The 109,458-nt window shown below is 47.4% G+C and overlaps 5 protein-coding genes across 8 annotated transcripts in view; 2 read left to right on the forward strand and 3 right to left on the reverse strand.

The window, feature by feature from the left end:
- FIBCD1 (fibrinogen C domain containing 1) overlaps nucleotides 1-1,769 on the forward strand; it is a 9,066-nt gene extending 7,297 nt beyond the window's left edge. Inside the window, exons 4-6 of the mRNA XM_029960524.1 lie at nucleotides 398-494; nucleotides 848-1,027; nucleotides 1,293-1,769. Coding sequence (XP_029816384.1) covers nucleotides 398-494; nucleotides 848-1,027; nucleotides 1,293-1,552 — 537 coding nt within the window. The 3' untranslated portion in view covers nucleotides 1,553-1,769. The remainder of the gene's footprint in view (nucleotides 1-397; nucleotides 495-847; nucleotides 1,028-1,292) is intronic.
- Nucleotides 1,770-6,303: 4,534 nt separating this feature from the next.
- On the forward strand, nucleotides 6,304-6,698 carry QRFP (pyroglutamylated RFamide peptide). Its single transcript, XM_029960622.1, is given in 3 exon segments — nucleotides 6,304-6,464; nucleotides 6,466-6,493; nucleotides 6,495-6,698. Coding segments are annotated over 3 exon segments (393 nt in total).
- Nucleotides 6,699-11,530: 4,832 nt separating this feature from the next.
- ABL1 (ABL proto-oncogene 1, non-receptor tyrosine kinase) lies at nucleotides 11,531-89,700 on the reverse strand. 4 transcript variants are annotated; one of them, XM_018074193.3, is made up of 12 exons: nucleotides 89,530-89,700; nucleotides 89,019-89,336; nucleotides 34,570-34,743; nucleotides 33,513-33,808; nucleotides 27,871-28,143; nucleotides 23,973-24,057; nucleotides 23,432-23,609; nucleotides 21,029-21,213; nucleotides 18,780-18,932; nucleotides 18,048-18,137; nucleotides 17,554-17,718; nucleotides 11,531-15,250 (listed from the first exon to the last, which is right to left on the reverse strand). In XM_018074193.3, exons 2-12 carry the CDS (start codon nucleotides 89,152-89,154, stop codon nucleotides 13,554-13,556), a joined length of 3,432 nt encoding a protein of 1,143 aa, XP_017929682.1. In that variant the 5' UTR covers nucleotides 89,155-89,336; nucleotides 89,530-89,700; the 3' UTR covers nucleotides 11,531-13,553. The 4 variants fall into 4 exon arrangements, with proteins under 4 accessions (XP_017929682.1, XP_017929681.1, XP_029816369.1 ...); XM_018074192.3 differs by having other exon boundaries at nucleotides 89,019-89,366; XM_029960509.1 differs by having other exon boundaries at nucleotides 89,019-89,700.
- A 6,086-nt stretch (nucleotides 89,701-95,786) lies between these two features.
- On the reverse strand, nucleotides 95,787-100,019 carry EXOSC2 (exosome component 2). The gene is made up of 8 exons (XM_029960574.1): nucleotides 99,805-100,019; nucleotides 99,674-99,719; nucleotides 99,285-99,374; nucleotides 98,906-98,971; nucleotides 98,690-98,758; nucleotides 97,700-97,876; nucleotides 97,427-97,555; nucleotides 95,787-96,578 (listed from the first exon to the last, which is right to left on the reverse strand). The coding sequence occupies exons 1-8, from the start codon at nucleotides 100,017-100,019 to the stop codon at nucleotides 96,498-96,500; spliced, it is 873 nt and encodes a 290-aa protein (XP_029816434.1). The 3' UTR covers nucleotides 95,787-96,497.
- A 2,291-nt stretch (nucleotides 100,020-102,310) lies between these two features.
- PRDM12 (PR/SET domain 12) lies at nucleotides 102,311-109,070 on the reverse strand. Its single transcript, XM_018074084.2, has 5 exons — nucleotides 109,058-109,070; nucleotides 108,699-108,889; nucleotides 107,603-107,758; nucleotides 103,451-103,562; nucleotides 102,311-102,731 (listed from the first exon to the last, which is right to left on the reverse strand). Exons 1-5 carry the CDS (start codon nucleotides 109,068-109,070, stop codon nucleotides 102,349-102,351), a joined length of 855 nt encoding a protein of 284 aa, XP_017929573.1. The 3' UTR covers nucleotides 102,311-102,348.
- Between the last annotated feature and the right edge of the window lie 388 nt (nucleotides 109,071-109,458).

The following is a 109,458-nucleotide window of genomic DNA, read 5'->3' on the forward strand; positions in this document are numbered from 1 at the left end:
CTGCTCCCATGTGCAACAGCAGACCCAGGCTGGTTGGAGGTGGGTGCAGTGTGCTCACCACTCCCAGGGGCACAGGACACCTTCCCACAGGAGCAGGCCACAGGTTTCTGTGGCATCCAGATGGAGGATCCTGTGAAGGGTTTTATCTGAACTGACTCACCCACCCTGGGATCTGACAGGTGATGATCCAGCATTTCCCTGGGGACCTCTCCCCAGCATCCCTGTATAATGGCTGAGCATCCCTGTGTAATGACTGGACTGATGGGGTTTAATTCGTGCCTGTATGTGATCAGGCAGTGGCAGGGAGTGGTGGGCAGCACGGTGGGGAGCAGGGGGGCTGCCTGGGGTGCACGGGCTTGGAGCAGCCCCACAACTGATGCCCTGTGTGTCTCCCCAGGTGTTCCAGCGGCGGGAAGATGGCTCTGTGAACTTCTTCCGTGGCTGGGAAGCCTACCGGGATGGCTTTGGGAAGCTGACAGGAGAGCACTGGTTAGGTGTGTGGGGCTGGCAGTGCTCACTCCTGGGTGGGCTGGCAAAGCCTGGGATCCCCTGAGGAGGTCCAGGGTTTCCTTTGCAAAGGAGGGCACACCAAGACACCCTCGGCCAGCGCCCATGTCCTGGGAGTGATGGGCTGGGCAGGCAGGGAGGGTGTCAGGGGGCTGCACAGGGCAGGGAGGCAATGGGGCTGTTTGACCCCGAGCTGAGCATGTGCCCTTGGCCATGCAGCCAGAGTGAGGGATGGAGGGTGGGAACCGCTCCCTGTTCCACCCCGGGCCCCCTCCCCAGGGCCCACTGGCCACCCCATCCCCAGCGGGGTCCCTGCACTCACCCCATCCCTCTGCTGCAGGGCTGAAGCGGATCCACATGCTGACGGTCCAGGGCACCTACGAGCTCCGCATCGACCTGGAGGACTTTGACAACGGCACTGCCTTCGCCCACTATGGCAGCTTCGGGGTGGGGCTCTTCTCTGTGGACCCCGAGGAGGACGGGTACCCCATCACCGTCACCGACTACTCGGGGACGGCAGGTGAGGCAGCGGAGTGGGGACACACACATGTGGGGGCAAGGGGACCCCACAGCCACCAAACCCCCTCGCTGGGGTGTTCCAGTCTCCTCTGGCAGTGGCACTGGCTGTATCCCTGCGGCTGCAGGGAGCTGGAGGCAGTTAACGGGCTTTTGCAGGAGGAGACCCGTTGCAGGAATCCCACTGTGATGCCCAGGAGAGTCCCATGGGGCAGGGAGCTGGCCCAAGAGCAGGAAGGGCTCATCACATCTCCTTTTCCCCGGGACAGGTGACTCCCTCCTGAAGCACAATGGGATGAAGTTCACCACCAAGGACCTGGACAACGACCACTCGGAGAACAACTGCGCCGCTTTCTACCACGGTGCCTGGTGGTACCGCAACTGCCACACCTCCAACCTCAACGGGCAGTACCTCAAGGGCCACCACAGCTCCTACGCCGATGGCATCGAGTGGTCCTCCTGGACCGGCTGGCAGTACTCCCTCAAATTCACCGAGATGAAGATCCGGCCCATCCGGGAAGAGAATTAGCTGGATGGCAGGAGCCCCCCACACTGTGCCCAGCCCCCTGCCCTTCCCCACCACCCTGCAGCCCCGTCCCCCCCCAGCTGCCATCCTCCCCATCCTCCCCGAGGGCTGGCCCATCTTTGAGGGGCCTCTGGGGAGCACCTGCCCCCAGTGAGGGTGACTTTATCTCCTGGGCATCCACAGACATTGCTGGACCTTTGCTTCCCACTGCCATGGCTCCGCTGCAGCCAGAATGGCTCTGTCCTGTCCTGTGGCTGGTGCTTATGCCCCAGAGAGGGCAGTGGGATGCAGGGATTTGGGGAGCAGTGCCCAGCAGGGTCCAGCAAGGAAGAGAAGGGGCTGCCTGGAGGTAGGGAGTAGCCCAGGTAGGCTGAGCACCTCTGATCACCTCTGCTCCGGGCACAGACTCCAGGCAGTGGCCTCACCAAGTGACTGGGGGCACTTGCCACAGGGAGCCCCAAGACCCCCAGAATCCCCCAGACTGGGACAAGGCTGCTCCACAGTTCCAGCTCCCCCCATGGTGCTACTAGTGATGGGGAGGGCTCAGCTGGGTCAGCCTGACCGTGCCAGTGATTCTTTCTCTGGACTACAGAACATTCGCCTCTGCCCCTGGAAGAGCAACACAGCTGGGAAGGGACGACTACCAGCTCCTTAGTCCCTGTTGTCCCTGTCCTGCCTCCTGGAGCCTCCCCATGGGTCAGAACACCCCAAAGCAAGCTGATGCAGTGCTGCAAGGACGTCCACCCAGAACTGAGCATGGCATGGAGCTGTTTTGGCAGCACTGGAGAAATGGGAAGTGCGGCAAGGAGGAGGAGGAGGCGAGGAAGGTTCACTTCCCAGCATGGCTCTGCCTGCATTTCACAGCTCCTCCCTCCCAACCAGACTCACTCAGATTCATGTCGGCCATCCAACAGCTGTGACCTTTCCCCAAACCCTTGGCTTTGGGCAGCACAGACACATCCCCCACGTGAGCCCCCTCTGCTCACTGCCGGCCCGGGGACCCGCGTTCACTTTCCCCCCGGCTGAGCCGTGCGCTGGCTCGGCACCTGCAGATATCCAAAGCCTTTCATTTCCTCAAATCCCGTTAAGGTTTTGCAAAAAGAAGCCCCGAGTGGGGCTTAGCATCTGCAGGGCCCTGATAACTGGGCAGCAGCGGTGCCATGCACCAGCAAACCCAAGCAGGAGCTGCTGTGGGGTGCGGGACTGATGTCTCCTGCTGGCTCCCTGGAAGGACTCAAATGGGGGATTTTGTCCAGAAGAAAACTAGAACCAAATGTGAGAAGGCTCTGAAGCAGGAAGGGAAGGAGACAGCAGGAACCCAGTCACCCTGTCCATCATTTTCTACCTGTGCTACAGCAGCGGTGGGGACCAGAGCCCTGGTCCCCCGAGACACTGCCGGACAGACGGATGGACCGAGGAGGGGAGGAAAACTCCCAGTGTCCCCATTTCCAGGGGGGCTTAAGGCATGGGGAGATCAAAGGCTCAGCTTCCCAGCTGTGCCAGGTTTTACTGCCCTCTGTGATTCTTCTTTTTTTAAGCCTTCCCACCTCGGATCCTGTGCTGGACAAGCCCGTTCACCTGCTGGGTGAGTCCCTGTCTGTCTGTTTTGCGAGGAAAACAAGGACAAACAATGTATTGGGATTGCTTTTCCCTGTTCCAGAGACATTCCTCAGAGCCCTCAGGTGAGGGTGAGCTCTGAGTGCAGGCACCAGCTCTACCTACTCCAACCCTGCCCAGAGCAGCTGGTCAGGCTTTCTGGAACGATGGAATTTGGGGAGCTCAGCAGTGGCATTTCCCAGCTCAAGAGCAGGAGCCCTGACAGCTTCCCAGGGGCTTCCTGTGCCCCACTGGACCTCTCCAGAAAGGGTCCCGCCTGCACCCATCTTTACTTCTCGTTCATTTATTTTGTGGAGTAGCTGTAGCTGTGTTTTCTAGCACTTGCCTTTGGGCCAGGAAGGCACATGGGGCCATGTGCCGGGTGGGAAGGCCCTCCCCTCCCCAGACCCCTCCGCTGGTGTTTTGCCACGCCGGGGAGGGGACACTGTACGTCGGTTTGTCGGTAGCACATCCTTGAGTAACTGCCTGTGTCATCCGGGACCCCCCAATGACTTTGTTTTGACTTGCACGAGAGGTATTTAATCCATGCCAAGACGCAGGATTGCCCAGGATTATTCCCAAGAGCGCACACATTGCTCCATGGCCCTGGATTAGGTTAAACCCGTCCGCGGTGACACCTCCCCGGAGAGGGGAGGGCAGGGGCGACTGGGGGTCCGGGATGTGGCCACGTACCTTCCCAGCAAAGCCCTGAGCCAGGTCGTGGTGTGTAGCAGTGCCGTGAAGTCTCTCTAGGTCGTGTGTGAGTGTGTCCAACGCTGTACATGTGGACTTTCTAAACTCCTTAATAAAAGGATCTCATCGTTAGCCAGCGTCCCGGCGGCCGTTGCCCGCGGCGCAGCGCGGGGACGGCGCCGGAGGGACCTGCCGTGGTGATGGCAAAGGGAGTGACGCTGGATCGCTGCAGCCCCTGCTGTGCTGTGGGGACAGCTCCTTCCCTGTGCCGGGCTCGTGGCATGGAATCCCCGGGAACTCGATCACTGAGCCAAAACCACTCTGCAAAACAAGGGCTGGGGAGAACCGGGGGGCAGTGGAGGCTTCCCAGAGCTCCAGCCCAAACTGAGGCACCGTGGGACCTCAGGGTGGCCCTGGGGCTGGGAGGGTGGCAGGTCTCAGAGCCAAGGGAACCCTCTCCCTGCTCTGACAGGCAGAGCACCAAGCGATGCCCTCAGCCCCTTCCCTCTGAGCTGCTCCCCCCACGTCCCATTCTGTCACAGGCCAGGACAGACCCGGAGGGGACAGCAGGGTCTCAGGCACTGGGGACCACGTTTCAGCACTGGTGGCTGCATGCATTGACCAGTGAGGGTGGGAGTACTTGGGCTTATCCATGTGGGGCCAGTCCCTGGGGGAATTTGGGGGTACAGGAGTCTCCCTTGGTGCCTGCGTACCCCCCACACTTACACTTATGTCTGGGACCCCCAAGAGCTGCACACAAAGACACACCAGCCAAAGGGGGGGGACACACTTGTGCCCCCAGACAAGACCCTCCCTCTCAGCAGCATCCCCAGCTGCCAGGGGCTCAAGGCCAGCTCCCAGCCACCGCTCCAAACAAGGCAGCAAATGAAGGCGGCGCGTTAATGAGCGGTGTTGCCGTACTCACATTGTGGCAGCTCCACCAACCCCTGTCCCCCCCATCCCCCTCTCCAGCCCTCTCCCCGAGATTCCCACCCTCTGCTCTCTTTGGCCACACGTTCAAGAGGTGACACAGCAATTAGACCTGGCGGGTATTTAATGGCCCAAGGCGGGCTGGCTGCTCATCTGGGCACAGGGCAGCACGGAGCAGGGCCAGGGCCAGCAGCACTGGGCAGCACCAGGGCAGAGAGGTGAGTGGCTGGTATATGTCTGTCTGACTGTCTGTCTGCCCCCACATACCTGCTTCACACCCGCAGCCAGTGAGGAGGCAAAGGAGCCAGTGGGAGCCAGTGGGAGGCAGGTGGGGACCCACCAGCACCCCCAGACCCTGGGAAGGGACTCAGCACCTCTTCTCCAGCTGCACCCAGTGATTTGGCTCCACGATGGGCAACTGGGTGGAAAAAGAGAGAGAGCAAAATGACAGCAAGGTGTGAAAGAGGCAGGGAGCACCCATAAGTGAAGCCCCTGGGCTGAGGGGTGCTGGGGAGGACATGCAGGGGCTTTGGTGCAGCTGGGTCTGGTGTAGGAGTCAGGAGCACCCACCTGCAGCAGCCTCCACCCTGCAAGCAAGGGGCAGAAACCCTGGCCCCCAGAAGCTGCAGTGACTTTTACGGCAACATCTCCAACGAATAATAAATATAATAATAATTAATAATAATAATACCACCATTTCCCCTTCCTGAGCCTTTGTGGGAGGCACCATTGCACATGACCCAGGACTGCACTCACTCCCACTCTGCTCAGACCTCACTGCCAGGGCACCTTCAACCCCCATAAAGCAGAGGGATGTTGAGCACCTTCCTCTGCACCTGAGTCATCCAGGCACTGCGGGCAGGACTTACTCGTGGGGACAATCAGGGTGATGCATAATAAATATAATAATAATTATTAATAATAATACCACCATTTCCCCTTCCTGAGCCTTTGTGAGAGGCACCACTGCACATGACCCAGGACTGCACTCACCCCCACTCTGCTCAGATCCCACTGCCAGGGCACCTTCAACCCCCATAAAGCAGAGGGATGTCGAGCACCTTCCTCTGCAGCTGTGTCATCCAGGCACTGCGGGCAGGACTTACTCGTGGGGACAATCAGGGTGATGCACAAAGTCCTCCCGAGGTGCCTCCAAGAGGAGCGGGCAGCTCTGGAGCCCCCCGCCCCATCTGAGCCCGGCTGGCTCCCGGCTGCGAACCAGGGGAGTCGCTGCAAGGTTGGGATTTGTCAGCACGGAGCTGCTGCTGCTGGAGGGCAGCGGGTCTGAAGGAAGCGTGGGGAGAGCTCAGACACCCCCAGCACCCGCACTGGGTGCTGGCGTGGAGGCTGCAGAAGGAGCAGTGGGTGCTTAGTGTGGGGTGGAGTTCTAGCAGGGCCAGCAGGGCTGGTTTGGGGGTGCTGCAGCAGGGGTGAGGAACTGAGGGCAGAGGGCATCCCGTGCTGCCGCCTCAGCCGCCGCCCGAGGATGCTCGGCGGTTTACTGACCTGCCTTTCCCTCCCTGTGCTTCCCCCAGATGAGAGCACCCTACTCGCTGTCCTGCCTCTTCCTCCTGAGCCTGGGGACCTGCTTCCCTCCCAGCGAGCGGCGGGAGCCGGGACACCCCGGGGAGGGGACCCTGCTCGGTCCCAGGTGGCAACCCAGCGGCGAGGTGACCGGGCGCCGCTGGAGGGCAGGGCCAGCGGAGGCGAAGCGAGGAGCTGGACGACGCTGCTGGGCATCGCCCGGGAGCTGCGGCTAACGGGCTCGCCCGGGGGCGGGCAGCGGACCGGGCTAAGGCTGGGGGGCTTCCGAGCGTGCTGCCCGCCGCGGTGGGGGAGAAGCGCAGCGGCCACCCTGGGCAACCTGGCCGAGGAGCTCAGCGGCTACAACAGGAGAAAAGGGGGCTTCACCTTCCGCTTCGGGAGATGAGGGCTTGGATTTGATACCCCCCACCCTCCTGCGGGTCACCCCGTCCCGTCCTTCCCTTCCATTTCGCCTGGGTTTGCTCGGACAAAAGGGTAGTGGGGGTTTTTTTGCTACTGGGATTGCCTTGGGGATGGGGGACACCGCGTTTGCTCCGCTCACAGCCCTGCTCTAGGTCTCATGTCCCTGTTCCCAACCAGTGCAACAGAAGAAGAGGAGGGTGCCTTAAAAAGAAGCCCCTACATCCCTTTCCTGATCACAGACAGTTTTGCAGGGGCACAAGGAAAGGGCCGAGCACTGGGTCTCCAGTGCTGCAGTGCTGGCAGAGAGCAGGGGTGGCACATTGGGACAGGTAGAGCAGGGGTGGCACACTGGGGCAGGCAGAGCAAGGGTGGCACACTGGGACAGGCAGTGCCAGTAAGGCCAGGCAGCAAGGCTGGAGGGTTAGAGTGGGATAATCTTGGTGGTGACAGTCCCCAGGGACTGCCTGTAGCTGCCATCCAGGACCGGCTGTTAGGGAGGAGAGGGTCCTTCAGAGCTCTCTGCCGAGTTGCTGCTCTCCTGCCTATTAAGGAAAAGTCCCTCCGGCAGCAAATTCTGCTTAGTGTCAAGCTGCTGCTCACACGAGGCAGCTCCTGCGTGCAAAAACCAGGGCAGAGCAGCGGGGCTTGAGAAAATCTTGTCCTTAGCAATCCCGGGCATGAGCATGGAAACCTGCCCTGGCATCACTAGTCCTGCCACAGCCCCAACACCCCTTTCACTCCCTGGCCCCCAGAGTCAGTCCTCACCAGGGTGAGGTGGTGATGATCGACCTTTTGTATCCTTGTCACACCACCCCAGCACCTGTCTGGAAGCCTGGCCCTTCCCAAATCCTTCCTGGCCTCATCCCCACCTATTCCCAGCTGTAGAATTTGGGTGCAGAAGGGCTGAAACAAGGACTTCTGCACCTACCCAGGGCCACTGAGGACTTCTCAGTGTCTCCCTGCTCTCCAGTCCCCAGTGGTGCAGCTTTGGGAATCACCAGCCCCAAAAGCCAGCACAGCCACAGCGGTGCAAGACAAACCCCACTGCCCAGACACTGCCTTCCCCTCCTCTGGGCAGACTGAGCTCTGCCAACGTCGGCACTTGCTCTGTGCCTGCCAGAGGTACCAGCAATCAGAGCTCTAACTACCTGCTGCAGGCACTAACAGCAACTTACACACTGAGAGACTGCTGATATTTCATTGCAGGCACAAAAATGAGCCGGGAGATGATTTGCAAGCGCTAAATTGCACCCTCAAAAATCAGAGACCGTGGCAGGACTTGGTTGGGGGAGTAAAAAGATTAAAAAAAAACCCTAAATCAGGTTGCAAGAGGTGCATTGTAATATCCATCAAGCAGACAGACCACTTAATGCAGTGCTGCGTGAGTTGCTCTGGCAGCAGGAGCAGTAACTAAAGGCTGGATGGAGGAGCTGGAACCCCTGGGAAAACATCAGCCATGGGGTTCAAGGAGGAGTGATGGAGGCACTGGACCAGGCTCATCTAGGGAGGGTGCAGAACAGGAGAGACTCCGGGTTTGCAGGGGCACAGAGGAGATGGCAGGGTTTGGTCCTCACATGGGGACACCACCAGCTGCGAAGGCGAGGAAGGGCATTTCCCTCCCCTGCATCCCTGCTGCCAGGACCACCTCACACTGCAGGGACCACAGCAGAGACCAACAGCACTCAGGATGGCTGAGCCCACACAGCCCCCCACCCCAGGCACCCCCAAATCCACCTCCATCCCTCTCGATTCCGCCCCACCACAGGCCCTGGTTTGGATGGGGACGCAGGCGCCGCGCTCGCATCCCTCAGTGGAGACGGGAGCTTTATTGATGTTTCTATGGCAACTACTCTTTTTTTTCCCCCCCTTTCTTTTGAGTGTTCAAACCATCAATAAATACGCACTGATCAATTTTACCCTGCACTGGAGTCGGGGGAGGGATGGGGAGGGAGGAAGGGGAAAGAGTTTTGGAGCAACTCTGGGTTAGTGAGGGCTGGTAAATCCCTGGCTTTGCTGTGATGGATCATTGCAGGGAAAAGTGGCATTGGCTGCTGTGGAAAGGGAAAGGAAAACTGCTGGGCAATGCTGTGGCCACAGAGATGCCTGAGCTACTGCTCTCAAGAGCAGGAGAGGAACAGGCTCAGAGCAGCACGATAAAAGCACACGTATAACGAGGCTGATTGATGTCCAATAACCTCTGTAGAACTCACTGAAAAGTGAAGCACTTACCTGGCAGGTGGGACAGAGCTTGGCTCAGCCCCTGCACCCCAGGGCTCCTTGATGGCCAGCTTGGTGCCACAGGGGTGATGCCATGCCCCTCCTCACCCTCTGGCAGAAAAGGGGCTCCCATCAGGCTGAGATATGGGGCAGGTGAGGGGCTGTGGCACCCCTGGAGCTCGCCTTGGCACACACCTTAGGGTGGCTGGTGTGCTTGGGAAGAGGCAGCATTCCAGGCTCTTCATTATTGCTCCTTGGTGATTAACACTGAGGGGAGAGGGGAGGTAAAAGTGAATGGAAAATAACTGCCTGGAGTCTGGGGGTGTGTCTGGGAGGAAGGAGGGGGGAACGTGCAAAGAACGATCCCCAGGAGGCTGGAAAGCCTGTCCCTGCACACTGGATGTGGTGTCTCCCATCCAGCTCTTCCCAAATCCTCCCCTCCCTGGTCCCTTTGTGGAGCAGCTCCTGAGGGGACACCGAGACCCCCAACACCTTTGTGAGCTGGAGTCCTTGGAACCCACCTGCACAACAAACTGTAAGGAGCTGGATCCACTGTGGAACGGCCACACCGGTGGCAGAGAGGAGTGTGGACAAGGCAGGACACTCCTGGAGCTCTGGCACCACTGTCTGCTGTGCCAGCCAACCCACACAGGGATGGCACCAAACTGGCATTGGATTGTTCTACACATGGCCAGTGGGCCCAGGCAGCAAGGGCTGATGCAGACAACTGCTGCCAACATCACCACTGCTGGGACCCCCTATAAAACACCCCCTTATCCTCCCCTGCCCAGGTACAACCCTTGTCCCTGTCCCAGCCCCATCTCTGCCCATCAGCTCCATTCCCACAGGCTGCTCCTCACCTTTCCTCCACCCCGAGCAGCACTACAACACACACAACAGGAACAGCAAATTTCAGAAGCCCAGGGGATCCTCTGCAGAGAAAGAGCCCAATTTAATCACATCCAAGGGACTCATGAAGAGGCTCGTGTACCATAACTGGGTCATGCAGTGCTGCGGCTCCTGAGCACTGGTGGGACCTTTATCAGCAGAATGGATGGCAGGACAAGCACAGAACCCTCAACACGGGGGCAGTTGCTGGGAAAATGTTCAGCATGGACTGGCTTGCAGGTCAACTTTCTGCTGAGCTGGACCTACCGTTCAACACCCACCGGGCAGCACTGCCAGGGAGGACAGCTCTGAGCCCAGCCCCTACATGGGAATGACTCGCAGGGCTGTCCCTCATCCACAGCTTTAGGGGCACCAGCACTGCCCAGGCATCAGGACTGACCATGGATTGATTCAGGAGCATCATTCCCAGCAGCCCAGCCAGGCCAGGGCTCAGCCTTGCACCAGAGTGTGTCCTGCTCTGCTGCCAGCCAGCTCTTAGATGCACAGGTGATGTCAGGATCCCTCTCCTCAGAGGTGACACTGTGTTTAGGTGTGTTTTCCTCTCTTTTCAATTGTGGAAGGATGAATGTCAACCAAGGGAGAGGCTGTGGGTTGTCCCTGACCATCCTGGGGGACAGGCAGCACTCCCCCAACACCTGAAAGCACTGCTGGCCCAGCAGCACCTCCACAAGCCAGGCTGCCACACCAGCCTGTCTGTAATAATGTGGGATTTTTAAGAGAAAAGAGCCTAAAACACTGACCACATTTTATATCTCATGACAAGCAACTTCTCAACAAAAGGCAAGATGACAAGTTTTCCTTTAAAACGTAAAAGAGCGAACATTGTAATTTCAAAGACACGAAAACCAAAACAAAACCACAAACACAGCTATTTTTCCCCCAGAGCACTCTCACTTTCAAGCTCAATAGCCTTGAAAATTGGAGCAATCAAACTGTTAAATGCATCGATCTGTTAAATCAACTCCTACTGTATTCAGCTAAATTTAGCCTTTAATCCCCTCTCTTTCACTCCCAACACCACAGATCCCCGGGCTTTCCCCAGCCAGGTAACCCAGCCTCTGCCTTCCCACGACACCATGGACTGGTCCCTAAGCCAGGGGAGATGAAGATCACCAGGAGTGGTGGTATTTAGGGGCAGGTTAAGGTTCTTCATCTTCCCTCAGCCCACAGCTATTCACCACATGCAAGTCTTTGAAGAGCAGCCTGGACACTGACCTTGCCAGGATCTTGGTCACACTCCCACCTGGAACCCTCCAGATTTGCTGGAAAGGCTGAAGATAAAAATGGGCAACCAAAAATGAAGGAGGGAACCGTATAAGGAGAGAAACTCATGGGTCATTTCATAGCAGAGGAGGAGGGAATCACAAGAGCAGCTGAATTACAGATTACAAACCATTAACAGGAAGAGAAGTCTAGTCAAATCTCTGATTTAAATCTTTGAAGACAACAGTGAAGTCTTTGATTCAAAAGAGGTGATGACACAGTCTTTATTCTGTGCATCTCTTTTCTCTCCTGACTTCCCAGAGCCAGATCAAAAGAACATGGAAAGGGGCTGCTGCCTGGCTCCACAAATCCCTCTGTGCCAAAGGGCCACAGTGAACCCCCCAAACAGGGAACCCCTGTTTTCAGATGCTGAATCTAAGGGGAGGTAACTGGGTTGGAAAAGCTTTGCTAACAGACAAACACAGGTTTTCCTCAACATTGATTTATTTTTAAATACACTACACAAGAGAGACTGGAATAAAAAATAAATCAAAAAAAAAAAAAAAAAAAGAGAAGAAAAGTAGAGAAAGAGAGGAGGAAGAATTGAAAGTCGTGTACAGAAACAATCTGTACTGGACTACATTAAAGGGGAAACGACCCCCTTAAGTATCACAGAGATGAAGGACAGAGCTATTTACACACTGTAAAAAAGACAAGTCTACAAAAGTGTGTAATAACAAGATACAAATGTATAATATAGTGGCACAATATGTTATCAAAGTAAAAACAGTACCTCCAGGAAAGAGACAGTCCAAGGGTTGTTTTTTTTTTTTTCTCTTTTCTTACTTACATTTTTAAAGGCAGCCTGTGGCAGAAGTGTGTATTTTCTTTTGAACATTTGTCACGTGTTAAGTCATGGCTGTTTGTGAGGGCGAGAAGTGGTGTGAACACACACGAGTGAACTACTAGAAATCATATACAAAACAAACAGTTCCCAAGAGAACAGCATAAAATACAATTGAAGGCAATTAGTGTTTAAGATACACAAGAGGGGTCACAAGAGTTACAGAGGAACAGGACATGAAAAATGTGTTTTTCTCATGTTTGGAACTGTTAAGAGGAGTTAAATTGCACTGTTAATAGCCCTAAACCTTGTTCTTTCACTATTGTCACAAGTCACAGTTAGTTCCCAGCTGTGCTGCATTAGTTGGGAAGGTCACAGGACCTTGGAAAGGAAGGCCAGGAGTCCTGCTGGCAGCATTTTGTGGCAGTTTCCTTGGGAGATGCACCCAAGGGAAGTGTCTGCAGTCTTCACAGATCCTTGTTTGATGCTGGATGGAACCACACCACCATGAAGGTACTAATGGTTTTACCCCAGAGTACTGGCACTGGAGCTCTCCCCGGGGAGCTCCACTGGCACGGAAAGGCAGGCACCACAGCCCCTCAAAGCACAGGAGGGCAGAGGCCAGGCCCCATCTCTGCTCACAGAACAAAAAACTGGAAATTCAACTGGAGGCACAGCAGTTCTCACCCACTGCAATGTGCAGGCTCAGCCAAAAGGGCTGCTGGAGGCACAGTGGTGTCTCAGAGCTCATCCCAAGCCATCCCCCCTCACTGCCACCCTCTGGCTTTCAGGGAGCAATGCCTTGCTCAGCATCAGCTCCCTGGGCTCTGCAACCCCTCACCCCAAACACCAGCCCAAATAATGTCAGATATCACGAGACTGTGATAGCACAGCCTCCTCCAGACCTTCCCCACTCCTGTTTTGCTACCGAGGGAGATTCGCAGGTGCTGCCTCCAACATTGGAACCCAACAACTCATTTGAGCTCAACAACACTGAGAATCTACTGAAAACACAGAAACAAAGGGCAGCTGGTGGAATCACAGGAAGAATTTGGGCAATCATCACTTGTAGCATTCTGTCATTCAAAAAAAATTTACACTTATTATTTTTCCCCCTGCCCTCCCAAGCGCCAAATCTGTTGCATTCATGTCAGGTAAATGTCAGGCTCGGGCCAGGGCCACGTGCTGCAGCTCTCCCAAGAAACACAGTGGGTATATTGCTATCCAAACACTCCTCCTTGTGTACAGGGGGGCAGAGAGAGGGGACAAAAATGCAGTACAAAGTCCTCCTGAGGAGGGTGGTATCTCAGTGTCCATCAGCCTGGCTTCAGTCTTAACGGTCTGTCCAGAACAATAAAATATTACTAAAAAGGCATGGCGTGACATCAGCATTTAGACTTGTAGTCCACAAGGCAAGAACTCCACAGATAAGACGATTACGACTATATGAAACACAGGGGATCTGAGTTCAGAGGGTGGAAAGTGCCTCCTGAACACAGCCCTGCCCTTTGGAGCTGGGGCGTCCAGTCACAGTCTGCGTCCTTTGCGCAGCCCCAGCCTGAACGCCCCGGTCCTTTTGTCAGTCCACACGTTACTCTCTCCCCAGTTGGCTTTGGCCCATTGTGTGATTGATTTGACTTGAGTGTTTCTAACCCAGTTTTTCTGCTACCTCTGAACAATGTCGCTGATTTCTTTCACTGAACTGAGAAGTTTGCTAAAGTCCTGGGTGGCCGCGGCACCGCTGCCGGCCGTGGCCGGGCAGATCTGAAGCTCCCGTAGGTTGTTCTCCAGCTTATTGATGGCCTCCCTAAAGGCAAATTTGTTCCTCATCTGCTGAATGGAGTCCACGTAGCTCACGCAGAAGGTGTAGAGGTTCTTGCCAGCCTCCAAGACAGCGCTGTGGCTTGCCATTTGCTCAGAGTTCTTGCTGATGGCGATCCGCAGAGCCTCGGTGCTTTCCAGCACCACCCCCTTGGTGATGGTGCCACTGGCAATCCTCTCCGGGGGCTGCCGGGTCTTCCGCAGCGAGACCCTGGTGGATATGAGAGGGATGAAGGCTGTGGATGACGCCTGGTCCCCGCCTGGGGCAGAGGGTATGGACGAGGAAGAGGCAGCTGGGGTTGCTGTGCTCAGCAGCAGCTTTGTAGAGGACTGTGGCTTTGGTACAGAGGGGATCCCCAGCTTTTTCACACCTTCCCCTGACTGGTTTGGCTTGACAGCATCACTGCCTGCAGCCTCTCCAACCTGAGTCAACTGTTTGGATTTCGGCCCAGACACCACATCTGCTGCTTCATGGCTGGGACTGTGAGAAACCTTCCCAGGCTTGGCGATGGAGGATGACGAGAGAGGGAGTGGAGGGGCCGGTTTCAGCTTTGATAACTTCCCTTTGTCCTTCCCTGCTGACTCCGAGGTCTGCTTGATCCTCCTCAATCGTGGCTCCTCAGAGGAAGCCTTGCTGGCCCCCATGAACCCAGCAGGGTTGGGTTTGGCAGCAGAACCTTGGTCCATGGTCACAGTGGTACCTAAGGCACTGGATTTGACTCCATCGTCCTTGTGGAGCCCGCTGGAGGAAGGAGGGGCAGCAGGTTGCCTACGGCCAAGTTTTGGTGTCAGGGTGGGAGGGCTGGAGCCAGGGCTCGACTCTGCGTCTTTGAACACATCATCAGTGGTCTCTTCATTTTTCTTAAGCAGCCGTGGAGGAGGGGTCACTGTCCCCCTGACAGCAATGTCAGTCTTGGCCTCGTTTGCTCGCTTCCGAGGCAGTGCTGGCTTTTCACTTTTGTGCCCCCCGAAAGTGGAGGAATCAAACTGGCGTCCTGTGGACTGCAAATCCCGAGGCAGAGTCACGGATTTCCACTCCGTGTCCTTCGCTCCATGGGGCACACAGGAGGCTGAGCAGGACCTCAGGAAACGCTTGCTGGAGTTGGAACTGCTCTCCTCCTCCCCAGCCACCCCTCGACTGCTGCTCATCGTGCTGGACTTCTTCCGTAAATGGGGAGACAGGAATCCAGAGTTCCCAGCAACAACCCCGTTGGTGACACCAGCCCCATTGCTTGGGTTCTGAAACTTGGGGGGGTCAGCTGTGTCTGTGGGGGGTGCAATGAAAGCCCCATTGCCAGCATCCCTGCACTCCTCCTCCCCGCCCGCCCGGCGGTCCGAGTGTCCGTCCATCTCTCTGAAGGAACTGCTCCGTTTCGGAGGGGTGGGAGCAGTCTTCTTCTTCTTCTTGATCAGGGCACTGAAGAGGTTGTGCTTTTTGTCCTTTGGAAGCAGCCGCTCATCTTCATTCAAACTGCTCTCCAGGGCCACCCTCTCCTTCCGTGGGAGCAAGGGAGAAATAGCAGGCTCATGGTCCAGAGGGTCTGCAAAGGAAATGAAAAGAGTTTTCTGAGCGTTGCTCCAAGAGCCAGAATAATCTGTTTTCTTACAGGAGCAAACCTGCAGCACCTCCAAAAGGTGGAGGTTCTCTAAAGAGACACAACTTCAGAGCAGAGCTAAAGCAAGTGCAGCCACATTCAAGCCTGGACTGAACGTGGTCCCTGATACTGCATCCATTCATTCCTGAGGTGGCTGCCAAACTGCTTTCCCTGTAGGCTTCCCACTGAAAGAACATCACACAAACATCACATATTCGTGTTCAGATTCCCATCCTCACATCTGGAGACTTGTCTAAACTTCACACTGTGAAGAAGATAAATACAAAGAGGCCTTTGCTTTAGTCCCTGTGCTATTGCTGTCTTTTGAATCGCTGACCCTCTGAATTAATAAGGCACCTCTGTAACCCACCTCCATCCCCAGGCTTCTCCTTCATTTTCCTGATGTCACCCTTTGTGGAGAATGGAAATAACTGTTCCACGAGCAGAAATCAAGACCAAGATACGACACTTCAGGTCGTACCACGGTGAAGATGCTCAGCTTTGTACAGTAACAGAGGAAAGGGGCAGCACCAGCCTCCTTCAGCAGCACCGCTGCGGAGGGAAGTGATGGGGTGACCCTTTCTCCACTTACAAGAGGTATTTAAAAATGAATAATGGTTTATAATAAATTCATACAGAGTCCTGAAGGTCTCTGTGTTTGACTGACAGAGGGGCTCATTTCCAGGCCAGGCACTGTGAAGGCATTCTGATCCAAAGGAGGAATGCCTGCAGGGCAGCAGATACATTTACAGCTTGACTAGGCAGTAAGAGGGGAGGTGAAGCAAAGTCACAGGGGAAGGAAGGATGCTTCTTAGTCACATGTTGGACACCATCATGCTATGGGTAGGATTTTGAGGGGAGAGAATTTGAAATAAAATAGTTGTGGACTTGGAGAAGATAGCACACTTTCACAGGAACACCATTCCCACAGGACTTATGGGGACCTGGGCAGCCAGAGCACAGGTCATGGCCTTTCTGATTATAGACACAGTGGAGTTGCAGGATCCACAGAAAACTAGCAGCTTGCACTGAGGATCAGCTTCCAGCTGCTGGACTTGCTATGGAAACACTGACAATTGGAAGGGAAACTGCAATAAAACTTTAATGTGCAAAATTTTCTTTCACAGTAAAGAGTGAAATGACTCCCAGCATAATGTTAAAATCGTATTATTCCTGCTGCACTTGAATCCCTCAAAACTCTTAAGTATTCAAATGAAATTATTTTACTTCAAAAGCTTGTAATAATAGGCAATTTCATTTCCTATATATGGTAAATAACCTTCATTTCTAAGTCACTTTTGCTTTCTTTTCCCAACATTTTAAATCCCCTCCTTTTTCCCCCCTTCTTTGTCTAGATGTGCATTTGCTACTGAAACATGTACTACTGGATGAATCTGACACTACATAAAAAAGGTCACATGAATGGTCAGAAGAGGCAGCCTCAACAGGAGCTGAAAAAAACCCCCCACTGTATTTCATTTTACCTTTTTATTTTTCAAACGAGGTAGATACAAATCTCCTGTACTCATTCACCCTTTTTTATTTCCTCGGAATGGCAAGTAAACGTTTGAAGAAACTGACTGGAAGTTTAATTTTATGGAAGATTCTGTAAATACCTCTTTGCCCCTCGCTGAAATTATATTTGGTGCCTGCCAAGAGTAATACTCTTCTGTGCTGCAAGCACAAATCTGGTAGGATGGAAAGTGAAGAAACCTCCCTTATGGGGCTTGCAAAACCCGAGCTATCACCCCGCTTTAAATTATGCAGTGTGGTAGTGTAAAGTGGCTTGAACACAGCAGATTACCCCGCACTCAGAGGCAGTGGGAGATCCCACTGATAGCTCCTGCCAGGGAATGGGAAGAGGATATGATCAGAGAGCTCTGTGCTCAGGCTCTGGTCTTTAGGGAGCTCCAGGTAACAGCCATTATAAGTTAAAAGAACTCCGAGGGCTTCTCTAAGCAACGGCAGGGATAGCACCAGTCCCTCAGCCAGTTAAGGATTCACACTCCCAGCTGCTGTGCGTATCTGGTCCCAGAATTAACAACCTACCTTTGCAAAAACTAATAAAAGGAGTTCTGGACCCAGGACAGCAAACTCAGCAGCCTGTCACCCAGAAACACAGCACTGGTACAACAGAGATGGCACCTGTTATTAGGTACAGCTCTGCCTACGTGAAGGCCTGGAGCTAGATGTGCATGTTGTTTTTCCCTGTATTTCCTGAAGGAATAATGACTTTAATTAAAACCTACCACATTCCCCCTGGCCTCGAGCATGTGCAGTCTCCAAGCCCTCGTTGGCATCTTTGCTTTCAGCAGCTCTCCTTGATGTTCGTGTCTTAGTTGGTAACTCTGGGGCTTGGAGGAAATTGCTCACTACACTCCTCATGCCCTTCTTTCCCAATTCCTTCTCCACCTCTGCAACGTACAGAAGAAAAACATTTATTAAAATCAGCAGAAGATAAAAAACCACTGCACTGTTTGGAGTTAATATCACAAAAAGAAAAGTGAGTAATGCAAAGCAGAAGTTCCTTGAGGTTATTCAGCCATTTGGCCCTTCAATATGAGATGTCTGCTCCCAAAAAATCCCACATGCAAATATGTATCTGCTTTCTATGCCATTTACTACCAGGTAGTACAACCTAGGACTGAGTTTCAGTGAAAACAGTCTATGAATAACATGCAGAGTTAAGGATGCAGTCAGCCCTTTCCCCATCTCTGGAATTGCTGGTCCAAGAGGAACTTACCATCTGATATGCTGGATTCCTGAAACATAGTTTCAAAGGCCTGATGGATCTCAGCAAAGGAAGGTCTATCAGAAGGGCTCCACTGCCAGCCTGAAAAAAACACACCACCACTCAAAACTTCCCTCCAGCAGCAGACACTCAGTACTCTGCACCAGGAGCAGCCAGAAATCACACTTCCCTTCTAATACACTGAGTGAGATAAAACACTGACACAGAAATCTGATTTACAGGGTGCTGGGTGTCTGCAACCACTTTGGCTCAGTGACAGCTGCAGACATCCAGCACTCCCTAAATCAGGTTTCCATGTTAGTGTGTGACAGTAGGTGCTGAGCACCACTGGAAAAATGCCTGTGGCACTGAGTCACGTACCAAGAAGCCACAGTGAAGAGGAACAGTCAGTCCTGCAAGAAGCCAAATGAAGCTCCTGCTTCATCCTTGAGCACAAGCTTTTCTTTAAGTTGTCAGGAAAGAGGAGACAAAGAAAGCATTGAGATCCACAACAAATCTCTCCCCGAGGCCTGTGGGCTCCCAGCAGGGATGAACAGCTGGTTTCATGGAGTGTTCATCCTCTGGGGAAAGCAGCTTTAACCAAACACTTCCACACAGCATTGCACCTTCCCTGGGACTGGCAGGGGGTTTCTTGTGCCTTGTTGCACGTGGCCAGATCCCGGCACTTTTGTTGCACCCCTGCAGAGCCAAAAAGCAGCATTTGCAAGGCTGAGGAACACTTACATGCTCTCATGAGCTCATAAACTTTCTCAGGACAGCCTTCAGGGCGCTCCATACGATAGTCTTTCTCCAACAGCTCATAGACTTGAGACAGGTCGATCCCAGGGTAAGGGGACATGCCATAGGTTGCAATTTCCCACAGCAGAACGCCAAAGGCTGCAGCGGAGAAAAAGGGAGGGGGAAAAAAAGAAGAAAAAAAAATCAATAAGCTTTGTTTTCATCTTAAATTTGGGAGGATGTTTGGTGGGACTGGTCACTAAACAGTGCTGCACACTTAGACCAGCTCTGGGTGGCTCAGACCCCATGCTCAGCAGCAGCTTAAATGTTAAAGAAGCGTAACAAGCCTCTCCGTCAGCACAGACAAGTCTCCTGCGATATGACAGGGTAGAATTAGACTAATTTTCAATGTATCAGTTGTCTCAAACCTGAACGCCTTGAGATCCTTCAAGTCCTATTAGAGGCACAATTAAGAGACTTCACAGTGGATTAGCTGAAACCGCTTCACTGCTGCACTGCAGTCGCTCCCTCAGTGTGACAGCTCCTCTCATTTGCAACCTCTCCCTGGAGGACTTGCACATTTTAATAGCTCAGTGTTTTTGGGGTGCCCTTGTTTAGCTGCAGCGTGGTCTTGAAGGGAAATGTGGGAGGCAGCAGTGAGAGGAAAGTTTTAGCAGTTGCTAGCAAGACACGGTGAGGGCGAGATGTTCTGGTCACAGGGAAAAGCTGAACAGGAAAAGGGAGAGCACAAAAAGGGTCTTGGAACAGGCAAGGCATTCAATTCTCGGGAGCTGGTGGGGATGCAGGTCAGCACCAGGGTCAGGCAGCTAAACCCAGGAGTCAGGTACACAGAATAAACCCAACACCAGTTCAACAACCTGCATGTAATTAGTTCAGTCACCCTATTCTGTTCTTAACCTGAAGAGAAAGCGATTACAATTCTGCATAAGTAAGGAAATCACATCACATTACATGGCAAAGCCACCAAGGGCAATTTACATTAGACATTTCTGTGCACAATTTTCTTTGATTGCTGTCTTGAGGCAGTGAGGTGAAAACATCTAAACTCTGGCATTCCCAGCAGCAGCCGTGGCCTCCAGGGACAGCAGGTTTGCTCTGATCACACCCCAAAGTCCACTGCCCCAACTCTGCTTTGCAAGGTTACAACTAACCCTAACTAAAGATACCCAATACTCCTGTGGGATCTTTTCTCCTGGATTAGTCTACTGCTGAAATGCAACAGGGATCCTGCAGCCACCACAGCAGCATCCTGAGGCTGTGGCAGACAGAAACAGCCAACACCACTTGCAAGCCCAAAACAGCAGAAACACCTTGGTCAGCAATCACATATTCTTTGGGAGGTTGTTTTGGGCTTTAGAGAACATTTTGCATCAACCATCTACCTAAAAGTTTCTTCAAAATAAAGCCTTTCTCTGCACAGTTTCCCCCAAACTGCAGAAAACTTCAGCACTGCTTCAGTACTGTCTGTTGGTTTATATATAGAAGATGTTCAGGATATCATTTTCCAAGTGCTTTTGGGACCACGTCCCACAAACTTCTATCTCATGTCACTGGGCACTTCTGAGAATTTGACCAACAGCTATGGCAGAGATATAAAACCCAAAGAAGGGCTGATAAAAGTACAATGAGATTTTCCGTGGTCAGATTTGAAAGAACAGAGCTCCACTTAGCTAAGCCTACTCTTATCACCAGCACTTCAGGGCTCTTCAATAACCATTTGTCATCAAATTTTCCCTCTGCTTCTCCTCATCTCACTCCAAAGATTATTCTTTTAAAATGCAGAAAGATGAACGTGGAGCTATCGCTAGACAGATACAAACATAATTATTTTTTTAACATAAAATGAACCAGATTCTTTCCTCCCTGAAGTAGTTAGAAAGTTTTTTTGCTATATAACAATATATCCCTTCATAGTCCTGTGCCATAACTCCATCAAGGCAGTAGCATTGGTGTCCTCCAGTCCCATTTCATACATTTCTATAAACCCTACAGTATCCTTTATTTTCATATTCGCCAACAACTCAAATATATAAAGTCAGGTCAGCTTCCTCTGTGCTCTGTTCTCAGACTGCCCGAGCAGAGATTAATTCCTGCACTCTGACAAGCTCAAAGAACAATGTGGCTCAAACCAGGGAACGTGTTCCCTCCTTGTGAAATGTTCCACAATGGCCTCATTTCACAGGCCTGGAAAAGAAGACTATAATCTGCATTAATTTGTACATGCAAACTCTTACCCCAGACGTCGGATTTAATGGAGAACTTGTTGTAGGCCAGGCTTTCTGGGGCAGTCCACTTGATGGGGAATTTGGCTCCAGCGTGGGCCGTGTACGTGTCACCCGTCATTAACCTGCTCAGGCCAAAGTCTGCCACCTTCACCAAGTGGTTCTCCCCTACAAGGCAGTTCCTGGCAGCAAGGTCCCTAAAAAAAAAAAAAAAGGACAAAAAATAGGCAATGAGAAGTCTTTGCCATCTCACTTTTAGTGACAGCAAGGAAACCTGCTGTTCCCGAAGAAACCTGGGCCTGTGTGATTATTTTGATCAGAGTATTAAACAGAATTTCTGTAGTTACATGCACACATGTGAGAGGGAAAGTTATTTTCCATCCTGGCTTTGTAAGACTGTCATCCAAATGTTTCTTTTTTTTTTTTTTCCCTAATCTGAAGTGAGAGCTTCAAGAAGCCCCCTCAGTTTCAATAAAAGCTGCCACCCTCAGGATAAAAATAATTTAAAGAAATGTCAGTGCTCAAGTTATCAATAGCTGAGGATGAGCACTGAAGAAACCCAGTCTCAAAGCCTCACTTTTTGCCCACCCCTCTAACGCTTCAGTCACCCCAACTAACACCAGTTATTCTCCAGACTCCTTTTCCAGTCCTTGCTCAAGCACCAGGATTAGCTCCCAGCTCTGCCCTCCCTCCTTCCAAGTGTACCACCTTTTACAACACAACTTGTTCACACCATCTTTTGGCCTTTGAAAACCTGTTGTAGCCTCTGCTGTCAGTATTGACATTTTCAAGGGACTGGGCAATAAGTAAAATTAAGCTTGTCCTCTGCATTTTTTCACCTGGCTCCACCCTGGCAGGTGGGTGATGTGCATATATTGCATTTGCCTCTTCCCTGGCAAGGGAAAACCTGCTTGCAGGAAAACCTGTTTGCACACTCAGAAATGCTTCAGGAGGATAAAAAGGTAAAGCACAGAAGTATATCTTTCCTAATGTTAGGTTTTGTTAGAACACTTTTCCAGATTAGGTCACGTTGAACTAAAAATTGATTCTACCAGGAAGCTCCAGTGAGATCTTTAGATAAGAGGCAGACACTGCCACTGTTTCTTTTGCTTGTTCTGCTCAATCAGAATAAATTAAATATTTAAAAAAAAAGAGAAAAGAAAAAATTACATCTTACTAGATGCCCATTAAATTTTCACAGTGTTTTTGAATATACCTGCTTATCAATGCTGATTACTACAATGTGTATCTAAATAAAAGCTCCTCTTCATAATCAAATTCCTCCTCCCTCCTGATTCATTAAATGAGGTCAGAGCCCAGCATTTGAATCCATGGATGTGAATTGTGACAACACTCTTCAAATAATTGGGTAGGTGGTTATGGGGGTGGCTGATAAGGAAAAATGCTACTATTTATTTTAGATAAATGGATCATCAGAAATAAGAGGAAATGAAGTGAATGGCAGAGCAGACAAACGAGATTCACACAAAGCAGTTTTTAAAGTTTACTTCCTGCAGGTTGACGGGACAAAACACTTTCAACAGAGCAAATCAAAGGCTGGAAATTTTAATTGGCAGCATCACTGTTCAATTTATTGACCGATGGCAGCATTTAAACAGGCCTTTCAGGCAGCAAAGGCAATGCATGACTTGGAGGAGCACCTAGAACTTTACACACGATCTTCATATTTGTCTCTATGAAAAAACACGTGCTAATTCCATATTCCAGTTAATTGGGCAGGAAAGGTCACGCTACAACACCGAGAGCATCTTGTATAAAGCTCAGTGACTCTCCAGCCCTGGCGCAGGATGTGTCATTATATTGCCAGGAGCCCACTTCTGCAGATGAGGAACGTAAAGCTCCAGCCATAATTGCAGCACACTTAAAGGTCAGAGTCTCTGAGACTTTTAAGACTGCAGAGATGCTTATTAAAGTGAATACGCAATCCGGACAATAGCGGGAACAATCCCTACAGAGGATGGGAAACAAGGTGAACCAAATAAGAAAGAACATGGGCTGACGTGGCTCTTAGAGGGTGGCTCTGCTGTGAGCACTTGCTCACATCCAGCAACACCAACTGCAGTTTTAATGGCTGTTACAATCAAGGAAGTAGCTTATCTGGTCCATTAAAAGTCTGTTACTTTGGGAAGCCTTTACAGTTAAGGCCCTCGCCCAAAATATAAAAGAACTGACGTGTCTTTCACCTGCAGCTTCTTCAAAGGTAAGAGAAAAACCCTGAGAGAAAACCCATCCTACAGACAGGTTAACAGACTGTGTCAGAACACAATGCACTAGTGTGTTAAATATAGAACACCAACTGCATCTAAGCCAATGCCGTGACAGCCTGAAAGGCAGGAAAATACATCAAGGGGTGTTCTGTGCTCGAGATTCAGGGGTGCTCATGGTCCTTCCTACCTGTGAATGAAGTTTTTCTTCTCCAGGTACTCCATGGCTGAGGAGATCTGAGTTGCCATGTACAGCAGCACCACAGCATTCACCTCCTGCCTGTTACACTCCCGCAGATAATCCAGCAGGTTCCCATATGTCATGAACTCCGTGATGATGTAGAAAGGAGGTTCCCGCGTGCACACCCCTGGGGACCAACATAAAGGTGCCAATGAGTGTTTGAGAACCTCAGTGAATCTTCAGGTTTTGTCCTCGAGGGCAGTTTGCACCTCTAGAAGGCAGAAATATGGGGCTTATGGAAAGAATGTGTTCTGCTTGGAAGTGGTTAATAGAGGGGTTTAATTTTCTGCTTCAGGCTCTGGCAAATTAAACATTAGGGAGACGAGATCATTAAAAACCATGTATTAGTGGTACAAATTGTGAATTTTGCCAGACAATAAGTGTCTGTATTTAAAGCCTTGGTATGGTAAGCAGCTTATCTGCTCCTTAACATCCATATCACTGCACAAGGGTTTAGTTCAAATCCCTCTGCTTGGTATTTATCACTTACCTAATAATTGCACCAAGTTCGGATGCTTGATCTCCTTCATTACTGCAGCTTCTTTCAAGAACTCTTCCACTTCCATGGTATCCTCCTGCAGAACAATGGCAAAGCTTTGGCAAACAGTGTGCACAAAGGGGGAACAGATTTTTGTATGAGGACACAAAAAGAACTGCAAACTGACAACATAAGCCATAGTTCTTGCAAGGTAATTTTTCCCTGTAGTCACATCACAAAGCCAGGGAGTTAGGAACATTGGTTTTTTTGTATGATTTTAAAAATACATATTTTTGTCATTCTTATTCTAACTGAGCTTTCTGGGGAAAGAAAATCCATATCCTTTTTGTGAGGGGTCTCTCACAGGAACACTCAGGAGCTGAAAAGGAAAAAAAAAACGTGCTTGTTCCTAACAGGAAAAAAAAGATAACATGAAATAAAAAGTACAGCAAAGGAACAAGAATGAACATAAAAGGAAGGACACAACACAATCAAACGCTTGAGAAGCTGCTGAAATTCAGGTCTGCAGATTCAATGGGCAGGAACAAGAACCCCCTCCCCATCCCAGACAGGGAGGCACAACTGATGGCAGCTACTCTGTGATTGAAAGTCCAAGGTTTCACAGATTCATTTCTGGCATTTAGAGCCTGACCCATGACGTAACCACTGTGGGCAGACGTGTCACTACCCATTTGCTGGATGCCATAAAGTTACTTGGCACAGCACAAACCCAAGGAAGAGACAGTCTTGCTCAAAAGACATATTTTTCTGAAGCAAATATGCCCCAAATGGCCGGAAGGTCGTTTCAAAGTGGTGCAAAAAATACAGATCTATTCCTAAAGCAATGTTTCTTTCTATATCCATATTTTTTTTCATTGATGGATTAATGTTGACAGGCTACATGGACAAAGTGTTTTAAGGAAGGATTGGAAAGGATTTACTGCTGCTGGTGAGAATGATAACAGTGGGCTGCCACGGTGAGATCCAGCCAGCTCCCTGCTTTGCAGTTAGCACAGAGAACATTTTTCCAACAGTTTCATTCAATCATTTACTATTCATTGCCAATTAGCTTGATTGGCAGCTGCAATTTTTCTGAACACACTGTCAAAACTAATAGTCCAAAGGTCCTTGTGAGCAGGACCTTAAACTGTTCTCTTTGGCAAAGGAAACTGGGTTAATAATCCAGGTTGCAAAATTACCCTAAATACGCCTTGATCTTATTCATGCTACACAAACCCTGGAAGGTTTCTCCTCTGCATAGTTGCTCCACTGTTTGAAATCTCCTACCTCTGAGTGACCAAATTAATAGGAAGGACACATACAGAGAACCACTGTAACAATGATCTCTCTGAAAACCTGATCTCGTGCAAAGGACCAGCCTTAACCGGCTTCCAGCTCCCACTGGAAGAAATAAAACAGTTCTGGCTGTACAGTATTTTCCTAGCAGAGCACAGGGCCATGCCATGGCATTAAGGGACACTGGGGTTGTGTGTTGTCTAATTTAGAACACAGGTTTCTCTGCTGGGGAAAAAATACAAAAAAAAAAAAGGAGAGACAAAAAAAAAAAAAAAAAGAAAAAGCAGAAGCAGTCCTAGTGGCTGCAGACTCAAGGTGTGCAGTGAGAAATGTGCTGAGCTGACCAGCTCATAGCAGTTCAGCCATTAAATGGCCCTCAGGAGAACACGCTGTGGCCACAGTTACAGCAGGATGAATTTGGTCCAACACTGTGCAGGTCACAGAGCTCTGTGCCCCATTCCTGCAGCCACTGCCTGCCTTGTGTCCTCTTTCCAACACTGGGGGTAAAAACACAAATTCAGAGTGTGTCCTTTATAAATACTGATGTGTCCTGTGCAACTCGTGGAGCTGCCAGTGATGCATTTTAATGGGAAATATCTCAGCACCACAACACTGTCTGAGGAACAGTGTGTGCTGCTTGAATTGCCTCCTTCTAGAGTTCTGTGCCAGCCATGAGCTATGTTTAGACACTTGATAGAAAACTGAACAACAAATGGGTGTTCATAAGCATCATTATTCAAAAAGATGCTGGAAGGACCTTTTCTCCCCCTCTCTCTTTTAGTCTGCCCTCCCCTTTTTCTTACAGAGAGATCTGGAGTAGATGGGGAAGGAAACAAGAAGAGTCATATAAAGTTTTGAAAAATATTCTCTCAGAGGAAAATAAAATGAGTCATCTGAAGGGTTGCACAGAAGCTGCGAAAGGCTTGTTTTCCCCAGTAGAAATGGGATATAAATGTGATTTAAAAATGTTTCCAAAAACTTTGAAGAAAGCTATAATCCCACCTGTCAGGCAGAACACTAATGGATTTTAAAAGGTGGATTATAAATTCGCTTTTAAGGATGGTTTTAGCGTGCATAATTGCAGGTTGGAGTGTTTCTCAACTCTCTCTTCTTGGTTGTTCTTACACTCCCCAGTGGAACATGCTGCTCCATGCTACATTATGAACCACTTTTAGCAGTGTTTCATTAAATATTTATTTGATATATTTGAAACAGCCATGGTCTGTATTAAGGTTTCTCCTCTGCACAAACAGATTTGATGGGATAACATACAATTTGTCTTTGTTGAGGGGTTTTAGAGAGAAGAGAATGAAAGCAGGATGAGAAGTCTGAAGGCGTCGGGAATCCTCACACTGCAGCTCACAGCAGGAAGATGTTACATCAAGCAGTGTTCCAGGAAAGCACTGAGTTCTCCTCAATATAAAAGAGGTGTTTTCTTGAACCTGGTCACATCCCAGCTCACCTGCTCTGCAGCACTCCCGAGTGATCCCGAGCAGGGACAACACTAGATGTCACTCGCTCCCTGTGCAAGCAGCACTTGGACTCCCCCGCTGGGAGCAACAGCAGGAGCCTCCAGAGTACAAAAAAGGCCAAAATGAAAATACTTTCTGCAGCCATAGCAACCCAGAAGTACTAAGGCAGCCACTGCTCAGAGAGTAAGGATGAAATATTTTCCCGAAATCAAGGAAAGGTTCTTCCCCTGGCACTAAAGCTTCTACACAGTTCTCTCCACTTCAAAAATTCCACTGCAAAAAAACCAAAAAGAAACAAACAAAAACCCCTGTTCTGTTTGTTTCTGCAAGACCAAACCACGTCCCCATTCGAGGAGAAAGAACATGGTGTCAAGTTCGCATAAACTCCTATTAAGCAATCAAATGCAATGTGTGCAGATGGTGCCAGAAGATCTCAAGACAGTTTTATAAACATAGATGAATTAAGCAATGACCTTATGAACTCACAGAGCACTATTTGCATTTCAAGAGACAAGGAAACCAAGACACAGAAATCAGGGAGCAGAGCCAGCAGCAGAACTGATTATCCAGTTCTTCATTAAAGCCACTTATGAATTTTAATACATCTTAGCTTGGATACCCTTTTTCCTCCTCTTGTGTGTTTCGATCAGAAGCAGCTGTGAACAATTGCTTAAGACTTCCAGGTACACAGGGAGCTTGTCTTTTGGGAGAGACGCCACATAAGACAGAAAATCAAAACATGTAAAGCCTCCCTGAAGCACAGCCTTTGAATTTTGTGTTGACTGACTCATAATCCACAATTTTCCTTAACACACCAGATTGTGCTGGTGTGTTCATCCGTGAACAGCTCACCTTTACCACACCCTGAATGCGAGACACCACGGCACTATTTACTTTTCTAAGGTTTCATCCATTCTGAAGTAAAAACTGTGCTGTTAACATCCTCCTTTGTTTATATATGAGTGTTTCACGCATCGCATAAAACGTAGTAGGATCAAGCTCTTTCAGAAATTAACTATTCCAAGCCTGCAGCACACAAAGGAAGGCCCAACATCAACCCAAATTTCTAACCAGGGCTAAGGGCAGGGCAGACACCCCGAACTCGCGCTTCCTGCTGGGAACGTTCCGAGATTGAGTCCTACCTTTAGAGTCTTCACAGCCACTGTGAGGTTGTACTTCTTCCAGACTCCTTCATACACCTCTCCATACTGCCCTCCACCCAGCTTGTGCTTCATGGTGATGTCGGTTCTCTCGATCTCCCACTTGTCGTAGTTGGGGGACACGCCGTAGATCGTGGGCTTGTTGCGCTTGGGCGCCGGGTAGTGCAGGGTGGTGATGAGCCCATCTGCCACGGTGGAGTGGTGGTGGACCAACTCTGCCAAGGTGTTGAAGCGGCTCTCTGAAGACACATACAGCTGGGAAGCAAAGAGACACAGAAAACTCGTTCAGGTAACGCACGCTGCGGTAGGAATACGCTCATACGTAGAAACCGCATCGCAAAATTGTGAAAGCGGAGTGTTGCGCTGCTTCTACTCAAGCTGCAAGAACTATGAGCTCCACAAGGTCTTGCAACCAGCTCCAGAGCCCAGAACAGTCACTGCTTACATGGGAAAGGCATCGATTCAGGAGAAAATACATGCACTTCGCCAAAACAAAACAGGAGGAACGACTGCAAATAGCACCAGACTGACATGCTGCTGCTTGAGGTGTCTCTTTTCAAAAGGCTGGTCAGTAAACATTGTGGGACATTTCCTGGAGAGTGGGGGGGGTTGTCAGCCTCAGTGTCTCAATTTCACTATTTCTATTCAGGTTATGACATTTCCTCCTTGAAGTGTCCTTGGCAAAATGGAGGTTTCCCTGCTTTTTCCTAAGCTTCTGCAGAGCATTAGCATGAAATCAGGGAGCTGGTCTGCTCTGTCCTTTTGATGGGCACTGATCGATAGCACAGAAGTAAAATCATTACCACTGAATGAAAACCTGCTGCGAGGCATGATAACCCATATTTGTTACCTTCTTAACATTTATACAGAAGATCCATTTTAAGCCTAAAATCCTAGTAAAGATAACAGACAAGTGACTCCCTCCCACCAGAGGGAAACTATCTCCAATTTTCATCCTCAAGCCCAGCCTTCTGCCAGGCAAGGTGACAAAAGCTAGGGATTCAATTATTTGAAAAGTGATGCTGGTTACACCTGAAGGAGAGGAGAAATCTTTGTATCAGAGTGCACTTTGCCTATGCTGGACACAGAAGATGGAAGAGCTCCATTTCTCACAAAGGACCAAGGTCTGGCAAGGGACAGACTCGCAGGAAGAGCAGCACCATGCTGGCCACCCAAATTTCTGTCCAGTCCACACACTATTCCTACTGCTCATATCACATGCCAATAGCTATGATCAAACTTCTCAAATGCCTCTGAATTGTTGGATATGCACTCAACAGGTTCTGCATGTGCAGTGGCCATCTGTCAGGGATTTCAGGAGGCTGGGAAGTTGACGGAGCTGCCAGGCATCCAAAAATCCCAGGCTTAGGGTCAAATTCTGTCTCTTCCACCTGGACAGAATTGCTGGATGGAAAAAGAAGATGCACCAGTGAACTTTCAGCAATAAGCAAATATGTCTAACAGAAAAGGGAGATGCATTTGCAAGAGGGAGAAAAAAAGGTGTGCAGGGAGGGACAAAATCCCCCTCAAACTCAAATAAAGTCTTTGTACTGGAGACTGGCAATTCCTGTATGGATACACCTCCTTTGCAGGCATCTGTTTACTATACAAACTCATAAGGAGAATGAGAAGAAATATTCTGAAGCATATGGGAGCACAGGCACTACATGCAAGAAAAGGTGAGGGAAAAGAGCAGTTCTATCATCCAAGAAGGAGGAGTGATGGATGAAAGTGCCTCTCCCCCTCAGCATCCTGCTTGCCCACATCCCTACTCAGGTTTATGAGGATGAGCCACAAACTTATGTATGTCCAGTGACTATTATGGTTAGAATTGGCAAAAGCTGATAATCTATGTGTGTCATGGACTTATTTGGAAGAGCTGCAGAAAGGTAAAATGCTCAGCTCAGGCACACTGTAACCGGGAAAGGGGAAAACAAACACAGCAGTGAACGACCTCGCAGATCAGCCACAGTTAGACTGCAAGGTACAGGGAGGCCATTGGCTTTCCAGCTATGGCCTTTGTAACACAACAAGGGCCCCTGTAAGGGTTCTGGGAAGTGAACACTAAATAGCATTTGTCATCCAAAAAAGGCAGCTATGCTGTAGAAACCTACCTCGCCAGTGGTGGGAAATCACAGCCCTTGTTAAAGGTTTTTTGATGTGCAAGGACACTCAGAGTGGAGGGTTTTACACCCTGGTCTGGAGAAATCTACTTTCCCTTCACTCTTGTTTTTCTTTTGCTACAGATGCTGATAAAAAAAAACTCTGGGGGAAATTTTAAATCTAGAAAATAAAGGTATCCTCCTGGGGAGCATGTTCACAACCCTCTACCAAAATGAGTTGGATATTGTTTTGGTAAAGTGACCAAACCTCATTCCAACACCACAGCTAAAAAAAAAAAAAAAAAAGCCCCAAACAAAAAAAAAACCCCTCCAAACCCCCACAACACTTTGCATGGTCAGTGAGGTGAAATCACCTAATAACAGATGTTCTGAAAACAGAAAAATGACAACATAAGAGGCTTTCACAGCTGCTTGGTGCGAGCGACCAAGCATTAGCTGGTACAACCACAATTTAAAACAAGCCATGCCTGTTTGGGAACAACTTGAAGTACTTGCAGTGGTATGAGCAGTTTACATGTTACACCGAGGATTAAAATCTAAAAATATGGATGTAGAGAAAGCTGAACTCCAGGATTACTTGGAAGTATTAGAGAAGCACGGAGAAGGAAGCTGCCCATGGTTTTATGACAGCTTATATCTCATAAGAATTGGAGATATCTGTATTTAGTGTGACAGATTACATGATCTTGTTATAGAAGGAGAAGAGGCTAAATAAATGGCCAAAGGTTTCAGAGAAAACCTGCATCAGGATGGAGGACATCCACACCAAAAAAAATCCATAAAGGTCCCTGATAAAGGAGTGAGTCTGCATCTGAGTTCAGCCATTGGAGGGTCCAAGAGACTCAAGCAGGACACGAATCCTGATTCCTTAAATGCTGAAGACAGCAGGATTTGAAGAACTAGCTGGGCAAGGCTGTTTATTCAGTTGGTTACTCAATAGGAGGCTTTGCCTCAAGTACTATCAAGTCAGGAAAACCAAGTCCTCTGTACCACGGAAGTGGTTTACCAGATGACTGGCTGCACTGTGCCAGCCAAATCAAGCAAGCTCACTTTTAATACCTTCCTTAAAAAAAACCCCAACCAACAAAACAAAACATTAGAAGGTGGTCCGGAAGAATATGACCCATTCAAATGGGAAATAAAGTAAAAAATCCTGGAGAAGTTGTTGAAGCCCAATGCATTCGGTATCACCAGTACTAAAGTTAAGACAAACAAACCTCTGATCTCTTCCTAGTCCCTTCAACTTCCCTCCAGACAAAGCCTGGGTAAGGTTGTGCAATGCAGGACACACATTCCTCTAACACCTCTTTTTCCTAAAGCATGTTCTCTCAGGCAAAGGATATGATCCCACCAAAGCCATTCATCCTTACTGGAGAACTTGCAGACATTAAATTCCCTGGACAGGCTGGCTAATGATACAGCAGGCTGGGGAGGCCCCAGGTGCTCAGGGCAGTGAAGGTAAGAGCTTTCCTTTGGCACAGCCACGCTCTGCTGCAAAGCTGGTAACTGAGTGTGACACGAGCAGCTCAGAGCAGGAACCTGCTCCAGCAGCCTCCATTCCGCAGAGGGACAAACAGGGATATTGGCTGCTTCTCCCCCCAGCTCCTCAGCTTTGACAGCCAGGGACAGTGTGTTGGAAGAGCTCAGTGTCCCCCAGCCCAGCAGTAGAGTGGGCAGCACATCTGGCACTAAGCTGTCACAATTCACTGCCCGGCTCATTAACACAAATTGAAAACGATGGGGTTTAACACGCCAGGCTGCAAACTGCAGCCCATGATGCATGGACATGGCAAACTGCCCCTTCTGCAGGGATGCTGGCACTTGGCACAACACCAGGAGGACTGTGGTACCTCTTCACTTGCCCCTGCATGCAGAGGTGAAGCACAAAAGCCACAGCTCTCTCAGCCACTGCTGCTCAGTTTAGCATTTCCAGCCACCATGAGCTGCAGTGCATTGTTCCGACCTGCACCTTTTCTCAAAAACACCAATTCAAACAACTTAGTGGGAAATGAACAGTTAACCTGGCTAATACAGACCTGAATGGATTATTGTAGCTCTGCAGAACTGTGTTTCTGGGATAAAAACAGCTCTGCTGGGATGAAAGCCCTCACATGCCAAACCCTTTTAACAGCTCAAATGGAGAACATGTGCTCTCTCCTCACGGACACGTGTTTATTTACACCAACCGAAGGAGGATTCGGTTCAAAACATTCACATGTGAACACTGCTCATCTGCCAGCATCTATGGGAATAGAGGGACTATCAGCTACAGAGACAGGAGGAGGAATAATATTATTCCAGATTGCCATGTAGCCCTTCAAGTATGCTGCACGCCACAGTGCTGATGCTGACCACAGAGTGTGTCTACATGGGAGGGAAAAGGAAGAATCAAAGCACTGTAACTTGGAAACACGTTGCCTTAAATAACATGGTCAGAATTGTCTCAATTACAACCTGTTTGCTAAAGCAGGCAAAAAGTATTTCATCACTGAATAAAATCTGTTTATCTTATTAAAGGTTTCTGAGAAATAAGGAATGTGATGTACTGGTTCCCTATGTTTTCACACTAAAGATTTTGCTGGCAGTATTGCTGTAAGAAGAGTGAAGCTCTCACAGGACAAGGGAAAATTGGGCACAGTGGGCCACTACTGTGCTTGATTATTTCTAGTTTTTTCTTTTGAAGTGATTTAATGGCACAGAATCTGTCATCTATTAGATGCTGGCAAGAAGAGCCTCAGCAGCCATGCTCCAGACCCACACTTCAACTTCTGCACAGGATCTAAAGAGACACTGCTTAAACCAGATTTTTTAAAAAACGTTTTCCAAAATCCAATGCCAGTAGAAATGTTTCCATGAAATTCAAACAAAAATCTGTGGAAAACTACACTTTTATGCTAACATTTCTCTGCAGCATCCACAAAGCACGGCATTGCAACACTGCTACAGCACACAACAATCTAGGGAAAAAATGAAGGAACTAGGGACACAGCCCATATAAAAGTGAAAGTGCCTACCCGTCTCCAATGATCACGCTGAAATACTGTAGAGAAATCAAAACAGTAGTTAAAAATACTGCAGAATAGCTCAAAAGCATTCTGTCCCTAATATTTACAGGATTACTGTAATAATTACAGCAACAGGTGCTGACTTTTCTATTTGGCAGTCAAACAGATTCTCTTTTGAACATAAGGGACAAGAATTCATCCTCAGAATCTCTTATTAATGATCTCCATTACATTCAGCTCTGATGTAACTCTGGTATCTTCTACCTTAAACTGTTTCACTGCTGAGCTGTATTACACCACAGTTTGCTAAAGGAGTAAAAGTGTTTTGCCCCGGCCACGTCAGAATCTCAGAGTTTACTGTAACTACAGATGACAAACGCTGTGCTCAGGGTTCAGAGCTGCTCAGCTCAATTGCTGCTGTTTGACCTCGTGCAGTCAGCGGACAAAAGCATCCCAGCCCGGTTTTCCCTCAGGGTTTGGATGTCCTGGAGCCTACCTTGCCGTCGGAGGCGGTGTTTATCCGGTAGTGGTACACCCTTCCCTCGTACCGCAGGGAAATGGATCTCTGGCCCGGGCTGCTCTCGCTCTCCCGCACCAGGAAGCTCCCGTTGATCCCACTGCTCAGGAGGTACTCGGCAGCGTTCCGTGACACCGGGCCATGATACCAGGAATGCTTCTCCAAACTGTTCACGGGGGTGATGTAGTTGCTGGGGACCCAGCCCTGCCCGTTCTTTGTCTGGGCCTCGCACCACTCCCCGTTGTGATTGTAGCCCAGGACACGGAGCTTTTCACCTTGGAAAACAGAAAACGTATTCACACATGGCAAACCTGGCAGCTGAGGACAAAGATAGGTTCTTTCTGGCTAACAGATCACTAGTAATCTCCTAGAAGAAGAGGTATCTGACTCAGCAGGGAGCATGTGTTTCTCTTCAAGCTTGAGTGGACCCCTCCAAGCCAAATAAAGTCACATGCTTCAGGAGATTTTCAGGCTCTCGTGCAGTTCTGCACTAGCTCCAATACTGCTTGAGCTTAAAAACTCAATCCAGCAAATTTTATTTGAACTGAGCTGGTTTGACGGAGCCAGGAGAGAACTGGAGTGGATAAACAATTAAAAAGTAATTTCAATTAGCAAGGTAAGTAGACGTAACTTGGAGTACATGTAGTGTTTTCTTACTCAATCCTTCTGGTCCTTATACCTACATACACAGTCATTTGTCATACAGGGACTGTGTTTTGGAGAACTATGAAAGTAGAGGCCAGCTCCAGTGGTTCTTGCTTAGTTTAATTTCTCAGTTCAGATTCTTGCTCCTAATGGAGACCTTAGTTTTGAGAAACAGTTTCTCGTTCAATGCAACAACAAAAAAACCCAAACAAAACAGTTTTAACCTTTAAAAAGGTTATGATTCTGTGAAATACTTGTATTTGTTTAAAAAGAATCCTCACAGTAAAAAACAATTCCATAGGGTTTAGTGTATAACTCAGTTATTTCACTGTGACTTTTCTTCCTGTGCCTTCTCACACATTCTCAGTGCCATTCTGCCCAGTAACCTTACCTTTAGTTATGCTGAGAGTGTTGTCCCCACTCGCCACAAAATCATACAGTGCAACAAAGAGATGGGGATCATTTTCACTAGGGCAGGACAGAAGGTTTTCCTTGGAGTTCCAGCGAGCTGCTTCGCTCAGACCTTGGGGCTCAAAGTCTGACACTACCGGTCTCTGAAGGGCTTCTGGAGGAGAAGGAGAGAGAGAAAGGAAAAACCAGGTTCATTTTGGCTGATAAAAGCCATCTGGTCAACCCACGCACTCTGACTTTCTAATTTGCATTGTTTCTTGACACGTGTGCTCCTCATGCATCAGAGGACAGATGTGGACAGCTCTTTAACGCAGATCTCCTGCCACATAGGCAGGACACTCCTGTTCCAGAGCTGTCCTCCAGCCTTCCCAGAGCCCCCAGCTCCTGCCTCCCACAATACACAGGAGAAGGAAAGTCCCTCTCCCTCCCTCCCTCCCTCCAGTAAATGCAGCTCACGTAGGCTGTTTGCTGCCTGCAAATCCTTTGGCTCACACCTAGCTGCTGGAATGGTTAGATGTGAAAACAAACCCAAGACCTTTAAAAGGTAAATCCCTTAATTATCCTATAAATGAAATGGCCAGAATGTGCAGCACAGAGAGCCAGGGAGGGTGAGATTTATAAGACATGGTATTTAAGGAGTTAGGTATTTCTGTTCTTCACAGTATTTTTAACCACTTTCTTCTTATCTGAGGACAAGGCAGTGCCTTTTTTGTTGCCCCCTCTTGAAACCAGAGCACAGCAGTGAGCACACTGGGCACAATGAGCTGTCTACATTTCTAGGAACCCTGAGAAACCTTCAGAGAAAGAGATTCCTAGAAATTGAGCTACACAGGTGAGTAAAAACCAACCCCCAAAGTTTTTTGTACACTGCAGCACACTGGGCATATAATATTCTGTGATGATCAGGCAAGTCCAAGTCCAGCAAGGAATTTTATTGCAGTTGCTCCTGCAAACTCCCCCGCTCTGGACAATGAGTGAAGAGTTTGGGGCAGTGATGCCCCAGGTAGTTGTGCCCCCTCACTTCAATGTGCCATCCCCAGATATTCTGGCAGCCCCACGTGTGACTGTGTTAGCACAAGCAGACCAGGACAATAAGTTGTGAAACCCTTGTTTTTCGAAGGGTCATTTTCCATCTGGATGAGTTTTTTGAGCGAGGTCACAGCACTGCACACAAAGCACTACGTCAGTGCAGCTCTGGGGACAGGAAACACGGCACAGTCACATCAGCCCCTTGCGCCACAAAACTGCTCCTCATTGCACAGCAACAGCCCCCACCTGCTGAATCCCTCCTCTGCACAGCCAAACACAGCAGGGCTTTGGAGGGAGAAATACCTGGCCAATTGGTTCCTACATTATCAGGTCAGCTGGGAGCACAGCTCACTCTTTATATTTGTAGATTCAAGAACTGATACAACTGACACCAGAAAACATATGGAAGTCAAGTGTGGATTGGGACAGGTCCAAACTACATTCCCCAATGGAGAAATGCTGAAAAAAACACGCTCCCAACCCTGCAAACACTAACAATACACAATATTTTCCAAGCTTTGGTGGTATAAGTGCCACTATTCACCCACAGACAATCTGGCGTCCTCCATGTGTTGGTCAGGTCACCACTGGAAAAGGCTCTCTGGGTGGTTATTTATGTACATGAGTACTACTGTATTCTTTGGAAAACACAGTATCCTATATGTGAACAAAACAGCAAATATAGATACTGCTGGGTCTGTTTTCCCAGCTAAACCGTATCTGCAAGGAGATATATTTTTGAAAGCAAAATAATTCCACTTTCTACACTCTTCCAAAGTAAGAAATGTGTTGGGTGTTTTTTTTTCAAAGCACATTGACATCCTTGCCTCCCCTTCCTGTGTGTCCTCCAGAAGAATATATTTTAATAGCCTGAGTTTGTTTGAAGAGGGACAATGAATAAAGAAGGAGGAAATCCACTTTCAGAATAAGCTATAATCATTTCACCATGAAAATGCTTTGATCCTGTCAAGCCCATTAAGCTCCCTTATCAAACACAGGGCACTGCAGTGACTGGAGATACTCCAAGGAGTTACACCATCAGTAAACACCTGGAACAGACAAACAGCAGAGCTGTAAGCAGCACATACACAACCTCAGCGAGGAGCCACACCGTGATGCTCTCCCCAAAACAGCACAAACCAGCACATGCTGCTCCGTGGGATGGACCATAACCTCTGTTAGGAAGGAAAATGCCTCCCACATGGGGCATAGATTCGACAGGAAGGCAGGAAATCCAAGGCAGGCTCCCCTCCAACTCCAGCGCGATCGCAGCCCAGTGAAGGACGGATCATGCACAGCCATGGATGAGGATGTGGGAGGAAAGCCAAGCGCTCCACAAGAATCCCTCCCTTGTGCCCAGGGATGCTGGGACTGACTCACTGCACACGGATGCCAAGGTATGTGCTTCGATTCATCTGTGAGACAACACTGTGCCAAGAGCCAACAACACCCACAGGCTGCAGTGAGAGAGTCAGGGAAGGCAGGTTTTGCTCGATGACATTCCTACACACACTGACTCAGTGATAATGTCTGCAAACCCAAGGACCAACAAGAGCAAGGGCTGTTAAATACACATATGAGAATGTGCGAAACTGGAAAACCACCCCAGTGGCCCAGGATGCCCATATGTTCTGTATCCCCCAATGTGACCCCACTGTGCAGCAGCCACCAGCACCCTGGTGTGGGTACATGCTGAGCATGAACCCTGCTGTGCAGGACAGAAGGATGGGGAGACGCCAGACCCGACTCTTGGATTGGGTGGGGCTGGTGTTTCCAGAGGGCAGAACCCCAGGTTAAGAACTGGGGTGGGGAATGAGAGGATGGGCGGCCAGAGAGGGAGGATGAGGCCCTGAGTCAACACGGAGAAGAGCATAAAGGAAAGAGCAGAGTTGTGGTGACCCGAGTGTAGCAGAAGCTTGATAGACCGTGACAAAACACACTTTTAAAGGGCTGGGCCCCAAGAGGAGGCTGTCAGCAGACTGAGGACACAAACCTATGAAGCGAGAGAAGCAGACAGGACACGTCCATCTGGGAGCCACGTACAGCCCGGCTGTCAGCAGCGTTTATCCCCGCGAGCGATTCTCCGGTAAATTCGCCCAGACATTCCAGTCCTTCAGAGCAGGAATCAGATATTGCTGTTCATACGTATTGAGGGTCTTTCTCAACAGCTTCCTCGCCTCCTACTGCTGGTTTTAACTACAATTTTACAGCACTTTCTGAGCTCTTCAGTGGGCCAGATTCCTCCTAATAAATCAGCCTGGCTGCTACACCTACGGGAGGCCATCCTGGCACGGCGACGGGGCAGGAAGCAAGAGTAATTCAATCTGTTATCGCTGCGCTGTCGTTCCTTCCGTGCATCCACTTTGTCTTGTGCTGCATCCCAGCAAGACTGTCATTTATTACTCTGATCATACAGTGCTCTGGATAACACCTGGATTCCTGGTAGGAGTTCCGAGGCAGCGCTGTAATTCAGTACTCCACTAACACCAACTAAATGATGACTCTTAATTAAAGTGGTGCAGACTTTGAAGTAAGACAACAGCAGCTTATATTTTGAGGCACTAGGCATAAGAATGTCATCATTTCCCTCCTAAATTAAGTTTTTTACCAGGAGATATTTATGCTTGCACACTAAAAGGTTTCGTAAGGGTAACTATCTCCTGCTCATTACTGTTTATACAAAGCCATGAATCATCGTTAGGGGCTGTGTAAGAAGTTCTCAGACATGAATAATTCTGGTCTAGATCAACGCAAGCAAATTTCCTTCCCAATGTAAGGGAAGGGTTGGGAAAAAAGGCAGGAGCACAGAATTACACTCGGCTTCTCCATAGCTGACTGCGAGGCAGTCCCGAGGGAAGGAGGAGACCTCCTGTCTCCCTGCAAAGCAAACATCCTGTGGGCTTACAAACTGTGCTGGCAATTTTTCCACAAGGTTTGTAGAGCGAGGGAGAGCAGAATACATCTAGTAATCTCTTTGGAGGTACAGCACATGCCACCTAAACCTTCTCCTTCCTCTACATTCCCTGTACTCTTCTGCTGGAAGAAACTATGATAAATGGCAGAATAGTTATGGATATTTAATACATCCAAATGGTCCCGACTCTGAGCACATAAGATGGAGCAGCTGCCTCTCTGTTCAATATTTCCTTAGTGACCCTCATGGATTCCCTATGCCTGATGGAATATGGATTTAAAAATTAAAAAAAAAAAAAAAAGTAAACCCTATCTTCCCAAAAAAGAAGGAAGGATTCATGTTTTATTTCAGATTCATCCCTTTAGTGAGATCAGGGTCACGAGGACACTCATGGCTCCTGCTGCAGTGCCTGTGCTCAAAGGGGCCCTCACCACCAACTGAAGGGCTGGATCTTGTCTAACACTGAGCTCCCTTGGTGGTGTGCTGTCTCCCCCTCCTTCTGATTCTGCCATCATCAAACACATCTGTTGTTTTTTGTTTGGTTGTGGGTTGTTTTGTTGGGTTTTTCTGGAAGTTCACTCTTACACAGGTCTGTAGGTTCCCCCTGAGCTCATTCACTGAATTTATTCCATTTATAACCCCTTAGTGACATGGCAAACATCATCTTTCCCCAGTCAGCTAATCACAGTTGTAGATGGATGGAGTGGAATAGGGGGCACGGCAGAAATTTGGATTTTATTCCCAAATCTGCTACTAAGCTGCTTCCTGACCTTAGACAATAACCTCTGGGAGAGGAAGGGGAAAGAGTAACAAGATCCAAGTGAACTTCAGTGACACTTCAGTATTTCTGACAACTTCACCTTTCCAATTTTTGGTTTGGTTTCCTTATTAAGGGAGCAAAAGCAGTGATGTGTGTCCATTTCTGAGCCATGGGAAGGGAATGCACCAAGCAAGAATCACCAAGATTTACTGTTATATTCCCCTGTTTTACTAAGCAGCCCCACAGACTGCTCAGGGAAGGACTAACATGTCTGTAGATGATCAGTTTTAAGTCTGAAAACAGTTACAGCTTTCCCCAGGAAATGATAATCCTTTCCTCACCACATCCCATGGGAAATGGTAGCAAAGCACCATCAGCCAGATTTTTAAATGAGGATGGGACAGGCAAGAACCACTGGAACAAGTACATAATTAACACGCCATTACAGAGCCAGAAACGTGTTTAACAGCAAGAACTCTACAAGGGGAGGCAGCAACTCCAGCTTATTGCATTTGCTCTTCCTAACAGGGTGACCAAAGCCCTCCCTGCTGATCCTGGTGACATCAGGGCAGGATGAGTCGCTGCGTTGCTGATTTGGCTCTGGCTCAATATGTGCCCAAACACATTAAAAACCCTCTCTCTCCAGGAACAGGGCAATGGCTACAGGCTGCTGCTCCTCCCCAGGGTTGTCTATTCTGCTGTTACAAGACACTCTTAAAAAAAAAAAAAAACAGAGAGAGAGAGGCAGTCTGACAGCTGGCAGGACAGGAATCATTTCAGTTAGAAAACAAAAGGACTTTACTAGTGTCCCCAAAAAGTTTTTTAAACTTCACAGTGAACACTGACAAGTTTTAAACAAGGCTTCTGCCTTTCAGTGGTAGAGCCAAGCCCAAAAAGGCAGCGAGAGTATTTCAGCCCCTATTTGGGACATGGACACGTTCTGTTTTCCTGATCAGATTGGCAGCACTACTCGCTGTGCCTCTTCCCTTCTACTCTTTACCCTTTCTTGGTGTGAAGTGGGTGAGGAATTATTCACTTTGGCAAAGGCAGAAAGGAGAAAGCAGATGACAGAAATTCAGATCTGTCACATTTTAAAATAATATTTACTAGTGGGAATAGAAATGAGGGCAAAGAAATGCCCAGCTCAAACATCAATATGAAAACTCAGTCATCACTAGAACCAGTTGAAACTTATTTTTGATGAAGTTAAGAAAAGATTTCAGCTTCTTCAGGGAGCAGAGCAGCCTGCCCATGCATAGTACCACACACAGCCATGGGCCACAGCACCTGCCAGCCCTCCACACCACCACAAAGAGGATCCACAAACAATCCTCATTCCTGCAAACTAACAGAGCATAAAGGCCTTTCAGAAGGGACCACCATGAAAAGAAAACCACATTTCTGATTACTTGGTCAAAAGGACATGTGGCTGACACTAAATCAGCCCTACACCAAATCCGGACTCAGAAAAGTATTCTCAAAAAATGTGTTTAAAAATACAAGTAACAGACTTGATTTTCTTTTGATTTTTGCTATTCATCGACCAAGCACTGCTATGTTTTTATAAACACACAAAATACAAAATAAGAAACTGAATTAAATAAAATGTCATCTATCCTCCTGGCTGCAACTGGTCTTCCAAGCACCTAATGTTTAAGGTTTCCTAAACTAGTAGTAAAGAAACTTTCAGCTTTCCCTTTGTCCTGAACAGCTTCCCATACAACTAAGATATCAGGAGCAAAGTTAAATCCTCCAATGATATCACCATCATCTCCTTAATCCTTTCAGAAGCTTCACAGAGGCTGTGGAACCCCCGTGGGAATGGACTGGCCATCACATGCTGCTCACAGGGATCCAGGAGCAATGATCTCTAGTTTCTGACCCTTGACATAAAACTGTCCCCTTCTCATGATCTGCCAAGCTTAAGTGGTTTCTATCAAAATTAACAAACCCGTATGTAAAAACTCGTTATCTTCTTAAGGGCAATGCAAGCAAATGGTTTTCACTCATGCCCTTGGAGTTCAGGGGTTTGGGACAAGCCACCACCACTCTTTCTAAAGAGTCCTCAATAGCACTTTCAACCTCATAATAATTTTAATAAGAAAGCTGCCCAGGAATACCACGTGGGGACCTTCAGCTTTAGAAAGGAACAACAAAAAATCCTATTTTTTTTTTAATTATTTTTTTTTTCCCCACCAGATGAGTATAGATTCTCACTTCTTACCCTGCTACCCTGCTTTCCAAGAGGTCCCCAGTTGATTATGAGGGTCCTGGGCTGCCTGTCCTGACTGACTGTCACATCGTGGTCGCAGTTGCCACATCTGTTCACCTTTAACACGCCACTCAGCTTTGCCCCATGCTGAGCTGAGAAGTGAGACTGAGCTACTTTGAGAGAAGACCCTTTAAAAGTTCAATGCTCGTTTCCCACCCCATTATTAAAAAAAAAATAAATATGCAACGGCAGTCTCAGGGAAGCAGAAGGTGAAAATATTACAATATTAATCGTGTTAATGATCACGTTCTTAACCCGCGCTGCCGATATGGCCAAGTTAAACTATGTTCTAATCCTATTATGCAACTGCATTGCAAAGTGGGAAGGGGGGCAGTGGTTGTAAGGAACACAAAAGAGAAAACTTGCAAAAACAGTCAGGGTAACACCCTTGTAACATCATCCTTTAGCATTCATTTCTGCAGGGAAGAGAGGCCCCAGATGCTCTGCCTGTTCTCCCAGGGCTGTGTTGAAAGATCCAACAGCACAGAGAGGAGGCCCAGCACAGCTTGGAGCTCATTCTCAACACACAGACTGAGCAATACCAGAGGCAGGGGACACAGACAGAGGTTTTATAGACTTAAAAGATCACAGAAGAACTCAGTCACAGAAAAAGATCAAAATTACTCATATCCATCTACCCTCTGTTTGGTTTCTGAAACTTTGAATAAACAAAAAAAGTCCTCTGGAAACCGTTCTTTGACTTTAGAGAACAGAAAATTCTTCAGAGCCACTAAATGCACCCGACAAACACAGACTCTTGATCCAAAACTACTTCAAGTGAGTTTGCCACGAGCAGCCATTTGTAGATTTTGAGATTCCTAACCTATGAATTTCCGAGGGCCGTTTCTGCACCGAATATTTGAGAGTTGAGCAACAGCGACTCGCGATAGGCCCCTGGAAATCAGCTGCTGCCTTTCGTGCCTCTGATTTGATGAGTTAGCACGGTCCTCCTGGCATGTGGATTATTTTTACTGAGGCAACATCCAGCAACACAAAAGAAGTTGAAGGAGCCTGGACGGCCCCAGTGGGTCGGACACGGGGGGCTGGATGGGGGGACTGTAACGCTGCTCCACAGGTGGGGTGTGAAGCCATGAGGTCACGCCAAGCAAGACCTCACCCCAAACTCCCCCCACCCAGCACGGTGCCTCAGTCGCCCAGGCTTTCCATCCCAAGTAGTTGAGTCCATATGTTTAACATCTCATTGTCTACAAGCAACCATGGGTGTGACTCAAAAATCACTTCTCAAAAGCAAGCATGCGAGAAAATTCAGCTCAGTGAATGCCTGTGGAGAGCAAACTTAGAAGGGGATAACCAAAATTAACTAAGACATTATGCGTTAACTCACGCTGAAAATATTTTACGGATGGACTCATCTAAATTCTCTTCTTGAGTCTGGAGTTGGGTTTTTTTAACGTCCAAAATAAGGGATATCTTCCCTCGAAAAAAAAATAAATAAAGCTGAGGCCTGAAGATACGGATTTGTTTATGGGCTCAGCAATAAGATCACTTGACATTTTACAACCATAAATGGTAGAGCCGCGCTCCCTCTGTATAACTGCACTTAATGAAAGGCACCTGGGTCTGGACGCCACGAACACCCCTCGGTTCCTTCACCCCAACACCCAAAAACCCAGCCTGAACCTGGGCAGGATCAAACGTGCCCCCAAGCCTGGCCCCAACTTCCAAGAGAGGGATAGTGGAGGGATCGGGTTGTGCCCCCTGGGAGCACGACCCAACTCCAGCCCCTTTGGGTACTCACCTTCCAGGTAGCAGCTGGAGGAGGAGGAAAGCCCCTTCTTCGATTTGCAACCCACCAATTTCAAGCAAATCTCCAACATTTTCATTTGTTAGAGTTTGGCTTCGGCTGTCTGGTTTCCCTTCCCTCCCCCCCTCCTTCAGCTTCTTCTCTCACTGTGGAATTATCCGTTAAAAGTCTAAAAAGAAGTCTGAAAAGATCCGGTAAGAGTCAGAAAAAGTCCAGGAGAAGTCTAAAACAAAATATCCAAGAAAAGTCGACGAAATCCAGGGCTCTGAAAAGCATTACAAGGGTGAGCCTGAGAGGCGGAAAATCCAGGGGCCCCGCATCTCCTCTCCCGGGGAGTTAACTCCAGCCATCTTCCCTCCTTCCCAACTCTTTTGGCGGGAGAGGGAGGAGGAGGGGGAGGGAAAAAAAAAAAAAGAAAAAAAAAAAAGGAAAAAGGAAAAAAAAAAAAAAAAAAAAAAAAAAAAAAAAAGCGAAGCCAACCAAGTTGGGCAGAGTCAGTCGTGCCGGGCGAGCGCTGGGAGCTGGGGCTCCGCTGCCAACAAAGGGCCCCTCAGCCACCGCCGGCCTCCATGACATCAGGCATCCAGCAACGCCCTCGCTCCTTAACCTCCTCCTGCCTGCGCCTCTCCCAGCAACACGGAGGCCAGGGGGAAAACCAACAGGTTTCCCACTCCTGGGAGAGCCCCTGCTCGGTTTGGGAAGGCGGGGGGGAAAGGAGGGATGGAGGAACGAGGCTGCTGCGCTGGCGCTTTGTGCGCGGCGGTTGCGCCAAGCGAAGTGTGGGCGAGCGGCAAAGTCTTCAAAGCGTGTCATTGCACAGCGGATTAAGGGGCTGCTGGAACACTGGGAACGGGGAGAAGCAACTGGAGAGCGATGCCCATTTGTAACCCGGCACAAAAAGCGGCGGGGGAGCTGGAGCTCCTTCCCAGGGATCCTGTCTTAGCATCCCTGTGCTAATTACAGGCAACAGGACTCAGGTTTCAGCTGATGCAGTGACACAAGCAAGATACTGCCAAAAGTTTTCGCTCTCCCACTACCTACTGTTCTTTTTCCTTGCAAACTGTGCCCTTCCCCTGCAGGTTTCTCAAGGCTATGTGTTAATTAGAGCTCTCTGATTTTGCATTTTTTATAGATTATTTTCTAGCATCGTCGTGCGTGTCCTTTTTGAAACAACCATCGCTTTTGTCACATATATTTATCTATATACATCTCTCTCTAACGGAGATAGCAAACTGCAGTTTTTTCCACTCAAAAATCCCCTTTCATCTCCCAAACCTCGGGGAGCTTTTGCTGCTCGGAGCAAGAGGTGCTCAAGGGTGTAGAGCTCATCAGGGGTGCCAAACAGAGAGGTTGGGGAAAACGGCCTGGGAAGCTGATCCCGGCACAAACCGCACTGCAACGTGTGGAGTGCTTGGTGTGTCACACACAGAGCCAACAAAGCAGCAAATCCTCATTTCTGTCCCTGAAAGCTTGCCTTCACATTCTGACAGTTTATTTTGGCAAGGTTACTGACTAGCTAGTGCTCTTTTGCCCTCCAACGTTTTCAAACACTGAATACTTGAGGGGAAACTCTGCATGCTTCCAGCATCTGAGGACCATGCCTCCGAAACAGCAAACATTGCTCAGACTCTTTAAACATTATTTTACAGCATTACTTTGCCTCAGCCTTCTGATCCATGGGGTGTACACATGAAAGACAGCTTGGAAAAAAATCCCTGATCTCTCAACCCGTGCTGAACTGCAATAATAGCATTTGCATCTTTTTTTTTTAAATACTTTTAAAAGTCTCATTTCTAGCAGAGAAATAATCACAGTAAGGTCACTGTGATGTTCGAAGCGCTTTCATGTTTTTCTCAGAAAACATGAACGTGGATATTCCCATTTAATACATCAAGAAACAGTGAGAACATTTCAACATTTCCTCAATTCAGACAGTTCAGCAAAGAGATGAGGCCCCAGATGCCATCCCCACCTCTGGGAGGTTGCACAAGCTTTGTGAAGACAATGATACAGTTCCCTCCACGCTCTCCCATCCTCCTTCCACTTCTGGAGGAGGATTTCTATTTTATGGAAGCACTAAAGTTTCAAGAGAAACCAATACCTAATCCACTTGTTCCCTTCCTGCCTAACATGGAACTTGTGTGGAAATGCACTGGGAGAGAGGAAAAAAAAGGAAAGAAAAAAAAGAGGAGTTAAACACAGATTTGGAGGAGAAAGGTTACATAAATCACAGAAGGAGCTCAGTCCTCACGTGCTTTGGCCCATGTTTAGAGAACTGGGATGAAATGATGTCTTAAGAGCAGACCAAGCATCTTGCACACAACTTCTTTTCCATGTCAGGAGCATCCCCATCCCTATCCTGCTACTCCTGCAGCTGTAGGAATGAGGAATCCCCACAGCATTCCTTGGCAGTACAAAGGCTGTCCCCCATGAACACCACCCAGACATTACAATTAAGGTGAACACAATGAGCACCAGCAGAATTAATGTGGATTACATTCCTGATGAACTCCTGGGGTTCTTATTCCTGAAGAAGAATGCCTCATCTCAAATTAAATTAACCCGCTTGCAGAAGAACCTCACTGCAGGAGAAACACATCCACTTGGGGAGTTAAACACAAAGAGCTATCCTGGGATAACTTCCTCTGTAGATAAACAAATTAATTCCCTTTATGCTTCCAGGCAGACACGCTTGTGTGGTCCCTGTGCTACAAACATCATCCTTCAACATTTCCTCTTTTGTCTCATGGCAATCTGGGCTGTAAATACTTTGAGCAAACACCCTCTGCTTTTCCTGAATGTCATGAAATTAACTGGTGATACAGAAATAAAAGCCATATTGGTAGTGTCACACAACCTCTGCCACTGTTACAGCTGTCAGCTATTAATCCCTTTCAGGTTTGTTTGTCATATACACATCTTAGAACAAAATCAGTCATGAAACGTGCGCAGAATTCTGGACTACAATGACTGATGCAACCTTCAACTCAGGCTCTGTGTTGCAGAATAACAAAACAATTTGGTTGGGATCAGGTTCAGAAGGTCTCCGGTTCCTGCTCCTGCTCAGAGGGCAGCTATCTCTCTAGATCAGGCTTTTCCAGGCTTTTTGCAGCTAAACTTTAACTGAGTCTGCTGAGCCACTGAACACTTTTCATCCTCTCGCAGCTACCCAGCTTTGCCTTGCTGCAAGTTTTAAGTGTTGCTTCTCCTCCTTCTGCTGTGCACCTCTGAGAAGAGTCTCCAGCCACCAGTTGGGTGGTTATGAGAGCACTGGGACCCCTTCCATCCCCTCTGCTCTGTCCAAGTTAAAGGCAGCTCCCTTGGCCCCGGGGGGCACCGCCGGCTCCAGCCCCCGCCAGGCTCCCTCCGGTGTGTCAGCATCTGCTCCGGGGGAAGGAGGGAGCTGGACAACGTGCTCCAGATGTGGCTTCACAGGCGCCAAAAAGAGGGAAATAATCACTTCCCTCGACCTGCTGGCTCTGCTCTCGTTAATGCAATCCAGTATCCATTAGCCTTTATTGTTCATGCTCCTACAAGAGCACAAACCTATTCAGCCAACGGCCTTCGTGTTTGAGCTGTTTCTAACAGACAGATATTTGTTCTTTACTTTCTTAAAGCTACCCAAAATTTGAGGACAGGTTTTTTTCCCCAAAAGAGGATGGTCACACACACAACAGCAGCAGCGAAAGGACTGGACCCCATGAACAGAAAGTGAGTTTTGGCATGATCCCACGTGTTAGCAGCTGGAGTGAATTTTGTTGCAATACCATTAAAAACAGCTTGAGTGTTTGTCGCCCATTTAAAAGTAGAGCTTAATTTTGGTTTAAAACACTCTTCTGAAACATGGAAAGATAACAAAAGTTGAAGTCTCAAACTCTGGGGCATTTTTTGATAGTCCCAGTCAGATGATTTGGGATGGAAAAAGTCACTTGAAAACATCACAAAGTAGTGGCTAAAGCAAAGGAGTAAAGGAGCGTGCCAGAAAAAGAGCAGATTCTTGCTTACAGTTTTGAGTTACCTGTGCCTTATCTTTCTCTTCTATAAATGCAGTTGAGAATTTCCCCACAGGTGATAAACTGGTACTCAGTGCCAGTTGTTAAACACTTTTTTTGTCTCTGGAGCAACAAAATGTAGAATCACATAATTTGTGAGATGTGTTTTTCTGAGTAAGTGATAAGATTACATGTGATTTTGGGCATCCATAGGTCAACTGTCTTTAGGATTAAAAATAGATCCATGCCACAGAACACTCCCATGCTACACAGTTCTCTTCTGATAACATCTCTCACATAGTGGAATAACACATTCTATCACCATTACCTGATTAAAAATGTATATGTATATGAAAATGATCAAAGAAGCCTCTGTCGAAATCCATGAATGACCACAGCATGTGCTACAGATGCAGCTGTAAGAAAGCTGGTCTTTGATCCAACAGCAAATGCAGCATTGCCTGTTTTCCTGGGGATTTGTCCAGCTTTGACTGACAGATTCCAGTTTTACTTTGGATTTTCAGGTCCTCCACTATTAAACAACTTCATCCACTCTTAGATACAAACTGCCAAATGTTTGGGGAGATGCTGGTGTCTGTTAAATAGAGACCAGCCACTTTAAAATCCTGGCTACTAAACTCTACCTTCTCGGCAAGTGAAGCACAAGCACACTGGTGGAGTCTTGTAAAGCTGTTTTTGCAAAGAGTCCAGCTTCAGCGGATCAATTACATTGATTGAATCACAAGAGCTTTGAGAAATTCCTTCTGCCAAAGAAAGCAGGGCAGAAGGTGAGTCTGAGACTGGCAGGGTTCGAGGTGAGTACACATCCCACACCCAGCCCGTTAAAAGCTACCTCAGATTTAAGCAACTGTCTCGAGTCAATCACCTCTTAGTCTCAAGGAATTGTTCAGACACCTTGTAACTACTCCAAAAGGATGAGTGGAAACAAGTCTTCCAGGCTACTCCAAGGTTCTTCGCTAACTGGAAATGACAGCACTGCTCACAAGGTGATGACGTTTGGGATTTATTTGTAATACCTGCCACGTAACGGGCAAGAGGGGGAGAAAAGTCCTCCTTGGTGTGTGCACACAGAATGACTAAATCAGCCCAGTAAAACTTTCCAAGTGTGTTCATGCACCTCAGGAGAAAGCCCAAGCAACCAGGATACTGAAGGATCTCCCAACTTCCACCATTCTGGTGAGCACTAGGAATCCTTAACACCTCTGGCTTTAGGAATGCACACCCAGATAAACAGGGCTCAAGTGGTTTTACTGCTCTGCCCACATGTGTGTGTGTATGTGCCTTCAGAGATGTGTGTAATGTGTACTGCCACCCCAACCTTCTCCAGCACTGCCCAACCTCACAACCACTCCACCTGTGCTGCCAGTGTCTCTCTTCTTCCAGCTTTTTACATAGAAATCTCTGCCTTTCCTTTTCCACTTCATACACAAAGCATTTTTAGAAACCACTGTTCTACCTTCCTGTTTAAGCTCTTCTCAAAATCCAGCTGACATGTTTACAACAGCTAGTTAAAACAGCATGTTAGAAACAAAAGTCTCTTGCTGCTACTCTGACCATGCTACAATAGGCATTATTGTAAATAAAATAAAAAAAAACCCACACATGGATTTGAACAAAGGCAAGTTAACACCTGAGGGCAAAGAGTGTTTTCCTTCCTTCAGCCACCATCCAGCACAGCATGAACAGCCCTGCAAGAGCACAGAGAGGTGTCTGCACCTATACTGAAATATTAACACTTCTGGCACTTGGACTTTGCAAGTCCCAATCTCACAGGAGGAAACTTCAAGAAAAAAAGAAAAGCCAGGTTACAAAAAGTCCACTGTACACATCAACGGGAAAGCAACGGGTTTTGCAATAAAGCATGTGCATTTGTTGGGTTTTCTCCTTGATTTAACAGATGTTTGTTATTTGCAATTTTCATGAGTGAAGGAGGAGGCTGGGAAGTGATGGGATTTCAGAGATGGGACGCTCAAGTATTTGAAATTCCTTTCAAGCAACAGGGCAGAATCCTTATTTTTTAAGGTAGTAACAAGGCAGAAGGCACTACTAAATTCCTGCAGTGCTGGTCTGTCTTCACTGTACTCATGTAAAAACACAAGATGGGTTGTGGGCTCCGCAGGGAATTGCCTGGGGTATTAGGATTTGAAGCCTGCAAGGTTAAATTCAAGTCTAAACAGCCTCGTCACAAATCACTGAAAAAGTTTGGGGCCTCTTCCATTAAAAGTTTTTTTGAAACATCTGCAGGCAAAGAAGAAATAAGAAGTTTCTTGCACTTTTCTGATGTAAAAAAACAACAGTGTACCTTAAAGATACAAAAATTGCACAAATTCCTACTCACTGTAATGACTGAACTTCCCTTGTCCAGGTAGTTTATTAAGGTTGCAAAAGAGGGAGCAGGGACTGGGAGTTTCTGTGCAATAGGTAGAGTCACATCAGTTTAGGAATCCTACTGAAGGTCAGTGTTTTCTGCCAGACCAGGGAGGAGAGGACTCACAAGACAGCCAGGATGCAATCAGAGAAGATACATGCTTGGAAAGTATCAGCAAATAAATTTTAGAGAGATTTCTTTGCCAAATACTGACTCAGATCTTGAGTGGGAGCATTTCCGTATTTCTTTTAAATGAAAAGGCAAGGAAATGCAGATGAAAAAATTAAAGTTAAAGAAGAGGGTAAAACTGGGAGCTCAGAACTGATAAGTTTGTGGGCTTTTCTTGAGGAACTCCGAGCACGTCCACAGGAAGAGCCAGAGGGACTAGTAAAGAGGGTTTAGTCCTGCCAGTAACTAAGTGGTTAATGTCTCCATTCAAGAGCTGAAAAATCTGCCAAAGCAGAAGAGCAGGCCTCAGAGATCAAATTACACATGAGGAGGGGGTGGAAGGGGAGAAGAAGAAAAGAAAACAAGTATTACTGAACCACTGCTGCAGGAGACCCAGCGGGGATTAGGAGGAACATGGAAGAGGAGAGGTTTATCCAGCGCTGGCTGTAAACACACACTGGTCCGTGCCTGCACCTTGTCACTCCCACTGTGAGAACACTGACCTGTCCTGAGCACCTGAACACCAGCCAACTTGGAAAACCCTTTGTGCATCAGCCACTGAATTCACATTATGGCACCAGCTGAAACTCCTTTCTCCCCAGCTCTCTCCACCCAGGTGATTTGGTTGTGCTGCATTTTCTCCCCCAGCTGGAGAGTTCAGGTTCAGGTCTGGGCACAGATCTATGGATGTGTCCTGCACTTCTGCTGCTGCCACAGGTATGGGAATCACCAAAGTACTTGAAAAGCAAAGAGGAAAAAAACCACACAGGGCAAATAATAATCCACAAACAAACAAATAATCGATCAAACCTAAGAGCTGTTCAGCTCCTTTGCCTTAAAGTTGATTGCACAAAGGAGGTCTCACAGCAGTATTAACATTTTTACAGCCATTTCCAGGCAGGTGAAGGTTCCCCTCCCAGCCACACATCACTTCTATCCTCGCTCGCCTAAGCTGTTCCAGCACTGAATTCAGCAAAGATTATTGTAATTTTCTGAAATGGAGAAAATGTCAAGTACCATACTCAGCAACAGGAGAGAAGGATAAATTCAGTTGCAAAGATCATTTTTCTCTAGGGATCTAATCCTAAACAGTCCCTTTGAACAGTATCAGTATCGACAGACAGTAACCTTTACACCATACATGTTTCCTGACACTGCAATCAGTGTGCTTTTTTTTTTAATTAAAATAAATAATAATAAATAAAAAAAAACCACAAAAAAACCCAACCCCAAACTCCAAACCCCAGTGCCTTCCACTCAGGAATTCCAGACGTCACTAATTCACCCATAGGGAAATACATATTATTTTGAGAAAGAAGTAGAAGCCCTTTGTAACTACAGAAATAAAAAATAATCCGTATAAGTATAAAAGATGCTATATAAAGCCATTTACAATCACTTGATTTGAATTACACTATTTATCCACCCACTGGATCTACTCTTAGCCTCCCTCAGATGTGCAGGTAAGTGCCTGGTGCTCCACAGCACTAATTGCTTATTATTACCAGTGTAAGAAATTAAATATATGCTCCCAGAAAGGAAAAGCTTCCAGTTAATTAGAACTGCCTGCAGCAATGGTTCCCTCCAAACAGTTCAGCATTTTATTTTGTTGTCAGGACACAATATAAGAAGTTTTAAGAGTCCTGCTGGGACTATGACGTAAAGGCAGGACCAGTGTTTTTTCCTGTGAAGACTGGGGCCAACAGGAAGAAACTGCAGACAGAAATAAGCTGCTTCACCATGAAGAAAGGCAAAAATAAAATGTATATGTACACCTCTGTCCTGGTCCAACTGGAGCAGGGATGCAGGAAGAGATCTCCAGTTTACTCATGCACTGCTGAGTGCAAATGCAGTTTGAGTGCCTGACCTAGTGCTAAACTCTCACAAGGGTTTAACACACTTTTTCAATTCCTAAACATAAAAACACATTTTTATTTGGATTTTTTTTTTAAAAGCTAGGGAACATTCCCCCCCAGGTCACACCATTAAGACAAAGCAAACGTCTGATGCTGAATTCGTAAGGGGCAAAAGTTCTTAAACTAAACTCTTTCAGGATGAGTTTTCCTCAGTATGCTTAGAGTATCATGCTTGTCATATCTGCACTTAGATTTAGAAAATGGCATGAGACTGTGGGATACCTCCACGTTTTCTGCCTTTCCATGCAAAACTGGCAAGAAAAAGGAAGGTGTAAGAAAGAAACCAGTGCTACTGACCTCCAGTAACCCCAAACTCTGCCTGTTCCATGTATGTTGAGAAGTCCAAAATTCCTTTCTATTCACTCCCTCTTTACCTGCCCACCACTAATGAGAGCCATTCCCAGAGCAGATATGTTACATGTGGTCTGAGGTTTACAGCTGTTGGAGTAAAGACTGGAGGTTCTGTCTGCCCACATACCAGACAGAAAATAGAGAGAAGTGCAGAGGAATCAAGGAATAGTGACTGCCAGCACCCTACAAGCCATCTGACCCTGCACCACACTGGCCCTAGAGCTGCCACTTCTTTCATTTCAGGCTCAGCCGAGTCACTTCACTGTTCAGGGAGAGAAGTAAATCTTGAGGATCTGCACAAATGATCAAACAAACAAACACAAAAGTAAAACACCTGTCACTGCTTTGAAAACTTGCACAATGGAGCAGGAGGGCAGGAAGCAGGAAAGCACTACAGGTTGTGCTGACAGGGAGTGAGGGTCCTCAGCCAGTTAACCCCATCTAAACACAGAGTGCCTTGGTCCCACCTTTCCCATCTTCTCTCTTTTGTTGGCATAGTGCTCACACAACCATATGGTGACCCAATTCAAGAACATGAAGGCTCTCCTCACTGTATGTTCACACAAATAACAGTGCTGGCATCATGAGGGGGCTAGGAAAGCTGTTTCTTAATTCAAAATACTGAGAAAATAATCTGGATTGACAGACTGTATGAACATCTTAATCTTGCCAACCTTTCCTGCTGAGAGAGCCACAAACAAACCCCAAATAAATAAATGTAAATGTTGGACTGGACCAGCTACAGATCCATTTCATTAATCATTCAGAGACCCTCAAATGGACCACAGAGTCATTCAGTGCTGAGAGAGTTGCTTCCACCTGAAATGGAAGTACTTCAGCCAGCCTCGAGTAACTGGCTGCACTCCAGTCTGGATCCAGGGAATGCAATGCCTCAAATTCCTAGAGAGCTGACAGATACCCAGATATGCAGCAGTGCTGCAATACAGACAGTGCTCTCTGAAAATACAGCCTGGGGAGAAACCTTCTGCAGTATGAAGTTCCTCTGCAGCTCCTCTCTGAGCCTCTCCTGATTCCGGGGGTGTTCCATGAAGCTCCAGACAGAAGATATGACCAATCTGTAATTAAATTCACAGCTTTTCCTATTTCTGATTGATCTCCAGTCCATCCTGAGGTCTCATGGCAGTGATATGTAAGTCAGGTAGGCTTTCATGCAGAAAGCCCAGATTTCATTGTCCATGGTGTACTCAAGATTCCCTGTGCAAGTTCCTCTGCCTGCCCAGCCAAGTTAGAGATATTATATCAAATTACTGCAAGAATAAAGACTGAAAATAAGTGAACAAAAGCAGCCTAGAACATGTAGCAATGCATGGGAAGGAAGAGTCTGGCCTGAACCAACATCAGGTGGGAAAACCCAGAGCAAAAGCCAAACATCCCAATTTCCTCCCTTCTCTTGGTTCAGCTCAGTCTTTGCAAGTCCTGCTCCTGGAACAGGACCAGAGGATTTTCAGAGGGTGAAAGAGCTGCTGTGTTCCCCTAATCCCTCCCTACACCACACACAGCAGTTAGGGTGCCAGGAGAACCTATTTTAAAATTAATCTCAAAGGAGAGGAAAGTCTGGAGAAAGAAACAGGACTAGAAATCTCCAGCAGCTCTGGAGTCAAGGGGGATGAAACCTGGGCACTGCAACAGATACCGAGGAGGTAACACAAAAGGATTTTCAGCCATGTAACACACCATTTTTAAGAGCAAGAAAAAGCACAGAGGAAGAACCCCACAGACTACGTGATCTCTCATTTTTTAATTCTACTTGAAGTGTTTATAAAGGATGTCACAAGATCACTGGAAGGATTAGCAGGTTTTTGTTTTGGAAAGAGCTGATGATACCTTGGGTAGCTTTTGCTTACACTGTCAATTCCTCAAGCAGTGCCTGGACTTTTAGAAGATAATAATTTTAGGAAAAACAAATAAATAAAATAAAGGAAGATTAACTATTCTGCTTAACCACATGCTCTAGGAATAGACACACCATGGTTTTATTTCCAACTCTTCTTTAGGTTTCTCTTGTCATTGTGGATAAACAATTACCTGACTCACGTCTCCATATTTTTCAAACATAAAAGATTTCGTGCCACCTGGTTTCTGAGCAAGCTAAATACAAATCAGGTCCCAGCCTCAAGACCCACTGCTTGGAGGTACTACACCAGTGTGAAACGTTCAGTAACACACTCAAGACACCAACTTCCAGCTTATAAACCACATTTCTCATGTACTTCAAGGGCACTCACATTCTTTCCATCAAGTGGAGCTGCCTCATGGCAGCATGGCTGTGAGAGGGCAGGATTTTAAGACTCCTGATGTTGAACTTGATGGAGGTTTTTCACAGCTCATCCAGGATGTGCTCAGTATGAACAACACATCCTGCACCACCTGACAAAAGCCTGCACACGCAGAAATTATAACAGACACAAAAAGGAGAGAGATCCAAGGACAACAGACAATTTTTTTCCTCCTTGCACAAAGAACACTTTTTTTTGCATCTGAGAGAAAGGAGGTTTTCATGTGTTGGAGCACCAAGAAGCCTATTCTGGGGGGGAAAACAGGTATCCCAGATGACAAGCTGTTCCACATAAATGCACTGGGACTCCCTGAGGTCTCTTAAACTCAGATAGAGGAATAACAGAAATACAGTGAGCTCGACAGCCTCGGGACAAAAGTGCTCCAAACCACTTCAGTCCCGAAAGCTTGAGGAGTCAACATCGTATTAATTGGAAAATACGAAGGCTTCCACAAATGCCTGTGAACACTGATTACTCCCCTGTTCTGAATCCACTCTCTTCAAGCTTCTTGTAATATCATAAGAAAAAGCAAACACGAACAGCAATGAGGAACAGCCTATTCTGAAACCACTTCCAGGAACAGGGATTGTTTAAACAAAATACATTAAGTGAAACCATCTGTATTAAGGGTCAAACGCCATCTGAGGCTGAATGTGCAAAAATAGCCATTTTACAAAGTTTGGGCAACTGTCCCTTTGTTGGTTCTGTTTTTAATATGAATAACCAGTGCCATGGAGGTGTTACCAAGGGGGTAAAGCTTGAGCAAGGAGTTTAACTCGGCAGCTCCTGAGGCTACAGTGCCAAGAAAACATTCCTGTTAATCTTGGTGCTGCCCTCTCCGGAGTGCTGGGAGGAAGGTTTGCTCAATCCCATTCCCTGAGCATTCAACTCCCAGGCAGCGTGGGGTCCGGCACAGGGGGTTCAGAAATCAGCCCTGAAACAATTCCCAAAGGAGGATCCTCCCAAGCACTGCCTCATCCCGCTGCCAGACAGTCAGTTGATCTGAATCACAAGGGATGCTGCTTTCACAAGACTTGTTGGCAAAGGATAGGTGACAGAAGAGGTTCGGGGAAAGAAAAAAAGGCAACTTAAAGCTGCAGAGCCACCATAAATGTGTTTTAACCTGTTTCAGCAAAGGAAATTAGTGCTGGAACTCAGTAGGATTTGAAGATGGTTGGCCATTGCTAAGGATTATAAATATTAAGCCAAAATATTCAACATTTATATGGAGCCTGCAAATGGGCACCTTGTACAAGACTGATGCATTGCACTGCTTCAAATACATGTTGATTCTTTCCCACCCTGAATTCATCCAACTTATCTGAAACTTAACTTTAATCAGAACAAATTCAGTGCTAAAATGCAAAGGGAATGGAGCAGATCCTGGACACTAAGCTCCTCAAATATTTATTGAATGTAAATTGTGAACTGATATCACTATACAAAAGGGGAAAGTGCCACGAAGGGGAATCTGCCCTCAGAGATCCTGCTCAGTGCAAAAGAGGGAGAACAACTACATCTGACTATGGTCTTAGTCACCTGCTGTGGATTTGATAATATCCAATTAAGTGCAGAAATATTTCCGTATTCATCACTAGTGAAGTCAGACTGCAATCAAATATTGCAGCTGCAAAGCCAAAAAACTCATTAATCATTTTTTTTCTGGGAGCCAAGTAAGGTGATGATGGAAGGGAAAACTACGATTCATTTGTTTTCAGCAAAACTGCCAGCAAGAAGGCCAAAAGAATACCAATTTCTTATTTTTTTTTTTAATTAACATTTACATGCTAACATGTAAATCCCTGCCAGTTTTTCAAGCAGACAAATATTTAATGGATCCAACATAAATGCAAATCCAGCTATCAGAAGTCAAATTGCACAGCTATGATGTAATGAAATAGCTTTGCTTTATGGGGGATGAGGTCACAGGTTTGAAACATGGCCTTAGGTGTAAATAATTAAAAAAAAATTTCACAGAAGTTGCAAAAATGTAATGCAATTACTTGCCTAATTCTAAAATTTTATAGGAATTTAAATTCAACTCTAAAGATATAAATGAGTCATTGATTTGCATTAGGATGGCTGGGGACCATATCACTCTTCAATCAACATGAACTAATGAAGCTTTCATGGTCTGAATACAATAGCTAAACTGTAACACTGGAGTGCATGCACATTACAGTCACAAAATGTTTTAATGTTCCTGATAATAAAGTGTCAGAATAGTTCTGAAGGAGCCCAGGGACTGAGCTGCCCCTGCTTAAAAACCTGAACAAACAGGAAAATACAGGTTTTCTCTTTTTTTTTTTTCATTCTCGGCTCTCAAGAAACTGTTTTTTTCATTTTCAGAAAAGTCACTCCAGAGGATCATCTTACCTGTAAAGGGCCAGCTCGCTTTGATGCCTCTTACCCTGTCCTGCTCAGATAAAATGACAAAGTTCAGCACCTGAAATTACCCTGTCCCAGCAGGAAAAAAGCCAGCCCAGGGGGGAGATTTGTCAGGACTTTTTGCTATGTTCTATTACCTCTGCTGGGAGGAACAGCCGTGTTCTGCTGGCCTTGTAAATGAGGAAAATGGGATCTCAATTCTGAAGCAAAACCAATAGGGAATATATGAAGCACAAGAAATTGCCTTTCATTTCACTGTTAGGCCACTTTTTCCCCTCCAGAAATAGACCATAAAGATTAATTCATCTGTGGTTTTGAGGCATCCAAATACTACAAACATCCCAGAAAGTTTACAAATAGAACAACCAACACAACAACAGTATCATGACAGACCTTGGCTACTTCATGTGTGATAGAAACAGAAAGTGTTTTAAGAAGAGCACACCTAATCCCTGAAATGACCACTGCTGGCTTTGAAGGAAGGAGGTATCCCATAGCCATTTTGTCTAGCTGTGGGTGGACACGAAGAGAAAGGTCAGTGTCCACTGACAGCAAATCTCCCCATGGTGGTGGCACCTACGGCCCATCGAGGAGTTGGGCACATCCTTACAAACCACACGGAAATTCCATGGCAGGACCTCGTCCTCTGGGAGCAGATGAGCTGGTCCAAGAGCAATCCCAACACAGCTGCAGTGCAGCAACAGCACAGCTCGTAATGCTGTGGAAACCATCCCAGATCTGAAGGCGGTTGAACACGTTAAGCAAAATGATGAGTGGGGGCCAAACCGAAAGGCTGCCCCCCTCCTTCCTTCCTGTCCCTCCCAATAAGTTATTCATTAAAATACCAAAATACACATATCAATGAAGAATTCATGGAGATTCCCTGAATACCGAATTACTGAGTATAATGGCAAGAAGAACTTGCTTAACACCCTCTTCCAGTTCCACACCCTGTCCCAGGTGGATCACTCATAAAGCTCTAGTTCATATTTACAGCAGCAAAATCCCCATCGAACCCCTTCCTCACCAAAGCCTTCCACGAGTGCAGACCATCTCTAAACAGAGCACTGGCCACAAAGGCTGTATCTTTAAATCCATCCCCATTTCGTTTTCCAAGTTTCTGTTTGAGCCGTTACAGCTCCCTCAGGACTGCACTGACTCACTGCATCTTCTGGATGACGCAAGCATGCTCTTCTGCACAGCTTCAAAACAGGCTCCAAACATTTCCAGGCAGAAAGTGGCCACCAAAGAACCACAGAAATCAGGTGCTCTTCCTGAGCAGGCATCACCCTGCAAAGCAGGGGGCAAACTTCAGTTCCTGTCCTCATTGGAAACGGATTAATCACTGGCACTTCTGCTCCCCGGGAATGCTGCTAGGAAAGCTTAAGTTTCCGCTCTGAAATTCTGTGGAAAATAGTTTGCTCCTGACAGAACACCTACAAAAGCTGGCCCACCACTTCCTCTGATCCATCCAGCTCTGCCCCTTCTCCCGTGGGTTTGTGGTTCCAACCCTGTTGTTGAGTGTTAATGCAAACCTCTGCTCTGAAGCTGCACCCTTTCAAAGGACCCTGCAAATTTAAAATCCCTCCTAAATTCCCCATACTGGTTCCCAGTTTCTCAGTTCTCCCTTCCAAGGGCAGGTAGAAAAAGGAAAAAAGATTCTGTTCAGGGAGGGAATGTTTAAGGAATGCTACCTAAGTTAAGCACTTGTGCTGGTGGGTGGACTCTATGAGGACACTTGAAGCCACCACGGGGGACAGATGCATGCAAAAAAAGCTGGATTAGGAAAAGCATCTTCCATGACTCAAGACTGAACTCTGTTTCTCTTCCTTCTGAATCCCTTTACTCAGCTCTTTGTGCTCTCCCAATCACTGAAAGTCAGCAAACAGCCCTTTTATGTACATTTTTTCATACAGGAATGGTAACAAAAGCAAAATAAACACTGGGCTTCTGACTGATGTTTGCTGCTTGATAGCAAAGGCAGCTGAAAAATTCTGGTTTCTGCTTGTAGCCTTCAGCTTTTATCCACTCTGAAAGATTTCACTGTGATAAGAGAACTGGAAGTGACATAAAAATGTAAAACTGAATAATGAAGCGGAGAACAAATTCAGAGAGAAAGACGAGTGTCCTGGTTTATCATCTCCACTAACATCGATAACACACATCTCAGGAAAGAGGCCTCCTTGCTGGAAAGCCTGCTTTTACTCCCTTCAAGCCAAGTTAAGGAAGATAAATGTCTAAGACAAACCTGTTCACACTTCACTCTCTGGAGTGGAAACAGCCTTTCACTAGCAGAGGGCTGCCAACTGCTGCCTCACAGGGAGCACCTAACATTCATTTTCTCACACTGCAGAGTGACACAACCCCTGTTATGATGAACACTGCAATACCTACAGCCAGGAATATGGAGCAGACAAGGAGCTTGGAGCCACCAGGAGAAGACCAGGCAGCGGGAGTGGAGCATGTACATGGTAAAAAGTGCAAGACAGCTTCACATGGTTATGTAACCAAGAGTCCAGCAACCAGTGCCCAGGCCCCATTTCCTGCTGCAAAATTTTTTTCAATTCTTACTTTCAGTCATTAAAAAAAAAAAAAAAGGCACACAGATCTTCATAATCTATGTACAGACATCAGGAGTTTTATGTTGAACCATATGTGAAAAAGATATCGGGTGTAAATATATGCAAACAACTTTACTTAGATATAGATTTTTTTTTTTAATTAGTTTTTGTGCTATCTTGGAAAGACAGGATTGAGAATCCTGCTCCCATTTATAACAAAAAGAGCAGATTTTCTAAACAGACAAACACTCTGTTTTAAACAGTGAACTGAAAACTGCATACAAGGCATGCTTCTGCTCACAGTCAAATTACTGGTGATTTATCATATTTCTACAGCTAACTAAACTTCTTTTGCTAAATTTTTAGGTCTCCTAGTTCACTCTTAAAGCAACAGAGAAAAGAAATGAGCCACAGAGATAGAGCTGCGCTTCAGGATTTAATGGTGTAGGAAGCTGGCCAGCTTTCTAAACTGCTTGAAAGCACGTTCCTTCCAATCAGACTGGAGTCGCAGCCCGTGAACCAAGGACGCACTAAGGACAGCGATTAGAAAAGCGTCAGGAATTATGATTCAGAGAGGTGAATCACCACCAGCTCCCCTGGGGGGTGGATTTGGGAGAAGCATACCCAAGCTGCAGCCCCTATGCCAGATTACACAACCCCGGGCAGCAAGCACAGCCATCAGGATCGTTTACTTGGAGTCAGAACTCAGGTCCCCGTTCCCAGCCCTCTCTCCGCCGAACAGCACAAGGCGCCTGCTGCTCTTGCTGGGCTGTTTCCACTTGCAGCCTGAGGTTTCAGCTGCCCAGAAGCCCACACACCAGCACGGCCCCGCTGCCAAGCACGCGATAGAGCCCTGGCATGGAAGTCGGATTTGATCTTCTCAAGAGCTGTTTGTTATTCAACAGCCACAGATTAGCCAACTTCACTCCAGCTCCACGCAGCAAGGGCAGCGGTGCCGTGCTTCACTCCCGGTGTGCTTTGCTCCACTCTTTTCACCCCAGACCTTCAGACAGCACATGCTTGCCCAATACTTTTATCCCTAGCAAAAGCACATCCCGAGCTCAGACATCACACTTGGCCAAATAACCCGCAATGCTTTCAGAAAACTGCGTTTTGTTCCACAGGAAACTCCAAGATGTGTTTTTACGAGGGTCTTTTGAATCACGGATGCGCAAACAGGGAGAGAAATTCTGCAGCCCATATTTGAAGACATCTCATGGCTTTTTGCTGGAGCAGGAACTGTGGAATTTGGCCCGTGGTGCTTTATCCAAGAAGCCATTCGATCCCATGACTAAGTGCATGTGAAGCGATGGGGGCGGTGGGGAGGAAGAGACACACAGGAAGATGGAGCTCTCATAGTAAACATCTGAGCTGTCTGGAGTCAAGGCTGCGCTACTAAAACGAAGCCACTGCCGGTTTTCCAGTATCTTCTCCTCTGTTTATCTCAGTTGCCATGGCTCTCACTTGAATCATCTGCACAAATTACATACACATGTCCTGGGCCACATTATTTCCACTCGATCCACAGCTCCAGATCAACTTTCACTCACCTGGCAGCTGCTTCTGCCAAACAGTGTCATCGGGGCCAGCGAGGGAGTGCTGCTTCACGGACACCCTGACTGCAAACCAATGGCAATTCCTTCAAGACAGCTGATTAACATTTCAGGAAGTGCAGAAAAGAGGAAGAACTCTGAAAATAAGGCCTCGTGTTATCCTTCATGACCTGGGTTCCAAGAGAGTTGAGTCTCCAGTGTTGACATGACCAAGGGCTCTTTCAGGGCAGCTGGAACAGACCAGCTTTGAGCTGCAGAAGCTGCCCCCCTGCTCCCTCAGTGTATGAGCAAGATTCAAAGTAATGGAGTCAAAATTCATCTCCAGGCTATCTGAATAGTCCAATATATTGTCCTCTGGCTGTGGTTACCTGCCAAGTGTCCCAAGCTTTACTTACACATCCCACAGTTAGATACCAGCCTGCTGAAAGAGGGTCAGACCCTCAGTGCTGCTGATCCCCAGCTCTCAGAAAAACACCTTATTGCTTTGGAAACTCAGAGCTCAACAAGATAACCCCGAAGCATCCTACATCTGCAGTAATAAAAGATCTGTTTTCCGAGTATTACTCTCAGCATCAGAGGATTTACAGAAGGAAACTGTGCTCTGCCTTAAGCATAGAGCGTGAAAACCAACCTCTACCACTGGAGCCGTGTGAAAATCAGGAATATTGAGGATTTCTGCCCCTCCTCCCCTTTCCATCTTCTCCAAACCATTAAGAATCAGAAGGCGAGGGCTGACACTGTCTGAAAGCAGCAGCTGAGGCAGCACTGCAGACAGGATCCTTTGCCCAGACAGAGATTCTACTGCTGCTGGAGACATAAAGACGGCTTAGGGAGACTGCTGTCCCCCGGTGTCAGAGACAGCAGACACCACGAGGAGAGGCTGCTGCATCTCAGGTTGCACAAAAACAAGTATCCCTCAGAGTTTGTGTTGGGAATGACTTTCTGCCTGGAACTGAGCAAGATGGAAACATAAGGGGATTGCCCTCGTGGTTTCAGAAGCCGGATTTCTCCTGCTCACCTGCTGTCCACCCCTCAGCTAAGAGAAATCTTGCTCAGCCAGCCAGTGGTGTGTGAGCACCTGCACTCCCCAGTCACACAGCTCGGAAATGGAGCTGAAAATTGAAAATCATTTTCTACAACACCAACGTTCCCGCCCTGGGAATTTAAGAAACAAGCAAATCCACCAAGTAAACTGCCACTGTAATGTTTAATCGACACACTGTAATGTTTTAATCAAGTTTGCATTAGGAGCAGGCCCGACCTCAGAATCTCTCTGTTGCCTTCAGCAACACCATTAAGCTGGCTTATTCTAGAGGAAACTCCAGTCTTTATGAGGTTTTCTTTCTGTCTTATAATCCTGGGATATAACTGCAAATTAACAAAAAGAAGGAAAAAAAAAAAAAGAACCACTAAAAGGGACATGGTTTAGTGGTGGCCTTGGCAGTGATGGTTAATAGTTGGACTCAATCTTAGAGGGCTTTTCCAACCTCAACCATTCCATGACTGTGAAAAGCACTAGTGTGTTGACTTTACTGTGTAGCTCCACAATTCTATACTGAACTGCACACAACACAAATTATCTCCCTTTTGCAGCACACCAGATTTCAGAGCCCAAGTAAACTGATCCCAAATTCTTGAGATTACCAATTTGCTCCAGGATTGGAGCTGCTAGAAAGGTTCTCCTGGCACCAGCACCATGAAATCCACTAAAATAGCTCAAATACTAGACAGGTTCAAGAATGTTTCAGCAGTCACAGTGTTGCCATACGGCAGCACAAGAAGAGCAAACTTAGTTTTGTATTTTATTCTACTGCTCTGACATTCTGGGAGGAATTTTTACCAGATTTGAATGGAAAGAGAAGATACAATAAAGCGGAATGAAAGGGTTCAACTTGCCATAAACAGAAGGGAAGTGGAAAATAAATAAGTGTGATTTTGGTGGCCAAAATAAATCCCAGAACAGGCAGTCATGATGGTGGTCATTTTCCTCTCCAAATACAAGCCTCAAATGAACAGCCCCATATCACTGTGCCACGTGGGGAAAGCAGCTGTCCAGGCTGTGCAACACACTGCACAAAGGACATGAGAAATGGAGAGCCACAGCTTTCAGTCTCTCCTCATGCCCTGGCAGGCTCTTCTCTCCACAGCAGAAGACATACAGCTTTCCCTCACACCCATTAATTTTTGCCTTTCCACAACAGTTGTACTTGATGATCTTAAAAGGTCTTTTCCAACCTTAATGATTCTGTGAAGATAATTTCTGTGGTTAGTCCAGCAAGATATATGCTGGTCTGGTCAGCTTTTACTGGGCAGGAAGGTTGAAAGATAAGCTTCCCCTGCTTCTCCCTCTATTCCTGGGTTAAATTTGGCTGCAAGCTATTAGGCACAGACCAGCCACCACACAGATACCACCCAGGAAACCTGCCTGAAACCTATTTTCTTCACTTGAAAAAAAGGCCAGCTAGCAGATTCACTACCTAGAATTTCACTGAAATTTTATGATTTCAGAGAATATTCTGAGTTGGAGGATCATCAAGTGAATGGCCCATAGAGGGATCAAACAGGAATCAAACCCACAACCTTGGTGTTATTAGCACCATACTCTAACCAACTGAGCTAATCTCAGGGTCATAATAAATTAGCAAATAAATACATAAAGCAACAAATAAATAAAATAAGTTAGCAAAAACCTCTCCAGCACCTGGATTGTGCCTTTCCATGCATCCATGGAGAGATGAGCAGCATGGCCTGAACAGCCTTCAGGAAGCTGCTGACCAGGTGTGAACATGTGGATATGTGTCACCCCTGAGACACGCTCCAAGAATGGAAACCCATCATTTACTGTCTGTGACTGCTCCACAAAAAAGTCCTACCAGCACATTACATTCCAGGGAGTGATTTAATGGGAACTGATAACATGGCATCTACAGCAAACTGGCATCAAAGAGCTTGGATCCCTACACCCCTACTTCACACGCAAATACACCCTTGTACACCAGTCCTTCCTTACTCTGGGGATTCGCTGTGGAGGAGCACACACTGGTCAGTTGAGTTCAAACCCTCACTTCAGTGGTGATGGTTTTATTTTAAAAGACTGTCACCAAGTGGCAGAGCTCTGAACCGCTGCACAGGGGTCAGCAGAACACGCCACGGGCGTTTGGGAAAGCAGAGCTGCAAACACACCATCAGCTGGAGTGAGACGACCAAAAATCCACCCCCCCCAAGACACCTCAGCACAGTGATGGGAAGGGTCGGGACAGATCGTGCAACGAAACCAAAATAAGCCATGAAAAAGAAATTATCGCAGAAGGAAACTTCAAATACTGTGAGGTTTGTTCTTTCAGTATAAAAATGGATAAATTCAGTTTCTGATCCTTTCCTTTGAAGCACAAAAATCACTGACAACGGAGCCTGACGACACTGCTTCTTGTGAAACAGCCACCTTGGGGGTTACAAAACAAAAAGAAGGAAAGACACAGCCTCCCACTTTAATCTACAGCTTGAGTCAAAATGCAGTGTTTTATACCTGACATGAAGTGATGTAAGTTATGTTTAACTATTATACTTAATGTTTTCCCAAAGCACTAAAAAAAGGCAATTTTTAAGAGTGCATACATCTACACAAAGCAGGCATTTGAGGATTCATCTATTAATCAACCTGGAGCCTGGCTGGTGAAGCTGTTAGCAAATGGCACTACCATTGTGCCCACGGGGATGGGAGGCTCCTCAGCTGCATCAGGCACATCATGATCCACGTAGGAAGTTCAGGATCCATTTGTTTCGTCCCATACCTGTGAGCTGTCATCTGCACTACAACAGCAGCCAGGCTGTGCTTTTTGTTATCCCTCCAAGCAAAACACCGTAGTTTCTCTTTTAAATGGCTCATAATCTTAATTCATTTGAAATTGCTGATTTTTCTATGTGTAACTAAAGGTGACTAAGGACAGGGAAGGGCATTGCCAGGAATCACCAAAATTTACATCAGCAACAACCCATCTTTGTGGGTCACTGCTAGATATAGACTATATCCAGAGAGCAGAGACCATCAGAGCACACTGATGGAGCACGTGGTGCCCAAGTAGTCTCTTGACAACTGGTTGTCAGTGCTTTAGAAAGAGCTTTGATGCACCATCATTAAAGCTACATCAGCTCTCTGGGTCTAAACTTATGGCAAAAGAAGCCTGGAGTTAATTTAGGCTACCTGTGCCTGCTTTCCAGTTAGAAACTTGCCTTCTAATTTATTTGGGGAATAAAGTGAGTTTACATGGAACTTTCTTTGCACTCTCTATTCATTACCCAGAAACCCACAGCAGTGTTAAAGATCTGGGAAGATTTTCAGGAGTAAATTGGAGGTGGTAATTTTCTTGCAAGCCTCCTGGTGCCTAGCTGGTGTTTATTTAGGCCTGCTATAGGGTTTTCTCTTCAATCAGCAAAGTTTCTCATCTCTGACAAGTTACAGAAGTTTGACAGATTTCCATCTTCTGTTCCAGGCTGGCAGGCCCAGCTGCAAGGGGCCTGGATTCACTTGGAGGAGAGGGACACAGCCACCCACAAAGGATTTGCACTGAACAGTACAAAGAGAAGACGGTGCCACATTTCTTCTGCAACTGCCAGTCTAGTTAAAAACAGCATCACTTGAGAAAGAGGAAAACATCAAATCTGCAAACTGGAGTCTCTACACTTCTGCTGTAGCTGCACAGCACAGTTTGAAAAACACAGTCTGCTAGGTTGAAGGATATTACCTTTCAGAGCACCAACACAGCCTCATCCCAGCCCAAAAGGACCGAAAACAGGTCAATTTAGCTGCCCCTTGGCTGCTTCCAGCACTCCAGTTACCCGGCACAGCCACAGGGAATGCACCCACGGAACCCACACTCCAGGGCACCAACGCAGACAGGGCCATCTACACATCCAGGAGCTTGTGTGCCAAGAGCTTCGACTCATCCCACACAGCCCACAAAACAATGAGACACCGATAATTCCACTTACTAATTGCTCTACTCTAGATTGCAATAATGATTCAAAAGAAACAGCCGCCGGCCACTCCCTGAAATAACCCATCATTTCCACCATCCTCCTTGTCTCTCTCAAAAAAAATAAATCCTTCTGCCACAGCAAACTGATCTGGAAGCTTTACAGCTCCTGGAGGAAATCTTGCATCACGCCTAGAGACCTTTAGAAAAGCACTGGCAGCAAAATAAATTATTTACAGCACTATTTCTGACAATACAATCTTCATAAATGATACAAGATTGAAGGGTTTAAAAATGAGTGCGTGTGGCATGAGGCCCGAGCATGTGTCTAATAGAAATATTGATTAACTCCGTTTCTACAGACTCTGTAAACAGTCTGATGAAAACGGAAACCGCAAGTAGATTTTTTTCCCTTTACTGTAAAGGACAAAGCAATCACTTCACCTGCTCAAACTAAGCCAAATCAAAGCGTTTTTGGATACTTACAAAATTATTTTCTCTTTAAAGCAATCCAATCTACATGTTGTTTACCTGATTCTAATTCACGACTTAACTCCGTTTCCCCAGAATAACTCAGTCAGTCGAGGCTTCTGGCTTCCAGCAAGGTTCCTGCTGTTTACTTAGGTTTTCCAGCTGGGTTGAATGATATGCAAAGAGGTCTGAGGACTTGCTGGAGGTCATAGGGAGAGGAAAGTCAGTTGGCTCCGCCAGCATAATAGCCTTGCACTTTTACAGCTCCCAGGACTTTGCTCTAAGCACCAGCCTAACCTTCTCATCAAAAGATACTAAATCTGTTCTCAACATTTCAAACATTCCCCGGTTCTTAGGAATAAGGCACTTTCCTCCACAAAGAGGTTGAATCGACCCTTTGCTAAAGGGCACGATGAAAATCTGAAGGCACTGTGAGTGCACATGCTCACAATTAGAAAATTCAGTGGAAACTGCTAACGTGCAGTTTTCCATTTTCAACAGGAGAATTTCAAACGCATTTAGGTGTGCAGTTTAAAAGAAAGGACACTTCAGGGGATGTTTAAATAGAGCCTGCCTAAATATTTTGTTTAAGGGAACTATTTTCATCTTGGCTGGAAGTTATAGGGCAAAACATCCTGGGCAATCCAGTGGCCATCAACCTTCAATTTGTCCCAGTCTGGAATACCCACATGGCCAAGGACAATCCATTGCACCTCCCAATGCCTCGGTTCCTGCAGAGCCACCTGGAAGGTAGGGAGTTCTCTCTCAGGTTTTCCCACCCCTACAATCCCACAGGGCTCGGGAGCATATTTTTTGGATCGGCTGCAGGACTTTTGATTTGTGATGTTTGGCGGTGTTTTCCCAGAGCAGCACCAGGGACATGTTCTGCTGGAAGAGCGATTTACCTCCCCTGTGCCACTGCAAATGTGCTTCACATAAACAAGCCCCCCTGAAACTCTGACATGACAAAAGCAAGGGCTGTAAACTTCTATTTGAACACAGCCTTGACACTAAGAGAGATTAACAATGATATTTTGGAGAAAAAGCATTTTTGCTAGTAATTCAACACCCACTCCCATCCATCGGGGCAGCAGCATTACCATCCATCCTCCAAGAACTGCAGGGCCCTCCAGCAAACCACTTTTCCATTTCATCGCTTCACCCCAACAGGCCTCCTGCCCTTCAGCTTTTATATTTTTGTCATTTAAAAACCACTCATTTTCACTTCCAAGCACTTCAAATTCATGCCCAGATGTTCCTCAGCTCCTGTTCTCTTCCATCCCAGAATAATTCAGGCAATTGTACTTCTGAGATCCGATCTGCCATCTCAGCCCTTCTAATGCCCTTTGGCTCCAGTGTGGCTCCTCAGCCCTTTCTTTTGTTCCTCCACTGCACCAATATTGCATCAGCTCCCATTTCTCAATTTCCCATTCTTCCAACTTTCTTCTTCTTTTCAACCTTCACAGTTTATTCTCTTTATTTTCTCCCAGTGTTACTCACTCTATCCTCCTAATGGACATCTCCAATTAAACCTTAATTATATCTCATACCAGCAGCTGTTCTCAGGCTGATGAGCACACTCTAGAAGAAAACCCAAGGCAAAAGGTCTTGCCTGTTAGACATTTTGCTGTAATTCAAAGGTCATGTGTACAGACACATAACCCAATAATTTACACTTACTCCAGCATCACAGATTTTTCTTTTTGTTTAAATTACTTCGTAAGAGGTTACCCTGCCCTTAACAAGGTTAAGTATCTTCACATGGTGAGGTTACACATGTCCAGAGCTTGGCAAGCTGTGTTGCTGGGACAGCAGTGCTGGCTGGCTGGTTTGGTACATCAGTCACAGGATGAGAGTCTTTCCTACAGGACAGCCCCTCCTGTCACAGCATTTCTGCTGTGCCATGGTGGGCTCAGACCCTGAGCTGGTCTGGGTCTGGATCTGGGGTTACCACAGTTCTCCAGCCTGATCATGAACCAGCCAGGACAGGGGGTGGGGATGGAGAGGCCAAGTTATGCCAGGAATGAGGCTGGGGAATGCAGCAGAGGTCACGTTGCAGCGCGGGTACCCGACACATGCCGCTCGTTCCAGCCCGCAGCCTGCTGAAACTCCTGGATGGAGGGCTCTTCCAAAGCCTGGGAAACTAGCAGTGGGCGATGACCTGCACCCACTGGAGCTTCATCCTGCTTAGCATATGCCAAACACAATAAGATGCATTAAGTCAAGTCTCTGCTCTACCCAGCGCATGACGTGATTGGCAGAAGAACCTTTTTTCCTCCTCTAATTCTGCTGATAGTATGTAATTCTGTTCATCCCTTTAGCCTTAGCCAAATATTTATGTCAAGCTGGGAAAAAAATGCCAGGCGCAGAGCTGGGGGCGTAGGGAAAGCAATCTAGAAAAGGCTTATAAACCAATTTCAGCACATAAAGCACTTTACTTCTGCACAGTCATACTCAGATTAACAATCAGGTCGCTATGCTGGCCATTCCTTTCCTTAATTAACCTTCAACAGGTAAATAGCCCAAGACCACACTATTAGACAACCAATAAACATAGGTGCTAATTCCATACCCACAACACAAATATTTCACTGGGTGAGGAAAAAAACTTAATGATGCCACTCAGTTAGGAATAATTCAGCACTCCTGAACTGCATTTGATTCTTCAGTCACACTGCTGCTCCCAAGGCAGGGATCTAACATGTGCATCACTTCTACCACTTGCCCAGTTCTGGTTGAATGGGAAAATTCATTATTCATTTAATTTTAAGTAACAGCCAAAGGGGCCCAATCATCAGGATAGTGTCCCAGTGCTGTGCCAATGCAGATGAGGAACAGCTTCTCTCTGATGCAGAGGGCTCAGTGCTGTGGCTCCTGGGTTAAGAATATGCCATCATTTTCTTAAGAGATTCAAAAGCAGAAACAAAGCCATAAATTATTTTCTAATTGCTTAGCAGTGAACAAAGGCAAAAAGGACCTGCTGCGTCGCAGCTCTCCCAAAGGCACATGTGAATAAACAGGACTGCTAGGAGCCTAACAGGCTGACAGCCCATCCCAGGGAACACAAAGAAGAATGTTTGCCTAAACACTGCCTTTCAGCAAGACTGTAATCAGAGAAAAAAAAACCATGTATGATAAGAAAGATTCCTGGTGGTTCTGGCGCAGCGATTATTTTCTACGTAATTGGGAAAGTTTGGAAACATTGACTATGCTGTTCTGATGGCATGCTCTCAAAAAACACCAAAAACCCAAATGCAAACAGCAAACAAGGCCCCAAACCAGTTACTAAAGCAAAGCACTACGGATCCACAGGGAAAAAAAACCCAACACACACAGAGAGTTCTTCCCATTTTCTGCGCTATGAATGAAGAGATAATGGAAGCCTGTACAGATATCTGCTATTAGCCTGTCCACAGGACTGGGGTATAACTATTACAAGTTGAAATAATCAACTTGCTTTTACTTAGGAGTCAGACAAAAGAGCAGAGAGGGGAGTTCCAGCTGCACATCTCAGTAGGGACGGGACAGGGCAACGTGACACCGTCAGGTATTGTATCCTGAACATTGGCCCTCCTGTGAGGAGCACTCAGGAGGTCCCTATTTGATGACTTTGAAAGTGATCCATGAGCTGTACTAGGTCTGCAGGAAATCAGGCCAGCTTGCATTTTCTGAAGGGACTAGAGATTAAAACAAAGGGGCAGAAAGATCATGGAAGTAGTAAAAAAAAAAAATCAGGAACGGCGATAATACCAGTAAAAACAAGTGAGTAATAGAACAAGAGGAAAATAAACTGGCCTTTTCCTTCCTAGAGAAGCAGGGAGATCTTGCTTAAAAGCTTCCTAGAATGAGTGCCATTTCAAAATCCTACCAAAAGACAGCATGTGCTGAGCAAACAATGTTCTGCTCACGAGAAGATGAGTCCAATAAAAATTGCTCCTGGAAACCCACGGGGCACTCCTGTACTGTCCATTGGCTCTCCCTAGGGACAGCTCCTGCATGGAAAGGATTTACCTTGGTACAACTTACCTGTGCAAGGGAAAGGCAGCACAGCCTACACAGTTTGGGGTAAATACAAGTTAATACAGTTTACCTGAACCAGGCCAGAGGCAGCTGTGGAATATAATGAGTTTGTGATGGAAAGACATGCATGGCCTGAACTTCTAAGCCACAAAACTGAGCTAAGCCAACAATTCATTAGTTACTTTTTCTAAAACTGGAAGGGGGAGGAGTATCTATTGAAATATGAGCTAGATCACTCAGCAGGTATTTCTCAGATGAACGGGAATAAAACACCCTGCAAGGCATTATTAACGTTTATTATTTGGGTCTGTTGCAACACAAATTATCACCAGTTATCTTCAACAGGCTCAACACCCAAGCCTAAATTAACCTGGAGTTTTACAGACAACAAAAAACATGGGTGCACAGCCTGGAGGGGATCTCCCTGGGTCGAGCTGTGCCATTGCTCCAGCAATCCAAGTCTGCAGGCTGGCACACCACTGATTTACACCCACAAAGCCCCCAAAATGCCTCCACACACAGGAGTGTATTAGTGAAAGGAGAAGTAATGCATAACCCCTTTCATCAGTCATGTTGACAAATCAGAAATAACTCAAGATATCTTAATTACAAAGCCTGAAAATCACTTTCATGGCTCACCGGGAGTCGTGGGGAGGGAATCAATCCTTCAAGGGAAAGGAATGAGCTGCTTCAGGTTCTTAGGGATGGTAAAGGGGCTGCAGCTTCTGGTTTTAAGTTGATAAAAACATTTTAATTAATCATTCTTAAGAATAAGTGGTTTTTCTATAATGTTATTTTATTTTCAGGATGCCCGTTATCCCATAACAACCGAAATAAAAAGATTATGCTGAATTTCCCTACTAGCACCCACAACCCCTCAAACAGACATCCCAAACCCATATAACCTGAGTTATTAAATCAACAGTCACGGCACATTTTAAGAGCTCCTTGCATAAAAGCCCTATTGAAGGCAGTTCTGTGGGGGGACCCTGCCTGTTGACCCCAGGCAGACGTGGCTTCGTTGGCCTGAAATGGAGAAGTCTGGCACAAAAAGGTGTTTTGTCCAGGAGGCAGAGAAACACAACACCACCCCCCCTTCAACACACATCTCCCACAAACAGCCCTACATCAATCAGCTCTGCAACATCAGTGCTTTAAGGCATTCACAGAGTGAAACAGCAGTAGGAAAGCCTGCTCAAGCCTCCCCAGAGCAAGCAGGGATTCCACCAGCTGCCCAGGAAAGACCTAAAAAAAGCTGTAAAAGCAATCTCAGCTTCAATCAGGGAGGCTGCTCCTCTCTATCTCTCTAATTGAGCAGGAGAGCAAGCCATGGGGATAGCAGAGGAAACCTGCTCTGCTTCTCTCCCAGAGAAACATAATGACATGATGGCAGAGCGTTTCCATCAGGTCCCCAGACTGCCAGAGCACCATTCATCAGGAGAATGGACCAGGAGAACAATCAGAAATCCATTAGCAAGCTGCCACTTGCCTTTGCAGCTCCCTGAACTCCTGATCAAATGTCAGAGCACTGAATGGCTTCTGCTGCTTCAGAGGATGGAAGGATCAGGAAATTGTTCCATAGTGATAAAGATATTATTACAATTTTAACTTTCCTTAGCATGAGGGCAACCATTTGCTATCAACTCTTTGCTATTAGGCTTCCAGCATAATTAAGATGGAGAGAGATCTCCTCCAGGACCACCAACTGGCACCACAAGGAAAGTGGTGGGGGAGAAGGAAAAGCTGGAGATGGAAGGAGTGCTGCTGGGTGGTTGTGATCAGTGCTTTTACTGCCTATATTCAGCAGCCAGAGTTCAACTAGGAAATACTGCAAAGTTGCAAGAAAATAGCAAAAATTACCAATGCTGCTATTTAGCAGCAGGGGAGTGACCCTGTGAGAACATCAGCTCATCAGCAGCATTTCACCTTGTTCTTCTGCAGGCTCAGTCCTGCCCTAAGTAAGATTTCACTGCCCACCTACCACAGCGTGAGACAGAGCCAAAACCAATCTGCTCAAAATCTTCCCCAGCTCCTTCCCTTAGATGAAAAGTGATCAGGCCGTTTGGAAAGCAATGCAAATAACCAGGTTCATAAATACATTTGCCCATTAAAGACTCCGTACCATCTCTCCCCGATGTTATTTGTGTGTCTGAAAGCTGTTATCTGAGCTATTATCCAGCACAGAGACTAGAAAAAGATATTCTGAGCATATTAGCAGCATATTGAAATGATTTGTGCAGATTCCCCCCGTTCAGATGCTGTTGATGCTTGAAATACAAAGAAGAATTTCAAACAGGAAACTTGCACATGCACTGGAAGTAGGGAAAAAGTAACAATTAAAAAAAAATTAGGAATTCTCCAGCGCAAGTATTTCTAACTGCAAACTGATTCTCATTATCTTTCATCTGCCAAGAAAACAAATTAAAATATCAATCAAATGTAGCGATCCAGGTAAAAGTCTTCAACTGCATCTCTGGTTCAATAACAGCAATTACTGTGTCATCGTTCTCAACTCGTTGAGCTCCTCAAATGAGATCAGAAATGACTACTGAAAAAAAAACCCACAAAATCTCAACATTAATCTGTCATCCACAATACCCGAGTTACATTTGAACGATGACATTTTTGCCTCCAAAACAGGTAAGAGCGAAATGAAATTAAGGTTGTCAGCATTACTGTTATGAAATGTTAGCCATAAAAACTGCCACTCTGGAGTCTACCTTGGGTTTGTTTACTAGAATTTTTCTATTTTTTTTCAAGTGAAAGTCAGTCTGAAGCTTTGAAGTGTGTGAAAACAACGTGGCAGTATGAAATCCTGGAGGATTAAAGGCTGCTGAGCAAGGCTGAGATGCACTTACTATGACACTGGAAGTCCACCATGAGTACAGGGTATGTTTTACACCAGTGTGCTGAGCTATCACAGGTTACACACAGGAGCAGATCACTGAAACAGTAGCTGGTGTCATCCTAAAGCTCTGTTTATTTTCCACTAAGACAAGAGGAAATGCATATCCAGCAAAAGAACACTTGGATCCACGCGAGACTCAGAGACTTTCCTTCATCTGCAGAGACCAGACCATACACACAAACATTAAAATACTGTCAAATAGTGAAAGGGACCAGAACTAGTGGCAAAACTCTCGCTGTAACGTGCAACTCCAGGTCTACCTGTAGGCCTGGGGCTTTAAAAGCTGAGATTTCCTAAGGAAACTCTTTACAGCAATACCTCCTATATTATCTTTGTTTCAGAAAAGCCGTTTTAGGGGTATTTAGACTTCATATGCCAACTGTCAGCTGAGTGTGAATCTTCTTTAAAACCTTAATTAAGAACCAATGGAGGAGGGGTGATTTCCTTCCTGGTACAAGGTCTGTGTTTTCCCCATAGCCCAGCCAGGCAGGGATCAGCCATCACAAGCCTCCAAAGACCGTGGTGTGGCTGATACCAGATGAGATGAGCTACTAGTTATGGCCCAGTTCCTACAGACAGATGTCCCGCCAGCATTCCATGAGCACAGCCATCAGCCTTCCTGACAGCATCAGCAGCTGGGGAAGTGGGCAGGACAGACTAAAATGCCCTTTCTCTCCTTAAAATGCCCAGAATCCTTCCCTCAGGCACCGCAGCCACCGCGCTCAGTCACTGCCTGTGGATCTTCTGGCTCGGGGACTCTTCTGCCAGGGGTTTCAGACAGGCTCCTTTTGAAGCGCCGCGTCCGTGTAAATAAGTAGTTTTCTTAAGAACGAATTAGCTGAGCATATTCTATGAAGTTATTTCATTTGTTTTCGCTCCTGTTCATTTATTCCAATCTGCTGCACCTTCCCTTGGAGAGGTTATTAAACGCTCTGCTAATGGCCGCCAGCACTCGTTTAATTCTTCCTAATGAATGTATGAGTGAGTAGCGGAAGCTATTATGTGGGGCTTAATAAAGGGCGGGAAGGAATTTCCTAAAATTTATTGCCACAGGCTGCTGCTTGAAGATAAAATAAATGGTAATTGCTTGGAACAGGAAAGAGGAGGATGATAAAATGTCCCTAGACATGAGGTAAAAAAAAAAATACCAAGTGCTCTGAACCAAAATCTCAAAGCCCGGAGGATCACGAAGGCAAGATGGCCTCCTCCAGCTTTAGCTTCTGGTAATCCTTAAGACTTTTCCTTTGAATATGGATGCTGACTGAACTCGATCTCAGCTGGAATGATTATTTTATGACACTAGAAAGACAACCATTCATCTGAAAAAATAAAAAAAAAGGCATTAATTCAGACCGCATCTTATGAAAATATTATTTGCAGGAAAGGGGCAACGTGGAGGAAATGGAAGGACAATGTTTCTGGACTATTGAGTCCAGCAATACAATCTTCCCTAAAGTACAGGCTTTGTGGAATGCAGGGGACACATAACATTTTGCTACAATTATGTTTCTTCTCTCCCATGGCTGTGTTGGTCAGGGCTGATGGAAGAAGGGAAATTGCCCAGAGGTGAACCTGTGTGTTGTTTCTTCGATTTCTGCGACTGTTTGTTAAAAGAGATCAAAATCAGCAGGTTGGATGAGAAAAAGTGTCTGAGCTGAACCGAACCGAGTGTCTGTCCTGCTCCAAAGTGCTGCAATCACAGCGTCAGCCTCCTGGCAAGCTCCAGGTCAGGTCTCGACAACTGGCGAGAACAAAGTGGAAATCTAAGCCCCGTCCCCTGTAATTGCAATGCAGGAGAAAAACCACGGGTTTTCAAAACAAAGCTTCTTGTTATAACTCACAACAGCTTCCTGTCCACAGAATCCTTCAGGCTTCGCTCAGACGGGGTGATCCAGTCACACAGATGAGTTTGGCTAAAAACTTTTGATCGGTCCCATCAAGGACGCTGAAAAGCAAGTTTCCCCAGTACAAGTCTGATTTTTTCATTCCACTAAGCCGTTGTAGGTGATATTTTGCACCTTAGAAACTGCCAAAGTATTCATTAAGATCGGGCTGTTCGTGAGTTACACCAGCTTGTATGTTTAATAACAGAAGCAGCAACCAGATTGGAACGCTTGTGATTAGAGCAAATAGCTCAAGGGTCACAAGCTGTGGTGAGAGAGGAGAGCAGGGATGTCTGGATGCCACCTTATCCGAGTGCCACCCACATTTCAAGTCCAGCTGCCCCAAAACAAAAAGGACCCTGCCAATCTCTAAGCAGCATCTTCCCAAAACGCAGCAGGAAGGAACAACTGTGTTGAACTACAGAAAGAAGATGTCAAAATAGCAATTTGAGTGGGCAAGGCAACCATCTCCATTTAAATAAAGGGGCAGAAAGAGAGAAATACTATTTTCAATAGCAAGCTAATATATCCAAGAGCTTAAAAGCTGACCCAAGAAGAAAAACAAGATTAGGTTTGCTCTTTTTTTTTCTGCTTAGAGCAGACAAAGCCTCTCTCAGAAAACCACCATTTTTCATGCCAGCTTTGACCATCTTAAAACCAGGGGGAAAAGAGGATAAAATCCAATTTTTCTTTCTTAAATCCTTGGCAGGTCATCTGCAAGAGCAGGCCAACAGCTTTTCAAGCAGGCAATAAGAAATTATTACTTTCTTTTCTAAACAAAGATTTCAGTTGCTTCAGCTCAACAGCAGGATTTTCACAGTCCAGTGGAATACAAAGCAATCACCCGACCTTCAAGAGCATCCAATTTGAAGATGGACAGTTGCTTCTCCAAGAGAAAAAGCAATAATTTGATAGAGAAAAAGAAAAACAACCCAAAAAACCCCACCCCAAAATAATCAAAACAAAATAAGCAGCTTTAGCAAACTGGAAGACAAAGGGTGACCAGTTACAAGATGAGTGTGAAATGTCAGGGGATATAGATATATTACACAGATTTGCAAAGGATCAAAAAGGATCAGCTTTGGGTGGCTATCAGATAGGCATCTACAAGAGAGTGTTATACATGAGTTTAATCTTCCCCCACCCCAATGAATAAATCAAAGCCAAATCAATGTGCAATGAGCATTCTGTAACAGCACCAAAACCTGTACAAAAGGCAGAGCTTCCAACTTAAAGCAGCAAATACAAACTAACCCATCTCTGAGGACCTTCAAGCACTTCCACCTTTTTCTTAACCCTCTTCCCCTCCTATGAATAAGTCTTGTTACAGATTTATATGGGTTATAGAGGAAGAAGTTGTAGCTTTATGATGATAAAGAACATAAAGACAAAGGATCTGGTTTTGACTTAGGAACAACCCAAGCAGGTAGTTGTTAGCTACCCGTGATGCTCACTGCTGTTCCCTGCTACAAGGAAAAAACCCACAGCAGTCCATCTGCCTCAGGATGGGCACATCCCCGGAATCACTCCCTACACAAACCTCAATTGCCCAGCTTGAAAATACATATTTTACTTATCCAAGGGCAATCCTCGCGCTGAGGAGAAATGATTGGGGAAAAAAAAAATAAAATCTCAATTATACTTTCAACCGTAACACCGATGTCAGGCATAAACAAAAAGCTGCTTTTTCTTTCGGTTGTATTTTGCTTGGTTTTGGTGGCACCGTGTGCAAGAGCCAGATGGGGGAGGAAAAGTGTAGGTGGCACAAGGGAAAGCAGGAGTGAAGGTCCCTGTCGAGGTTTGTCTGTGGTACACTACATTTCACAAGAACAGGAGCTCTGTCATCCAGGCTGGCTCGTAACCGCCCCCGCAGCAGGAAGCGGAAGAAGAGCCCCGGAGAAGCCCCGCACATTTCCATCACCCTCCTCCCCCATCCCTGTTATCTGCTTTTACTTGTGCATCTCATAAAACACCCTCAGGCCAACCCCTGGCAAGGCCAGCTCCTCGAGCCAGAGCTTCATAAAACGTTCCAGGTATGATCCCGGGCTAAAAGCAATTCCCTCACCAGAGCCGCAAACCTTGGATGCTCGCACTGACACGTCAGCCTCCGAAATCAAGAGTCAGAGCAGGTGATTTGTACTCCAGAGGAGTCAGAGGTGCTGCATGGTATGAGGAGATGAATTCCAATGTCCCTGGCTCTGGTGGGACTTGGGGCAGGAGTGTATTCACACAGGTCAGCTGGACATTGGCCCCACCACGACACGGTGCCAGGGTGTAGGTGCACCAACAGAACCTCTTAACAGAAGTTCTCCCACAGACCTCCTCCTCGCCCACCTCTTTTTTTGCCTAAAGTATTGCACTCTGAGATTATTTTTTTTTAAACACATTTTTGATGGTGAAGGAGGCTCAGGGGAAAGCATCCAACACACTCTAATCCAGTTTGCTGTAGCCTAAAGAAATCCATTTGTTCGGCTTTGCATTCAGCATCATTGTGAGAATAATTTTTAATAGTACTGCTTATTTAGATCCATTTAATAAATCACAATTTGGTTACAAGCCAGGAATGCACCCTGAAATTACCTTTTCAGGACATGTCCTCTCAAGTAAGACCCTACTCTCCAAAGGAGGCTGCAAAGCTTCCCTGGACTCATCTTTTATGCCTGCTGCACAGATGGATACCTCCACGTGGCTGACCATGGATCCAGCCACAGAAAACACTGCAGTAAGGATAAAGAGAGCTCAAATCCAAGTGTGGTTGGGCAAGATTGTCGTAAAGAGGTCTTGGAGTAGAAGACAGCACCTTTACTTGCACGGGGTTAGTTTTACTCCTAAAAATTTTAGGAGTTAGTACATTTTTAAAATTCAGCTGCTAGCGATTCCAATTTGAGAATTATAAAAAGTACTATATTAATAATTGAAATGTAAAATGCCTGTCTGATTCACTCCAGCCCTCAGTCCCCCTCCCCAAAGGGCTTGTTAGCCTTAGGGGAGCATTTCACAAGCAACACATCAACTTTCTGAAATACAGCTTGAGCAGATGAAAGCCTCAATAACCACAGAAGAGCCGCCATCCTTCTAATTCTGGAATTTAAAAACTGTGACATCCACAGAGCTATTTAAACTAATTTAAAGGTAGAACGGCCAAAATATTTCAGCCCAACCAAGCACTTCAGCTGCCACACTGTACAGTGATTTCAGATGTGGCTCACCAGCATTGCAGCCACAACATCCACCCTTTATCACCCAGCAGACACCGTTCTGACTCACCAGGACCAGGGTGATGAGGCACCCTCAGCACTGGGTGATTCAAGACTATCTGGTGGCCATGAAACGTGTCTCATTCCAGGGGCTCCAGATCATCCAGCTCTGAAGTCCTGCTGAAGCCCACCACTTCCTAATTTGGGAACGCTGCAGATGACAGGGATGTCTGAGCTGGAAGGCATCTGCTCTCTTGGTGTCTGTGTCTTTCACCTTGATGTTTTTAATGCCTCTGTGGTTATGCAGGACTAAATGATGTGGACATGGCCAATACAATGCAGTATTCACTTTTCTGGGAAGAAGTAACCTAACTTATCAAGTTAGAACACAAACACCTCACTTGGATTTGTGCTGCTTTATTCCAATGAGTGGAATGCAAATATTTCAACTTAACATTTCACGGTTCTTTGAGCCCTTACCTCATAATAAATGCAGCACTGATCCATTTTCATTTAATGTTCTTCAAATCCTGTATTTTTAACCACAATTACAAAGCCACGCTGCTGCTCAGTGAAGTTCACCATTCCTCTCAGGAGAGGTCGGCTTATCAACACTGCAGCAGGTCTTCAGTGAAATGTCATGCACTGCCTTTGCTTTGCAGAGGCAAAACTGCAGTCACCAAGATGATTATATTAGCATTTGAAGCTAGTATTTGCCTCTAAAAATCCAACCTTTATTATTCTAATTCATCCTTTTGCTTGGCTCAAAATATTACCTACTTAAGAGGGGTTATTTAGCCGTCCCTTATGCTAACCAGTCACAGCCCGCAGGGTTTGCCCCTCTGCAGACCTGTCGCTGCAGCAATTCCAGCATTAACTCCTAGATTATGTCTCCAAGTTGTACTTAATGACCACAGCAGAACCCACACCACACCTGGTGGGGTATCTGTGGTCACACAAAGCCTTGTTGCATCCCCACTCTCCAGCAAGAGCGAGGTAAAAACCACCAGCAGTTCTCGCAGTGAGGTCTAAATTAGACTGACGTTTCCCCAACATTCCTTTTTTTTTCCCTAATGACAGGGAATGTGAAAGGTTGAGCAACACTTACACTGTCTTATGTGATCACCTCATAACAATAATTACTACTTAATACCTGAAACATGATAGCACCTTGACATCCAAACCTCTGTGTGGGAGGCACTATTTAGACATAACAGACAATCTGCAGAGCTCAGAGAAATTGCAGCTTCTGTATGAACATCAACAGTATCAAATGATGGGAAGAGCTTTGTCTTCCCTCCAGTTCATTTCCTGTAAAGGACATCTATTTTCTATTAAATAGCTGCACACTGGGTTAAAAAAAAATATGTATATAGCAAACACATTTAGTGCAATCCATCAATAGTCTTATAAAGAAGGTTTGATTGCAGAAGAATTTTAAATGCAGCTTCTTATCCATCCAGTTAAATATATCCAAGAAGAAATAACAGCTTGGCATTTATTCAGACTATTTCATTAGAGCTTTCCTAAGTTATTTGCAAACATGAGGTGTAGCCAGACAACAACAGCTCTAATAGCTGTTCCAGTCATTCTGGCTAAACTAGGACGTAGCTTTTAAATGAACATTATGTGTTGTCAGACTTACAGAAGAGATGAAAAGAACTTAGAACAAATAAAAAGAATAAAAATAAAAACCCATTCAAGCATACATATTTATAGCTTAAACTATTTTGCTTAGATACACTAAGTCTTCTTCGTTATTATAAAATTCTCCCACCCAAAAGAGATTTGAGTTAAATAGAATATTATTAGATTACAGCTTTGCTTTTGTAAGCATTGTTATGACCTCATAACAGTTCAACTCCACAATTAGTTCTGTGAGAGCAATTCTGACATTCAGATAACACCAACTGTGTAAATAGCTATAACAGGCTGAATTTGTTTCCAGATACTCCCTGAGCATCTTTGCCAGGAACAATTCACGTTTACACATGTTGAACACCATGCTACAAGAGGATTTACAGAACCTCTATACCGAGAGGAATTTAATATTAAAAAAAAAAAGTATATGTATTTTTAAAAAGTCAGTGCAGCATAACAAAAGTAGTAGGGGAATGAGATCAAATGCAGAAGACAGCAATAAATGAAAGGGAATGTAGCACTGAAAACTGTTTGGCTTTTTTTTAAAAACAAAGAACGGTCTGAAATGGAGCTCGAGGAGGAGAGGGAGCAAGATTTTCCCATTAGCAGCAAAAGCAAACATCACCTACCAACCTCTTTTTCATCAGCTCACAAAGATTACAGGTTCTAAAAGTAACTAAAAAGACTTGACAGCCACTATTTCCAAAATTCACCGTTGTCACTTCTGACCCTTGTTCCTGCCATTAAACTTTTGCTCACTTCCAAGACGCTTCTTACTGCAAGGGCTGTTTTAATCAGTGCAAGTTAGGGAAGTCACAGAAGACATCTGGTGGCCAGTGCCCCAAATGACAACTGCAGTTTCTTTACACCTTTATAATAAACCTTAAATTTTAATTAAGTAAATAATTTCAAACAAACATTTTTAATTAATTAGATAATTTGATTAACCAAAATACAAGCAAAACCAGCTGTGTTTACTGCATAACAGCCCTGTGATAACCTACTGTAGTCAGGCCAGGAACTGAGAAATTGGGAATAACCCTTCACCAGGTATATTAAATGAGGCAGCACCTAAAAAGCAGCCTTTGAATTAACACAAATGACATAGCAAACACTTCCTGAAAGCCCAAAGGATTTCCTATTTAAAGTTTCCATGTCCTTATCCCACTCCCATGAAAAAGCCATCAGTTCCCCCAGGTGTGGATTGGTCACGGATCAGCTCACTGGGGTCACTGCCAAACCTGACAGAGCTCATCTCTGTGTGTGTTGGTACATTCTGGATGCACAGAGTAAGTGACATTCCCTCCTCTACAGTGTCAGTGTGACGGGAAACACAGGGAACATGCCCAGGTCACTCTGCTCTCCCAACAGCAGTGGACATTGGACAGGGAACAAACAGCAGGTCTGCAAACCTGAGGGACTCCTGTCCTGCAAGCCTTGCTGTCCAAAACCCAGGCATTTAACAGGCAGCAGAGTATGTCATTCAACATAGTCTTAATCACACATTATTCCCAGTTTCTGAGGCCATCACTCCCTCTTTGATGCAAATGTGGAGTGCAAAGCACAGCAGAGGAAGGTTGAGCCTTTTACTATTTTATGAGCTCTAAGGACAGACTGGACTGAACATTTACTGTGGCTCAGACAGCACTTCAAAGGAGGAATCTACAGAGAGGCAGACTGAACACAGCTCAGGCCCTGGGAAGAATCCTGAGCTGATGTGGTAGGAATAAGGTAGGAACTGAAGTCACCCAAAAAGATAAATGTACCAAAATGCCTTAGAAAAGCGGCACTAATGGATAAGCAGCTTCTCAAGGCAGGCAACGTGTAGCAATATTGATTCTTTAATAGACACAATGAAACCAAAGTCTTAATGATTAATAATCTGTTGTGAAACTCTATTCATTAGGTAAAAACAGTGCTCAGAGATGACACAACATAAATCAGGCAGTCTCCTCACCCATGAAAGAATGATGAGCTCTCTCACGTCCATGTAAATTAGCAGCAATCACTCTGCAGACAAGCGAGCTCCTGCTTTTCACAACCCAAACAGTAACAGCAAGGAAGAAATGCTGGGTTAAAAAAAAACACAACACACAGAAAAACTCCCCTAATTTCAACACTGTCTTCAAAAAGTACTTTAGGCAAAAGCTAAAGCAAGCTGGTATTCAGGACACGGTTGCCCTGGCATTACAAAGAGATGTGTGGAAAGGGACTCCTCCCACAGCACAACACACCATTTTAGCAGATTTATATCAGATTTTGCCATGAGGGCAAAGAAACTTCCAGCCATTTCACAAAGAGTTATGCTTAATATCTACGTGCAGCACTGGCATTGAACATACAGGTTTAAAGACAGAACAAAGTTAAGAACTAAGCTCTAAGTAAGAACTAATTTAGTTAAGAACTAAGGAAAGACGTTGCCTAAGGCAGCTTTACTCACTAAAATTGAACATTCATTACCTTTTTGTGCAAGAATCCTCCTTAAACTGATAAAACAGACACTCTGGTAAGCAGATTAATAACCTCTACAGCTTGTTTAGATCGATCTTCAATCAACGTGGAGCAGGGTAAGAGCCAACTGATAACACAGTCACAAAAGCAAGGCAAGCAAGAGTCCCTCTTGCTTCTGCTGAAACTGCTCTGCATGTTCCTACAGCAATGGACTTCTGGGATTCACAACAGACCTTTCATAAGGAGACTTACTACTTCTCACAAGAATGGCACAGCACGGCTGAAATGACAAAAGACTGCTGGGTGAAGACACTGGTGCTCTTTATACAGCTCTCAACAGACACTGCAGATAGAAGGCAGCCCCCTCCCCCTGCCAAAAAAAAAAAAAAGGAAAGCAAAGTCCATCTGCAACAATAACTCCAGAAGGACACTAGTGTTTTAAACACTTCCTTCAGTCTGTGTGAATGCAAATCAGAGCATTTTATGCAGCTGAAAGACGTGGCACCTGTAACACCCCAAACCCACAGGACCACGGCCATCCAGGTTTTAAATGGTGTGGTGTGGATTGAGTGTGCTGATGGAGCTGCAGGAATGTTCTGGGAAATCTGGGGACTCTACAGTACTCCAAACAGGGCCCAAGGCTTAAGGCAGGGTGCTTTACTGAACACAGCTGGGATCAGCTGGGTGTTGAGCTGGACTAACTCCTGCAGCCCTGCATCCAGACTGCCTGGTGTCAGCTGACAGCATTCCTTACCTCACACCTGCAAGACACTGGTTACATCCACACCAGGACTATCAACACTCACCCATTTATTTCTTGTCTGCTTTATCACAGTTCCTATAAGCACAGCTGCAAACACAACACTGTTGTTCCAAGAAGCAACCCAAAAGCATCCCCACCCTTACATGACAGTCAACAGGACAAGATTTTCCAAGGTCATTTTCACCTTTCTGCATCCTCATGATTTGCCACGTGCCACAGAGCCCATCACAGGGCATGAACTCAAGATTCCCAACTCTCAGCAACAGGACTGTGAAAACTCCTCACTTTCAAGCTTAAGATTTAAACTTTTCAATTTCAAATACTGAGAGTTTGATGGCAAATGTTGAAGTGTACTGGAAGAGATGATCTCCTGCAAGCAAAGACTTCTATTCTAATACACAGCAGCTTTCTCTTGCCTCCCTGTCCTGATTTTCTACCATAGCCTTCCTATTAAAATTTGTAAATAAGACTGCAGAACCAGCATAATCTGTTAATGAAACTCTGGCATACAAGAAACCACCACCTATTTGTCATGAAGGAGATGAACTGCTTAAACATGGCGAGTGATCAAAGATTAGTCAGTGCACAAAACAGAACTGCTTTTGCCCAGGAAAGGGATTAGCCTTTCCCCATCATCATCATCATTCACCTCGGTCTGTGGAAAAGCAGTTTAGCAAGTCTTAGGTCTCTTTCCTAACATATTCCAACTTTGGATGAAGTTTTGTGGAGGAGCTTCTTAGTAAAACCTACTGGTATTTGATAATCAGAGCTGGAAAAAATACAGGAAGAGCTTTTTATGATGAAAAGGGATATAGTCAGAAGCAGTAAACAAATCTGCATTTGGCATGCAGCAGATGTGAGCATTAACCAGGCTAATACTGAGGCACAGCAAAGTTGGATACATGAGCAATGATCTCAAAAGCTGGGGATAAATCTCTCCTAATAGAGATGGAAATTAAAGTTTGGGAGCTGCCAAATCTCCAACGTAACAACGAAGAAAGTTTTGTCAGTTCAGAACACAGACCTGAGACACTGAAGGCAGGCTCTAAATAATGGATTCCTATTAGGCTGATGCTAATGGTCCAATTTCAGGTGAATGGTCTAAAACAGAATCAGGAGTAGTAAAACAGTTTCTTTCAAGTCTCAGGTTTTGCAGCTGGTGAAGCACAGAGTGTAAAAATGCCCCGAGGAACAATGGAAAGAGATAAATGCAGGGTTTATAAGTACATGGGTTTGAAGAGACAGTTCTAGTATGGAAGGAATCTCAATTAAATCATTTCCATGTATGGGCAATTGACTATCTAATAAATGGATATTGCTTATAAAGAAGACATATTGACCTCACCTGTAGGATAAAAGATAATGAGTACAAAAATCAGACCTTGAAGATCATTCCATCCCATCCCCCTGCCATGGGCAGGGACACTTTCCACTAGACCAGGTTGCTCCAAGCCCTGTCCAACCTGGCCTTGGAGCGATGGGGCAGCCACAGCTTCTCTGGGCAACCTGTGCCAGGGCCTCTTCCACAGGGAAGATTTTCTTCTGAAAACCTAATCTATATTTACCCTCTTTCAGTTTGATCCCATTCCCCCTTGCCCTATCACTCCATGTCCTTATCCAAAGTCCTTGTCCTGCTTTCTTGGAGCCCCTTTAGCCACTGGAATGGGCTGTAAGGTCTCCACAAAGCCTTCTCTGAGCCGAACCCCCCCAGTTCTCCCAGCCTGTCTCCACAGCAGAGGGGCTCCAGCCCTTTGAGCATCTGCATGGCCTCCTCTGGACTCACTCCAACAGTTCCATGTCCTTCCTGTGTTGGAGCCCCCAGAGCTTGAGGCAGAACTGCAGGTGGGGTCTCACCACAGTGGAGAAGAGGGGGAGAATTCCTTCCCTCACCCTGCTGGGGATGAGCCCAGGTTATAATGTAATTTACTCATTTTCACAATTCAAATAGTTGAAATAGAGAATTTAACAGCATTAAAAAAAGATAGATTATTAAACCTAAAGACACTTAAAAATTAATTTTTAATCAATAATGAAGGGAAAGATACTTTTAATTGTTGGGGGTTTTCCTCATAGTGAATTGCATAGGGCACATCTCCAACTGGCAGCTGTGGCAATCTGATGCTATGGATCCATTTTGCACAATTACTTCCTAATTAAAGCAGTAAAACTTTCATCACCCTTGTAAGAAAAAGAGTTCAGATCTAATATGGCAGAGACTGTAGCTGGCTGACTTCAGCTATATTCAGCATTAAAGACATAAGAAAAAGGATCCAGTTCTGCTGTTTATCTCTCTTTACAGTGAGGTAAACAGCTCCTTTGATCTTCCCTATCAATTACCTGCTGGAAGAGAAACTCTTAAGACCACATTTTATCATTATGAAAGACTAAGAAAAGAACATTCTTGTGTGACTGCTTTATCAATCTCTTCTTCACCTCAGCACCACGTGTCTAATGATTAAAATTCATTTTTTAAGCCTTCGAGTGCTGCTTTTGCTTGGAGATGCTGTTCTACCAAGATGCTTCAGGGAATCTGCTCATCATTCAGCACAGCAACACCTCTCCAAGACAGTTAGAGAAGGTGTGGTGTCTGCTGATCACTCCAGTTAACTCCTGCCAACTCCAGGATCAGAGTTGAGCCCTCTGGGAATACACCTTTCTTTTCAGAGGTTTGAGTTTTGCTGAGATTGATGTTCTGGAAAGGCACAAGATACACTAGTGTGCAAACTTCAAAATGCACTGACAGTGTCTTTCCCATTAACTGTCTATTGACCACAACTTTTCTCTCAGCTGGATATTCCTAAAAGTAGTAACTTCAGACTCATTTCTCGCCAAGAAAAGCACGGGGGAAGAGCAAACTTTGCCTTTATAATTCCTCTCAAATTCAAGCTTGCAAGCAAGCTATGAGCTGAAGTAATCTGCATCAGGATGAAATCTGAAACATCCCATCAAGGGCTAACTCTGCTGCCCAGGGTAACGACACCAGCGTGAACTCCAGCTTGTAAAACAGCCTTCGTGGGGAAACTAACAGGACAAAGAGAGAAGCCCAAAACTTGCCCATAGATTACTTTTTTCCCCTTAAGGCCCTCCACAATTGTCAACTCATGACAAAATTTAGAGCCTTTCTGCATTATTCTCACACAACATTTGAGCACCAGCAGAGCTCATTTCTGGCCAGTTGCCTCCTTGCTTTTCAGAAGCCTCTTGATGTGTTGCTTTGAGTGCTACGGAGAGTGCGACGACCGAGAAATGAAAGTTATTTTGCCCTACACTGTTAGCATTTGATAATTTTCACCAGCCCTTTCTGCTAAGACTTCATACCACTGAAGCAATTTGGATCTTCAGTGGTCTGAAAGCCACTCTAAGTGCCTGCTGAAGGAGCCTTGGTAGAACTTTGCAGGTAGCACTCCCACCAAAACAGGGCATGAAAGAGCTTCATGAAAACACAACCCTAAGAGGAAAGAGCCCTGCTACCAACAACTCCAATTTTGGGGGTTTTTTTACCATACAAGAACTTCAAACAAGTACCTTAAAGAGTTCACCTGTCTCTAGGGGGTTAAGTTGCCCACCATGGAATTTCTCCTTAAGTATTTCTTGTGATTTTCCTGGGACAAACTAGTTCCCACAGTGTGATAGAGAAACCAGATACAGTGTTTGGTATTTGGAAGAAACTCTGTAATGACAGTACTGAAAGGCAAACATGCAAACATTTAAGCCCTGAAAAAACACCCGTTTTCATGAACTACAGCCCATGGCACAATCCCTGAATAGGGCTGAAAGCATTAAATACTGTTCTGTCCATTAATTATGAACTATGTCAAGCTATATATTTCAAAGACAAATTATCAAGATGAAAATTGAAAAGAGCTTTCTAAAATGAACTTTGTTCCCTCTGTATTTGTCCAGATATTTTAAGATAGCATCTTTCAGGACAGGAGCAGCCCAAACTCAAACAGAGCTGAATAAACAACGGTGGTACTGCCTTCTACTGCCAGGAGCTGGAAGAACCATTTCATCCACTCAGAGGAAGAAACTTTTCCTCATGTGGATAAGCGAGGCTGATCTTTTGCAGTTCTCTTAACAGATGTCCTTGCCCTGATGTCCTCCTCTTTCAAGTTTATTCTTCCCTAAATCAAGACACCGAGGTCTCTCATGAACATATGGCGTGTGGACATTAGAGATGCCATTTTTCCTTGCAAATATGCTGGGATCTGCTGACCTCAGGTCACACTGGCAAGAAGTTACCATCTGTCTATTCCTGTTGGATGATCAAAAAGGAGCATTTCTGGCTCTTCTGCTACAGCAAAACACCAAAGGTAGTTAGAATATTGTACTGCTTGGAGTTAGTGCTCTGGCTGTATCTCATCTGACCTTGAAACTCTGTCCAAAGTAGTAAAAGCAGGAACCAAACTGGGGGTGGAGGAGGAGAGGGTATATCACAGGACTGAGAGCATGGAAAAATCCAGCAGCAGAGGGATCATCAAAGGGCCAAAGTAGCCCTTACACTCTCTAACCTTCCCTTAATTCCCTTCAGTTTCCTTCAGTGCACAAACACTGCATGGGAAATGAAAAGGAACAACACTGAAGTAACTCAAAGCAGTGTTTCAGCACAGCAGTACACACATGGGAGCCCCGTGTGTGCCTTTGCTGAACACTGCAAAGGATTTCTTGGGCCCTTCTAGAAACACACACAGAACGAGAGAAAGTTTGAAAGCAAAGCCCAGCCAAAAATAAAAACAAAACAAAACTTTTCCACTAACTAGGTCAAACACGGCAAATATTTCAGGTTTTAGTTACATGAAGATTACAGATGTAGTTTTGTTTTGTTCACAGGTAAACTTCCCCTGCGGGACAAAACTGTTGCAGAAGCTTTGTCAAAATCCCATTCTCCAGCCAAAGACAGCAGCCAGAAGTGTGTCATCTCACATTAGAATTTAAAAAGTGTTGTGCAAAAGCAAGGATTACTCCAAAAAGTTTCACTGAAACAATGCATTTCTGCTCCCTGTTTCTGTAGAGATGCCTTCAGCTTACAATTTCTTTGGTCTTCTTTTTTTTTAAGGAAAAAACCAACATTTGAAGCAGTCACTAAACCTACCTCTGAGTCCTACTGAGCTTTTCAACTGGCTTCTTTCCTGAGATTCTCAAGTCCCCTCTTACTTTGCAGAAGACCAGCAAGTGACAGGGTTGCTGTACCCCAAACTTGGCCCCATTTGGCCTCTAGCACTTCAATCCATCACAGCACAAGATGAAGGTTTAAGCAGTTTGAGAAACCACTAAACAGAAGTGCTGCAAATGCACTAAGCAAATTACCAAGAGCAAATTCACAAACTTTCCTAAATAAGGTGGTTTTTTTTCCAAGCAGCAGAGTCCCTTTTGTAAAGATAATTAAAGAACACTTGTCGCTGACCACAGCATCACCATCAGCTCTGGTTAGTGGCTCAATACTGCGACCCAAACAATTCAAAAAGTATCAAACAAACGTTTTCCCAAACTGCACACCAGAAGGCAGAAATGAGAAACTTGTACAATGTTAAAGTCACTTCCTTGTATTTCACCTTTAGCTGTACAACCTCTCCTCAGATTTCAGGCAATCTGACTCAAGTATTTTCTTAATAAACAATCACAGAAGATCTGCATTTAGCAGCGAGGGAGGGAAAACAAGACTTCCACAGAGTACATGTCTGTATCTGCTCCGTGCCCTTGAATAAATCCATATTGTACCTAGCTCAGCAAACCAAAATTAAAGCAAATGCCAGTAGAAACCTCTCACCATGTTCGACGAAGACGTTACAGTGTGGGCCCCCATGCCTCGATGACTCCTTCTTCCCTGCTCCTTTGATAAAGTGCAGGGCAGGCAGACTCGGCCTCCTTTGGTCCCCAAGAACTTTTCCAGGCTGCTGCCCCATAAAGTAACTATGGGCAGCCTTTCCCAGGGCGAGAAGTTTTTCGAAGAAGTCCGTGATCCCTGATCTTCCAGGCTGGGAAGGAGCTTTGAGGGAGAACGTGTTTAGGTGGGTGCGTTGGCTGCACTCACGGTGGGATAAAAGTCACTTGAAGCGAAGAATTAAGACAGATTCCTCCAATGCTCCTGAAGAAAGCAACAAGGCTCCTTAGGTGACTTTACGAAAAAAAAAAATAAAAATAAACAAGTAAAAGTTCCAACCGCTCAGCAACGACCAAGCATTACCAAAGTTCAGGTTGCCATATGTAGCGCGTCCTCCACCAGGTAAAAAAAGGCGAATTAGCTCATCTCACAAGAAAGAAACCACACACAGGCTCACCCAGGGCAGGAAACAGCCATTCCCACCGCAACCAGTGTCAAGGTTTCCTTTTTTTTTTTTTTTTCTCCTCCTTTTCTTTTGCATAGCATTGAGTTAGCGAAGGGCCAACGTGCCACGGGGTTTGGCTTCAAGTGCCGCCGGAGTCCAGCAGGGTCAGGTGCGCTGGAACCATCTCAGCTTCCCGGGCGAAGGCAGGCACAGCAGCAGCGAGCCAGCAGCCTCTGGGCGTGGCTCCTCGCTCATCCTTTGGGGTGCGGGAACGGGACGGGGGCTCCTCGGCTTCGACTCTCCTCCACCGACCGCTACCTCGGGGGGCCGGCGGGGCCGGGGGGGCCATAGGCGGCGAAAGGAGCAGGCGCTGGGCGCCCCGTGCCCGCCGCCTCAGGCGGAGCCGGGCGCGGGAGCTCCGGAAGGCCGGGTCCTGCCACAGGCGGCCCGGCGAGGGCAGGCGGGGGGGACGGCGACCGCCGCACTCCCCGGGCGGGCCGGGCGGGCGGAGGAGGAAGGAAGGAGGCGGGCGAGGGCCGCGGGTGCCTCCGCGGGATGGGGGGCCGGCGGCTGTCGGGGGGCGGCGGAGGGCGGCGAAGGGAGATCGCCGGCACCCCGGCGGCGGGCGGGGCGGTCACTATCCACCTCCGGCCCCTCCCCATCCGCCGCCCGCCTCGACCGCCCGCAAGCGCCCGATCCGGGCTGCCCGGGGAGGAGCCCCCGAGGAGGTGGCCGGCAGGGCAGGGAGGGGGTTGGTCCTCCCCCTGTGCCCGGCCCTGGGGTGCTGTGCCCGGTTCTGGGTCCTCAGGACAAGGGGCTGCTGGAGCGGGTCCAGCGGAGGCCACAGAGATGATGAGGGGTCTGGAACATCTCTCCGATGAGGAGAGGCTGCGGGAGCTGGGCCTGGTTAGTCTGCAGAAGAGAAGACTGAGAGGATCTCATTAATCATCCTCATCCGAGAAGGTGGTACCAGACTCGTTCCAGCTGTGTCCAGCGACAGGCCGAGGAGTAGTGGCCATAAACTAAAACACAAGGAGTTTCAGGTCAACATAAGGAAGACTTTCCTTCTATAGAGCACTGGAACAGGTGCCCAAGAAGGTTGGATGTCTCCCTCTCCGGTGATATTCCAAACCCACCTGGATGCATTCCTGTGTCACCCGCTCCAGGTGACCCTGCCTGGGCAGGGGGATTGGACTGGACCATCTCCAGAGGCCCCTTCCAACACCTTACAATTCTATGATTCTGTGAAAAAAACCCTCTGAGGGGAACGAGGGACCAAGCAGGACTGGGGGTCGGTGAGAAGTGGGGGCGGAAGAGGGTGAGGTGAGTTTCTTGATTAGTGCTGTCAGAGCATATGCAGAACTCAAAACCTAAACCAGCCATAGAGGCCATATATGAATGTGACAGTAAAACACATATTTTATTGATCTACTTTTTGCCATTTGGTACAAACATGGAGTTAAACCCCCAAATTTTCCAGCCTGCACTGGGACGTCCTTGGATGTGCAGCATGAGCGTTCCTTGGAGCTAAAGGGCAGACAATGTTGCTGAAGATATTTAATTTCTCATACATTCTCCAGTTCACCTTGGGAATAGAAGAGGGTTGAGGCAGCAGCTTGAGGTCAGGGTGTTTCGGTCAAAGGTCTGTAGTTGCTCCCACTCGACAACAGGAGAACACACAATTGCAATTCTGTGCTGTAGCCTCCTGCTCAGGGTAACCATCTGGACACAGAGCGGCTTGTTTATACTGACTCCTCCCTTGTGACAAATCCAAACACACTCCTTGTCTCCTACACCACATTCAAGGTCCCTGGCAGACATGTATTTTTCATCTCCTAACAATAGCATCCAAAATGTAGCACTCTATATAGCCCTACAGGATCCTCCACCACTGCTATGCCTATCTGCTCCTACATCACTAATTCTTAGCCAGAAGACTGATCCCAAACCATTCCTATTGGATTTCTCCATCAGTGGCTCAGATTGCAGGCACTGAGGCTGTTTGTGCTGCACACACACACGGGAGAGAGAAATTCTGGCACGTCGTGCTGAGACAAATCCGGGGTCACATCTCTTGAACTCAGCAGAATTTCTCCAGGTTTATCTCAGTAATGGGAGATCAGCTTCTCACCGGGGTGATGTGACCCTCTGCTCAGCTCCCATGGATTGAAGGAAAAGTGAGGAAACAAAGCTGTCTGTCAACATAGGCTGAGCAGCAAAAACCAATACCAACCATTCTTCACTGAAAAACTTATTCCCTTCTGGGCCTGACTGGAGCACTCTGGATAATATCTCCTACCATGGCAGGACTGAAGCAGAGTGAACTCCAGAAGAAAACTGCGAGTCTGTGACAGTCAGAAAACCTTCCCCAAAATACACAAAAGTAATTGCAAATATGCAGGACTTCATAGAATCCCAGAATGGTTTGGGTTGGAAGGGACCTTAAAAACCATCTTGTTCCACCCCCCTGCAGGGGGCAGGGACACCTTCCATTAGACCAGGTTGCTCCAAACCCCATCCAGCCTGGCCTTGGACACTCACAGGGATGTGTTCTGGACAGCACAGGCTGTACATACCCTCCTCCCTGGCTCACCTGAAGTGTTTATTTAACAGCCTAGGTGAATTTATCATTCAGGCCAGCAGGCAGTTATTCCTTCTGATGCTTTGCAAGCATAAGCAGCAAAGTGGGGCAGTTTCTTTCCCAGCCCTTCCCAACCATTCGTTTCTCCAAAAGCATTTCCCAAAGCAGTGCTGTAGTTAATCTGGGACAATATACAGGCAGATGGGCCAGCTGGTCACTCCCAAATGTCATAGCAAGATACCTGCCTTCTTTTCCTTCCTGAAGAGTATTACATTTTCTGTCCCCTAGCCTGCAGCCAGTTTTTGTGAAGATGATTGTCTCATGTTAACAAACTTGGAAGTCACCCAGCGGATTCAGGAATTGTTAGAGAAGACAGAGACAGAAAGATTGTGTGAATGCAAAATAAATGAAAAATGCTACACTGTTTCTTTCAATCAAGTCTGAGTACATCCTATGGATTTATTCTTTCATAAGAGGTATTTCAGTACTTTTTCTGTTTACCTTTCATTAAGTGTGGGTTCTTACACCCGCCAGCTGCAGAGACGTTTCCTCCATAACAATATCTTAAAAGCTTCAACCTCTTCACCAAATAATAAAACTTAGCATATTAATTAGCGGTCCTCAGGAGCCCCAGACAATCATTTCAAGATGCCTCTAATCTCAGTGGGGTTTCAGTCTCTTCTCAGGTCTGCTCAGAGCTTTGTATTTATACCATTCGCCTCAGCTGAACAGCAAAACTGCACATGGATGAGACAGAAGTAAAGCAATAAGCAGCAGTAATTGGATTAATAACCCATTAGCACAAATTCAAAATCCCAGTGGTTATTCCTAGGAGTAGAAGGGAGGGGTTGCCATGCTTCATATTAGTACATGAATTAAGCACTGGGCACCGAGAAACAAGAAAATTATTTCTGCAGATGAGTGATGCTGTGTTGTCCTTCCTACAGGCAGCACTCACTCACAAGGGAGCCAGTTAGTAACTCTGCTTTTGAGCATGTTTGCACCATGTATTAACCCTGGAGTAAGCAGCACAGGCAGGTGCTACAGCTGGTTTACAAACAGGCTCCACACCTGTCAGACACTGGTGACCAGAAATCAGGTTGGTCTGAGCTGTTTTAGAGCCTCCATGGGCAATGAAGACTCCACGACCTTCTTGGGCACCTCCATGGGAACTTTTAGTTCCCCATATAAAAATGAACCCTTAGCAGCTTTTTCTCACCCTGCTTTCAATTACTTTTTGTTTTTCTCTTAAACCAGAGAAGCCATAGTTTCTTCCTTTTCACTCTTCCTGCTTAGAAGTTGCCCAGCAAAATCCCACAGACTACTTCAAGAATTCAAGAGGACACTGCTGTTGCTGGCTTGTTGTTACCTGCTGGCTTGCAAAGCTGTGCTGGAGAGGGTTGCAGGAGCTGGCAGCAGTGACCTTGCTGAAGCCTTGAAGAATTTGGGTCTGGGCTTGGCACAGCACTGGGTGAGTTTGGAAAGATCAGTAATAACCCCTCAAAATCATGGGGGAAAAATAGTGAGACCGTCAGTTCCCACGATCAGGAAAGATCCATAATCAAACCTCACCAGCTGGTGGTCGTCTTCTTAGGCTTAAAAACAAAAGTACCAGTTATTCAGGAGTAAGGGAACTGGATGAGTCACATAACTCCCCCATTTAACACATCCCTAAATAACAAAGTATCAGGAATGCTGCAGCAAGCAGGAGGAATCAGAAAGCTTGGAACTCAAGCAGTCCAGCTCTTGAGCTCATTGTTTTTCAGGCTGTATACTCACTGAGCATATATAACCAAAAAACATTAGCAATGGGGAGGAGGACTAGCATGAGAAGCTTGGAAATACAGCACAGTTTTAAACACTGACATGGAAAGGGGGAAAAAAGGAGAGGAAAAGGAATGAAAATACAGAACAACTCAGCTGTGCTGCCCACGCAGCCTGACACGGACACCAGCACCCTGTTCCCAAGATCACTGTATGGGAAGCTGGCGCTGTCTCACCCTGCAGGTCTAACAGCTCACACCTGGATCCCATCCACCCCTAAATTAACCACCTCCCGAGCACAGCATCCACCACATCACCAATAGCACTTTCAAGAGTCTCATAACCCCTCCCAGCCCCGTTCTGACCTTTAGATGCCTGCAGAGAGGTTGCTTGAGGACAGAGGAGCATTTTGCATTCATGTACCTGTTCAGCAGAACCATTTCCAGGTATCAAATCTCTCTAGGTGGTAATGAAGTACAGTCTCTTCACTCCTTTGTCCTTTAACTGACACAGAGTTGTTTCAATTTAAGTGGCAGAGATGCAAAGAGATTTACTGGATTAACTACAGCCCTCTCCATCTGCCTTCAACAATGCACATTAAGTATCTCATTGCTTGTGTATCCCCAGCCTGCTTATATCTAGAACCCTCACAGCAGAAATCCCTGAACCTTCCCATGTGTTAATAAGAAAAAGAGCTGCTAAACTACAGCAGCTGGGTAGGGAAAAAAAAAAAAAGATAATTTCATAACTAAAAGATGCAGAGGCCACTAAAGCTTTTTTAGCCTTTTTGAACCATTCTTGTCCACGCAGATGTGGGTAACATGGCTACCAGCAGCCTCATGCACAGACCTGACAGTGTCAGCATCCAGCTTTTGTTTTCCAAATCCCCCAAGTCGCCTTGAGGACGTGATTGTTGCGACACTTACTAAGGAATCCTCATAAAACTGAAAAATAACAATTCCCAGCTCTTGTGTGGAGCATTCCAACGATACCCCCAAGAAGTTCAGTGCTATTTTACAGAGGCAGCACGGGCAGAAGTTTGAGCTGTGCAGCAGCAGAACGGATTAGCCATGTCCTTGCTTGTCCTCAGCCACTGAGCCCCATTATGCTGTAGGATTTGGGTAGCAGTGCTGGTGGCAGCCGTCCAGGCCCTGCTGTTTGGCAGGGCAGTGAGGCGGAGCTGGGAAGGGAAGTGCCACAAACGCGATCCAAAGGTGCCATCTAGTGCCTGCTCGGGACCACAGGGAGAGCAGCCGGCGCTGGAGGAACGGCAATGAAGGGAATTTCCAGTTCCCAAGAAAAGACTGAGCAAAGAATTTCGCCTGAGGGAAGTCTGAGAATTTTACAGTGTTAGAATTGGATTCAGGAACAATTAGGGCAGATGGGTTTTTTATCACCCTTTTTAAGAATCACAGTGCTGTGGTGGTGCAAGTATGCATTTGCAATACAAATAGATACAATACATATATAACACAACAGCTCTAATACAGCACCAGAGAGCTGAGAGGATGCTCCAAAGAAAGCATCACATCCATTCTGCACAGAGGAGGTGACTGACTGCCTGCCCACCTCTAAGCACCAGCCTGAGCATCACCAGTGTCATACTGGGCTCCCTGCCATCCCCCAGTGACCTCATGACTCACCTCTCCATGGCATCCTGCAGGGACACAATACTGGGAGAGCCACTGTGAACAACTCCAGGCAGTCCTTACAGAGGAGCCCTGCACAGAAGGTGGGCTGAAGAGGAAGGTCAAGTCCTGCTTGAATGGGATGAAGAGCAACAGCTGAAGGGAAGAAACAGGACATTGCAACCCTTCCAAGTGTCCTGGCACGAGGAAACTTGAGCCAACTATAGCTATCAAGCTAGACCAAATTAATTCTGGAGAAAAACAAGCTAATGCACACACTGCTGAAGGACTGATTTGTTTCAAAAAAATTTATTGAAATGTAAAATATTTAATACAAAACAATTCTGGTGCCTCCTCAGAAGAGAAACTCACCACATGAGGCATTAAAAAAAAAAGAGACCAGCAGGATGTACACAAACTAGGACACAGCTTGTCCATGGCTCCTGGCTCATCTGGACAGCAACAGTCACATCCCCTCTCATATCCCTGAGAAAAAGCCATGAACAGCCAGACTCAAATTGTGGTTAGCAAGGGTGTGGATACTCCTGTTCTCTAAACACATGTGCTTGGATCTACAGCCTTAAAAACAAGGGCTCTGTCACAGGACAGACTGGCAGATCTGTGTTACAGTAAATTAAAATCCAAACCATCTTTTGGGGAGAGAGAAACATTACAAAACACATCCCTTCCTCTCTCATTCTGCACAAATTTATGGGGCACTAGACACAGCAACAGGTGCAAGGAGACATGTCCCAGTTGCATCTGCATCTTTATAAAGGTCAGATATCAATTTTTCAGGCTGCTGCACTAAAAGGCTATTGGACTTAAGTACTACTTTGTCCTATTGTATTAAAAGGACTCAGGAGATATCCTAGGAATGAGGAATTTTGGTGATTTCTGAAGTGTGGAATGAATGGTGGGGACTGGAACACTGAAAAGAATATATAATACTGAGAATCAAAAGCTGCCATGCTGGGATTTCAAATGACTGCTTCTGGCCATGTGCCCTATCCCTCCAAATCCAGCAACCTCTGTCGAGCTTCCAGAATGATCTCCTCCATCACCTCTGGTTTGAGAATGTCCTTGATCTGCAGTGGAAACAAGAGCAACATTGGCACCAGAAAGCAATTACTGTTTTTGCACACTCTATGGAGACAAATGTCCCTGGCAAACAGCAAGGGAGTTCAGAGGATTGTGGTGAAATAAGACCTATGGCAGAGGGTCCAATGCAAAGACAACTTGGCCAGAGTTAACAATTCTTACAGAGACCAGAGGAAATCAAAGAAGATGCTACTGACAACTCTTCCATCTCTCCTGATGGACACACACCAGTATTTGGGAAGGGGAGAGATGACTTAAACAGAAGCATACTTCAAAAAACATCCCATGTAGCTGAGCAGGCTGGCATTGGGAATGAAAGCAGACAACAACTCAGATCCCATTCATTTATGGGAGGAGAATTCCTTGTGATTGTCCTGGCAGAAATCACAGTGAAAAGCTGTACAGCGAGAGGTCAGTGCAGGATGTGGATACAGACACAAGACCTCTCTGTACAATACATGACACTTATTTTTTCATTGGTTCTTAAAGTGCACCATACCCTCACACCATCCCAAATTTAACAGTGTTTTCACAGCAATCACAGGGGATCCATAATCCCAGCGAGGGATACACAACATCTACTGAAAAATGGACTTATTCCTCTATAGGAGTAGTTGGACATTGCCAGAGGCAGAACCCTTCAAAAACTATCTCTGAAATCGTGCAAGGTAACTTATGCTATGCAGAGGGGGGGAGTTTGTATTGTCACTTACCACAGGATGCTTTGGAAAGCTAAAAGGAAGCCCCACCACCTAAATTACTGACTTCAGCAGCAACTGGTGCAGCCTTTCTGTTCCCTCCCCCACTGTGGAACAAACCCCTCTGGTTTCTGTACCTGATGAGGAAGGGATGCTTCATAGCAATACAGGATGCTGGTGTCAAAGAGCATCATCTTGTGAGTAACCAGAGCCACGATGCAGTTTCGGAGCCGTGAGATCACCTCCCGGTCAGACAAGGGAACCGGCTGAGGAAGATCAGAGGAAAAGGGATGAATGCACAGGGGAATAATAATGCAGGCTGACTGTAAAAAAGCCTTGCTGTGAACCTAATACCAAATCCTGAATAAAAACCATTGGTAGGAGAAGGTTCATCTTCCCTGAGGCCTCACCTCCAAGTTGGTGGTGAAGCCCCCGGCCTCTTCCTCCTTCTGCTCCGGGGTTGGGTAGATCCAGATGAAGCCGTTGTTGCCAAGGATCACGGAAGCACCACAGGGCAGGTCATGGAAGTGAGTCTTCTGGCGTTTCACGAGGGAGGGAGAGACCTGAACCAGCACACCCTGGGCAAGCTGGAGTGGAGATGAGACTCAGCGTGAGAGACACGAGCCACCACAGACAACATCAAGTCACCCCCACTCACTCCATTCCTGGCCTAGGCACCACTCCATTTTAACACCTTTTCCTGTGAAACAGTGAATGTAAAACCTGCCTGCCTCTGGGAGCGCTGGAGGGATTAGCTAATGCCTGTGCAGCCCTTTGAAGATGAAGAATACTCTAAGTGCTTAGCACAAATGTTAATAATATCTTGATCACAACTACACATCAACCATCCCTGCAGAAAAACGAGGAGTGAGAGGCCCAATTTAGCAGAACACTTTCCCTCTTAATCCAATCACTGTCCTTCACCCTTTGTGCAATAACCACACTTCCCTTTCATCTTTTAAGTGCTAATACCCTTGGTCTGGTAATCCCAAACTGCAGCCTACGCTCGGATGGCCCCTTGGCTTCTTTCAATGCACAGAACCAGAGATAAATGCCAACTGTGTAAAGCCTAAAATAGAGCCCTGGGGAGAGAAACAAGTTACAGGGGCAACAGCCTGCAGAAGAGGAGCGAGATTTCTCCCCAGGATTTGATTTCCAATGGCTAGTGGGGGAAAGAGGACTGGCAAGCTGGAATTGTGGACAGGGAGTGCAGTGGCTCAAAGGGCAACTCAAGGACACCTCCTCTGCTTTGGGAAAACTCCACTTGGTGCTCCCACATACTGAGATTCTTGCTGTCCTGCAGGAGTCAGTTATAACAACATCCTGCTCTATTCCAGAGCTCTTTTCTTGAAAAAAAGACTCCAAAAGGCCTCATACAAGTCAGCTTTGGAACAACTTACCTTCCCGTATTTCAGGCTCCGGGTGTGCAGTGATACAGCCCCATCAGAAAATATAGACTGGACCTCTGCCTGTCGGTGCCACTTAAGGAAAACAAAGTCTCTAAGGTTGCCCAGTGCCACCCTAGCACAGCTCTCACCCCCAGCCAGGCCAGCTGAGCTCTGGCTGTTCTCCCCATCCTCTTGGCTCATCTGTCAATGGGAGCAGCAGAAGGATACACTGATGAGGTCCCCTTCCTGCAGGTAATCCCTCATGGCAAGCTCATCTTCTGCTGACCTTCTTCTCTGAAACAACACAAGAAAAGTTACTTGTGGCCCAGAACGAGAAAACACCCATTTAATATCTCACTGTAGGAGACCGTAGCATGCCATGTAAAACACCCTGGTCACCAAAGGAAAATCAGGCAGAACAGCACACCTTTATGTCACTGAAGTATTATAACAAGAAGAGTTAGAGATTCAGAGCTACAGATTCAACCACAAACCCCACCATTATGCTCATGCTAACTGTGGGAAGGGCTCCAAGCTTCCCAGTGCTCCTGCCATGGAAGCAGCACACAACAGGCCTCTGGCACTGCTCTGCCTCAGCTACACTCACCAGTTCCCCACCAGGTAAGTTTATAGACGACAGCAACAGGACTGAATCCAGCCTGGAATTCGTTTCCACTTTCCATCGCTTCTGCTGAACCTGAGGGGAAAAAAAAATAGCCTGCTGCTATACACCCAAAAATTGAACAGGAGCTGCAGCCCACCAAGCCCACAGGAGGGGACAGCCCTGCTGGTTTTTCCAGCCTCATCACGGTTAAAACCGGTGGCTCCCAGTGCCCCGTGCGAGGACACTAAAGTGTATCAGTGTTTCAGGATCCTGCGAAGTGCTCCAGGTTGGATTGAACCACTCCGGTCAGGGGCCACCCTCCTCCTTCTCCTCAGCACACGAGCACATCTCCAAACCCTGACATCAGCACCGCAGGAAAAACGGGGCTTTACCTCCGTAATCCTGCCGACCACGATGTCGCCGACCTCGCCGTTGTACCTGGGAGCGGGACAGGGAGCGGCCGTCACACACCTCACCCGAGCGAGGCCCAGCCACCGGCCCTCACCTGCCACGGCCACCTCACCTGGCCTTCAGCGCCCTCACACACACCAGCTTGTTCACCCTCTCCACCACGCCGGCCACCGAGGCGATGAGCTTGTCGTCCTCCACATACGTGCCGTGGCCCCTGCGGAGAGAAGTGGGGCCCGGCCACCCCTTTACGCTGGGAAAAAGGAAACCTTTGCCCCCCGAAGCCGAGCCGGCCGCCGCCGCCTCCCTGCGCCGCTGCCCGCACCTCATTATCCCGTGTCGGTGTGATGGTTCCCCCGGTGCCACCAGGTGCTTCTCGGCGCCGCGGGGCGCGCCTCGCCCCCCAGGGGCCCGCGGACCCTGCGTGCACGCCTCATGGTGACCGCGGCCACATCTTGGGCGCGGGTTTAATCCCAGGCCACAGCGCGGCTTCCGCCCGCCATGTTGGCTGCGGGCGAGAACACGCCTGAGGCGCGGGCGCCGCCATCTTAGTGAGGGCGGCGGGGGAGGTCTCTAAGGCATCCATATTTGTTACTGGCAGCAAAGGACCTGAGGGCTCACCCGTTGGAACGCAAGGGGGGGGCGCGGCCATGTTTAGTGAGGGCAGGGTGGCTCACCCCCTGGCAGTGACCGGCGCCCCAAAAACCTGCCAGGCAAGCCGGGGGGCTCCAGGGCCCCACAGACCCTCCCGCGGGGCTCACTGGGCCCCAGCACCCCGGCTTGGGCTGCAGCCAAGGGTGCGCTCGGCCCGGAGGGAGCAGCCCCCCCCTTCCCTCCAGTTTTGGGGTGCCCGTGCTCACGGAGCGTCCTCCGTGTTTATCTGAAGACACCCCCCTAATCCTCTCCCGAGCTGGCTCAAACTTGGCTTAAACACCCCCGAGGAGCTCGGGATTGCCCCCTTCCCTTGGCAGAGCTGTGCCAGCGGGAACTGATACGTCTGCGGAAAAGTTTAATCCGTTTAATTCAAAGCACCAGTCCGGCTATTGGAGCGGCTGAGGAAATACCCAGGGAAAAGCAGCTCAGCGATGACCGTCAGCAAATTAGCTGCCTTTTCAGGATCCAAAACAAACCTTCCAGCAAGACCTGCACCTGTGTCCCATCGCAGCTGAAACACAGGCATTAATTCTTGGGAGGTATCAAAGGATATCAACAGCTGTGGCTTCAAATAGGGACTGCACAAGTGCACAAGGGACTGTTCAAATAAGGACTGGCAGGGTGGAACCAGACCAAACACCACCCCCTCCAGCACTCACCGCTTCTTCCAGACCTGAAAAAGGGCTTCTTTAGCCAAAAACTGTTTTTTCCTCCTCCCACCTCCACTCCTTGATCCAACAGATAATGCCACTGATTACTGTGTTAGTTAAGACCTTCACTCATCCCAGCCACCATGTCCTTCCCCTGGCACGTAACAAAATAAAGCTCTCCATGCTATCCCTCTTCTAAATGATAAATGTCCCAAGTAATTTTTATTTAGAATACAAGAGAGAGGTACAAATGTATTTACACTGTGTACATATACAATCAAATAATATATAATATCAAAGTTTTGTAAATAATGTTTACATAAATATTTACAAAGTTAAAGTGACAGTTGTTCGTTTTTTTGTTTTCTTTTTCTGGAAGTAAAACACGGCTTGTGAGAACTTTATACAACTTAGACTTATAATTAATATTAGAATACCTTCTTTTAAGCTTTATGATACACAGCCCTCCTTCAGGAGTGTGGGACTCCAGAGGGCGCTTAGAGTTGTCCTTGGGGACAGAGCTGGCCCGGGGACGGGTTTTCTCTGTCCCCAGAGGGCAGCAGTTCCAGCTGAAATGTTCCCTCACGGCTGGGGAAGAGTTGCTCCAAGGGCTGGAACAAACACAGCCCGGCAGAGCTCAGGGTCCCCTCAAAACCTGCCTGTGGATGGGCATTCCCAGCTGGCACGGTGTCCCCACGGAATGTGTCCCCTCTGCCTACTCGGCATCACTCGGAGTGGTGGCAAAGCCCAGTGCACAGCTCAGGCTGGAGCAGGGCAGGCAAGAGGGTGCTTGGGTGGGGGAAAATACAACTGTTTGCTAACTCAGGGCTCCCGAGGAGGGAAAGGTGTCCCTTGGAAGGAGCCAGCAGGACCAAAGCCACCCCTGGGACAAAGAGTCGTGACCGGGGTGGCCGCATCGGGGCTGTGCCAGCCTTCCAAGTGTCTGCTGGGCACTCACTGGAGCAGAGAAGGAGGAGGGATAAGAGCAATTTTTCTTTCCTCCAAATTATCTGTAAAAGCCAGGTGTGACTCATTCAGGCCCCGCTTTTCAGCTGCTCCAGCCCACTGGCAAATCCCTGCAGGACATCCTGCAGTGTCCCTTCTCCCCTGCCAAGCCCTATGGACGCAGCAGCCTGCCCTACACCCGGGTACGATCCCACACGGTGCAGCTGCACAGCTGGTGTTCCCACTACTCACCTGCCAAACGCCATGCCCAAAAACAACCCAGCACCCTCCAAGACACAAAGCAGCCTGCTGCCCCCCCAGCTCTGCCAAGGGCCACCCCTCCCCAGTCCATTGCATGTCTCAGCATCAGTCCTTGCTGTCCAAAAATCCCGCTGCCACGCCAAGGGGCTTCACAGCACCATGGTGGGGATGTGGTGGGCCAGGGAGGCAGGGTGGGGCACGGGCAGGGCCGGCGAGTGGGCCTGCAGGGAGGCGTTGGGGGGCCGGTGCCGGGCGCTCTTCTGGTGCGCCCGCAGCCCCGCGAGCTGGGAGTAGGCACTTTGGCACACCTGGCACTTGTAGGGCCGCTCTCCCGTGTGCAGGCGGACGTGGTTGCGCAGGGTGGAGGACTGGCTGAAGCGGCGGTTGCAGAAGCGGCACACGAAGGGCTTGTCCAGGGTGTGGATGCGCATGTGGGAGCGCAGGTTGCTGCGGGAGTTGAAGCCGCGGTGGCAGATCACGCAGCGCATGCGCCCCGTCGTGCTGGCCCCCGTCTCCACCGCGTGGAAATCCTCTGGGGATGACAGGGCACGGTCAGGCACTGCCCTGCAGCACGGCAGCACACCCCATCCCCGAGCACCGAGGTGCTGGATGCCCTGGATAATCCCCCGTGCCCCCTCGCTGGCTCCCTGCTTGTGGGGCACCCATCCCAGGCTGGCACTTGGGGCTTTGGGATGGGGCCAGCACTAGGAATAGACTCACACAGATTTAGAGGAGGGGGAACATTCAAGGTGAACTGAATGAATCCCTAACAGATGGGCACAAAAAGCACTTTTCCCCTCCATGGCCTGCAGCAGAGCTGGAGGGGGTGAGGGCAGGAACCCACAGCCATGCTGTCCAGCCCCTGCAGTGGTCCCACCTTCTCCCTCTGCTCTTCTGGGCTCTGACCCGGTTCTCTCATAGTGGAAAATACAGTCAGAGAGCATGGATGGGATCCAGCTCTGAACACAGCGTCCTCCAGCAGTGCCTGAGCTCTGCTGTGCCCGCAGAGGAGCACCTTGAGAAACCACCGAGAAACACAGAGTGAACACCCAGGGAGAGAAAAGCCTCCTGAGACGGTGATTTGGGGATAGATCCATTAAATGCAGAGTGGGGTCGTTAAAAGCAGAGCTAGGATGTCTAATATATTCCATAAGATGTCCCTGGCGTCACACCCACCCCGTGGCCTCGGAGCTGGGCACAGGGTGATCAGGCAGAGATGGTGCATCTGCTGCTCTTTCCAATGCTACCTACCATGTTTGTTCTTCTTCTGCTCCTCTTCCAGCCCTGGCACACCAGGAATACCCAGGAAGGTGTTATGGGAGTTCCCATACCAGACCAGCAGCTCTTGGTCTGGAGGAATCATCTAGAAAGAAAGATACAGACAGGGATGTTTGGAGGGGACATGAACACCCATTCTTGTGCTGGTCCCTTCGGACCTACCCTGGCTGTACTCCATCTCCTGGGAGCCCCTGCTGCCATCTGGGACCTGCCAGTGGTCCCCAGCACCCCCAGGCAGGCACAGCACTGCCGGCGATGGCACAGCTCAGCACCACCCACCGCCGGCACAAACCTGGCCAGGGGTCTCCCAGGCTGAGACACAAACAAAGTGACAGGAAAATACACAGCAACAGAGCACACAGATAGGGCTGCAGGACCTGGAGGTCCAGGCAGCTTGGGGAGATGAGGACAGGGAGGCACACAGAGAAATAACCCATTTGTGGAGACACAAACTGCAACGAGGCGCAGGTGACAGAGACCAAGGCAGGGAGCTGTGACACGGAGCCACAGCCCAGGGCTCCAGCAAAATGTTTCAGCCCTGGACAGAGCCACTACCACCCTCCTGCTGTAGGGCACAGGCAGCATCTCCTACCTGACCCTGCCAGGGCTGATTTTGCAGATCCATCAGCAAAGGACCCATCAGCCCATGGATGAGAGGAGAGCTCGGAGCTGCTCTAAGAGACCATGACTCGGGTGTGAGATGCTGCTTATGTCCCACACCAAAGGCACTGTGCCTGCAATAGCCCAAGGATATGTACAGGGCCAGGGAGGGGGTTTTGCATCACACATGCTCCCATTTTCCTGAAATGATGGCACTGCTTCCCCCACTATGTTCCTGCACTGCCAGGGTGAGTGGCCGGGAAACGCCACTCGAGGCTCCCCGTGTGCAGCAGCTGTGGCTGGGAAGGTGGACGCTCTCACAAGGGTTCAGACAAAACTAATATCAACACCACTTCATTAAAAAAAATATACACATTTCCCCTTGCAGATCCCTAGCACTGAGAACCAAATTTAGGAACAGGACAGTCCTGTCTTTAGGAGGATGGTTTTGCACACCCGGAGTAGTCCAAGAAAAGCATCATCCACATGAAACACAGATCGTAAGTTAGATCACCCAAACACTGAAAAATGTGCCAAATTTTAAGCATCTGAAAGCAGCAGGAATTTGACTTGATATGTTTTAAGTGCCCATCTGCATAAAGACCTTATTGGGGCTGCAGAGAAGGAATTTGGAAGGTAGTGGAAGCCGGTATCCCTTTGCATCCCAAATTGGTGCTGGGTTTTGGTGTCATTTTCTCTTAACAGAAAATGAGTTATTTTTAATACAAGCAAATAAAATATTGCTGAAAGGATAAAACAAGTCTGCATGGGTGCATATGTGTGTTTTATTCTACTGAAGCAGCTGTGCCCACACCAGCAGTGGGTGAGCACCCATGTCCACACACCCCAAAGCAAATTTAAATTGTCCCCGAGGAATCCCATGGCCTTCAGATCAAAGGCCAGAACTCGCTGCCCTCACTTCATTTTCCAGCAGCAGCAACTTCATGTTGCTGAGAATGAGGATGGGAAAAAGTAATTAGCAAGTAAGGGCAGGAACGGGCAGAAGACATTAAAATACTAAAGGCAAATAGCAGAAAAGGCACGAAATAAATCTGATTTTGTGGTGCATAGTTGAGAAAGGCATCCTAAGAGATGTGCTGGAGCCACGGTGCAGCAGAGGCAGAGAGGCAGGGACTGGGCAGCTCCCGGTGCCTGCTGGGGAAGGGACACTGTGGGCACGGACAGGAGGCTGTGCAGGGGGACAGGAGGAGTGTGACAGTGCCCATGCACAGACACATGTCCTGCTGAGCAGGGCAGCTCTAAGTTTGGGTCAGTGTGTGCATATCCTGCCCAGCACTGAGCTGTTCCCGCTGGTGTCAGGCTGATGCTGCACCCTTGAGGTGAGGGAGATGACAGGACAGGTGTGGTGGGTGACAAGGGGGATTGCTCCAGTCCAAGGATGCCAAAGACTCCATGTGATTAACGAGCAGAGAGAGAAACACTAAAGGAAAACCCTCTCTTACTTTTCCTTTTCTTGTTGGGTGCACAAACTCCAGTAGGTTTGAACGAGCGATGGATTTTGGACTGCGTGTGTATGTGTGCATGGGCAGGAATGGGGAGCCCAGGAAAAAGGCAATTCCTTGACCAGTTGTGACCCAGCTCCTCACACATTCCATGCTTTCCCTCATCACACTCTCACCCATCCCCTTTTCCTTCTCCTGGCACGGAGGCATCTATGCCAACACAGTGGCAGCAGGAGCACTATCAGGTACCTGCCATGCCTGGGGAGCATACTGCAGCATAACAGCAGGCACCCTTCATCCCCACCTTCTCCTCTCCATCACTCAGGGTTCAGCACTCTCAGCATTCCAATTTTGCTGCTTGTGCCAATGGAATTAAACTCATCCTGCTCGAGTGCTCACTGCTTCAGCCCCAGGAGCAAACCTGCAGATGGACCATGACTATACAGGGCCTCTACATGCACCTCCACAAATATTGGATCACCCATCCCATCACTCATGCCTGCACAAGGTGTGAAAACCACAGCTGTATTCCTAATTACACCACGGCTACCTGGAATTATTTCACTCATTTGCATAATTAAGAACAGTAATAAAAAGCAATTAAGGTGCTGTCACAACAGGCACAGCTGCCCACAGGAGTATCAGATCTTAAAACTGGGAAAAGATGAAGCCTTGGGAGAGATGTCCAGCATGGGGAGAGCAGCAGGGAAGCACTTGGGGCTCTTGGTCACAGCACTGCACGGGGAAATGCAGCAGAGCCCGAGGGGCACGCGGGACTCTCCCGCAGTGGGAGATAATATATCTGCTCCTCTTCCTACCCACCCACTCGCCTTTCCACAGCACTGCAGCAATCCCTAACCCAGCCCTGCTGCTGGCTCAGTGCAGAATGGGGCTGTGGTCCTGTGCCATGGAGCATTTGAGTGTATGCTCCTCTGTAAACCAGTGCAGAAGCTCAAATATATCGGAGGAGCTGCCCGAGGAACCATCAGGCACTCGCACTCCTTCCTGGCAGAGACCCTCTCCCAACCAAGAGTGCTCCTGAGCAGGTGAGACTCTGGACCCAGTACTAGATAGGGACAATCTACAGTTCTGGTCTGGGGTGAACTGGGAGATTTCTCTCTTGTGACTCTTTAAGCCAAAGCTGCTGCACCCGACACCTCCCTGAGCCACCACCTTTCTCCACCTGCAACAGCATCAGGTTATGGGGACACTGCACACAAGCAGGGCTGGTCCTCACTGTCATCCTGCTGGAACTGTGGGACATGTATGCACATGGCATCAATAATGCCAGGAGCCAGACACCCACCACCATCCCAGTGTCTCCTGCAGGGAGCTGTAGGTGCCACCCTCCAGCCTTCATCCCGCAGCCTGTGCCATCCCTGGGACCCAGTACCTGCTCCTGTGCCAGGCCAGCACTGACCAGCACTTCATACAGGAGCACAGGGAGGAGACAGGCAGGACGAATCCCTTCTCCACAGCCCCACTGAGGAAAGCCCAAGGCATGGCTGTGCCAGCACTGCTCCCTGCCTGCTCCATGGCTCCCTGCTCCATGTACAGCCAGAGTGTGACACCCAAGCAAAGCTGTGCAGAGTCAGGCACATCCTGCACTCAGCACCTGGGTTTCACAGAAACCCTCAAAACATACCCTTGCTACAGAGAAGCAGGTTCTGCACAAAATCCTATTTTTTCAATAGAGCACCAACCCCCCATCCCTGCCCAAATCCCTGCCTGGGCCAAGATTGCAGCTCTTCTCACACTTTACACCCCAGACAAGCTCAGACAGTGTTTGTTCTCTCTCTGCTCAGCACAGGTCACCTCTTGAAAGGGGGCAGAGAGGAGAAGGGAACTTTACTCCTCCCTGAAGTCCATGTAATGGCCACTCCCTGTGGTGCCTACCTCTCCCCATGGATCTGGATACTAGGAATGGCAAAGCTGCCCTGTGCTTCCACAGACACCCCAACAACAGCCCAAAAAACAAGTGAGGGAGGGACTGTGGGGTGGCAGATCCCACCACCCTGCCTCCACTCCTGCAGCTGCCCAGTCACCCTTCAGCCCCACTTACCTCAATGGCCTTGTAGAAGATGCTGTTCCCAATCTGGACCACCTCCAGGTTCTGCTCCTGCTCGTTCCGTGCACACTTGATGTAGGTCATCCAGCTGCGATGATCCTCCTGGCTGGCGTCGATGAAGTAGCGCACGGTGCCGTCCTCGTTGAAGACCTGGGAAGGGGAGAGAGCAGTTGGTAGCGATGAGCCCACACTGGACTGAGCCCCTCCACCTCCTGCCATTGGGATAAAGCCCCTGGACAGGGACAAGCTCAGCCCCAGGGCTGTGCTGGCTTTGAGACCCAGCCAACAGCCAGGAGATGTCCGAACCCTTTCTGCTCACGGTCCAGGGCTGTGCATCTGCAGTGGGGCTGAGAAGGCTGCTCTGCTCTGGCATGGCTGGGCCCACCAGACCCTATGCCCCTGGGTAACCCAGCTCTCTGCCCCAATCCCCCTTCTTGGCAGAGCCCCACCAGCAGCTCAGCCACAGAGGAAGGAGCTGTTCCAGCATCCTGCAGGTGCCCGTAGGAGTGAGAGCATCCCTGGGTGGAGGGGGAAGGTGCCTGCCAGACGTGGAGAGGTACTTTGCAGGATGGCAAGAAAGGTAAGGCAAGTTTCTATTAAGCATAAAACTGTAATAATAATAGCAATAATTAAGTGCAAGTCTGAGTGAAACCAAAAAAAGGAGGAAAACCCTGTCTACTTACTGGGCATAAATGTACAATATCTTGGCATTTCAGATCCCCCAAACCCCATGGCTTCACTTGGGATTAACCTCACCAGGTCTGGGACAAAGCAGGGGACAGGGCAGACCTGTTTTTGCCTGTGGTGCCCACTGTGGGCAGCAGCCAGTCGGGTGTTCCACCACAACAGGGCAGGGCAGCAAGACATGAGCAGCAGCAGCATTTTGGGGCTCCTCTGAGGGCTGAGGAAACCTCATCCTTCTCCTGCCTGAAGGGTTTCCTAAATCCACCTGCCCAGATCTTTGCAAGAATGAGGAAACTAAGGCACGGGGAGGGTGTCAGGCGCCACACAAGCACAGGACAGAGCCCCAGCACCCCGGCCCTGCCTCTCCCCGGCCGGTCCGGGCTGCGCGTACAAGGGCGGTCGTTACCTCCCACATGAGGTTGTTGTTCTTGCACAGGTCCACATGCTCAGGGGAGATGACTCTGCCCGTGAACGGCCCCATCTCGGTGCCAGCCTTGATCCAGGTCTTGGAGAAGATGCCGAGCCCTTCCCCGGGGATGGAGCTCTGGGCGATGATCACTTCCGACGGCAGCACCAGGCTGGAGAGCTTCTGCACCTCTGTGAGGGGGGAGAGGGCTCAGAAAAGGACCGGGGGGGAAGATCGGGGGCGGCGGAGACCCCTCCCGATCCCCGGCCCCAGCCCAGACCCCGGGGCTGAGCCTTTTAAACGCCCAACCGGGCTCCCACAAAGCGGTACAAGGTTCCCCCGGGGCATTGAGGAGGTACCTGGGAAAAGCATCCCGAGCTGGGCGAGGGAGCGGGGCTGGGAAAGGAGGTTAAATGGTGTCTATTTCGGCCCATCCAGCAATTTGTCATGCTGTTAAAGTGATCTGCATTCATTAAACTCAACTAGAAAGAAATTGCTAATTCTAAATTCATTAGTCCTTTAGGAATGCTGTAGCGCTACATTGTGCCTGAATGGCGCGAGGGCTTGTTTAAAAGGGCCCAGGAATTCCTCTTACAAAATGGGGAGATGAGATGGTTGACATATCGTGAATGGAAATGGAATTAGCCTTCATGGTAAATTAAGAGAGGAACAGAAATCCGAGAGGGGGAAAAGGGAGCCGGGACGCCCCGGCGATGCCGGGGCGAGAGAAAAGATATTGTCCCGGGCGGCTGAATGCGGG

This window comes from Manacus vitellinus, unplaced genomic scaffold (assembly GCF_001715985.3).
Source record: "Manacus vitellinus isolate BGI_N305 unplaced genomic scaffold, ASM171598v3 scaffold_27_pilon, whole genome shotgun sequence".
NCBI classification, from domain to species: Eukaryota; Metazoa; Chordata; class Aves; order Passeriformes; family Pipridae; genus Manacus; species Manacus vitellinus.

What these genes read in the sequence shown, in the direction of transcription:
- EXOSC2 (XM_029960574.1), bottom strand. Translation starts at nt 100,019, where the DNA reads ATGAGGTGCGGGCAGCGGCGCAGGGAGGCGGCGGCGGCCGGCTCGGCT. An exon ending in TGGTCGGCAGGATTACGGAG is followed by an intron (nt 99,375 to 99,673) that starts GTAAAGCCCCGT and finishes TTTTCCCCTCAG; the next exon opens with GTTCAGCAGAAGCGATGGAA. An exon ending in ACTTACCTGGTGGGGAACTG is followed by an intron (nt 98,972 to 99,284) that starts GTGAGTGTAGCT and finishes GTGTTGTTTCAG; the next exon opens with AGAAGAAGGTCAGCAGAAGA.
- ABL1 (XM_018074193.3), bottom strand. Translation starts at nt 89,154, where the DNA reads ATGGGGCAGCAGCCTGGAAAAGTTCTTGGGGACCAAAGGAGGCCGAGT. An exon ending in CACTCTCAGCATAACTAAAG is followed by an intron (nt 33,809 to 34,569) that starts GTAAGGTTACTG and finishes CTGTTTTCCAAG; the next exon opens with GTGAAAAGCTCCGTGTCCTG. An exon ending in TGGCTGTGAAGACTCTAAAG is followed by an intron (nt 24,058 to 27,870) that starts GTAGGACTCAAT and finishes ATTGTTCTGCAG; the next exon opens with GAGGATACCATGGAAGTGGA.
- PRDM12 (XM_018074084.2), bottom strand. An exon ending in ACAACAACCTCATGTGGGAG is followed by an intron (nt 107,759 to 108,698) that starts GTAACGACCGCC and finishes TCCCCTTCCCAG; the next exon opens with GTCTTCAACGAGGACGGCAC. An exon ending in GCAGAAGAAGAACAAACATG is followed by an intron (nt 102,732 to 103,450) that starts GTAGGTAGCATT and finishes TGTCATCCCCAG; the next exon opens with AGGATTTCCACGCGGTGGAG.